This window comes from Monodelphis domestica, chromosome 1 (genome assembly GCF_027887165.1).
Source record: "Monodelphis domestica isolate mMonDom1 chromosome 1, mMonDom1.pri, whole genome shotgun sequence".
Classification (NCBI taxonomy): domain Eukaryota; kingdom Metazoa; phylum Chordata; class Mammalia; order Didelphimorphia; family Didelphidae; genus Monodelphis; species Monodelphis domestica.
Window position 1 is genome coordinate 95,876,446 of NC_077227.1, and position 144,179 is coordinate 96,020,624.

At 35.0% G+C, this 144,179-nt stretch overlaps 1 protein-coding gene across 2 annotated transcripts; it reads left to right on the plus strand.

The window, feature by feature from the left end:
- Positions 1-33,439: 33,439 nt before the first annotated feature.
- RAB11FIP2 (RAB11 family interacting protein 2) lies at positions 33,440-118,060 on the plus strand. 2 transcript variants are annotated; one of them, XM_001377114.5, is made up of 6 exons: positions 33,440-33,578; positions 34,401-34,758; positions 44,908-45,350; positions 46,256-46,724; positions 102,265-102,310; positions 113,737-118,060. In XM_001377114.5, the coding sequence occupies exons 2-6, from the start codon at positions 34,406-34,408 to the stop codon at positions 113,962-113,964; spliced, it is 1,539 nt and encodes a 512-aa protein (XP_001377151.2). In that variant the 5' UTR covers positions 33,440-33,578; positions 34,401-34,405; the 3' UTR covers positions 113,965-118,060. The 2 variants fall into 2 exon arrangements, 1 of the variants encoding a protein (XP_001377151.2); XR_008913095.1 differs by lacking the exons at positions 33,440-33,578; positions 113,737-118,060 and adding an exon at positions 59,190-59,476 and having other exon boundaries at positions 33,810-34,758.
- Positions 118,061-144,179: the final 26,119 nt, after the last annotated feature.

Genomic DNA, 144,179 nt, shown 5'->3' on the forward strand with positions numbered 1-144,179 from the left:
TAAGTTTCAGAGACCTAATTTAAACCTAAGTCTCTTGACTCTAAGACTACCATACTATGTTGTTTTCCCTACATCAAACTACCTGAGGAGTTGAACTGAAATCTATCTTATAGAATATGAAACATAGGTAGCAGCTCCTTTCAGTCATTTGCTGGTTTTTCTTATTAACTACTGGGTCCTTAATTAAATATTGTTCATGGAGAGCCTTAGGCTTTAGAACCAGCCCTTTCTGGGTTACCATACCTAAAGAAGGAGATTGACAGACTCATGTAGCCCCCAGTTAGCTGTGGTTGATTTTCCTTGCCTCTAAATTCCCCTAGAACTTTGTGCTTCTTGAATGCAATGATCATTTCCCCGTCTTGTATTATGGTTGTTTTTTAATGTTTTGTGATTCCCCTAATAGGTCTTAGCAAAAGGGGGCTTATCTTGTGTGTTTTTTTTTTTGAGAGGCAGCATGAGATGGAAAGAAAATGAGAATTGGAGTCAGAAGACCTTGGTTCATACCTCAGACTTATTTCTTGAGATTTGAATGATTTTCAGCAATTCACTCAATCTCACCAGACCTCAGTTTTCTCTTCTGTAGAAGGATGGAGATAGATTAGGTAGTTGCTAAAGTCCCTTCTTACTCTAAATTTGTGATCATGTATGAGAACCTCAAAACAAGGACCCACGATACAAAAAAATAATCCCCCTCAGCCGCTAGCATAACATCTCAAACACAGTTGTTGTACAGTTGTTTTCAATCATGTCTAACTTGTCATGACCCTTTTGGGGGATTTTCTTGGCCAAGACACCAGAATGGTTTTCCATTTCCTTCTGCAGCTCATTTTACATATGAAGAAACTGAGGCAAACAGGGTTAATTGACTTGCCCCAGGATCACATAGCCACTAATTGTCTGAGGCCAAATTTGAATTCAGATCTTCTTGATTTCAGGCCCTGGTACTCTATCCACTGCACCATCTAGCTGCCCCAAACATAGTCAATAAAGTATTTAATAAATGTTTGTTGAATTAATAAATGTACTGCATGTTGAGTCACTTGCACTGACACTTGTATGCTCCCCAGAATTAGTCACTTCACTGTAGTCAAAAGGAATATTCGAAGTGATAGTTCCCAGAGAGTTTCATTTACCACTTGCAAAAACATTTGCATTCAGAGAGTGGAATGGAATATCCTGATAACAGTCTCCTCTTCCCCATACTCAGCTCAAAAGGGCTGCTTGTGGTCATGAAAGTGAAGCATGTTGCCAGAAGGTGCAAAGCTCAGGAATCCTCTGCCTTTGATCCAGGTCTCTGTGTATCTTCTAGTTGACAGGCTGAACTTCCCAAACCTGACTCTTAGCCCAGTTCTTCATAGGAAGTTTTCTGCCTTGCGAGTGGATTCTGCTACACTTCATGAGCACTTTCATCAGGAGTTGTGTAGAAGGGACAAAGAAGAAGGGATAGTGATCTTCTGTTTTTATGTATAGAAGTCTCTCTTTTTTTAACCCTTCTGTCTTAATATCAGGCTTGTTTTCTTTTTTTAAAAAATCCTTACCTTCCATCTTGGAATCAATACTGTGTGTTGGCTCCAAGGCAGAAAAGTGATAAGGGCTAGGCAATGAGGGTTAAGTGACTTGCCCAGGGTCACACAGCTGGGAAGTGTCTGAGGCCAGATTTGAACCTAGGACCTCCCGTCTCTAGGCCTGGCTCTCAATTCACTTAGCCACCCAGCTGCCCCCCTTAATATCAGTTTTAAGACAGAAAAACAAGAACTAGGCAAACAGAGTTAAGTGACTTGTCCAGGGTCATATAGCTAGGAAGAATTTGAGGTAAGATTTTAACCCAATCCTCTCAGTTCCAGGTGTGGTGGTTTATCCACTGTGCTACGTTGCTACCCCAACTCATTTTAAAGCACTGGTTGATAGAACAACTTTCTTCCTGGCAGCTTCCCTAAGTCACTGCCCCTTCAACTTGGGTTTCTCAAGCACTGGGTCAAGACATTTTCAATTTGAGTACACCTAGGAGGTTCTAGGTGGCACAGTGGATAGAGCCCCAGGCTTGGAGTCAGGGAGACTCATCCTTTTGAGTTCAAATACAGCCCCAGATACACTAGCTGTGTGTCCCTGGGCAAGTCACTTGAACCTATTTTCTTCAGTTTCCTTGTCTGTAAAATGAGCTGGAGGAGAAAATGGCCAATAAAACCCCAAATGGGGTCACAAAGAGTCATACATGACTAAAACGACTGTACAGCAAAGAAGACTTCATCTCTAGCAAAACCAACATGTAGTTAGGAGTAGCAACACTGGCTAGTCTGACATTTGTTTCCATGAGTTGTCTGTTGCTCACAGTCTCGGTAGTTTGCCAAAAATCTTTGTGCAGTTAGGAAAGTATGAACTTTTTTTAAAAGAAAAAAATTTTAAGCATAAAAAAGTTTCCCAGCAAAAATCTGCTTGGTGTGAAATTGTGCCTAAATAAACATTTTTACAATGTTTTTGTGTCTCAAAAAATATTTCGCATTGCTGATATGTCTTAAATAATAAGGACTAAAATTTAAATGGTGCTTTAAAGTTTACAAAACACTTTCCTTACAACTGTATATGGTTGGGGGTGCAAGTATTATTATCACCATTTATGGATTAAGGAACTGAGGCTCAAAGAAGGTCCTGACTTTTCTGTGGCCACACAGTTAATAAGTAACAGAGCTGGTTGGACCCAAGTCTTCTGACTTATGTTTAATGCAATAAAAGCACACTAAGCTGCTTCTCAGAATAGCTAAATAGCTATTATGTCACCCATCATTTAAAGTCTTGATCAACACAAGTTTAATTGGTGCAAAATTCTATTTAATTCAAATGATATCAATTACATTTAAGGAGAGCCAAAATTCAATTAATGTGACCTGTGCACACTTGCTAGTTGAGGATTTCCACACCCTGTTATATCTTCAGTCTACGCTTACCTATGTTGTCCATCACTATATTACCAAAGGTGGTATTCATTTGTTTAAAGTCATTGTTGAGTCATGTCTGATTCTTCATGACCCTATGGACCATACTGTCCATGGGCTTCCCTTGGAAAATTCCAATCAATAATGCATTTCTCATAGTAAAGCAGCCATTTAGACAAAAACTTCAAGTGTATGTATTTATTGCAATAAAAAAAATTAAAAAAAAAGAAATGAAGTAGTTTTGTTTTGTTTTTTAACCCTGACCTTCCGTCTTACTTACAATACTGTGTATTCTAAGGCAGAAGAGTGGTAAGGATTTGGAAATGGGGGTCAAGGGACTTGCCCAAGGTCACATAGCTAGGAATTGTCTGAGGCCGAATTTGAATCCAGGACCTCCCATCTCTAGGTCTGGTTCTCAATACACTGAGCTACTCAGCTGCCCCCAATAATGCAGATTTTGAAGAAACTTTTACCATAAACTTTGATTGGTTCCATGCCTTAAAAACTAATTTCAATTAAAAATTGTTGAAATATTTTAAATGGTGTGTCATTTACTTTCCTAGTGGATTATGGCAAGCAGAGGTTATTGAAATTAGTTTTTAAGGCATGGAGTCACAAAGGTAGTAAGTGTCTGAGGCTGGATTTGAACTCAAATCTTCCTGGCTTTAGGTCCAGCACTCTATCCTTCTATCCAATGAGCTATCTCGTTGCCCCCTATTTTAAAGAGTCCTTAACAAAATGTACAAAAGAAGAATACTACAGATGGAAAAATATTGAAATAAGAACCATTATTACATGAGTATGAAATTCACGAGAGTTATTATAAAACTATTTTATTACATGGGAACAAAAATTTGGAGCAACTGAATGGCATGAACGTAGTCATAGTAACTTTTTAAAATAGCGTAAGATGTAGGCATGTCTGAGTCTTTAGTATGGAATATTATAAAACATGCAAGTGAAATCAAAGAAAAAGGCAGTTGCATCAGTTTTTTTTGTGGTTTGCAAACAACTGCAAGGAAGAGATGTTTAAATGATAGAAATGGAGCATCTTTTTTCTGTATGAATTGAAAACTGCAGTCAAAAAACATATTCCTTTTAGCAGAGAAGCCGTTTAGACAAAAGCTTCAAGTTTACATATTTTTCCAGTGAAAGAAAATGGAAATGAAGTCAATATTGAAGAAACTTTTACTGTAATCTTTGTTTGGTCCTTTGGCTTTAAAAACTAAGTTCAGTTACAAAATGTTAAAATATGGGAAAGGCAGCCTTTGCTAAGTATCTTGATGTTTTAAAGAAAATACTCAAGTAAGATGACAACTCTGGTCAGATTTTTAATATGAATGAAATAGACGTGTTCTAGAAAAGATTGTCTTCTAGAACTTACATTTCTAAGAAAGAAAAGAGCTCAACCTGAATTTAAAGTGTCTTAGGATTGCCTAACACTTTAGTGGGAAGTAATGCAGAAGGGGAATTTTTATTAAAACCAGTACTTGTTTATTGATCTCCAAAATCCTCATGCTCTGAGAGGCTACTACCATCAATTATTTCGAGGCTTTTGGTGGTCAACTAAGAAAGCAAAGGTGACTAATGTGGTTTTTGAAGACTAGTTTTCAAGCTGTTTTTTTCCCCCAGCTATTGAAAAATATTGCAAGGACAACAATATCATGTTTAAAGCATTACTGATTTTAGATAATGCTTCAGATCATCCAACTCTACTTGGTTCAAGTGAGAATATGAGCATACAAATTCACTGAGATGTGGATAAAACTCTCTGGCACCTAGAAGCATATATTGGAAGATATAAAGAAAGACAAGACAGGTCACTCTGTGCTGCTAAAATATTTTAAATAACATTAACAATATTTTAAATCATATCATCATTGTAGGTTTATCTATAGGTATGATATTCAGTAAATTTAAAAATGTTGCTTTCTATCACTATTGCTTTGTAATAAACTTGAATCAGAACTATATTTTTTCTTATCCTTCTCTGCCACATTATGATAATAAACAGACAAAAAACTTATTTAAAATTTTTTATTGCATTCTTCCATTAGGCCAGAACCAATTATCATATTTTACATATAATTATAACTTCAAATAGTGTAAATTCAAATAATGAGACTACTTCATTGGATTTATTATTAGCATTACTTAGGACCCAGCTGCAAATAAGTTTTTGTCAAACTCTGTTATGTGCTCATCATGCAAAGTGCTGTGGGAGAGTTGAAAAGTATTATTAGAAACAGTCCTTACCTTGAAGGAAGGTTTCATAGACTCTTAGAACTGGAAAGCAAAGCAATAGTCCAACTCCCTTATTTTATGGGAGAAAGCGAAACCAAGAGAGGCTAACTAAGTATCTTGATCTCCATCTTCCAGTGAAAGAATGAAGGGTAGAGCTTGTATTAGTCATTTGACTAATCAAAGAATAATTGAATGTTAAAACTCAAAGAGACCTTAGAGATAGTAGTTCCAATTCTTTGTTTTATAAAGTGAGGAAGCTGAGGTCCACAAAGGCAAAATGACTTCCCAAAGTTCCATTGATGGTAAATGAGTGAGACAGACCTAGAACTCAGATATTCTCACTCTTTTCATTGGCGAGTTTATAATGCTTTTAAAGAAACAGAACACAGATAGAAAACAATGCAAAATATATATTCAAGTGCAAAAATATATCATACAAAAGTACAATATGCAGAAAATAAAGAGATGTTAAGGGGGGAAATTTTGTTTTCAGAGCTTTAGTTACAAATGAAAAGAATGGAGGGTTAGGGAAAGGAAGGATAGCACATATTATGGAAAGTCTACTTTGTTAAGTACTGCACCTAATCGGATTGTTCTACTATTGGGTGTGATAATATGGAGTATAAATTTCATATTTTAAAAGTGTAAAATAAAGAAAAATTTCCCTAAATATTTATACCTCATAAAAAAAAACCTGGTAGTTTTTAAGAGTGCCTATGCAGTTACCCACAATCTTGAAATTCCAGTGAAGTATCAACAATGAATTAACTTTTGATCCAAGAGCAACTCTTTATTTTACTATTTTTGCATGATGATTTAATAGTATTTAATTCAGTCTCCAAAAAATAGGCACTTCACCATTGATGTGGTTAGGTTCTGTTCAAGGTGTGAAATTAGTACGTGACAACACCAAAAGGGGATATTTCTTTTAATATTGTGCTTTCGTGACATGTCTAAAAGATTATTGTTCTTTGGGAAGAATCCAAAAAAGCATAGTGAGAAATATTTATAGCATATGAGTATAATAAAAAGTATTTAATCATAGGCTAACAATAGCTTAAACTAGTAGGACATAGTTTACATTAGATCACAGGAATGAATATCAAAAATACAGGCAATATTTGAAACAACAACCAGCAGTGAAAAGTTTATTTATAATACAAACCAGATACTTCAAAATAATTTGTGGTTTGCTTAATTCTTACCGTTCATCCTATATTCTTTTGAATATGCCAAAGGAAGGCACCCGCGTAACTGCATCAGATGGTTTTGATTTAAGGCCCTGAATTTTCACTGAGATGAAAACTCACTGCATGAGAAAGAAAAACACATAATTTTTATAAACAGATTTTTTCCATCCAGCAATGTTAATTGAGGGAATTTTTATAATATATTATCATTTAAGTATTCTATCATTATTTCTTAACAAATTATTGTATGTCCTACCAAAGACCTACATTGCCTCATATGAGCTCAGCAATTTGCCCTCATAGAAAATCATTAGGGTAACAAAGCCAGCTGTATGTAATAGAAAACAAATGATTTACGATGTTACTATAAGAAACTACTTTATTTTATATTATCATAAAAAAGCAGAACTGAATATTTGCATAACAAACATAAGATCCAAGAAATTTCCCATCTATCTCATTTGGGAGATATGTTAATAGGTATGAACATTAGCAGGTGAATTGAAAAGTCTCCTTTGCTAGGAAATATTTCCAGTCTGCATAGCAATATTACTAGCAATTAAAACATTAACTGGCTATATGTTTCACTGAAAGAGAAAAGGTCTAAATATTGATAGTAAATAGAAGGTAGGAAGGAGTTTTTAGAGCAATATTTCTTTTTGTCCTATAATATTTATTTTCTAGGGATCTGGCTCTTGAGAAATTTGAGTTCAGTAGATTTTCTCCTTAATATACAAGAATATTGTAAATTTCTGATTGAGGGTAGAGTTTGCATTTGAACCAAACAAAACATATGTCTTTAAGATCAACTGTATTTTTAAAACAGTTCACCAAAGTAGAGGATTATTGGCTTTAAGCCTTTAGGTCCAGACATATGATTGAGATTAAGAGGACTCAAATATTTTCCCTCTCATATTGAACTTCCAAAATGACACCGTAGCTTTAGATCAATCACAGGCATCTTAGATCATTGATCATTTGAACCTAGAATAGCAACTATACACCAGTGGTCAAGATCTTTGGCATTTTTATGAACTGAACAACATAAAAAAGCCAAAACTTTTTATTATGTAATTGTAAAGAGGGTTCCAGCAATTGTAGTAAAATCTTTGGCTTTTGGTCTTTAATTATAGTGCTCTGGTATTATATCTACAGAAGTATATGCCATCAATAGTTGACTGTACAACAATGCTATAAGATAGGAGGTCATCACTCTGAATCTTGTAGAGATTGGTTGTTGTTATTTGGCCCAATGGTTAGAATGCTGGGTCTGGAGTTAGGAAGACCTAGCCTCAGACATTTATGAACTGTGTGGCCCTAGACAAGTCACTTAATGATGTTTCCCTCCATTTCCTTAACTGAGGGGAATAATAACAGCACATGCCTTGCAGGGTTGTTGTGAGGACCAAAAGACGGAATTTGTAAAAAGTGCTTAGTCTTGGTGCTTATGTCTGGCACATAGTAAGCTGATCTCTAATAATGCTTGCTTCCCCTCTGCTTTGAACTCTACTCAGCAACATGGCTTATAAAGTGGCTAACTATCTTTCCCTTCTGATAACTGATCATTTCTAGTTAGATGTTTCAGGGCTACATCTGTCAAGTCAAAGTCAAATGACTCAAATAACTTCTTTCTTTTTTTCTGAATCTCCACCCTCGTAAATCTTGAGCTTGATGTTGGATGGAGATACTTCATAAAAACATCCTGCCAAGAGGAAATATACTGACTCTTAATGAAGTGTTAAATTACTTTTCTATGCCCAAGATGGATATCACCTGAAGGCTATTTCTGTGACAGACTTAAAGATAGGTATAATAGCCAGTGATCTTCTTTAGTAGTTTGAATCTGAGAAATTTACTTAGATTTTATTCATCAATCATTATAACTCGCATTTACAAGGGGCTTTAAGGCTTTCAGAAGCACCTTCCTCACAATAACACTGTGGGAAAGATATTCTAAGTATTTTTGCCTAAAATTTGTAGAAAAGGAAATGAACATTTGTAGAAGTGTAGGGACTTGTCCATTATCATCCAGTGAGGGCTAGAATTCAATACCATTTGCTCACATCTGGAGTATCAGAGGTCCTTTTTCTCACCATGGAGTTCTCATTTCCACAAGGTATAGTTAGTTCTCTGTTGGCCGTGTCACCAGGTTGGAGAGGTCACCATGCCAGGCTGCCACTCACTGCTGAGGGGCCAGACCCCTCCTCTGCTGGATCAGGTTCTTAAATGACTGCTGGCACTCTCTTTCTAAGCCTGCCCTTCTGTTCATGTGCAAGGGAAGCGTAAGATGGAAATTGATGCTTGGTTCCACTGTGGCTGAGGAAACTGAGGCAGATTGAAGTCAAGAAACTCTTACATTTTCAGATGAAAAGACCCACAATGTTTTTGCCTGGGTCTGTCTCTCTTAACATTGATGCCCAGTTTACTTCTAGATGCTGGTGACTGCTGCTACTTGTCTTTGGTGGATTCTTTTAAAAACTCTAATAACTAGTGGGACCACTAAAGACACCTGTGTCTCCTGAATTCTCACGGTCACCCATCTCCACCTCTTTTGGAATATTCATTCACCTAAGATCAGGAAATAACATAAAGAGACTAAGGGGTCAATGTGCCCACAGATAAATGATGACAGATTCAGGAATGTAGCAGCTGCCCCTTCCCAGTCCAGCAGCTGCCCTAAAAGAGACAGAGATAGGTAGGTCACACCTTTTCTATGTGTACTCAGGTCTATCTCAGGAAACTCCTGTGTTACCAATTCTTCCAATTCTGCAACCAATTAGAACACTTTTCTTCTTTACACAGTATCAACCCCTAAGTCATTCATGGCTGGAGACAGAGAAAAATCTATGCATTTTACAAGGACTGAAATTAGACAGTTAATCAATGTATGTTTCAAAGATGGCTTTCATAGGCTTTGTGTGTGTGTGTGTGTGTGTGTGTGTGTGTGTGTGTGTGTGTAGTAGGGGTGGGAGTGTGTACACATCCTCAGCTTCTTGTCTGGAACTGGAGAGAAAACACTAGAGAAGAACAGATGAATACTCTTAGACTTAGGTGAGTAATATTACTGATTGGAAGGTTTTTCCCTTCCTCTTGAGAATATGTCTATTTCTGAGGTCTTCGTCCCTGACAAAAACATTTATAGACATTGAGACTTTCTCAACTACTTTTTAAATAAGTCTACAGTCAGTAGAGCTTGTAAGAGATTTTTAATCTGAAGATTTGTTTTCCAGGTTCCTTGCTAAAAACTTGACATTAGAAATTACATTGAGGAATAAGACAATCAGATATTTTCCATTCACTTTGTTGATGATGAATAGGGCAAGATGTTTTAAACTAACTAGAGGCAGCTGATTGAGCAGTGGATAGAGTGTTGGCTTTGGAATGAGGAAGACAAGTTCAATGCAGCATCTGACTCTCCTGGGCAAATTACTCAATCCTTTGCCTCAGTTTCCTCAACTAGAAAATGTCGATAATAACAGTACCTACTTTTTACAGTTGTTATGAAGGTCAAATGAGAGAATATTTATAAAATGTATTTACATAGTGCCTGGCACATAGTAAGCACAATATAAGTGTTTATTCCATTATCTCCTACAGTGAGAAAAATTACAATAAAATGGTTTCATATTGAGAAAAGGGAAGTTCTGAACTAATTTTCTTTATAATTAAACAACATGCTTAATGGTTGTATATATATTGGTAAATGGGAATTTATCTAACACTGATTAATAGAATATTTAGATTATCAAGTGTGCTAAAGAAACTGCTTATTCAATAGCCAAAATTCACTTAGAAAATATTTAGAAAAGTACCTAATGAATTAAATGAAGATATCTTGTGTTATTCCTTTCATAAATCTCTTATTCATCTTCCTAAAGAAATAGGAGGCATAAAATTTAGAAAACCTTCATTATTTTTCTACATGTCCAGAATTCTTATACCTTTCTTACTACTCAGCCAAAAGATTTATATAGCTTATATATTTATAAGTCAATTTGAAATTCTTAAGAATTTTTTTTGTTTTTCTGCTTAATCACATGGGTCAATGGGGATATGATTGGGGATGTAGACTCTAAACGATCACCCTAGTACAAATATCAATAATATGGAAATAGGTCTTGATCAATGACACATATAAAACCCAGTGGAATTGCACATCAGCTACAGGGAGGATGGAGGGAGATGGGGAATGAAAGAACATGAATCTTGTAACCTTGGAAAAATATTTAAAATTAATTAAATAAATAAAATTTTCCAGATTAAAAAAAGAAATTTTTTCATTGTTCTTGTTTTAATGGTTTTGGATTAGGAAGAAAAAAAAGTTCCAGTTCCAGCTCTTTCTCTTATTAGCCATTTGACTGTAGAAAGTAACTTAGAATCTCAGGACCTTATTTTCCTCATATCTAAAATAAAGCACTTGGCCTAGATTATATATTTCCAAGGACACATTGAGCTTGGAAAGATTTATGACTACAAATAAGGTGTCAGGAAAGAATAGCCTGAACAGCTACACTGAATTAAAGGTGAGGCAATAATGAAGAGGAGGAGGGGAAGGAGGAAGATTACTCACATTTGTATAGGTCTTTAACACTTATTAAGTGTTTTCCTCAGAGTTCTGTAAGGTAGGGTCAGTGGTACACTGGTAAATGTTTAACAACTTGCCCTCTGAAGAGAAAAAAAGCATACTCATGATGCATTTTAAAGTTTAGTCTTCAGGAGGCAGAGTCAAGATGGCAGCTTAGCAAGCAGCAAAAGTTCAGACCTCGTGGAAGACCCTTCCTTAACCGATACAGACTGAATGCTCCTAGGGCACCGAAATTCAATCTGGACAACAGGACAGAAGCAGGGAACCCTCCTTCTGGACTCAAATCAAAAGGTACGCCCCCCAAAAGCCGGAATCTGAGAATACTCAGGGCTAAGGGGAAGGCAGAGGGTAGGTCCTAGGACCCCTGCCCCACAACCCAGAGGGCTGAGCCCCCAGCAGCAGTGGAAACCTCTGACCCGGCAAAGATGCTGGTTTGCAGGGTCTACCTTGTGAGCAGTGGGGCGCCGGGCTCAGAGCATCCAGCTTGGACAGCGGGGAGGAAGCCAGGGAGAAACAGGCCATGACTGGGTCCCTCCATCAGGCTCCAGTCTCACCATTGCCTCGAGGCACATCCAGACCAATCCAGTTGAACTAATCCCATCAGAACTCCTCAGAGTTTAGGGAGGTGGGCAAAGGCACTTGAGGACAGCAGAGAAGCAGCTGGAGAGAACTGGAGAGAGCCTGGGCGGCCCAGCCTTCCAGGAGTCTTCAGAGCCTCAGAGCTTCATACCACATACAGCCCAGCCCAGTTGAACTCAATCCAATCAAAAGCCTCCAGAGGACAGGGAAGGTAACATTCCTCCCCTAGAGACAGTACCAAGAGATCTGACAAAGCTCCAAGAGGGGAGACTGACAGCCCCAAAACCAAAACAAAATGAGAGGAACAAGAGCACAGCAAAATACGGGGAGCAAAGAAGGGGTAAACTCGAGCAAACAACAGAAAAAGAAGAAAGAAATTACAATAGACAGCTTCTACACAGGCAATGAGCAAAGAGCGAATGAAACAGAGGGGGAGGACCCAGCAAAGAAAAGATCAGAAATCCCAGCAAATTGGATACAGGCTTTGGAAGAACTCAAAATGCAATTCAAAACACAATTAAGAGAGGCTGAAGACAATTGGGAAAAGAACTTGAAAACTAAGATAAGTCATCTGGAAACAGAAAATAGTGTCTTGAAAGCCAAAATCAACCAGCTGGAAAATGAGGCAAAGGAGATGAAAGATGAGGCAAAGCAGATGAAAGATGAGGTGAAGAAGATGAAAGATGACCTCCAAAGAAAATCTGACCAAAAGGAAAAGGACGACCAAAAACCTAAGGATGAAACCCAGTCTTTAAGAACCAGAATACAACAACTAGAATTAAGTTACCTCACAAGGCAGCAGGACACTATAAAACAAAACCAAAAGAATGAAAAAATTGAGGAAAATATGAAGCATCTCATTCACAAAACAGAGGATTTAGAAAATCATTCAAGGAGAGACAATTTAAGAATTATTGGCCTACCAGAAGACCATGACAAAAGAAAAAGCCTGGACATTATATTACAGGAAATTATTCAAGAAAACTGCTCTGAAATCCTTGAACAAGAGGGAAAAGTGGAAATTGATAGAATCCACAGATCACCTCCTGTACTTAATCCCCAACTGACAACACCCAGGAATGTTATAGCCAAATTCAAGAACTATCAGACCAAAGAAAAGATATTACAAGCTGCCAAGAAGAAGTCATTCAGATACCAAGGAACCACAGTGAGGATAACTCAGGATCTGGCTGCATCCACACTGAAAAAAAGAAAGGAATGGAATACAATATTCCGGAAAGGAAGGGAACTAGGTCTACAACCAAGAATCAACTACCCAGCAAAACTGACTATATTCTCATAGGGGAAAGTATGGTCATTTAACAAAATAGAAGAATTTCAAGAATTCATAAAGAAAAGACCAGACCTGAACAGAAAATTTGATGTCCAAGCACAGAACTCAAGAGAATCATCAAAAGGTAATTAAGAAAGAGGGGAAAAAAGAAAAACAAAAACAAAAAAATTTTTAAGAGACTCAATAAGTTAAAATGATATGTATCCCTATAAGAAAAGAGGTCATTGGTAACTCTTAAAAACTGTTGTTATTACCTGGGCAGCAAAAAGAAGTATTCTTAGAGGGAACAGCAACAAACTGTATAGGATGAAAGGACAAGACATAAATAGGTATATAGATATATGCATGCAAAAACACATATGCATGAGTATGCATATATATAACTAGAGCTTAAAAATAGGTTAATATTAAAAGAAATGGGAAAAGAAACAAATGGGGGTAAATTTATATGTCATAAAGAAGCTCATGGTGGGAGGGGAGAGAACATCAATACACTGGAAGGGTAAAGAGGTCAGAGACAGGAAATACTCAACTTTTACGTGCTTTGAAAGTGACTCAAGAGGGAAAAACAATCCAATCCATTGGGGGTAGAGAATAGATTTGCACCGTATAGGGGAGTAGAAGGGTAACAAACGGTCTGGTGGGGAGGGAAGCAGTACAAGAGAGGGAGGGAGTGGGAGGTTAATTTTAAAGTTTAGTCTTCATTATTAACTCTTCTCAAGTTTAAATAATCAACAAAACAATAAATCAAGCCCTGATTTGTAGTGTTTGCGAGTATCCAAAAAAATGTTCTCATAGTCTCATAGCTGCAAAGTGGTAAAATCAGAATTCAAACCATAGTCTTCTGATTCCAAAACTTGTTAATTAAATATATTCAGATAGCAATGTATACTGGATCAGCCATAGCTAGAGATGTAGACTATGATAAATCTACATAGACGGGCAAGACAACAATTTAAAGAACTGCATGAAATTTACTATGATTCAGACTTTCAAAAGATATTTAGCACTAGGACAAAAACTAGCAATCAAAGGGGTTCTCCCTGAAAGCCCTGAGGATGATTCCCTTGGAGAAGGCCTTCCAACTGAATCTGCAGCAAGCACAGGATTACACAAGGGACTTAAATGCTCTGTAGCTTGGGCAATGATTAGACTTTTTTTTGATGCTTTAAAAACCTAACTTCTGCATGCTTCTTTTCAAGCACTGAATTCTTTCCTCCATTTGTAACTTATTTACAAAGTATGCACAGCAAAAAATAAAATGGTCTGTACAATTTTCAATAATCATTTTCTGACATTTTGCTGTGTCCCTTCTACCCTTTCCCCTTACCCAAAATGGCAGGTAATATATTTATACACATGTTATTTAGATATACATGATGTACATGTGTTAAATGATATATATTCCATGTTCATCATGTTATAAAAGAAGACACATTATTGCCTACTTTAGATTTAAATTCATGAAGGAAATACAGGGAAGAATTGCATACTTCAATCTGTATTCAGATGCCATTAGTTTTTTCTGTGGTGGTGGATATCCTTTTTCATCATGGTAAATATTTAACAACTAGCCCTCTGGAGAGAAAAAAAATAGATTCATGACACACTTTTAAGTTTAATCTGCATTATTAATCCTTGGAGTTGTTCTGGATCCTTGTATTTCTGATAATAATTAAGTCATTCACAGTTAGCTGATCATCATATATTATTATTGTTACTGTGTACAATGTTCTTCTGGTTCTGCTCATTTCACTTTGTATCACTTCATATAAGTCTTTCCAGGTTTTTTTTTTTCTGATTGACATTTGTCATTTCTTATCTTTTTTGAATTCTTAATGCATTTTTATTTGGTAAAGTAGATAATGAGGAAATTTTTTTGATGCTTTCTTAATTTAAAAACTTAAGGTAATTGTAAACTTAATACATTTTCATGCACAAATAATTCAAGTTATCAGGCTCTTAGCATGGTAGACAGAATTACAAACTTGGATTCCAGAAGACCTGGATCAAATACTGCCTCTGACATTTAGTTTCTATATAAAGAGCTTTAAATGGAAAAAAAAATGAGTGCCAATTCCAAGCTTCTGAACTATTATATTAATAGGCAACTAAGTGACCCAGTAGATAGAGTGCTGAATCTGGAGTCAGGAAGATTTGAGTTTAAATCCAGTTCCAGATGCTTACTAGCTGTATAACACAGGGCAAGTCACTTAACCTTTGTTTGCCTCAGTTTCTTCATCTGCAAAATGGAGATAATAATAACCCCCTACCACCCAGGGTTATTGTGAGGATCAAATAAAATATTTTTTAAAGTGCTTACCATCATGCCTGGTACAATAGTCTGAGGCTCAGAAAGGTTGTTCATGGTTACATAGCTACAGACTGATAGTCAAATTCCAAACTGAGTTCTTCTGATTCCAGAGCTTTCTGAGCTTTTTTTTTTATCATCTATAAAATGTAATAATCCCTATAAATCCAACCTCTCAGGGTTATTAGGCGGTCCTAGTGAGATATATAAAAGCTCTGTAAAGCTTAGAGTGTTTTATAAATGTTAATTACTATTTCTACTATCATTTCATAAAATGAGTAAGTTTTGGTATAGTTATTCATTGCTCAGTCTTAATTCTCCAAACAGAGAACATGACTCCTCAGTAATTCAAATTGTTCAAGAAGCACAATGTGGGCAGTGTGAGACGACCTACCAAATTTAAGGTCTCAGAGCCTACTCATAATAGCTCCAGTTAATTTGTGTCAAAAATTTATTTTGTTTTGATTCCATTCTATCAATGATCTCCACCAATGTGATTTTGAAGTTACTTCACGTTAATTTATCTCTCCTTTCTTAAGATATATTTTTATTTATTTCATCAAATATTTTTAGTTATATATATAAATAATTTTAACATTCATTTAAAAAATTATAAGTTCTGAATTCTCTCTTTGCCTCCTCCTCACCCCCACTCTTTCAGAAGACAAGGATTATATTTATTATATATGTGAAATCATGCAAAAGATATTTCCATATTAGCTATTTGAAAAGGAAAGCATACACATATAGACCCAAAAAGAATAAAGAAAATGTAAAGGTATACTTCAATTTTCACTCAGAGTTCATTAGTTCTTTCTATGGAGCTAGATAGCATTTTTTATCATGGAATTGTCTTGGATCACTGACTTGATCATAGTAGCTAAGTCTTATACAGTTGATCATTCTTACAGTATTGTTATTACTATGTACAATATTCCCCTGGTTCTGCTCACTTCACTTTGCATTAGTCAATGTAAGTCTTCCCGGGTTTTTCTGAAACCATCCCCATCATCATTTCTTATAGCACAAATATTCCATCTCAATCATATGCCATAACTTTGTTCAGCCTTTCTCCATTTGATGTGTATCCTCAGTTTCTAATTCTTTGCCAATACAAAACAAGTTTCTATAAGTATTTTTGTCCATATGGATCCTTTTTCTTTTTCTTTGATATCTTTGGGATATAGACATAGTAGCACTATTGGTGGGTCAAAGAGTATGCAGTTTCATAGCCCTTTGGACATAGCTCCAAATTGTTCTCCAGTAGTTCAAAACTCCACCAACAATTCATAAGTGTATCTATTTTTCTACATCCTCTATAACACTAATCATTTTCCTTTTCATGTTCACCAATCTGATGGGTATGAAGTGATACTTCAAATTGTATTAAGTTGCATTTATCATATTGGATAAATAGTTATTTAGAACATTTTTTTCATATGATTAGAAATAGCTGTGATTTCTTTTTCTGAAAACTGTCTGTTTATCTCCTTTGACCATTTGTGAACTGGGGAATTTCTTATATTTTTATGAATTTTATTCAGTTCCCTATATATTTGAGAAATGAAACCTTTATCATATAAGCTTAATTTTTTTCTCATTTTCCTTCTAATTTTGACTGCATTAGTTTTGTCTGTGCAAAAAATTATACTTACTTTTTATTTACTTATCTGTGTACTATATCTCCCAGGATAATGTAAACTACACTGAAGGAAAGACTTTCATTTCTGTCTCTGTATATTCAATACTCAGTATAATTTCTTGCATATAAGAGAGGCTTAATAAATGCTTGAATTGAATTAAGACTACTTTGTTTAGTGTAGATAATATTGCAGTTGATTTCCCCTAGTTTTCAGCTACTTGTCTGAAAAGTGTATACCATTCTTCTTGGAAGCTATATCAAGACACCTACTGGATCTGGTGCCCAAGTTCTTTACTTTTAGCCTCATGAAAATTGGAGGACACCATATTATTTATACCAAACAAAAAAGGTGTTTATGATATGAATATTTGAAAAACTTAGCCAAGATTGGTAGACAATTATTTAAATATCTTCAAGTAACATAGCCTCTACTAAGGACAGATCTTCAGATTTGCAAGGGAAAAGCTTTATTGAGTGCTATAGAAATAAGCTATTAATTTTTAAAGTCTTTAATCTTATCAATAATATCTGGTGATCATTTATATCTTCTGTTAGAAAATTTGACCTCTACCTGAGAGCCTCTCTTCTCCCTCTGAAGTGGTTTATTGCTAGTGTGAGGCCTGAGATGAAATTTGGATCTAGAAGTAGGGTTGGTTTCTTTCCAACACAGCTGGTTCTAATTCTTGCTCTTGCTACTTGGCAAACTCCTTTTTATGGTTCAAAAAGAGCAAATAAGATGAGCACAAGAGCAATGTATGTGCAGTGGAATTTTCTCCTTGTTATTATGTTTTGATGTCTGATTTTTTCACATCATATTTTTATTTGAATTTCAGCAGCAAGAATTAGAAAGAGAAATTCCATTTTAAATCACCCTAGACAATATAAAATACTTAGGAATCTATCTACCAAGAGAAACTCAGGAACTATATGAACACAACTACAAAACACTTTCCACACAATTAAAACTAGACCTAAATAATTGAAAAAAAAAAAACATTAATTGCTCATGGGTAGGATGAGCTAACCTAATAAAAATGGCAATCTTACCAAAACTTATTTACTTATTTAGTGCCATACCCATTGAACTACCAAGAAACTTTTTTACTGAATTAGAAAAAAAAACATTTGGAAGAACAAAAGATCAAGTATATCCAGGGAAATCATGAAAAAAATATGTGAAGGAAGGTGGCCTAGCAATACCAGATCTCAAACTATACTATAAAGCATTTGTCATCAAAACAATATGGTACTGGCTAAGAGACAGAAAGGAGGATCAGTGGAATAGACTTAGGGTAAGTGACCCCAGTAAGACAGTATATGACAAACCCAAAGAACCCAGCTTCTGAGACAAAAACCCACTATTTGACAAAAACTGCTGGGAAAACTGGAAGACAGTGTGGGAGAGATTAGGTTTGGATCAACACCTCACACCCTACATCAAGATAAATTCAGAATGGGTGAATGACTTGAATATAAAGAAGGAAACTATAAGTAAATTAGGTGAACACAGAATAGTATGATCGTCATGTCTTTGGGAAAGGAAAGATTTTAAGACTAAGCAAGAGTTAGAAAACATTACAAAATATAAAATAAATAATTTTGATTACATTAAATTAAAAAAGTTTTTGTACAAACAAAACCAATGCAACCAAAATAAGAAGGGAAGCAACAAATTGGGAAACAATCTTCATAACCAAAACCTCTGACAAAGGTCTAATTACTCAAATAAAAGCTAAATCAATTGTATAAAAAATCAAGCCATTCCCCAATTGATAAATGGGCAAGAGACATGAATAGGTAATTTTCAGCTAAAGAAATCAAAACTATTAATAAACACATGAAAAAAAAAAGTGTTCTAAAGCTCTTAAAATCAGAGAAATGCAAATCAAAACAACTGAGGTACCACCTCACACCCAGCAGATTGGCTAACATGACAGCAAAGGAAAGTAATAAATGTTGGAAGGGATGTGGCAAAAATGGGACATTGATGCATTGCTGGTAGAGTTGTGAATTGATCCAGTCATTCTGGAGGGCAATTTGGAACTATGCCCAAAGGGCACTAAAAGACTGTCTGCCCTTTGATCCAGCCATAGCACTGCTGGGTTTATACACCCAAAGAGATAATAAGGAAAAAGACTTGTACAAGAATATTCATAGCTGTGCTTTTTGTGGTGGCCAAAAATTGGAAAATGAGGGGATGCCCTTCAATTGGGGAATGGCTGAACAAATTGTGGTATATGTTGGTGATGGAATACTATTGTGCTCAAAGGAATAATGAACAGGAGGAATTCCATGGAGACTGGAACAACCTCCAGGAAGTGATGCAGAGTGAGAGGAGCAGAACCAGGAGAACATTGTACACAGAGACTGATACACTGTGGTATAATTGAATGTAATAGACTTCTCCATTAGTGGCAATGCAATGATCCCGAACAATTCTGAGGGATTTATGAGAAAGAACACTATCCACATCCAAAGGAAGAACCGAGGGAGCAGAAACACAGAAGAAAAACAACTGCTTGATCACATGGATTGATGGGGATACGGCTGGGGATGTAGACTCTAAACAATCACCATAGTACAAATATCAATAATATGGAAATAGGTCTTGATCAATGACACATGTAAAACCCAGTGGAATTGCATGTCAGCTACAGGAGGGGAGAGGTGGAGGGGAAGGAAAGAACATGACTCTTGTAACCAAGGAAAAATATTCTAAATTGACTAAATAAAATTTTCAAAAAAAAATTTCTATTTGATATAAAATTATCTCTTGGGAAGATGATAGGATTGGGGCTATATAGTCATGTGGCCTAACTCCCTCATTTTACAGAAGAAAAAATTAAATAATTAGAGAAGCAAAATGACTTGACTAAAATCATATAAGTCCTAAGTGGCAAAGCTAAAATTGGAAATAAGATCTTCTAGGTACCCATTCCCTTAGATAACCTTTGGTTAAATATATTTGCTTAGAGTAGATAAACAGTAGATTTGGGTGATGACTAATAAGTGGATATTTAAGATTTTATGCCAGTGGTCAAAATTTCCTGATGTTATTAATAAATTGCAAATGTCACTATATCAAAATTGGCTAATAGAGAAATATAGTTGAGTATCTACTGGATTCTTCTTTCTTAAAATTGAGCCCCATCCAACAAATCCTATTTGGGAGATAAATTCCCAAGGAACATGTTAGGATTACATGCTAGGCATGCTCTGTTTTTATTTTTAGTGTTTTTTTTTTTAAGAGAATCATATGTAGAAAAGTTTAGATTCACCTCATAGGACATCAAGGTTAAGTGGGAAACGTATTCTCTTTGGAATCATTGAACCTGGATTCAAGGCCATAGTTTATCACTTACTATGTATGACTTTATATGACCTTAGGCAGATAATCTCCCTGAACCTCATTTTGTTCTTCCATTAAATAACATTTGTAAAGCTCCAACTCAATGATTCTATTTTAAATTAAGGACAGGAAATGCAAAATTTCATTCAATAAAGGACATTTTAAAATGAGGCTATTTTGAGTGCCTAGCACAGGTCTCTTGATTTAAATTGTGTTTTTGGAATGGGAATATGGAAAATATAGAAAGGCAAAGGGAGGAAAAGGTTGGAGGCAGAGGATAAAGGAATGAAGCAAGGAGAGAAACATGGAAATATTAGAGAAAAGTGGAGACAGATTATGAAATGTTGGTCAGCTCTTCTTGATTTTCTCTTCATTAATGTTTACTTGGGCCACAGGCTTCTGAATACAAGTCAGTATCTGTGGCCATATGATAAACCTAGTTAAGAACCAATTACAGCTTTGTATTCTTTTTTCTAAAAATAAATAAATAAAATAAGAAACTGCTTTAAAAAGGATAACCATGGCAAACCAACAAGGGGTAAATTAATTCTCCAAGTGACAGAATAGTGACCAATCTACATTGCCCTGAGGGGCTGGAAGGGCCCTACTCATAGTTTTATCTAAGAACTTTGGAAGTGGTCTAAGATTTCTAGTTCTGGAGATTTTTCTGATTTTTTTGGCCCGAGTTTCATATTTACAAATGTGTAAAATGAAGAACATAATAGTTGATCTACTTTGACTTATAAGATGGCTCAGTTGACATAATAGCCTATATATATATATATATATTTTTTACAAACATATTATTTATTCTTAAGAAAAACTCTATGAGGTAGGTGCTGTTATTACCTCATATTTTCAGGAGGGAATTGAGGGAGGCTGAGATTAATTCACATAATGTTTGAGGCAAGATCTGAACCCAATTCTGAATTCAATCCTCTATTCAATATACTAGCTACTCCTTTTATAGGTAGTATAGTCCTCTGTTCTTTAATAGTCCGACTAGCAGGTGAAGAACAGGACCATATTGGGTACCTCACCTATTGCCTCAGGGAGATCTGTGGAGGAAGGAGGGGATTGTCTATAATAAATAATTTGTACAATCTGCCAAGTACAGTTTCTCACTAATACCCAATTTTTCTGGTCAGAAAAAAATTTAATTGGTGACATAAGAATGGATAGTGCTTAAAAGAATGAGCAGTGATCATATTTAGACAGGTATTTTTAGTATCATCTTTGCTAAAACCTTAATTGGCAGTTCACTCAATCTTTAAAGAGCTGTTAAGTACTTTACACTTTTTTGACACTAGAAAGTTCCTAGTTTCCAGTAAGAAATATTAAGCTGGATAAACTATTGCCTTCTGGAGATCTAGTTAGTCTGCGCTCTTCTAAAAGCAAGAAAAGTCATCTTCTCTGCATCTACTTCATTGGGTCCCTGGAAATGATGCTCCTATAGAATAGCTTGACATTTGGGTCAATGAGGCCATTGAGCAGAGCACTGGTTTTTAGATTCTGGTCTGAAGGTTTAGTGCTAATGTAGAGGTATCTTATTTTGGAAATTGGTTAGTACTTTCTTATTTGTAGATACCAACTTCAAACATGTTTCTTTTCTATCACTTTGAGCTTCTATCCTGAATTTATACTTTGTGTCATCTTTATGTTTTGTGTCTGTCTTAGGAATTAGTGTTTTCTCCTATCAGACAATGAACATAGATTAAGTACTTACTATGTACCAGGTACTAAAACTAAGTGCTCAGGATGCAAATTAGAAAAAAGAAAAGTGATCTCTACCATCAAGAAGCTTACATTCTAATGGGAGAAGGCAACTCACCAAAGGCTAGGTTCCCAAACTTGAGCAGCCAAGTAAGAAATGAATTCTGATCTGAAATCCCTCCCTAAATGGAAGCTTTAAGCGCCTGACAGGTTATATTTTTGTTTCATATAGAGGAATGAAAATGAAAGAAGCAGTAATAGCTTAGAACATATGGCCTAATAACTCATCCTAGGTAACTCAGAGGTAGTTGTGGATTGAATACAGGAAGTCCTACCTTTAGATGGCCTGGGGACCCATTGTGGAGCATGTGGATTTTCATCAACCTGTGTACTATGACTAAGTAGAATATGGACTTTGGAGTCAGAGGGCTCAAAATCATGCCTTTGGCATTTATTATTTAGTGACCTTGCACAAGTCATTTTACCTTTGGACCTCAGGTTCCCAAAATGGAGGATGGAGGAATGAATTAACTAAGCACTTAAGATATGCAGGGCACTATGCTAAGTACTATAGCTATAAATTTAAAAAGCATGGTAGCCCCTGTCTCAAGGAGTCCACATTCTAATTAAGGGAGATAACACATCCCTAGGACCTTTGTAAAACTGAGATGTCAAACTAGATACCACTTAAGTTCCCTTTAGGCATTAAATGTAAAATCTTAAAAAGCTTTATATTTTTCACATGAGGAAGGTAATATTGTTTAATAGAAAGACTATGAGGTTTGGGTGTAAGGCCCTATGTTTGAATCCAGCCTCTGGTACTTATACTTCTCTGCATGACAGTGTGTATTTAATCTTTTGGAGACTCAGTTTATTTGAACAAAATGAGGAGGTTGGTCTAGATCATCTAAAAAAAGCCTTGACTAGCTCTAAAATGCTTTGAAGTCCTTTTTCAAAGTATTTCTTTTTGATGGTAAATAAAGTCAAAAAATCAATTTAGTGAGGGAAAATATCAGTGCTAATATATTGGTAGTACATAAATAAAGACATAGTTTAAAGATTTGCAGCATTACCTTGTGACAGTCCTTCTTTATTCCCCACCTGGAGAATAGCAATTTCCACTATGAAATGTGTGTGGGAAACTTGAAATCCCTGAATCAGCAGGTTATTTGCAAGGTATTGTTAAACAGCATTTATTGCCAAGTGGGAAATGTTTCAGTAGTGTGTGGCATAGGTTCTCTTGGGAACTTTTGTAGTGAAAAGTATGATATTAAGTAAATATCAAGAAATGTGATTGTTATTCAGGAATACCTATAGTGCCTCTAAAATTTTCCCCTTTGAAACTCTTTTGACTGCTAGTGAATCAATTTATCAGTTCATTTTTATTTCTGATTCAACCATTCTCATTCATTTCAGCAGGGATCTTACACTAGTAAGTTAAGCATTAAATTTTTTTTTTCACTATAAAATACAGAATTTTCCCAAGCTCGTATTTTTGGAATGGTCTCAAAAATTCCAGGACATATCATTAGTCACAGAAGAATATTATTCTCTTCTATTTTGGCATCTTGTTATACATGCCATTCCTTTTCCTTCTTAAAATATAATCTCCTATGTATCTGAAATCAATAATCAGTGTTTTTAAAAGTTGGAAACTCAAAAGAATTTTGACAAACATCTTTACAAAATGTATGTGATCTGACACCAAAGCAGATATTTTGGCTGCCTTTCTAGAACAGTCTCTTTTACTTTGGTTAAGTTCAGTGTAGTACGTAAACTTTGAGCTGGTTCCAAGGACTACCCTGACCTGCCTATCCAAGGAATCTTCAGGAATTTGAGGCTATATTGAATACATTAAATACTCAATTCTCACAGCCCCTTTTCAATCAAGCCACTGAAATAATTCAAGGGTGTGTCAAGTGGAAGTTTAAGAAAACCTCGAAATATTAAGGTGTACCCTCTTTAGTCACTTTTTCAAAATATGACTGGGGAGAACCATCAATTAAAATGCAATACTTTGGGAGCAGCTAGGTGGCTCAGTGGATTGAGAGTCAGACCCAGAGATGAGAAGTCCTGGGTTCAAATCTGACTTCTCACTTTCTACACACTTTCCAGCTGTATGACCCTAGGCAAGTCATTTGACCCCCATTGCCTAGCCTACCACTTTTCTGCCTTGAAGCCAGTACACAGTATTGATTCAAGGATGGAAGGTAAGGGTTTTTAAAAAATAAAATAAAATGATAAAGAGAGAGAAAAGGGTGGGACACTGTCTTGTGTCATTGACCCAACACAAATGCCCCAAAACCTAGAGATTATGACATTTTTACAATGGTTGGAGACAGAGCAAGAAATAAAGGACAGGGATATTATAGAAAGAGAGAAGTTCAGGGCTGGATTACCTGGGAGAAACTGATGTTTTATAATGGATACAAGAGGATCATTCCAGCCAGGGGGCTTGATCATATGGTAGAAGCCTCTGATACAATGGGAGAAACTTCTAAGACAGAAGAGGTACTTCAGATTTAATCTGTTAGGTATTTCAGGGTCTAAGACAAGGCCAGTCTGGGATCTCCCTAAGGCAAGTCCCCAGACAAATTACACAGATACAACCCAAAACACTTTACTGTAAGGCCTTTGTCCTGCCAGGAGAAGGATGGAGTGAGGTAATCTTGTCCTGTAGGGAGAAGAATATCTTGGAGGGACCAGCTTTACTAACTTCTCCTGGGTTCCTAGGAGTAACTATTACCTTGAGAATAACACACTCATTTCTCTTTTCCTTTGGGAATATATAACTGGTCATTTTGTGTTTATCCAACATTTATCAGACTAGTTACTCCCAATAGCATTTCTTCCAAATAAAGCATTGTTTAGTAGAACAGTTTTTCTTATGCCATGAGGTCAGCCTCTAATATCAATTTCTTCAAGTTCTTTCTATTCCCTGAATATAGCCTTTGGGGAAAATCCTTCATAATTGTGGTCAGATTTGTGAAGATGGGATTAACTCTCCCCTTTATACTCTTTAGATTTCAGCTACCAGTAATGTATACACCACCACTTAATCTTTAAGTGGGGAGGGAGGTCTATGACCCACATCAAAAATAACTGGCTGCCCCCTGGGCAGTACGAAGCAAAGTTAAAGCCTCCATTGGTCCACATAAAAGTGGACCAAAGGCACAGGAAGTGATGCAAAGAACTGTCTTTAAACATGGTGATAACTTCCTGTGAGGAGGGACTTCACCTTTGAACTTGGCCTTGGTGGAGCTCAGGCTTGAGACCTCTGGTCTTTAGACTGACACATGGGTGAGTGAAAAAGGCTGACTCCATTTCCTTGGCTTTTCTGGAGGCACTAGCCTCCAGAGAAGTCCCTTGTCTTGGAGGAGTCCTTGTAGTTAGCAACCTTATTTAATTAACCTCTATGACCCACTTTGTGGGGGCCTCTGAAGCCCTGCCTGGTTCGGACCAGGCTAGAGTAGCTGTCTCTCTCTCTCTTTCTTTTTCTTTCTCTCTCTCTCTCTCTCTTTCTCTCTCTCTCTCTCTCTCTCTCTCATTTTTCTTACTTTCACTTTCTCTATTTGTAAATAAACTACCATAAAAGTCATTCTGACTTGAGTAATTCATTTGGAATTAAGTAATTAATTCCTGGAGACCATACTCTTAAATATTCAGTCCAATCATAATTTTACCCCTTACAGATATTATCAATTTATTGTTTTAACCACTCTATTAGCCTTATTTCATTGTATCATATTTTTGTCTCACTAGGTTGTAACAGTGAAAATTAATGGTTGGACAATAATTTTATGAAATTATGTAATTGCCAATATTTATTATATCTTGAGTCAGAAATTTATTTACAAAATAGAGAGGAAACAATAAAGTAGAGAAATATGAAGGGGATAGAAAAATTATCTATCCTATCTTAATCCAGGCAGAGATTAATTAGTTCTCAACCAGGAAGGCCAGTAGTGAGTAATCACAAATCCTTCTCTAAGATGGAAGCTAGTCTCTCCAGAAACTAGGAAAGGAGTTAGCCTTTCACTCACCCCACAAAATAGTCCAGGAGTCAGAGTCCAAGTTGAAGTGTGTGAACCTTAAAAATTCTCAGACTCTACTTCATAAGGTTGGATTGTGAACCTTAAAAATTCCCCATTGGGACCATTCCCCATTTGGGCAGTGAAAGTAACTTAGATCAGGAATGTGAGAACTCTACTTAGATCAGGAATGTGAGAACTCTACTTCACCATACTTAAGCATGCCTTAGGGGAAGATAAAGTTGTAAACTCCTTTCTGAACAATGAAAAGTACTTAAACCCATACTTATAGTGGGACAAAAAGTTCTTAAACCATGGGACAAAAGGGTGCTAAGTACCTATAAAGGTCAGACAACTTGTGGACTTACAAGGAGCAAAGAGGTGAAAACTTACTCAGAGATTCTAGTCTACTCAGGTGTGAATTACTCAAAAAGATTAGTCTACTCAGGTGTGAACTAAGAATGGTCTGTCCTTTGAAAAACATCTACTGTGATTGGTAGATAGATATAAGGACTTAGGGGAGGTGACATAGGAGAAAATGCCCTTTAAATAGGAGCTCAGATTCGTTCAGATGGACATTCAGATTAAGGATTGAGCTGGTGGAGGCAGCTGAGATGATGCTGGCCTGGTGTCACTAAAATCCTTGCTTGGACAAATCTTGTGGTGAGTGATTAAGGACTGACTGATCTTTCTCTTAAGGGCTTAGACCTGGGTTGGCCAGGGCTGCCCTGGGCTGGCCTATCCTTTTCTCATTATTCCCCTTTTTCTCTCTTTCTTTCCTTTTCTTTAATTCCTCATTTGTATTAATTAAACTCTCTATAAAACCCAGCTGACTTGGGTATATTTGAATAATTGGGAATATTTCCCTGGCGACCACCTTATATTCGATTTCAAACAAAACACTGTAGTGAAAACATATTTCCTATGGTCACAACTTACTCATCCACTCTTATATCTACAACAATTTAAATCTTCCACTATTTTAATCACTACAGTTTATGACATCCAACTATTTTAACTATTACAAGTGGATCTCCTAGCTCACAATCTAAGCTACAGTCTCCATCTAAGCTCCCTCAAAGACTCTCTCCAGTCAGGAGACTATCTCCACAAGACTGACTCAAGTCGCAGGATTCATGGCTTTTTATAGTGATTTCTTATTCCTGTCCCTCTTCACAAGGACCAATCACAGTTTCTAAATTGTCTAGCACTGCCCAGTGCTTGTGGGAACCAGTTCTTACCTTCTGGAGGGGTGAATACTCATCAAAAGAGTTCAGATTCTTGGCTGATTGAGTTTCTGAGGATGTAAACCCTGATCATAGAATTCACAAGTTTGGGACTGAGTTAAAAGGGTAGAGCTCTCTAAGTAAGTGACTTATGAGTTCTCTAAGTACCTTGCTAGCTTCTTACCTAGTACTAAGTAGGGTGTTCAATCGTTTGTTGATTCAATTCAAAAGTAGACAAAGAAGAGTTAATCCTGTCTTCACAATCTAAGTAGGGGTGCTTAAGTTAGTGTTAACTTAAAATAGAGGAAGGGAATAAAGGATTCCCTTTCACAAGTGTAAACTCAGAGAAAACAAAGAATTCCCTTATACAAGGTACTCCCATCTATAGCATCTATGGCCCAATTAGAAAGTTTTTTTCAGGATTGGAGTCCCCAAGTCCCACTCAGTTTCCCAAAGTAATCTGTCAAACTCTACATGGCATCTGAAAAAAAATTTGTAAAAACATATGATTTGAAGTTCCACCTGCCATATCTAAAAAACTTGATGATTCTTACCTCCTTCCCTAAAGTGGCTCAATCATTATGCTAATAGAAATTCCATCAGTAGAAAACAGGTACCCCATTCCTCTTCAGCCATCCTTAAATACAGGGATATTTTAGGATTTCCAATCCATTCCCTCAACAAACTACATTTAATTCTAGATTCAAGTGCCCAAATTATGAGCAATATATGGAATATCCTATATTATTCTTCTGTTATCCAACTTAATTTTCCATTTGGATTTAGCTACTCAAAATGCAATGGGGTAAAGAAGGATCTGTGGTCAGGGATAAGAGTACTAGCAAAACCCCTTTCCCCCCAAATACATTGCCTGGAGTTGTGAATATGATCAAGAGTACTATTAATTGAAAATAGAAGGTGAAGCAGAAAACTCTTCACATATATTTGCCAAACCACATACCAAAGAGAGTATCAATTATAACATAGGAAGAAAAATTGCAGTAACAAACTAGCAAAATTCACAGGAGATGATATCCCAAATAGAACCAACAATTAAAATCCTGGCCTTAGATGTTCATATACAAATTCATAAATTATGAGAAATAAAGAAGGTGAAGTGGAGATTCTAATGCAAGGAGACAAATTTATTCTCACAAAACCAAAACTTAGGCAATGGGATTTATGGTTTTAATACATCTCTGAAAAGACCTGCCTCAATCAAAAAGGAGAACAATAAACAGGGTAGTAGAATAATATTATGTAATATGAATTTATACTAATGTGAAGGAAAAACCAGGATGGTGGTGGGGAAACAGTAAAAAAAAAGCATCTTTGTAAAAATTAATGGTGGGCGAAACAGAAGTAACATTGTTGACATATATAAAAGACTACCTAATAACAAGAGGAATTAGATCAGGAATTGTACCAATTTTCAAATAAAATAAGTCTATTGAGATTGGCTTTTATTTCCTGTAAAATCCTAGAATGTATTAGTAAAAGAAAGCTTTGTAATCATAAAAAAAGAAATGGTGATCACTAAGAACCAGTGTGACAGCTCATGCCTGATGAGATTTATTTTCCTTTTTGACAGGGTAACTATGTTGACAGATTAAAGGAATGCTACAAATTTAATAATCTATGTTTAATACTTTAAAAAATAAGTCTTCCATATTATCCTTGACAAGATAAATATTAGCTACTTATAAGTATAGTCAGGTCAATCAAATGGTAGAGTCAATCTCAAAAAATAGTTATTAATGAGCTAGTATTGTCTGAGAGGGAGATATTTTGGGATGTGTTCAAAGGATCTCTCTTTGGCTCTATGTGATCAACATTTAAAAAAAAAATCACTGGGGGGTAGCTGGATGGCTCAGTGGACTGAGAGTCAGGCCTAGAGACTGGAGGTCCTAGGTTCAAATCTAGCCTCAGATACTTCCCAGCTGTGTGACCCTGGGCAAGTCACTTAACCCCCATTGCCTAACCCTTACCACTTTTCTGCCTTGGAGCCAACACAGTACTGACTCCAAGACAGAAGGTAAGGGCTTAAAAAAAATCATTGAAATGGATTGGTTGTCAATTCCTCATTGTGTCCTGGAGCGTGAAAGAATAATATATTGAATTGCAGGTTCAAAAAACCTAGCCTAAATTTTGCCTCAGAAATTTACTAGCTATGTGATTATGGTTATTTAACTTCTTGGAACCCATTTCTTCTATCAAATGGGAATAAGACATCTATTACCTATCCCCATCCCTTAGCATATCCCACATTATCAGAACCATCAGAAAGGTTCTTTGTGGAGAGTGATATGCAGGATTCTGATACAGCTGGGGATAAATTTTTGCCCTTGGGAGTAATGTCTCCACTCTTCTAGGTAACTTAATGGCCAAGATGTTTCTTTTTTCTTTAGGCAAAAAAAACCCTGGCACTTTTCTGGATCTAGTATCTTTTCTTTATTCATTTCTTTGAAGAGGCTCAAGTCTTAAGGTAATGGATAAGACTTAGTTTTCTCAAGCCATCTTTCTTGAACCTGACCCAGATTTTATGTATATTTGGGATGCCAGCCTTTCCTATCTAGTTTAAAAGGGAAAAGTTTTGTTTGTTTGTTTGTTTGTTTTTTCCCCATATTCTCTATTTTATGCAAACTGGATTCTCCTGTGTTCTCCCACTTTGATGCCTATACTGTTCTCTTTCTGGGAGAAGTTTTTCTCTATCTCAGTCAGCCAAGGTTCTACTCTTTCTTCAAGTCAGAAACTTACATATCACCACTTTCAAGGAGCTCTTTCCTGAACCCTCCAATCAAGAATGAAATGATTCTTTCTTCATCTAACTTCCCTAGCACTTTGTATTCTTCTTTTGCAGTAAAATGTACCATATTCATCTGTATCTGTGTCTAATTAGTTTTATTGGAGTGTTTTGTTCTTTGAGACCAAAGACCATGTATTATTTTATTTAACAGCACATTTCATGACACATAGTAGGTGTTTAACAAATGCTGTTGATTAATCTTCGGGGTCTAGAGTTAAGGTCTGAATTTGTCAAAACACAATTTCAAGTACTTTTTCTTCTGGTCAACACTTGGGAAGTCCAAAATTAAATTTAAGTGATATAGGAAAAGTGCTTAGAAATTCACTCTGAGGGCTCCTCTCTTACTTTTTTAATCAGCCTGGAACTGTACTATTACATTGTTATGGACTATTTAGCACCTTATAACTTAGACCCTAGATATGACTATACATTATTTCAGAAATGGGTGAAGTGAAATTTGAAAACATTTTATAAAGCTCATCTAGCAGTTTGTGTTTTAGAAACATTCAATATTATAGCTAATTATTCTTTCTTGATGCATCATACCACAAAAGTGCTTGTCAGACATGTGAAGGATAATTTCTTATGAATGTAATTTATATGTGCAATTTTCATTAAAATCAGATTTCACAAAATGTTTTCAGATTTTTAGCTATCAAGTTTTTTTTTTTAACATAAATTCTACCATTGTACTGACTATTTAAAAATTTTCTAGGAATCATATTCTTTATAGCTGACAATTGCCCACTCTAGGACACAAATAACAGTTTTGTACTTATAATTCACATTATCGATCTTTGTATTGATTCAGCTTTTCATACACAACCCCCCCAAGTTCTATCTTTAAAACACCATTATCATGCTCTCTAACCTGAATGTGTTATATTTCCTTCTCCTTTTTAAGGTAAAGCCTCTGGGATGACAGAAAACTTTTCTTATGAATCATCTTTCAGTGTAGATAATGTTCTGTATTTTTCCTGTTTCATAGCTTCTTTTAACTGATTTGACTTCTAGTCTTTTTTTCTTAAATCTTTACCTTCTATCTTAGAATTGATATCACTTGCAAGACAGAAGAGCAGTAAGAGCTAGGCAATTGGGGTTATTACTTGTTCAGGGTTATCCAGCTAGGAAGGGTTTGAGATCATATTTGAATCCAAGTCCTCTCAAATCCAGGCCTGGCTCTCTAATCAACTGAGCTGCTCCAACTTCTAGTTTTCAGGGAGAACTTCTTTGTGTTTCTACACTGAGCAGATTGCCTTGAAAAACTGTGTATAAGGGGTGCTAAAGAATTAGCAGATATGCCCTACACCTTCCAGGGAAATCTGTTCCTCAAGTTCTTCAACTCCCAAGGGCCTTGAAAGATTAGAAGATATGGACATAGTTGCTAGTAGAGTCTTTTATTTCTGTTGTGCCCTTCCTCAAAGTAAGTACAGCACCTCTTCTTTTCCATGATGATAAAAGGGCTCATTTTCTCTCTTCAAGTATTCTCCACTAAATATGCTTCACATACTTGTAAACACAAAACTTTTCATGTATTTAACATGCCTCTAATTTCTTTTGCTTCTTAAAGTTCCACTTCAAATCTATAGTAGGGGCCTGTGAACATAGTGCTACTGAAAAGAGGAGAAAAGGGGTCACTTAAAATTGTTTTATCTGAGGGCCTATAAAGTTCTCAGATGGAAAGACTTTGATTGTTGTCAGAACCCTGGAGTAAAATAATAACCTTTGAAGTTTTCAAAGTGCCTTCAAATCTATTGTCACTGAAGTCTCTGAACAACCCTGTGAGTTGGGGAAGAAATCATCAATTTCACAAATATTCATTGAATCCTATGACTTCCAAAGCTTTATCCTAGAAGCTCTGAGAGACACAAAGATATAGGAAACACTTCTAAGTATGGAGCTTTTGGTTTAGGAGGGAAGATAAAGAAGCATTAGCTGTACTTTGGACTTTCTTTACCAATCCCCTCCTCCCATCCCCCAAAGTAACTTAGTCTCCCTTCACCCAGTAGAATACAAACTTCTTTAGAGTAAACTTTAGAGTAAAGACTGAGGACTGTCCTATATTGACCGCTCCTTAGGATGAACTGCCTTCCTGTGTGTGTGTGTGTGTGTGTTTATACTGTTTTACAGGAGAATAAATTGACTTGAAGTCACCTGATGAATCAGTGACTAGGCTAGGACTAGAACGCAAATCTTCTATTTATTTCTAGTTGACCAAAGATATCTCCAAACCCCCTACCATCCAATCCCTAGAAGCCTAACCCTAAACAAAAGAAAAGCAGGAAGACATCTATGTATAGATAAGATAGCCAGGGGAAGATTTTATCTCCTGCTTTTCATAATGCAATTTGAAATCCCATCACTAGCCAGGAATTTAGGATTTAGATATTACCAGGTCTAACCTTGCCAAAGTTTTACAGAAGAAGCTAAGATTCACAGAGATGAAGTGATTTCTTCTAAGTTACAATCACAGGTTTGTAACACAAAGGTTAGGTCTGCTGACTCTAAATTCAATTCAGATTATCCAGGAAGAAGAGTGGGAGCACAATCCTGTTAAGACCAGTACTAGACTTTTCACTTCAAATGGGCTGGCAACCACAATTATCTAAGCTTCAAATGTATCATCAACCCTTTGCCAATTTAGGTGATTTACAAATGTTTGTTCTTAGTATGCACATTTTGTCTGGTCCCCAAAGTAGGGGAAATGGGCTGGGTATCTTTGAAATATAGTATGCTTGTTTGGAACTCTTACTTCATACATATTTACATTTATTTGGGGCCCAAGTTGTTTCCTGAAGGTAGATGTTTCTTGAGGAAAGGGACAGTTTAAAAAAAATTTTTTTGTCTTTGTCTCCCATAATGCATCCCATAAAGTAAGTGATTAATGTTTTCTGAATCGAATTACATAATCTTTTTGTTCTTCTCTGAGCATTGAAGGAGTCTTTCCTTGTAGTCAAGCGTTGAGTTGAACTCAAGTTCAAGAAAAAGAAAAAAAAATAAGACACAGTGGGGGGGGGTTGGGGGGGAGTCTTAGGGAAAATAGGTATAAGTGGTTGGAATGGCGGTTAGAAAGCATTGGCTTGCAGGTTTGGAGGAGCCCTGGGTCCATACAGTGTTGCTTGCATGTTGTTTCCCTCATTAGTCTGTGAGCTCTTTGAGAGCATACAGCAGGTGTTTAATAAAAGCTTTTTGACATGACAGTAGTCCTACTTCTGATCTCAGTTTTCTTTTCTGTATCAATGGAATTCTGGAACTCTATGGCAGCAAGTAGTGTCAAAGCGTGACCTCCGGAGCTGAGAAGTTTGGGGCTTTGGGGAGCGAGCCTCAGTTTCTCCATCTCTACAATGAGGACTTCAGGCCAAATGATCTTTGAGATTCTTTCTATTCTATAACCCCCAAAGAGATGCTTGCTCCCTTTTCCAATCTACCCCACCTCAGTTATCCTTCGGGCCTGGGCGGCCAGTGGATGCCATGGAAACCTGGGCGGTGCTCGACCCCTGACCTCTCCATCACCGCCCCCCCCCCGTCACGTTCCAACATGGAGAAGCCTAGACCGGAAGTGCCGCCCTAGCCGCCGGCCTCCCGCCCGCCCCTAGGTGCCTCCGGGCCCTAAAAAGACCCGAAAACTCTGGTCCAGCCCCACGTTCGGCTGCTGTCCGTTCCGACCCAGTCCCTTAGGTGACCATGAGGCGAGGGCCACAGCTCGGCAGCCCCTGCTTCTGAGAGGAGAAGAGGAGGAGGAGCAGGCGAGAGGAGGGCTGGAGGAGGAGGGAGGTGCAGAGAGAGAGAGACAGGGAGAGGGAGAGGGAGCCGCCCGAGCCCGAGCCGCCGGGGGTTCGTATTAGCTGGGGGCGGGGGGCCTGGGGTGGGGCCCAGCCGACCTGAGGGTTAGCTGGGGTGAGGCGGGGGCGGGGGCCGGGGCCGGAGCAGGTGCTGCGGTGGAGGCCCGGGGCGGGCGCAGGGGGGAGTGGGGGCGAGGTAAGGGCGGCTCCGGCCTGAGGAGGGATACCGAACCCCAAGAGCCCCGCAGCGAGCTGAGGAAAGCCCCCTCCCCGAGCCCCGCCCCACCTCCCCGCGGCGTCCCGAAGGAACACTGACCCCAGACCCCCATGGAGATCTGACCCCCTCCGTCCCCCGGGCCAGAGGCCAAAAAGGGCTCTGTAGGCTAGGGGGAACGAGGAAAGAGCAGCCGTGTCCCGGCCCTGCCTGGGAATGCCAGCCTGTGGCTGGGCCCCAGAGGAGGCAGCGGACGGGCGCTTTTGGGGTCTGCAGTTTCGCCCAGCCACGAGGCAGGCAGGCCTTTTTTTTTTTTTTTTGGACAGGAAGCATATAGAAATTGGGCAACTTTGAGCTCCAGGTGAGAGCTTCAGTCTCTGAAATGCCCTTACTCAGTTATTGAAGACTTACCTTGGGGAATTTTCATTTATTTTTTTTGTTGTTGTTGTTGCTCTTTGTGTCCCCTCTGTGTGTTGTATTGGGGACCCCCGCCCCCCCCCAAAGGCGAAATGATGTTATCCGAGCAAGCCCAGAAGTGGTTTCCAACTCATGTGCAGGTCACCGTGCTTCAAGCCAAAGATCTGAAGCCAAAAGGCAAAAGTGGCACCAATGACACATACACTATTATTCAACTGGGCAAAGAAAAATACTCTACTTCTGTAGCAGAGAAAACCCTAGATCCAGTGTGGAAAGAAGAGGCTTCATTTGAGCTACCTGGATTGCTAATGCAGGGGAATCCAGAGAAATATATTCTTTTCCTGATAGTCATGCACAGGTCTTTGGTGGGTCTGGATAAATTCTTGGGGCAGGTGGCAATCAGTCTGAATGACATCTTTGAGGACAAACAGAGAAGGAAAACAGAGTAAGTCGTGCAATTTATTTTCTTGTTTTTGCAGTGTTTAAGATATGTCTCATTTGTAAACAAAACACTTTATATTTGAGAAGTATAGGTTTTTGGTGAAGTGTGACAACTTTTAAATGCCCCATTCACATGAATCAAAAGTATTAACCACAGGAAGAAACCCTTTAAAAATGGTATTTCACATTTCCGTTCTATCATTTCAGAGAAATCATCTGCTTAGGAAATATAAGCCTTAACTTTTTTGTTAATGATTTTAAATGAGAGTTTTTTTGAGGTATGATTATGATTATTTGTAAGAAGTGGTCACTTTTAACCTGTTAAAATTAGGTAAGTAGTCTTGTAATCTTGAAAATAGTCCGTTAAAAAGATATGGGATAGTTACAGCCTTTTGGGGCAAAATATCTAGCATATTAGTGCAGTGTTTTAATATTAAAGTTAAATTTAGAAAGCTTAGGATTTCTAATTTCATTTTAGTATTATGTACACAATAGTTTTTCATTATTTCTCCTGTCAACTGTTCTCCCATCTCAGGATAACTTAGTATGTTCCAAAGTATTTAGAAACCTAGAATATCCAAACTACAAATATGTCTCATTTCTGACCTTGAATATTCCAGTAACATTTTTTAATATTTTCATTATATCCATATTACTTCTGTGTAACTAATGTACTTGGACTCTACTAAATGTCAGTACTTACGATAAAATAGCTTAATATCTTCTTTGGATCAGGACCTTCTTAATAATGGATACTTAGTCATGAGATCTATTTTTAATATAAACAATAGGATAAGTAAAAACTTCGACACAAATATTACAATGAAATAAAAGTACTTCCAGAAGTAGGCCTTCACTTCCTAATTCAACTTTTAACCTAAGTACATAAATGGGGAGGTATTAAGTATATTATATTCAGGAAAGAAGTACAGGTTGAATTACAGGTCTACAAAGTTTTGGAAGAGACCAATAGAAAATATTGAGAATTTGTAATTCATAACTGCAAACAAATTTCTTTTAAAATAATTTGACTGGTATGAATTTGCCTGACAAAAATGCACATATTAAATATATATTTTTCCCAAAAACTTATAGAAAGTACCTTTTGTTTGGTCCATATCCTAAGTTTTGACCTAAGTTTTGTATTAGTGAAAAGAAATGCCAAGAATGTATGGTGAAAAGTGTTAGTAAATATTTTAAAATAATTGAGATGCAACTGTAAAAGGAAAAGGTAAAAAGTTAGAGGTGATTGTGCTCTTAGTAGCATAATGAAATACGTTTTGGATTTCCTTTTTAAAACAGTATTTTATTTTCCTTTGAGCTTTCTTCATATTATCATTATTAGAGGTTAAGTTTTCTAAAACCACGTTTATGTGTATGTTAAAATTGCTTTATTTTATTCAAGTCAGGTGATGCATTAATAGTACCTCTTTATGTTTTAAGCATTCTTTAAATGTATCATGATTGAATTTCTTATACATTCGTTTTCAAATTTTATATTGCATTTTCAAATATTTAATACATCATGTGTTACTGACCTTAGAAGACTACATTTTCCAAATATAAAATCAACCCAACTGCAAAACTAAAAATTATTAGTTTGTAATAACCCCTAGTTTTCCTTGATTCATGACCTTTTAAGTGGTATTGTTTATTTTTTTAAAATGACAGTTGAACATCTAGTATCCTACATTCAAAAAGTTTGAGTGTGTATGTTGACTTTTAAATAAAATTGATTAGTATTGTTTGAAATAAAATTGTTGTTTTAAAGTATATTAACTAGATTCATAATGTTATTGTATCCTAAGTAATTTTTTTGTGTTCGGTATCCTTACATTTTTTTTCTTTGTGTGGGGATGAATGGGGTCCAGGTTATTTGATGAAGTGTCTTTATTGGTAATATTTCTAGTTTTTTAATATATTTAATAGCTTCCTCTTTCCAGCACAGCTGTACATATGGCCTTGCAAAAGACAGACTTGAGTCACTGGTGTATTACAAAAAAGATATTTAATATTCTACACAATGCTGAACCTTGTCAGCAATTCCCAAGTGTTTTTTAGAAATCAATATAAGTGATGAAGGCTACCAGCTGATATAGAATTCCCACAAAAACTACAGGGTGACACTTTTTCCCTCTTTGATACTGAACTAAAGAGAAATATTTACAGGTTGACTTATTCCAAATTGCATTATGATAGACAAAGGATGGAATTTGGTAAACTTGTGTTTTTCACTGACCCTACTCATCACTTTTTTCCCCTTAAAGGATGGAGAGAAAATGATTGAACCTGAATAATTTTAAGCTAGGGCCTGGAGAGTACTTCTGTGTCTTCAAGTTTAATGGCTGGCTGGTGTGGTGCTGGCATGAGACTTGAGGAAATAAAACCATGTTTAATATAACAGAATAATAAAATTGTGCATGCTGTTATGTAATATCTATTGCTTTTTTACAGCAATACATTGTGTGTTTAATGCTTATGAAAATAATAGTAGTTGGAATCCCTAGAGTTATGTATGATGCAGCCATGAGCTTTTTAAAACTTCTCTGTGCATTCCTGCCAGTGCACCTGCATTCTGGCCTGTAGCACCTTTAATGCCAATCTTTTCCCCACTTCTGACCAAATAGCACCAATTGTTTGGGAATAGTTCCCACATGTGTGGTGATTTTTCTAACATGGACTGGTGCCCACTAAAAATTGAACTGAGGCCATATTGAGTTTAAATCCAGGACTCAAGAGATGAAAAAAAAAATCAGCACATTAATCCACTAAGCCCCAAATGCTATGTCTTCATTTTATCTTCAGGAAGCCTGGGAAAACAAATGATATCTCTAGAATGGCTCTTGAAGGCCTCATTAAGACTTCCATGTTATAGCAATGTAAAAACAACATCAAAGTAACTGAGATCACTTGTTATGTTTACATTTTTATTAGGAAATTTTATGTTTTAGTTTGTGGATACACTATTGATCTGGTGAGGAGTTTATATAATTGCTAGAAAATATGTACCCATCTCAGTTGTAATCTTGTTTATGTTAGATACCTATTTGTGCTTCTCATATAAAGCTTGCTTGAAGTTTTAGAAAAGAGATTCTTAATCTAGTCAGTGAACTTAAAAAGACTTTTCTGACCACCATTTTAACATAACTGATTCCCATTTTAATCTTACATATTTTATGTATTTAAAATACCATTCTGAAGAGAGGCTTTAGTGGACTGGCAACAGGATCTTCTATACAAAGAATATCCCTGCTTTGGAGTTGTTTTAAAATCATAACTTGATTAATTCTAAAAACATAAAATAAAAACAACTATGATATCTTTGACTTTTATACCCTGATAATTAACCAATTTCCTTAGATATCTGTCCTATCCTGTAATAAAGGTGACTTAACTAATTGATAACTGAATTTATTTGAAAAATTTCAAAGGGAATTGAAATTCATGCTTTTTTTCCCTCTTAGTTTTTATTTGGCCCTGTGCAAGTTACTTCACCTCATTGGGCCTTTGGTTCCCATTTATTAAAATGTGGAAATTGAATCAGTCATCTCTAGCTATCAGATGTATTATACTCAACAGATCTTTTTAGTATGTCATTATAGAACTTCTTGTCTAATATATATACAAAAATAACTTTCAGGACAGTGTAGTAGGTTAATATATTGGTGAAAGAGCACCAGCCTTAGATGGCAAGACCTAGATTTGAATCCTGGCTCTCAGCCACTTAGTAATCATGTGACTATAGTCCATTACCTTCCTCAACCTCAGTTTCTTTTTCTATATATAATAATGCTTTTGCAACCTAACACACTAGGTTTTTGTGAGGCTCAAATAAGTTACTGTATATAAAGTGCTTTATAAATCTCAAAGTGCTATGTAAATGTCAACTATCGTCATTATTGACAGTTACACAGTACTTTGGATTTTGGAAGAGGGAGAAATTATTTCAAGGTATAAAATTACCATGCTAAAGCAAAGAATATCAGTATAAAAACCATTATATCTACTTTAAAGCACTCTGCAGATTTTGGCTTTTATGTATATAAAATTATATAATTCTGTTTTCCTTTTACCCTTTATTTTCCTTATTCCATCGGATTATATTCTTATCTGTGCTTACACATCTACATATTTATCCATTATTACATTCTCAAGTGATGGATATTTGATGCATAGTTTATATCCTTTCTGTAAATTATTGCTTTTTGTGATGTGCTGTCTATCAAATAGATTTCTCAACTCAAATGTTAATTAATTGGTAATTAATTCTATAACAATGTTGAGAAGGCAGTAGTGACCACATTTTCCATATTTTGTTTTTTTCTAATATCCTAAGGATAAAGATTGTATGTTGCCATTTCCATTTTCTCGTGGGTATGTCATTGAATTTCCTCATTTGCTTCAGATTAGTGTTACAGAGTATTTCTTTTGCTTTAGAGCTTTTATTACTTATATAACTTGTTTGGCATTACTGGTTCTTAATTGCTTGTATTGTTTAACTTTAGGAAAGTTATTTTCTTAATTTTTCTCTAACAGAGGCTAGGTCTCTAAGATTTTGAAATTTGAGGCATCAATTAACCTCATGTTAAAAGACATAGAGATATGTTGCTAGTAGATAACTTTTTGTCTTGATACAGTCGTTTATATTCTTCACTTGGAAAAAGCCACAAACTAGGATTCAAGACACCCAGAAGGCTGACTATAACTAACTTGTTCGGTGACCTTAGTTCAATCACTTAATTTGTCTTGGTCACCTGTTCCTCATCTGAAAATTGAAGGGACTACTTAGAATGATTTTTAAGGATCCTTTGAGCTATGTACCATTTTGTGAATATCTGACAGGTTTCTTTTACATCAATAATAAAGTAATTTTACAGTATTTAGGGTATTTAACCTCTTATCTCATTAGTCTTCACAATAACCTTATATGGTAGGCTTGTCTTGTAACAGATCTGATATATTGATCTTCTGATGCCAAATCTAGACCATTTTTTTACTGTACCTCAGGTACTTGTCAGAGGAATTATTTCCATAATTAAACAGGAACTACCTATTTAGAGAAATATTCTGGAAGGTCTAGTATTAGTGATCAATTCTCCCAGTGGTTGTTTTTTTATATATTTTTCTAATATACAAGAGATGATCTTCTCATAGTTAGGTCACATACTATGAAGTGTTGGCTATATCTACATAGGTGTGTGTGTATATATATATGTATATATATATATCACTTTGAAAACATTTAAAAAATATATTTGTTAGCTACTATGAATGAATTTTCACTCATCCATTCGTGTTTTCTCACTTGGTCTCCTTTGTGATGGGTGGCAGATATTTGTGAAATTGGATTAGTATTGCAAAGCTAAATGACTCAAACAGTCATGAGTTTGGCCCTGGTATCCTAAACAAATAACTGTAGTCATACATGTTCATTTACATACATCAGAGATATCCCAATCCTGGGAATATGTTCTTTCTCAAGAAGAAAAAAAACCTAGTAGAATATATTGAGTAATTTCTTTTTAAAGGCAAGGTCAATAAATGACAGTTAATCTTGCTTAGCTTATGTATAATCAATGAAAATATAAAAATATTTACTTCATTGGACTATAATTTTTACTTCAAAATAACTTATGCCTCATTAAGTTTTATAGCATCTTGAATCATGTTACTTATGCACTAATTTTATTTCACCTTAAGGTAGTTCTATATGTGAAATATACTGAAGAGTTCATTGAGTCAGTTGAAAGGAGGAAATAGAAAAGCCGAGGAGAGTAAACTTGCATAGATTTTTTTAGATTGGTAATGTTTTAAAAAGATATATTTAAAAAAACACTGCTTTAACATTCCTGTGCTTCCACTCCACTTTCAGGGAGAACTGGTAAACTTTCATTACTGGTGTTATACAATGAAGATTGTGTTTGGTCTAACATTTATGGGGTCTTGGGACAACCATATGTTATAACTCTATATACACTTTGGCCTTCTGGGCTTCATTTTGTTGGAATTAGTGAGTCCTGTGTGTACACCTGTAGAATGATTATAATATCAGTTTTCCACCAGTAATCTTCTGCATTAAGATATGTGTCTTGCTTGAATTTCTTAGAATAGCTATAGTGTCTATGTAGATTACAAAGGATATATTAATAACAAAGCTTTTATGTATCCATTCTTCAGTTAGAAAATGTAAAAGTAAATATGTGTCTTCAGAGATTTTAAGTGTCATTACTTAAATTCATCAGAACATCACACCTTGTTTGCCCTTGTGCTATTTAAATATCTAACTCTAGGCCACTATTATTTTAAGTATTATGCTCAGATGTGACTGCTTTACATTTTAAGGACATTCACTTTTCTTGTTTTTCCTAGTAGATGGAACTAAGTATTTGTTTACCTGGTACATAATAAATATAGTAGCCTGTTTCTGGCATATTTTGAATGTGACCTATGTAAAATTTATTTATTTATTATATTATTTATTAAATTTATATTTAATTCCTTTTTAACTAAACTAAACTTTTTAGATTTGACTTTCCAGGTGTCATATTTACTCATCTCTACATGTACCCTTTGATCTTGTGAAACTGGCCTCATGCAAAACACTATCCCCTCATTCCAAGCATTTTCATTGGCTGCCCCTCATGCCTGGAATTCTCTTCCTCCTCATTTTTGCTTTAGCTTTCCTAGCTTCCTTCAGGTACCAGCTAAACTGCCCCCCTTCTCCAGGAAGCCTTCCTGGACTTCCTTTCATGCTAATGCCTTCCCTCTTGATTATCTCCAATTTGTTATATGTATGTCCTGTTTGTACATATTTTGTTTTCATTTGATCTCTCCCATTAGAGAGTTTTTTTTTTAACTCTTCCATCTTGGAATTAATACTGTGTATTGGTTCCAAGGCAGAAGAGTGATAAGGGCTACGCAATGAGAGTTCAGTGACTTGTCCAGGGTCATACAGCTGGGAAGTATCTGAGGCCAGATTTGAACCTAGGACCTCCCCTCTCTAGGCCTGGCGCACAATCCACTGAGCTTCCCAGCTGCCCACCATTAGAGAGTTTCTTGAGAGCTGGGATGTCATTTGCTTTTCTTGTATCCTAAGTGCTAGAGTACCTGGCCCATGGTAGGTGCTTAATAAATGCCTTTTGATGTATGGACTTGATTTTATAAAAGACTGGTGTTACTTGGTAACAAAGGACAATATCTATACTTTTAGAAAAGTTATTTAAACACAAGAAGTAGTTATTAAGTCCTTCCCTTGTGCCAGGTTATATATGCTCTTTTGCAGTGTATTATGGCTATTTGCCTTCATTGAAGAACATAGTATTCTTTTTATGGTTAAAAATGTTATAAATGAAACCTAAATAAACTATGCCTTGTGTACACCATTTAAACATGTGTAATATAATGGGATGAAATGTTTAAAAATACAAAACTTGACTCTTTTAAATTAGATTGTAATATTTTTACTATATATTGTGTGAAACACATGCTTGCTAGTGAGGAAGCATTTAAACTTTTCTTTTTCAGTAATCTTAACACAATTTATTGGTAACCTGGTTTCTTAGCATTTTGCTCAGTTCTCATATTTTATAAAAACATATTAAATTCCTATGTGTATGAAGTATTGTTCTAGACATTGAGGATGTGAGCATCCTCAATAGGTCCTACCATCACAGTACTTATAATACCATTTTCTGGAGGGTGGAAAGGGTTGGGAAAAATATATATGTATACAGATAATATAAAGTATAAGTAATTTCAGGGTCTTGAGGTAGGGAGAGCCTTAACAATGGCACTTGAGCTGAATCTTGAAGGGAACTTGGTATTCTAAGAAGCTTATAGAAGGAAGAATATTTTAGGTCCAGAGATCAGTTTGTTCAGGTACATGGAGGTGACACATTGTCTTATACACATTTGGTTGAAACAGAGTAGCTGGGGTAATAAACATGAAATATATCTAGAAATAAAAAGTTGGAGCTAGGTTGTTGAGATCTTTGGATGGCCAACAAAGAAGTTTATATTTGATCCAAGAGGCATTATGGGATCACAGAAACTCCTTGAGCAGGTGAGTTATATGCTCAAGGCTGTACTTTAGGAATTTCATTATGGCACTTGTGTGGAGGATGAATTAAAGAGTGAAGAGACTAGAAGGATGACCAATTAGGAGACATTATAGTAGTTCAAGTGAATGATGAGAGGGCCTGAACAAGAATAATGGCTCTGTGAGTGAAAGGCATGGGGGAATGATGGTGACAATCAGATGTGGACAGAAGACTTTCCATTTGATTTACTTTGGGTTAGGGATGAGGGAAGAGTGAGGTGAATTAGGGATGGCTCTGTATCATTGAAAATCTGTTACCCTAAAAAAAAAAAAAACCCTACATATCCCAAGAGCCCACTGACTTCCTGGCATTACATACTTCCTGTAGATAGAGGATAAAGGGTGTGGACTTTGGAGGCTCCTGTTCTCTGATGTAGAATCAGCAGTGATCAGGTGGTGAGGGGGGATGGTTAAAAATGACTAACCAGCCATGGGCACATGGTTTTTATTTTGTATCCTCTTTATTCCTTGATTTCTAATGATCATTTAATAAACTTCCTAAAATATAATATTTTTACTATTAAGATTTAGTTTTAAATTTTATAGCTCCAAGTTTACAAATCAAGGTTAATTGTATGATAGTGGTCCTCTCCACAAGAAAACAGCAAGTTGAATAAAGAGCTGGGTTAAGGAGATAAAGATAAAAAGGCATTTTGAAAATATTGAGTTAGAATCAATCTCTGTGACATCCAGGTGAAAATGTTCAGCAGGTAGTTGGTAATATGAGACTGAAGCGACCTTGTAAGACAGGTGCTATTATTAATTGCTTTTAAATTTGGCTAGGGTCATAGTGCTAATAAGTATCTGCAGCTGGATTTGAACTCAGGTCTTCCTGATTCCACAACCAGAGTTTTATCTCTAGTCCCAACTCAAGTTTGGGGGTATATAAATATTTAGGCATCTGTATAAAGGTGATAATTGAAGTCATGGGAGTTGATGAGATCACACGGAGAGTATGAAGAGAGAGCAGGGGACCAAGGAGAGGTCTTGTACATTATTTTGATTTTCTATTTATGAATATAGTATAAGTAAATTGCATATATCCTCAAGTGCTTCCCAAAGTTGTTAATCTTTCCTCATTAGGGTGAGATAAATGTACATATTTTACCCAAGTAGTATTTTTAGTGCTGAAAGAGTTTGGGAGGCTCATTTTTCAGAGAATTTGATTATTATTTGTCATTGTAAATTGCCTAACTCAAAAAGAATTTTTATTGGTGAGTGCTTTCAGATTCTCTCCTTCAGTATTTTTCAATGTCAGGAAGATTTACTTAGGCCATTAGCAATCCTTATCACACGTGGAAACATGTTACCTATTACTGATAAGAATTTTAAAGGATGAGTGGTTTTAAAACCATAAAAGAAAAGGTCACTTAAAAAGGTATACTAACACTTCTGTTTTCAGGCATATTCAGCTAGCTTCATGTCATAGCCCAGAAACATTTGTATAAACCTCTATGAAAATGGATGAACTTAGAAATGTTTAGTATAGCTAAATTTGATAAACGTTATTATTCCATGTTTAAATTGTTTTAAAATAGATATTTATGAAAATAGCCACCTATATATGTGAAAGTTTAGGGTTTTTGCTTAATGAAAAGAAAATGTGTGTTACTGTTTTATCTTTAATTTTAAAACCTTGTATATTTTTCTTATATGGAATTTTTATATAGATTGGCTTGATAGATTGGCTGTATTTAGGAAAAGTTGGTTTTCATTAATTTTTTTTTTTTTGCTTCAGAACTTTAGGGAAGGTACTGGACTTTATAATATCCAGAGAAGGTATTTGTAGCCACATGGCTATGTACATTCCAAGTGGGGCAGGAGTAGGGATGGGTACTATTAAAAAAAAAAACCAACTATATATTTAAAGGAAAATAAAGTATGCAAACTTTGCAAGGTATATTTTATAGTTTTGTCAGCATTTTATAAGCTAAGTCTTTCAAGGTACACAGATACTTGAGTAAGTATTATGTGAAAATAATGAATTTAACAGCAACAACAAAAAAGAAAACTAGCTGAATGCCTGATTCAACCCATTTCTCCCTTCTTTTTAAGGTGGTTTAGGTTAGAATCCAAACAAGGGAAAAGAGCCAAAGACAGAGGACAAATAAAGGTCAACATTCAGTTTATGAGAAACAATATGACAGCCAGTATGTTTGACCTGTCAATGAAGGATAAAACAAGATCTCCTTTTGCAAAACTAAAAGATAAAATGAAAGGAAGAAAGAATGATGGGACATTTTCTGATACATCTTCAGCAATCATTCCAAGTACTCATATACCTGATGCTAACACTGAACTTTCAAGTAGTGAAATACAGATGAAATCCAAACCAAAAAAGCCTTTTCTTTTGGGACCTCAGCGACTCTCTTCAGCTCATTCAATGTCTGATTTAACTGCATCACATGTTTCTTCAGAGAAATTGAAGACTGCCACCATTGGTCATACACATCTTTTCAGGCGCCATTTGGATTCTTTTGAATCTCTTGAGGAAGGTGGTAAGTGAAATGTTTTACTAGATATTTTGGTAGAATTTTGAAACTACCCTTTGATAGATTTTCTTACATATAATTTTTAAAGTTAAAAAATACTTTAAAATGTTTTCTAAACTAAACACTTAATTTTATTATTAGTAGGTAATGTAATTTCATTTCTGTTTATAACAAATTTTCAGCTTGGATTTTTTGGTTATGGTCCAGTTCTATTTAATTGCTATTTCTCCCATATTGAAGATGTATAACATTTAATTCTATATAAATTGTGTTATAGGGGGCAGCTGGGTGGCTCAGTGGATTGAGAGCCAGGCCTAGAGATGGGAGGTCCTAGTTAAAAATGTGGCCTCAGACACTTCCTGGTTATGTGACCCTGGGCAAGTCATTTAACCCCCATCGCCTAGCCCTTACCACTCTTCTGCCTTGGAACCAATGCACAGTATTGGTTCCAAGACAGAAGGTAAGGGCCTTAAAAATAAAATAAATTGTGTTATAGAATAATACTTTTGGGGACCAAAAATGTTTTTGACAATAAGTCCTGCATGTTAAAAACAAATTTAATAGCAAATGATTTTGAAAACCCACACAAATCCTTGAAATACTTTACTGCTTTCTAATGCCAAGAAGATGCACTAACACTACAGTTTGTTTACATCATGTTTTGTCTTACATGAGGAACTTGCTAGGCAGATGTCTAGTAATGCAATAATTGTCATTAGTCTTAGAACTATTATGCCATTATATAGTGGCTTCTTAAAATGAGTTATTTTACAAGATTATTTTTGAGGTTAATATCTTGAAATAACTAATTGCTCAACTTCTAAAAGCAGAACCAATGTGCTTACTGAATGTGTCAAATAGTATGATGTAATGTCTCACTGGCTATGTATTAACTACAAAATTGTTTGCAGGAAGTCTCAAATCTCCACATAGAAGAACATTAAATGCTGATACTTCTAAAATCAACCAACCTGACAGCATAGTTGATGAAGGTGAATCGTTTTTTGGAACACAAAATGACCCATTTACAAATGTGACTGCTTCATTACCCCAAAAATTTGCAACACTGCCAAGAAAGAAAAATCCATTTGAAGAAAGCAGTGAATCATGGGACAGTGGTGTGAGTTTATTTTCAAAATCAGTTGATGTTAAAAAAGAAAATAAAAGAGAGAAAAGAGAGAAAGTTAGTCTTTTTGAAAGAGTGACTGGGAAAAAAGATAGCAGGAGGTCTGACAAACTTAGCAATGGGGGATCGGATAGTTCTTGTGACTTGAAATCACCTAATGCATTTGGTGAAAATCGTCAGGATTATTTTGAATATGAATCTACCAACCCATTTTCAACAAACTTCAGGACTACAAACATGATGCCATCTTCTAGGTAAGCTTAAATCTTGGAGGGAGTATAAAGTTTTGGAAAATAATTCAAATGAAGGAATAAAATACTCCAGATGTTTGAATATTTTAAATACTTTTGCTTTGCTACTCATTCATTTAAATTATGATTGTTTTTGTTTACAACTTGTTAAAATAGTATTTATGTTCCATTGATGTACTTATGTCAGAGTCCTATATTTTCTAATTCCAATGGTGCAACAAATCTTCCTCTCATTTGTTTACTTATATAAAAAAAATCAGAAAAAATTAAGGAATGAGTGATGAGATATAGTGGTGATCCTAACTTGCTCATTTAAAATTTTTCTGTTTTGAAGTAAAATTGCTATATTGCATATTTTAATGCTTTAAGAGACTCATGCTATACTCTGAGAGCAGGAATAGACCAGTTTGAAAGTCACTATATTACATCTAAGGTTAATCTTCAGAATGATTTGATCTTTGGATGAGTGACCACTCTTACTAGATGGCAATTTGAGAATATTTTTATATTATAAGCTCTTACTAATTAATTCTTGTGGTGTCTTCTGAGAATCCAAGTGAATACACTTTTGCTCATGTGGTAACTAATATAAAATCATAGTACTATCAGTTTCAAAACCAGATGTAGAATTCAGAATTCTTGATTCATTTGTAATTTAGTAGTCTATCTCTGCAAAGGAATATTATATGCATTCATTCTATATTTTAGTATTTTATATTTAAGAATATTATATGTATTCATTCTATGTCAGATGTTGGAGAATATGAAAATGTATTTATTTTTAGAGATTTACAATAATTTTATATGGAACAGCAATGATGAGATTTTTCTGTATAACTAATCATGGATTCATTTTTATATCTTCTTTGAGACCATTGCCTAATTTCAGAAGCTCTGCTTTATTTCCAGTCTATTGCCTGCCAGTAACCATACCCCATCTTTTTTTTTTTTAAAGAAATGAAGGCTTCTGTGGGAAAAAATTGCATTATCTGTTATCCATGTTTGAACTCTGATGTACAGAAAGGTCCACCAAACAGAATTGATACTAAAGATTTGGAGGGAATGTATACTTTTTCTTTCTTGAGAAAGACTAGGTAGTTCACTATGGTTTTAAAAATTGTAGTCTTTATAGTGAGAACGTGATATTCTAAAAACACTTATTTTATCATAGTATTGCCACTTCATTGCTTTTAAAATTTTTATTTCCTTTACATATTAAGTCTCCTTTCATCAAATCCTAAAGGATCTGTAAACAACATAAGCTAGATTTGTAAAAATAAATTTAAAAAATCATAGAATATTAATTCTAAAAAGGATTCATTTTATAGATGAGATAATTGAGGTTCATTAGGTGCAGTAATGTTTAACATTTACATATGTAATGAGTTGACATCATACATCTTAGAAAAGGAAAAGTTCTTGTAACTTCTAACTTAAGGTCTTCTAACTAATTCTAGGTTCTCTTTCTCTTACACTCTGATTCCTTTTCCCCTTTGCCTTTTTTTTCTGTTGTTTCTTATTGAAAAATTTGTTGCGAAATAGGACCAACATTAAAGGACTGAATAAATTTTGAGAAGCTTTAAATTCCAAGAAGTAAAAAAGAAAGGAAAGTAGTATGATAAAGTTTTTTAAATTGTAAAGGGTTAAACATTGTATGGCCCAGGTGAAATTAGTGTGTCACCAAATCTAGAATTGTGGGGCTATTTGCATCTAACCTAGTACAAAACCCTATTAAGAGCTTTGAAAGCAAGAATTCCACTTAACTAGATCTAGGCTAAGATAATGCAGAATTTTTCATTAAAAGTAAGGCTATTTTACAATATAGTTATGTTTTACGTAGATGAATTTGATTTTCTGTTATTATTTTCAGTAATGATACTGAATGTAGAATACTATAGGTTAATAAATTTGTTTGAAATCTATGAACCACTTCCAAAACTTGAGCAGAAGGAATTTTTTGCCTTTCAAGGAAAGAAGAACAAAAGGGGGAAAAAAAAGAAAACATGATACTGTAGGGCATTAGTTCTCAATCTCTGATTGAGGTCCAAATTAGGGTTGCTGACTACTGATAAAAGAATCTTAAAAGGATTTTCAAAATTCTAAGGCTACTCTAACAGTTTTGAGACAATGGTCCTTTTGGGGGAAAATATGGAAAAATGAAGACAGTGACTATTCCTTTCCATATTTCATCAGTTTCTTCTCCCTACCTTTCTAATGACTCCTCCTTTTTGATCCCTGTACTTTCTATTATTTTCTCCGCCATACTTCTGGGGATTTGGTATTTGAGACTTAGACTATCTTGCTTGCATCTAGTTGCTTCCTGGATGAGTAGCACTATTTCAATTTATAATTAGAAAATATAAAAACATAACAATAAAAAAAAACTGAAGGACATATCTAGTTTCAGTTAAGATTCCCCTCAAGTGCCATGTCCCATGCTTATAATTTTTCAAACTTTGTAGTGCAGCATGGCAAAATATATAGTCATAGTCTTTGTCTTAAAGATTATTATTTTTTAGAAATCATATTAAAATACATAACAGAAACACAGTATTATTGATAGTGTATGAAAGGTAGATTTATGAACCTAAGAATAAGATATGTAAGGGGAAAAAAGGGTTATTATATAAAAAGTTTGAACTGGATTATATTTAAAATAGGGTTGCCAGGAATTTAATTTATTTCAAAGAGATTTATTTATAATTTATTTACAAAATATAGAAAGAGTGACGTAAGAAAATCAGAGGATAGGGTAAGATAAACTAGCCTAAGCACTAAGTAATTTACTCCCATCCCCTGGCTCAACCCAGGCAGGGAGAGTTAGTCCTTAGCTGGCCTTGGCAAAGCTGAGGACCTGGGGAAGTCTCTCTCAAGATGTAGGTCTCTCCTGAGGCTAGTTTTTTTCCAGAAAATTTCCAGGAAAGGAGTCAACCTTTTCACTCACCACGTGTCAGTCCAAAGGAAGAGATTTAAGCCTCACCAGGAACAGGGTCTCAGGTCAACAGATTATTCTCCATTCTCAACTTCAAAGAATGACGAACTGTCTCTTACAGGAAATTCAATTCCAAGTAGAACTTCACGTAAAAACTGCCCTCAGGAAGTTGTAACTCCCTTTTAAAGACCCTTTATTTGTCTCACTTCCTGTGCCTTCCTCTAATTTTACATCTGCCTGTCACAGTTGAAGCTTTGTTTTAGGACTGTCCAGGGGCGGTCAGTTTAATTCTGATTTGCCACCCACTATTGCACACATGGGTCACAGACCTCCCTCACTCAAATGTGAATGGGGTATTTACACCTTTTGTGATTAAATCTAAAAATGGGCAGATCTTCCTACTCAACTTTAAGTAGGGTGTTTACACTTTTGGTGATTAAATCTAAAAATGGTCAGGGGTTACAATTTAATCTTCACAATCAGGGAAGAGTTAATTTCATTTTCATAATCAGGGAGAGTTAAATTTAATCTTCACAGATATAAGTCAAACTTTTTGGAAAATAACCTTGTATATACATTTAGAAATTATTTGCAAAAGTGAGGAAGACCTTTCTTTAAAAAATTTGTCTTTTATTCTTACCCATTTTCCTATCTTACCCCTCAAAGTGTCATTTTTAATTTAGTTGATTTTTCTTATATTAATGTGGTCTGTTCATTGTATGTTATGATTATATATTATGATTATGATGTGATGTATAATAACATCAAGATGTGTGCTTTGAATTGTTTTCTATTAATTTCAAAGGGTTAGCTGAGTCAGTCATATTTTTACTGATTCTTTTTTGTAACTAATGATATTCATTTGTGAAAATGTTTTGCCTTAGGGACTATAGAATGGAGTACCTTCTGCTTGAATTACCTGGTTCATAACTGAATTGAATGATAATAATAGCTAGCATTTATGTAGTGCTTTAAAATTTGGAAAATGCTTGATATATCCTATTTGATTCTCCCCAAATCCTATGCGGTAGGTGCTATTGTTATCCCCATTCTATAGATGAGAAAACTGAGGCTTAAAGAGTGACTGGCCCAAGGTCATGAAGCTAGATCTAATATGGGATTTGAACCCAGGTCTTCTTGACACTAAATCCAGTGTTCTATCAACTAGGCCCCCTAGTCTTAGCAGATACTAGCCATAACAAGAAAAGCAGAGGTTTATCTTAAGAGAAGGGTACAGTTTATTTTGCTAGCTAAAACTCTATATACTAGCCAATTTGATCACATTAAAAATAAATTTAAAGCATTTTCTAGTTTATCACTTCTTAGCCAGTAAAGTCTGTCAGAAAAAGAAAAAGACTTTAGATTATAGGATCATAAACTGAGAACTGGAAGGGACCTTGGAGGCCAGGGTGTCCAACACCATCATTTCATAGATGAGAAAATTGAAGAATAGAGGATAAGTGATTTCCTGAGGGGTCACATAGTTATAAGTTTCAGAGTAGTTAGTTGTGTCTGTTATCATGGCGTTGCATAGTAATGATACAAGTGATGCAGCAGAAATGGAGATTTCTTTGTCTAACTTGATATTACCCAAGTCACCTTTCTGGGTGTTGATGAAGGCAATGATAAGACTGTGGCATAACAGAGCTTGCCTTGGGATCAGAAACATGGGTTCAGGATGGCCTCTGATACATACCAGCTTGTGATTATTTGAAAGAGGGAATTTCTTCATCCTTTTGAACACCTTGAGGATAGGGGACCACCATTAGCCACTTTTTGCTTCCCTGGTCCTTGGTACCCTGCCTGCACATAGTAGGCTCTAGTACTTGCTAATGTTGATTGACTTATTGGAGTGCCCTATGCCAATTAAATCATAGGTTCACTTCTTATCTCAATCTTTCTCTCTTTTTTTAACCCTTACCTTCTTTCTTAGGATAAATACTATGTATTGGTTCTAAGACAAAAGAGTGGTAGGGGCTAGGCAGTGGTCATTAAGTGACTTGCCCAGGGTCACACAGTTAAGTATCTGAGGTCAGTTTTGAAACCAGGACCTCTCATCTCTAGACCTGGCTCTTGATCCACTGAGCTGCCTAGCTGCCCGACATGTCTCATGCTATTTCAACTGTTCAATGCTTTGTCAGTTAAGAAGATAGAAATACAGTGAAACACAAATTGATCCCATTATGTGAGAGGTCAGTTTGAACCCAAGACCTCCACACCTCTGGTCTCTGGTCTCCAGGCCTGGCTTTCTACCACTAAGGCACCTAACTGCCCTCATTAACCCTTTCTATTATGTGACATCCTTTTTTTTTTTAATTTTTATTTGGTCATTTCCAAACATTATTCATTGGAAACAAAGATCATTTTCTTTTCTTCCCCCCCACCCCCCCAACTCTCCCATAGCCCATGCGCAATTCCATTGGGTATCACATGTGTTCTTGATTCAAACCCATTTCCATGTTGTTGGTATTTGCATTAGAGTGTTCCTTTAGAGTCTCTCCTCAGTCATATCCCCTCCACCCCTGTAGTCAAGCAGTTGCTTTTCATCAGTGTTTTTACTCCCATAGTTTATCTTCTGCTTGTGGATAGTGTTTTTTAGATCCCTGCAGATTGTTCAGGATCACTGCATTGCCACTAATGGAGAAGTCCATTACCTTCTATTGTACCACAATGTATCAGTCTCTGTGTACAATGTTTTCTTGGTTCTGCTCCTTTCGCTCTGCATCACTTCCTGGAGGTTGTTCCAGTCTCCATGGAATTCCTCCACTTTATTATTCCTTTCAGCACAATAGTATTCCATCACCAACATATACCACAATTTGTTCAGCCATTCCCCAATTGAAGGGCATCCCCTCATTTTCCAATTTTTTGTCACCACAAAGAGCATGGCTATGAATATTTTTGTACATGTCTTTTTCCTTATTATCTCTTTGGGGTACAAGCCCAGCAGTGCTATGGCTGGATCAAAGGGCAGACAGTCTTTTAGCGCCCTTTGGGCATAGTTCCAAATTGCCCTCCAGAATGGCTGGATTAATTCACAACTCCACCAGCAATGAATTAGTGTTCCTACTTTGCCACATCCCCTCCAGCATTCATTACTTTCCATAGCTTTTATGTTAGCCAATCTGCTAGGTGTGAGGTGATACCTCAGAGTTGTTTTGATTTGCATCTCTCTGATTATAAGAGATGTAGAACACTTTTTCATGTGCTTATTAATAGTTTTGATTTCTTTGGCTGAGAACTGCCTGTTCATGTCCCTTGCCCATTTATCAATTGGAGAATGGCTTGATTTTTTTGTACAATTGATTTAGCTCTTTGTAAATTTGAGTAATTAAACCTTTGTCAGAGGTTTTTGTGAAGATTGTTTCCCAATTTGTTGCTACCCTTCTGATTTTAGTTACATCGGTTTTGTTTGTACAAAAACTTTTTAATTTGATGTAGTCAAAATTATTTATTTTACATTTTGTGACTCTTTCTAAGTCTTGGTTTTAAATAAAATCTTTCCCTTCCCAAAGGTCTGACATGTATACTATTCTGTGTTCACCTAATTTACTTATATTATGTTCAAGTCATTCACCCATTCTGAATTTATCTTGATGTGGGGTGTGAGGTGTTGATCCAAACCTAATCTCTCCCACACTGTCTTCCAATTTTCCCAGCAGTTTTTATCAAATAATGGATTTTTGTCCCAAAAGCTGGGGTCTTTGGGTTTGTCATAAACTGTCTTGCTGAGATCATTTACGCCAAGTCTATTCCACTGATCCTCCTTTCTGTCTCTTAGCCAGTACCAGATTGTTTTGGTGACCGCTGCTTTTTATAATATAGTCTGAGATCTGGGACTGCAAGTCCTCCTTCCTTTGCATTTTTTTTCATGATTTCCCTGGATATCCTTGATCTTTTGTTCTTCCAAATGAAACTTAGTTATGGTTTTTTCTAATTCAGTAAAGAAGTTTTTTGGTAGTTCAATGCGTATGGCACTAAATAAGTAAATTAATTTGGGTAGGATTGTCATTTTTATTATGTTAGCTCGTCCCACCCATGAGCAATCAATGTTTTTCCAATTGTTTAGATCTAGTTTTAGCTGTGTGGAAAGTGTTTTGTAGTTGAGTTCATATAGTTCCTGTGTTTGTCTCAGCAGATAGATTCCTAAGTATTTTATATTGTCTAGGGTGATTTTGAATGGTATTTTGCTTTCTAATTCTTGCTGCTGAAATGGGTTAGAGATACATAGAAATGCTGATGACTTATGCAGGTTTATTTTGTATCCTGCAACTTTGCTAAAGTTGTTGATTATTTCGAGTAACTTTTTGGTTGATTCTCTAGGATTCCTTAAGTAAACCATCGTATCATCTGCAAAGAGTGATAGCTTGGTCTCCTCGTTGCCAGTTTTAATACCTTCAATTTCTTTTTCTTCTCTAATTGCTAGTGTTTCTAGTACAATGTTAAATAATAGAGGTGATAGTGGGCATCCTTGTTTTACTCCTGATCTTATTGGAAAAGCTTCTAGTTTATCCCCATTGCAGATGATGTTTGCTGATGGTTTTAGATATATACTGTTTATTATTTTTAGGAAAGGCCCTTCTATTCCTATACTTTCTAGTGTTTTCAATAGGAATGAGTGTTGTATTTTATCAAAGGCTTTTTCTGCATCTATTGAGATAATCATGTGATTTTTGTCAGTTTGCTTGTTAATATGGTCAATTATGTGAATGGTTTTCCTAATATTGAACCATCCTTGCATTCCTCGTATGAATCCTGCCTGGTCATAGTGGATGACCCTTGTGATGACTTGCTGGAGTCTTTTTGCTAGTATCCTATTTAAGATTTTTGTGTCTATATTCATTAGGGAGATTGGTCTATAGTTTTCTTTCTCTGTTTTTGACCTGCCTGGCTTTGGGATCAGTACCATGTTTGTGTCGTAGAATGAATTTGGTACAACTCCTTCTTGGCCTATTCTGTCAAATAGTTTGTTTAATATTGGGATTAGTTGTTCTTTGAATGTTTGATAGAATTCATTTGTGAATCCATCTGGACCTGGGGATTTTTTCTTAGGGTGTTCTTTGATGGCTTGTTCAATTTCTTTTTCTGAAATGGGGTTGTTAAGCTAATTTATTTCTTCCTCTTTTAGTCTAGGCAATTTATATATTTTTAAGTATTCATCCATATCACCTAGATTGCCATATTTGTTGCCATATAATTGGGCATAGTAGTTTTTAATGATTGCCTTAATTTCCTCTTCATTAGAGGTGAGGTCTCCTTTTTCATCTTGGATACTATCAATTTGGTTTCTTTCTTTTTTTTAATTAGACTAGTACTTTGTCTATTTTATTTGTTTTTTCAAAGTACCAGCTTCTAGTCTTATTTATTAAAGCAATAGTTCTTTGACTTTCAATTTTATTAATTTCTCCTTTGAGTTTTAGGATCTCTAATTTAGTCTTCATCTGAGGATTTTTAATTTGTTCACTTTCTAATTTTTTAATTTTCATGCCCAATTTATTGACCTCTGCCCATCTTAATTTGTTAATATATGAACTCAAGGATATAAATTTCCCCCTGAGTACTGCTTTGGCTGCATCCCATAGGGTTTGAAAGGATGTCTCATCATTGTCATTTTCTTCAATGAAGTTATTGTTTCTATGATTTGTTCTTTAACTAACTGGTTTTGGAGAATTGTATTGTTTAATTTCGAATTGATTTTCGATTTACCTCTCCATGTTCCCTTACTAATTATTATTTTCATTGCATTGTGATCTGAGAAAGTTGCATTTATTATTTCTGTTCTTTTGCACTTGTTTGCAATGTTTTTATGCCCTAATACATGGTCAATTTTTGTGAATGTACCATGTGCTGCAGAAAAGAAGGTATATTCCTTTTTGTCCATATTTATTTTTCTCCACATGTCTACTAACTCTAATTTTTTCTAAGATTTCATTCACTTCTCTTACCTCTTTCTTATTTTTTTGTTTGATTTATGTAGTTCGGATAGAGGAAGGTTCAGGTCTCCCACTAGTATAGTTTTTCTATCTATTTCGTCCTTGAGTTCCTCTAGTTTCTCCTTTAGAAATTTGGATGCTATGCCATTTGGTGCATACATGTTGAGTACAGATATTTCCTCACTGTCTATACAGCCTTTTATCAGGATGTAATTACCTTCCCTATCTCTTTTAACTAGATTTATTTTTACTTTGGCTTTGTCGGATATCATGATTGTGACTCCTGCCTTCTTTTTGTCAATTGATGCCCAATAGATTTGGCTCCACCCTCTTACTTTCACCCTATGTGTATCTACCTTTCTCATCTGTGTTTCTTGTAGACAGCATATGGTAAGGTTTTGGACTCTAATCCACTCTGCTATTCGCTTGTGTTTTTTGGGTGAGTTCATTCCATTCACATTCAGAGTTATGATTACTAGCTGTGTATTTCCCAGCATTTTGATTTCTGTTCCTTTACCTGCCTTTTCTTCTTTCACTATTTCCTTCTACACCAATGTTTGCTTTTGAACAGTCCCCTTTGTTCCCACCCTTATTTTACTTCCCTTTCTACCCTCCTCCCTATTAACCCCCCCCCCCTTATTTTCCCTGTTAATTTCTAAAATTAACTCCCCGCTCTCTCTCTCTCTCTCTTGTACTGCTTCCCTCCCCACCAGACTGTTTGTTACCCTTCTACTCCCCTATATGGTGCAGATCTATTCTCTGCCCCCAATGGATTGGATTGTTTTTCCCTCTTTGAGTCACTTTCAAAGCACGTAAATGTTGAGTATTTCCTGTCTCTGACCTCTTTACCCTTCCAGTGTATTGATGTTCTCCCCCCTCCCACCATGAGCTTCTTTATGACATATAAATTTACCCCCATTTGTTTCTTTTCCCATTTCTTTTAATATTAACCTATTTTTAAGCTCTAGTTATATATATATATGTATATATATATATACATATATATGCATACATACTCATGCGTATGTATTTTTTCATGCATATATCAATATACCTATTTATGTCTTGTCCTTTTCATCCTATACAGTTTGTTGCTGTTCCCTCTAAGTATACTTTTTTTTTTTTGCTGCCCAGGTAATAACAACAGTTTTTAAGAGTTACCAATGACCTCTTTTCTTATAGGGATACATATCATTTTAACTTATTGAGTCTCTTAAAAATTTTTTTTGTTTTTGTTTTTCTTTTTCCCCCTCTTTCTTAATTACCTTTTGATGATTCTCTTGAGTTCTGTGCTTGGACATCAAATTTTCTGTTCAGGTCTGGTCTTTTCTTTATGAATTTTTGAAATTCTTCTATTTTGTTAAATGACCATACTTTCCCCTGTAAGAATATAGTCAGTTTTGCTGGGTAGTTGATTCTTGGTTGTAGACCTAATTCCCTTGCTTTCCTGAATATTGTATTCCATTCCTTTCTTTTTTTCAGTGTGGATGCAGCCAGATCCTGAGTTATCCTCACTGTGGTTCCTTGGTATCTGAATGACTTCTTCTTGGCAGCTTGTAATATCTTTTCTTTGGTCTGATAATTCTTGAATTTGACTATAACATTCCTGGGTGTTGTCAGTTGGGGATTAAGTACAGGAGGTGATCTATGGATTCTATCTCCACTTTTCTCTCTTATTCAAGGATTTCAGGGCAGTTTTCTTTAATAATTCCCTGTAGTATTATGTCCAGGCTTTTTCTTTTGTCATGGTCTTCTGGTAGACCAATAATTCTTAAATTGTCTCTCCTTGAATGATTTTCTAAATCCTCTGTTTTGTGAATGAGATGCTTCATATTTTCCTCAATTTTTTCATTCTTTTGGCTTTGTTTTATAGTGTCCTGCTGCCTTGTGAGGTAACTTAATTCTAGTTGTTGTATTCTGGTTCTTAAAGACTGAATTTCATCCTTAGTTTTTTGGTTGTCCTTTTCCTTTTGGTCAGATTTTCTTTGGAGGTCATCTTTCATCTTCTTCACCTCATCTTTCATCTGCTTTGCCTCATCTTTCATCTCCTTTGCCTCATTTTCCAGCTGGTTGATTTTGGCTTTCAAGACACTATTTTCTGTTTCCAGATGACTTATCTTAGTTTTTCAGTTCTTTTCCCAATTGTCTTCAGCCTCTCTTAATTGTGTTTTGAATTGCATTTTGAGTTCTTCCAAAGCCTGTATCCAATTCGCTGGGATTTCTGATTTTTCCTTTGCTGGGTCCTCCCCCTATGTTTCATTCACCCTTTGCTCATTGCCTGTGCAGAAGCTGTCTATTGTAATTTCTTTCTTTTTCTGTTGTTTGCTCGAGTTTACCCCTTCTTTGCTCCCCCTATTTGGCTATGCTCTTGCTCCTCTCATTTTGTTTTGGTTTTGGGGCTGTCAATCTCCCCTCTTGGAGCTTTGTCAGATCTCTTGGTACTGTCTCTAGGGCAGGAATGTTACCTTCCCTGTCCTCTGGAGGCTTTTGATTGGATTGAGTTCTACTGGGCTGGGCTGTATGTGGTATGAAGCTCTGAGGCTCTGAAGACTCCTGGAAGGCTGGGCCGCCCAGGCTCTCTCCAGTTCTCTCCAGCTGCTTCTCTGCTATCCGCAAGTGCCTTTGCCCACCTCCCTAAACTCTGAGGAGTTCTCATGGGATTAGATTTAACTGGATTGGTCTGGATGTGCCTCGAGGCAATGGTGAGACTGGAGACTGATGGAGGGACCCAGTCATGGCCTGTTTCTCCCTGGCTTCTTCCCCGCTGTCCAAGCTGGATGCTCTGAGCCCGGCGCCCCGCTGCTCACAAGGTAGACCGTGCAAACCAGCATCTTCGCTGGGTCAGAGGTTCCCGCTGCTGCTGGGGACTCAGCCCTCTGGGTTGTTGGGCAGGGGTCCTAAGACGTACCCTCTGCCTTCCCCTTAGCCCTGAGTATTCTCGGATTCCAGCTTTTGGGGGGCGTACCTTTTGATTTGAGTCCAGAAGGAGGGTTCCCCGCTTCTGTCCTGTTGTCCAGATTGAATTTTGGTGCCCTAGGAGCATTCAGTCTGTATCGGTTAAGGAAGGGTCTTCCACGAGGTCTGAACTTTTGCTGCTTGCTAAGCTGCCATCTTGACTCTGCCTCCTATGTGACATACTTTTAATATTTCAGATATTCTTTGGATTTTGTCACCTGAAAAATACTCTCCTGTTGTATGATATACTTAAAGATTGGATTGGGAAGTTGGAAATAAAGAACCCAGTAACTCACTGTTGATTTCTTTCTTAATCCTGTTTTATAGTTACCAGTGCATTTTTTACTGCTTTCCTTTAATCTTTCTGAGAGCCTCTTGGTTTTTTGTTCCATTGTTTTCCCAGTTCTTCCTGTGAAAACTGCACACGATTTATCAGGCTTTTGTTATGAATTTGAATATTAGCATGTTTTATTACCCAGCAATTGATGGATGATGAACTTTTTTCTCTATATCCTGCCGCTTTGCTGAAGTTTATTGTTTCCCTTGTATCTTTTAGCTAACTATAAGATTCTTTGAGAAAACTATTATTTCATCTGCAAAAAGTGTTAATTTTGTTTCCTCTTTGCTTATGTATATTGCCTCATCAAGGGGAGAAATCATTGTGGAAAGGGGGTCCATCTTCCTCATCACCACTAGCAACAACTGCTGACCAACTGCCACCCAAAGGCAGATGGGCACAGGAGCCCTAAGAGTGGCAGTGCTCCCCAAATCACTAGTCCAGCCTTCACAAACACCATCAGGAGAAGCAATTCCTATGAAGAAAGGGCCAGTCATTTCCACCAGCTGTCACTGATTGCCACTTGTGAAGCAGAGAAGTCAGCCTTGCTGAAGCAGCTGGGCACTCAGAGGGAGAGACAAGGGGCAGCATGTGTCAGGTAAGTCAAACCACCCCTCACCATTTTTCATCCAGACCTTGAAGGAGATGGTCCAGGACTCTGAACCCAAGAGCCTTGAGAGTAGCACTGCTTCCATCCCAGTCCCCTCAGCCATCATCCTGGGAAGCAGCCCTTGTGGAAAGGTTGCAGTCTGGTAACTGTTTCTATACAGAAAGGAAAGTTCTTACCTCCAAAGTCCTTGGCACTGTTAAACAGTTCAGCATAAGAAACTGATAAATGATTTTAGTAATGGAAATGACATTAAAGAGGCTGCACACTAAGGATCATGGGACTAGCTGAAACTTTTCATAGGTGCTATCTGCCATTAGAATAGGAGCTCCTTGAAGAACCAGGAGAACATTATACACAGAGACTGATACACTGTGGTACAATCGAATGTAATGGACTTCTTCATTAGTGGCAGCGCAGTGATCCTGAACAACTTGGAGGGATCTATGAGAAAGAACATTATCCACATTCTGAGGGAAATCTGTGGGAGTCAAAACACCAAAGAAAAACAACTGCTTGATTACATGGGTCAAGGGGGATATGATTGGGGATGGAGTCTCAAAATGATCATCCTAGTGCAAACATCAACATGGAAATAGATTATGATCAAGGACACATGTAATACACATTGGAATTGCTTGTTGGCTATGGGAAGGGCTAGGGGAGGGAGGGGAGGGAGGGAAAGAATATGATTCTTGTAACCAAGGAATAATGTTCTAAATTGACTAAATAAAATAAAATAAAAAAATATAAGCTCCTTGAGAGCAGGAAGTGCTTTAATTTTTTTTTTTTTTGGTATCCTTATCACTTAACTTGGTGCTTTGCACATAGTAAATGTTTAATAAATCTTCATTTCTTCTGGTATTGTTTTTTTTGGCACTCAGTAATGGTGATAATTCACATTTTTGCTTTACCTTCAGTTTATTTTAAAAGGACTCTAATTTATTATTACAGATTATGCTAGCTCTTGGTTTTAGATATATGCTACTTATCGTATTTGATTTATTTCTAAACTAATGTTTTTGGCAGAAATGGATGTTGTGTTTTGTCAAAGGTTTTTTCTACTTCTGTTTCTATGATATGATTTGTTGTTATTAATTTAGTCAGTTTCATTATAGTTTTCCTAATATTGATTCAGTTCTATAATTCTGTGTATATGATTGTAGTCAATAATGTTTGTCAGTGTTACTGGTCTCCTTTCTAATTTTTTTCATTGATATTCATTAGAGATATTAGTCTAGTTTTCTGACTTGACTCTTACTTATTTAGGTATCAAAACCATATTTTTGTCATAGAAGGTATGACACTTTTCCTTTTTTCTTCAAAGTTTATATAATGTTTGAATAGGTTGTTCTTTAAATATTTGATAAAATTTGCTTGTAAATCCATCTAGTCTTGCTTCCACTCCCTCCTTTGGCATTTTATGACTTGTTCAATTAATCTTTACAAGATGGAGTTTGAATTCTTTATTTCTTGTTCTGCTAATCTAGGAATTTTATATATTTATGAATATTCATCCATTTTTATTGGCATAGAGTTGTACTAATATTTTCTTTTTTCCTTTCTAAATGATTGTGAACTTTTTCATTTTTGATATTGATCATTTGGTTTTCTTTTTTTAAATCTTGTTAGTTAAAAGCTTTATAAAAAAAGTTATTTGTCCATTTAATTCCTTCCCTCCCCTAATAAAACAGCTTTTAGTTTTAGTCCCATTTTTCTGTTCATTGTTGTCGGTTTTTTGTTAATTTCTTTGTTTTTTTCAGGGTTTCTTTTTTGCTCTTTAGTGAGGGATTTTGTTTTCATTTTCGTTTTGTCTCTAGATACACACCCAATTATTGATTTTTTAAAATTAATTAAATTGCATATACATATACATTTTCATTTTAAGGACTTCTTTAGCAACATCCCCATAATTTGGTATGTTGTCTTATGAATGAAAATACTGTTTCTGTTATTGGCTCTCTAACTTCATACTTTGCCTCTAATTTTTTAAATTAAAAAAATGGAATTTACAATACTCTATAAAGAACTATGTAAATTACACAATCTGGGAGCTGAAAGGTGCCTTGGTAATTTAGTCCCAGTTCTTTCTCTTAGAGCTTGGGAAACTAAGTCCCCAGAAATATCAAATGGCTTGCCCAGTGCCACAGAGAGGAGAATGAGTTTTGAACAGTTTTTCTGACTACCTCCAGTGTTCTTACCATTGTAATACACTAAATTATAGAATTAGACTCTCATTTGAACTTCAGAGGCCATCATCAAGAAATGGTCATCTGTCCTTTGTTTTAGGAAATCAAATGTAATGTTTTTTAAAACGTGGTTTAAGATCTCCTCTAAGACCTCATTACCTGCCAAGATAATGTGTTTAGTTTTTTGATAGCTCCTACTTGTTAGGAAGTTTTCCCTTATTTTTAGGAATCTATTTTGCTGGAGGTACATTGTTCTTAGTCTGCCTTCTTGGGCCAACCAGAGTAAGTTTCATTAGCAAGTTAACAGCCCTTCAGATAACTTGAAGGCAATTATAGTATCGGCCTACACTCTCCACCTGAGCCTCTTCTATAACTTCAAGACCTACTGCATATGGCTGAAGCTGTGCATATAAATGAACCCCTACTGACCCTGATATGTATGTACTCTATCTCTTGACTCTTGCCCTATGACTCAGACTTTAGATGTCTCCCTGCCTCCATCCACCCCACCCCCCCAAATAAAAAAAAATCTAAAAAAAGTGAAAGTGGAAGCAGAAGAGATCTTTTGCTATAGGCAGGCCAACTGCCAAAATTTTGATTTGATTTAAGGTAACTGAAACTGCAGAAATTGAAACCACCAAAAAGGGGACCCTACTATATATTCTGACTAGGAAAAGACACTATGGGATTTTTAACTCTTGTTCTAGAAACTAGTGCCTTACTTATGTAGCCTGAAACTATGTCAGTCTTTGGAGCTAACATCACACTTTGGACTCATATCTTTGAATTTATTGAATTAATTGAATTTATTGAATATATAATTATTGAATCATTGAATTTACATTTGGTTAAAACACTAGATATTTTTCACAGCAACAGTCATCTAGCTTCATATTCCCTTTTTACTTGTAAAGTTTATTTATTTGTTTTGGACCCAAGGTTTAAAACATTTATTTCTATTCCATGTTATTAAGTTTGGGCAGTGTTAAAATCTTTCAAGATTTTTTTTAACCTGTCATCCAACATGTGAGCTATTTCTCCATCCCCGTTTTGTCATTTGCATATTTGACAAACTTACTCTTTCATCCAAATTATTGATAAAAAGAATAAGTAGCATAGGAACAGGGACAAATCCTTGATTTATTCCATTATAGACATCCTATTATGTTGATCTATAAAGAAATATTAATAAACCTAAAAAGTGTCTAGATCAAATAGTAGTCTTAATAATGGAGATCCTTGTTTTACATCTCTTATTAAAAAGGTCTCTTAAGTTTCTATTTGATGTGTAATGTTGGTACTTGGTTTTAGATATAATACCCTATAAAACATAGGTTTGTTCTATATTTTTTAGTGTTTCCAATAGATAGGTTATTAGAAAGTAATATGTATCTTGTCAAATGCTCCTTCTGCATCCATTGATACAATACAATTTTATTGTAGTTTATAATTGTGTATTATGCTGATAGTTTTCCTATTATTGAACCTACTCTATATTTCTGGTAGCTGGCTAACCTACCCATAGTATAATCTTTGTGTTATATTGCTACATTCAGTTTGATAATACTTTGTTTATTAATTTTTTTAAAAAATCTTGCTTTGTATTCTAAGAATTCTAGTTGATCATGTGACTAAGATGTATATTTCTTTGTGACTTTATAGATTTTTGGAGTCTTTCTTTTCTTTTGAGTGTTTTAAATGGCCTTGTTTAATAGTTCTTTAGGGCATTATTCATTCTTGTAGTTTTACTTCTTGAACTTGGACTTTGTGTTAGGGCCCAGACCTGTGTGCTTCTGGAGGGATTATATAGGATTAATTTGGTCCTCATTTGTTTTCTCTGGGTTCCTACTGTTGTTTCTCTAGGGCTGTAATGGTGAACCTATGGTACACATGCCAGAAAGGACACTCAGGGTCTTCTCTGTGGGCATGCCTGCAGTTGCCTGCCAGAGTTTCTTACTTAATTGCTAGAAAGCTAGAGGGACTCAATAGCTGTTGCCCTCTTCCTCTCCTTCCTCCCTCCCCTGTCTGGGGTAGGTGGGGAGCCCCCTGGATAAGGTGGAGGGTATGTGGTGTGGCACTTGGTCTGGGGTGTGGTGTGGCACTTGGTCTGGAGTGGGGTGTGGCACTTGGTCTGGAGTGGGGTGTGGCACTTGGTATGGGGCGGGGGAGAGGGGCAGGCATTCAGTCTCTAAAAGGTTTGCCATTGCTGCTGTAGGGATTCAGTCCTTTTTTTTTAACCAAATGTCTTATGGGAAGCTTGGGCCTTGTAAAGATTAAAAATTAGGGGGGAACTGAGGCAGGTAGAAATTAGTTTCTCTCTGCAAGGAGTATTATATTTTTATGAGGTTTATTAAAGATTAAGGATTAAAGAAAATACAGGATAAGAAAGCACGTGACTAGGCCAGAGAGAGGCCTAGACACAACCTCACCTACATTATGAAAAGAGCCACATCTGCTTGCAAGTGGAAAACAGGGAAGAAAAGAGAGACACAAAAGCCTTTGCAATCAGGTTAAATACCCCATCTCCTCGGCCCAGGTGAGGTTTTCAGTGAGATTACAAAGCATTCTGGGGAAGTGGAGCAAGGGCTTCTGGGGATTGAAGTCCTGGATTCGAGTCCATGACTTATAGACTTAAAGCCTATGACTTATAGACTTAAAATTTGCTGAAATGAGTATGATTTTTAGTTCAAATCTGAATTCTAGCCTCCTGGTCTGAATTTTTGTGAATTTTTCTGACCATCCTTTCCCTCTAGTATGGTTAGCAGTTTTTATGAATTTGTGTTTTCATTAAAGAGTATAAGGTGCAATGTAAATAAAAAATAAAACATACAGACTTAGCTGAAAGATGTTCCATTATATTAACTAAGTTATGGCCTTGCAGAAGCATTGAGAAAATGCACAGTTCACCTGCTTCACAATATGGATGACTGGATATGGAATATTGCATATGCCATAAAACAAAATCTATATTGGTTCATTTTGCTGAATTATTTTTTTCTCCTTTAAACTTTGTTTCATGAGTTGGCTTACTGAGAATGAGGAGTGGATTTTCTTCAGAAATGTGATGTCAAAATGAAAGCTGTGAATACAAAGAAAATAATTTTTAAAATAAAATGTTATGAGGTAGGATGAGGGAGAAATAAGTTCAATTGGGAATTATTCATAGTAAGTTTGAGTTGTTTGTAGTATAAGGGACATCTCATTACTTAGAGATTACTTAGAGTTGTAGAACTTCTGGGAGATGATTTACCTAGAGGATTTTGCTTTGGGAAATTCTATTTTTGAATTCTATTTTTGGTCTGGATAGGGCATATATCTGCTTAAATGTGGTTAAGTAATTTCTTAGATTCTTGATAACTTTAACGTGACTATCTTAAGGTGATTTTTACCTTGTAAATAGTCTTGAATATTATTATAGTATTTGGCTTTCTAATACCCTCCTCCAACAGGATTGTTTACTTGGATATACATTTCTCTTTGCAATTTACATTGATTGATTATGGCTTCCAAATGAATTAATTTTGTCTGCTTAAATAGTCTTTTGCTCACAGAAATATAGAGGCCCTGTCTTTTGTTCACAGTAGTATAGAGGCCACAGAAACAAAATTTTTAACTGTCCCTTTGATAAGTTATATTTCCATAAGTCAAACTGACATTTCTCCCTTCTTAAGTTATAATTGATGTCTGTATATACTTTTTAGATAATGTGAGTTGGTAATCTAGAATGTGTCCAGGATTCATATTTAAACAGGTTTAAAAATTTTAAAACATTGTCATTTTACCAAGAAATATTTTAACTGTTAATTTAAAGTAATGTGTCTTTAACATTTGTGTGAAAATGTTGTCTAAATCTATTCTATTAATTGAAATTAAAAATTAGGCAAACTTTATCCCAAATCTTATTTTCATAGAATATTAATAGATTTTTGTATTATAATGCTAACTTAACAGATTTTTTTTAAAAGACAATAGATATTTCTTTGGGCATATTGGTTTCAGAAAGAAATAAAAAAAACTTATTAATACTGTTGTATAAGACTAAAAACACAGTATAATTTTAATTAATAATTATTTTTCTCTTACAATCCAAGCCTATGTGAAGAATTATTTAACTTTTTTCTTTGTCTTATGAGCAGAACTAATAGGAAATCAATCATTAAGAAAAAATTTTAGCCACATTAAAAACCAAAAAACCCTTGTCAGATATGATGATGCTTAAGAAAAAGAAAACATTAATCCATTAATGTCCAGGGATTTACAAAATGTAGCCAATGAAATGATGACTAATACCATTAGCTATTCAATGTAGTTCCCTTAACAGTAACCGGAACTTTTATGCATAAAGTCCCTGGACACTACTTGAAAGTTTTATTCTTTGTCATCCTAAAGCTCATTATAATAACTCTTCATTAATTGCTCTGTTTCCCAGTGGGTTAATTTGCTGAAGACCAACCATTCTATCCTTCTGCAAATGCAAATTGATATCTATATTCTTCAAAATTGAAAGGAAAACAAAGCTTTCTAACAAAAAAAGTCAAACTTTGTTGAGTTATTTTGCTCAGAGAAAAAGAAAGAAAAACCAAAAAAAAAATCCACAAAACTACTGTAGTCTAATAAACTGATGTGAAAATTTCTCAATTTACAGCACTTGACAGGTGCTAAAAGAAAAGCATCTTTAATTTTAATGTGTTGTTAGGACCTCTTTAGAGAGACTCTACAAGTTATTAACAAGGTCCTCTGAGACAGGAGACGGGTAATTAACAAGACCTATGGAGATATAGTTTAGGTAATTAACGAGCTCTTATGCACTGGACACTGGATAACACATAGAGAGTCCAATAGTTAAAGTGAACAGGTTGTTACGATATGATCAGATGTAGGAAGCAAGCTCTTCTCAGGTCTCAGATAAGACTTGTAAAAAATGCTTCATAAATTGATAATCCTTTGAAACAGGAACAATGATTCTTATAAATCAGTATCTCTCTTAAAACTTTTTCAGTAGAATTTAATTTTGATTTGGTTTCTAAGGGGAGTAGGGGAGCCTATTACATATGTTAGTCTTAGTCTTTTTGGGAAAAATAAAAAAAAAAATTCCCATTTGTTTTATATGTTGTTGGCCGTCTCTGTAGCTGGCAGGATTATCTTCTTTTGGATTTTAATTGTGCACAATAATTCTTTACAGTACAATATCCGTACTGAATAATGATTGTTATAATTCCAGCTTAGATTCTGATTTGATGTAAAAGTACTTTGGGGAGTTTGGGGTCACAAAGAATTGGAATAATAATAGCAAGATGTTTGAGGCTAGAGTTGGGTAGAGGATATTACCCCTGAATGAAATAGTAAAGCAGGAGTTTTTCAGTTTCGAAATATGATCTGCAACTTAAGTGCATAGGAGGCATATATCTGGATTTATTTTAGATAAACCTATTGCTATTTTATTCTATGCCAGCCTGGTATATCTAAGTGTCCAATTTCATATCTATTTTTTTTTCCTCATTGCATTTGTGGAAACAACCTGACTCTTGTGGAGGGAGTGAACCAGTGGTCTGTGAAGATTGGATTTGGCTCTCCCCCATTGTAACAATGAAGGTACTTAGCTCTTCCTTGATTGTGAAGATTAAATTGTAATCCCCTGTCTATTTTTAGATTTTAATCCCCAAAGTGTAAACATAGTATTTAAAGATGAATATGGAGATCTACCCATTTGGGATTTTAACCACAAAGGTCTGTGACCCGTGTGAAAGAGTGGGCAGTCCTGGAGTGGAGTGTCAGCTGTGATTGGTAGACATAAAATTTAGGGGAAGTGACACAAGAGAAAAAGGTCTTTAAAAGTGGAAACAGAGACACACAGAGGAGAGACACTCAGACTTGGAGTAAAAGGACTCTTGGACTTAAGAGTGTCACTTGGAGTAAGGACACTTGGAGTTGAAGAGAGACACTTGGAGTGGAGCCTGCTGGGGTTGAGGCTGATAAAAGAATCTGCTGATTGAACTGGCAATGTGGTGAGTGTAAAGGCTGACTTCTTTCCTCGCCCTTTCTGGAGGCATGAGCCTCTGGGAAAAGCCCATCGTCTTGAGACTCCTTTCCCCTAGCTGGGGCCTTAGAATTTCTATCTGGCTCAGAGGAAGCTGGAGTGCTCTCTGTCTCTCTGTCTCTGCCTCTCGCCTTTTCTCTCTTCCTTTCCTCTATTGTAAAATAAACTACCATAAATTCCATTTTACTTTAGTAATTTATTTTTGGGATTTAGAAATTAAATATTCAGTCCAACCATAAAATTCACCAATCTGGTGACCACAAAGGGACTGCCCAGTCTTTCACAGGTGGGTCACAGACCTCCCACTCAGTGGTTTTTGTGGTTAAAATGTGGTAGATCTCCATACTCAACTTTAAGTACTGTGTTTACACTTTGGGGATTCAAATCAAAAGATAGACAGGGGATTACAATTTAATCTTCATAATCAAGGAAGAGCTAAGTACCTTCATTGTTATGATCAGGGGAGCGCCAAATCCAATCTTCACAGTTCTGTACCTAAAGAAGGGGCTATGGATATTTAATTTACAATATTCAGGTTATTCAAGCTTTTCTTTTGAGACTCCACTGCCCCCTCCCCCCCACCAATGTTTAATTATAATCTACTTTTAAGCTAGTTTTATACAAATAGAAATAGCTCAACAATTTAGGCATGTGTAAATCTTTAAGTGATATTTTGTAATCTATCTTATTTAGGATTTATCTGTATTTTGTTTTTTAATTGGATTTTCATTTTTAAATGCTTCCCTCTCATCCTTTCCACACTCAGTTTTTGTCCTCTTAGTTTTTTGTCCTTTAGTTTTTCCCATTCTCCATTCTTTTCTGTTCTATTTTTTCCATGTCCTAATTTTTAAATTTTACTGTTATCAGTATTTTTTACATTATCTTCTTTGCTAAACATATATCCTTCCTACCTCCCCTACTTTGAGCTATCACTTATATTAAAGAATTTTAAAAATAGAAATGATATAAGATCAACATTCTTTGTCTGATAGTGTACAACATTCTGTACCTATTTTACAACTTTTGTGGAAATGAGAAATGAATTTCCTTAATTTTTCTTTAGGAGTAAGCTTGTTCATTAAAGTATTCAAGTTTTTTTTTTCTTTTTCATTTACATTGTAGGTTTTCTGTATCTTCTTTCCCTGGTTCTGCTTGATTTACCCTACATCAGTATATTTATGTTTTCCCATGCTTCTCTGAATCCTTGTCATCTTTTCTTATTCTGGAATAATATGTTCATATACTGTGTATTGTTTAGCTATTCTCCTGGTGTCAAATACTTTGTTCCTAGTTTTTTTTATTACCATAAATAAGTGCTGCTATTCATATTTTGCTATGAATGATATCTTTCTATCTTTATAGTATGGATATTTTGGACATTTTAAAAACCTAATTACAAATTGCTTTATAGTATAGTTGGACCAATTCAGAACTTTAGGAAGTGTTTCATTGGACTTGCTTTTTCAGAGCTCCTTTTTCAGAGCTCAGTTAGCTCTTTCCAAATAGTTTGTCATCTATGCTAATTTTCTGGGTGAATGGTAAAATCTTAGTTGTTTTGATTTGCATTTCTCCTATTACTGGTAATTTGAAACACTCATATAGTTATTAATATTTTGAAATTATTTTGAGAACTATTCATATTTTTTGACAACTAAACTTAACAGTTGGTAAGTGATTTTTAATTTTCTTTATCTGTTAGGTTCCTATATATCTTATATGAAACACTTTATCTGATGCAAAGATTTATTCACTCTACACTTTCCCTTATACTAGACAGTTTATATTCATGCAGAAGCATTCTAGATTCATAAAGTAGAAATTATTTTATCTTTTGTGAACACATCTATTTAATTGAATAAAGCATTCATTAAGCATTTACTTTATGCCCTATATTAAACACTAGGGAAAAAAAATTAAAACACTTCCTGCTCTCAAGGAGCTCCTATTCTAATGGCAGACATCATGTATGGAAGGTTTCAGCTAGTCCCATGATCCTTAGTGTGCAGCCTCTTTAATGTCATTTCCATTCCTAAAATCATTTATCAGTTTCTTGTGCTGAACTGTTTAACAGTGCCAAGGACTTTGGTGGTAAGAACTTTCCTTTCTGTATAGAAACAGTTACCAGATTGCAACCTTTCCACAAGGGCTGCTTTCCAGGATGATGGCTGAGGGGACTGGGACTCAAGGCTCTTGGGTTCAAGCTCTGGACCATTTCCTTCAAGGTCTAGGTTAAAAGTGGTGAGGGTGGTTTGACTTGCCTGACACGTGCTGTCCCTTTTCTCTCCCTCTGAGTGCCCAGCTGCTTAAGTCAGGTTGGCTTGTCTGCTTCACACGTGGTAATCAGTGACAGCTGGTGGAAATGACTGGCTCTTTCTTCATAGGAATTGCTTCTCCTGATGGTGTTTGTGAAAGCTGGACTAGAAGGAAGATTAGTGATTTGGGGAGCACTGCTACTCTCATCTCAGTAGGACCCCTTTCCTCAATTGTTCCTCCCCTTGATGATGGATGGAAGTAAATGTGGTGATTTGGAAGACATTGCTTTTCCCAAGGCTCAGGATCCTTAAATTGTCTCTATCAGGATCCAAAAGAAGATTCATTTTAGTGATAGCAGTGATTTGTCTTGCTTGGCATGTACTGCATCCATCTCTTATTTAAGAGCTTTCCTCCTAGTTATAACTAAAAGATGACTAATCTTGCTTTCCTTGCCATTTTAAACTTAGAGTTAAATTTAAACATTATAATCTATTTTAGTAGGAAAACTAAAATCTTTGTCACAGATAATCAGCCTGAATTGGTAATTCTAGCTAATAAGAGATATTTACTATTATATGTTCAAATTAAGTGTATTTTCTTTTAACTGCATGCATACATATGCTTACTTCCCACCCCACCAATCTACTTTCCTCATTCTAATGCTTTTCAAATATTCGAATGCTGTTTTACTGACATTCACATTTAGTTCAATTCAAAGAAGCATTCCTTGTTTTTTTTTTCTGCATTATTAACAGTTGGTAATTGCTTTTTCATAAGTTAAATTCAGCTAAAATCATAGAATGGTGGGCCATCTGGGTGGTTCAGTGGATTGAGAGGTCTAGAGACAGGAGGCCCTAGGTTCAAATTTGGCCTTAAGACACTTCCTACCTGTGTGGCTCTGGGCAAGTCACTTAACTCCTATTGCCTAGCCCTTAATGCTCTTCTGCCTTAGTACCAATACATAATATTGATTCTAAGATGGAAGGTAAGGGTTTTAAAAAAAATAGAATGCTACAAAAATGGTTTATTTTAAAAAGATTGAAAACATACATAAAGATTAGTGCTATATTGTGTATCCTTCCTATCCTTTGCTAATGCTTATTTATACCAAAGATCTTAAATTTGAAGATGTTTTGCTTATGATAAATTAGGCTCTTTTCTCTTCCATATTTTGTATTCTTCACAACTTTTTTCATGATTAAGATCTTAGCTATCAAAGTAATACAGAATTCTATATGCTTTTCAATCTCTTATTCAGTTTTGTGTTTTCATACTGATAAATGTTTTCTTCCTATAAGCAAACTTATTGATAAGGTAGAAGGTAAAATAGCAAGTGATTATTGAATTATTATTACATAAGAAATTTTGTCAACACATTAATTGTGAAATTAATTTTTAAAATTAATTTGTTGAATTGGAGAAAATAAAAAAAGTAAGAATTTCAATTGATTAGGGCTACATTCGTTAGTGTTGTGATTTATACTTTGAAAAAAAAATTTGCTAGGGGGCATCTGGGTAGCTCAGTGGATTGAGAGCCAGACCTAGAGAAGGGAAGTCCTAGGTTCAAAACTGCACTCAGACACTTCCTAGATGTGTGACCCTGGGCAAGTCACTTAACCCCCATTGCCTAGCCCTTACCACTCTTCTGCCTTGGAGCCAATACACAGTATTGACTCCAAGATGGAAGTTAAGGGTTTAAAAAAAAAAAACAGAGAGAAATTTGCTATTAGTAATACAGATTGAGAATGATAGTGAAATTCCTCATTAGTTTAGCATTTTGGAAATATTTCATGTAGTTAATGAAGATCTAAAAAAGTGATGTTTTGCCTCAGCTTAATTCATTCAATATTTGTTAATTTGGCAGGTAAGGTAGATATAAAGATAAAAATCAAAACAGGTTACTTTCTTTCAATAAATCAATCAACATCATCATCTACTTAGGCTTTTTGTATCCTTGTGGAAGATACCTAAATTTTTTTATCCTCATTTTCCTTATATATAAAATGAAAGTGTTGGACCTTTAAAATCACTTCAAGCTTCATTTCCTATTATTATAAACAAAAAAAAAACTAGTATACATTTAATAAACACTTACCTCTCATCAGTACTCTTTGAGGATATTGTACAAAATACCTACTATATAATAGTTTTTTTAAAAAGATAAATTATGTTGACATAGCAGAGAAACTCAACCAAAGCCATGGCAGCTATGTGGTACCAGCCTGGAGTTGAGTTAGGAAACCTCATCTTTTTGAGTTCATATCTAGCTTCAGACACTAGCAGTGTTACCCTAGGCTAGTCATTTAATCTGGTTTGCCTGAGTTTCCTCATCTGAAAAATGACCTGGAGAAGTAAATGGCAAACCATTTCAGTATCTTTGCCAAGAAAATGTCAAATGCAGTCACAAAATGTCAGACACCACTAAAGAACAACTAAAGGAACTCATGACATGTATGTTAACTGCTTAAAGTTATTATTATAGAGCAAAGAAGGAGAACCTGAAACAGTCACTTTGAGCTATAATGATTATTGTATTTCCTGTAAAGCGCTTAATCAGAGGTGGAAGAATACTTAAAAACATTCTCAAGATATAGCTCCTTATATAGGATACTTTTTACCATAAGGAATTTTAAAGAAGACAACTTATACTCTTTCTTATATGTCCCCCAAACGTGCTTGCTTTTTAGTAATCTAAAGAATCTACCATGATTCAAGGGTGAAACTTGGTGACCCTTTGGACTCTCTTTAATATCAGACTACTAGCTAAGTGCAACTTGGGCTTTTTTATCTCAGAACATGGTCCACAACTGAATATATTCAGAAATCAACCTTTTAACCTTGTGGTAAACATGCCTGTCATATTGGGAATATTATAATTCTTGGTTTGCTTTTTAAAGCACCTTAAAACCGTCCCAACTTTTGCTGTATTCCAAAAGAGGGAAGACCTGGTTTCTTTGAAAACCAGAAGCATACTTCTTCCCCTTTAGTGACTTTTACTAATTCATTTAGTTTCTCAAAAGTGTTTGTTTTGTCAACTGAAAAAACAGAAGCAAAAACAAATTTACCTTGTATTGGTTCTAAGGCAGAAGACTGGTAAAGACTAGACAGTGGGGGTTAAGTAAGATGCCCAGGATCACATAGCTAAGAAGTGTCTGAGGCCAGATTTGAACCTATGACCTCCTGTCTCTAGGCCTGGCTCTCAATTGACTGAGCCATCTAGCAGCCCCCTGTTTTGTCAACTTTAATGTACAAATAAGTAACTATGTACCCTATTTCATAGATTGTTAAGGAAGCATTTTGCAATATATAAAATACTATATAAATGTAAAATATTTTTAGCAGTATATAGACCAATGCTTTTTTATTTTTCTTCTGCTTAGTATAAATTGACTAAACTCCTCTATTTCTTCCAACTGTCTTCGGATTGATTTTCTTTCTGCAAATACTTGAACTGTCAATGTAAAAATTATAAACAGTCTTATTATAAGTGTCAGGAAATATATCCAGATTATAGTCTGTCATGTTAGAAACAAGGTATCAATGATATTTTAAAAACTTAAGTTTCATGCATAATTACTAGAATTGTATGTTTATTTATTTATTTATTTATTTTTAACCTTTACCTTCTGTCTCGGAGTTAACCTTTACCTTCTGTCTCGGAGTCAATGTTGTGTATTGGCTCCAAGGCAGAAGAGTAGTAAGGGCTAGGCAATGGGGGTCAAGTGACTTGCCCAGGGTCACACAGCTGGGAAGTGTCTGAGGCCAAATTTGAACCCAGGACCTCCCATCTTTAGGCCTGACTCTCAATCCACTGAGCTACCTAGCTGCCCCCTAGAATTGTATGTTTAGAGACTTTAATGACTTGTTTTTGGTCTATGCATTTACTATATCTCCAGTTTAATATTTTATTTGTCATTATTTTCAGTGTAAGAAGAGCCTTTCCTATTCTTTAAGTATATTCTTCATCTTTTATTATTTTCTTCCCTTCTGTTTTTTATGTATGAGGTTCCTTCCAACCCTTTCTCTAACAGTCTCCCTCCAATTGGCCAATTTAACCAGTGCCCATTGTTATTTTTATTATATTAAAGTTGCACATGTCTGAGTATATTTGTTCTATTATCATAAATATCTAACACTGTTTTCTGCTGGTTCCCCTCCCACCTGTCAATTTATTTTTTGTGCTGTATCTTCATCCAAGTTATACTTATTAATTATGTCCCTAAGGCTCTGGCCTGGGCCCTCTTCATTGCTTCTCTCTAAGCTATCCCACTTGGTGACCTTATTAGCTTCTTTGTCTTCAACTATCACCTCAGGGCTAATGATTCTCAGATTTATTTACCTAGCCCTAACTTCTCTCCTCACCTCCAGTCTTGAATTTCTAACAGTCAGCTACACATTTTAAACTAGATGACTCATAAATATCTGAAAGTTAGCATGTTTTGAAGAATATTCGTTTTCCCTTCAAATCCTTCCCTCTTCCTAAATTCTTTATACATTTGACTATTTTTGAGCCCTATGTATCATCTAGGTATCATCTTCATTTTTCCCAATAGCCAGTCAGTTACCAAGTTCTGTTGCTTCTACTTTCATGACATATTCATACCCTCCCTCCTCCACAGTGTCACCACTCTGATGCAGGCCCTTATCACCTTATATCTATTAGAGATAAGGAGAAATGCTATATTACATGCTAATCTTCTACCTTTGAGCTAAGGGGAAAAGATGCCATTTCTTTGTGCAAAATTTGCCTGATCTCTAGACTCTTAGGGAAGAAGAGAAATGCTATTCTATCATGTTTCATTCTCTTTCTTGATCTTGGTCAGAATCCTAGAGAAAGTGATAAAATGCCATGCCATTGGACACCATTCTCCTGCCTTTGAGGTAAGTGAAGAAAACATTATTCTGATGTGCTAGGTTTTTCACTTCTTATTTCCCATACCCCAAATGTATGGTCTCCAGCCTACTAGAGGAAGAGAGGTGCAATTTAATCTATGTCTCCAGCCTGGTCTCCTGCCTTGGAGGAAGGGGAAGTAATGCTATTCTTTTAGCTACTAGCAATTGTTCCCTCGCTAAAATATATAAGACCGTGAGAGAACTACACTCAGATGCCAAATCCTAATGGACAATGAAACCCAACCTTAACTTATTCCTCAATAATTAATAAATTACTCCCAGTGAGTCTCTTCCCATCCCAGTGATTCTGAAACTCCTTTTCCCCACACTAGCCATCATCATTCAGACCCAGTTTCTCTGTCCCCTTTCCCCTACCAGTATTTCACATTTAAACTATGTACCTCTTAGAGAATTAATGCAAATGTTCATCAGAATTAACTAGTACCACTAATGTGAGGGCTTGCTGAGACCTTTTCAGGACTTCTTTCTTCCTTTGGTGTCTATCTGCCACCTAGCTCTTTCCTGTGATTCCCAGAAGCTGTAGTCATTGTAGCAGTTGTACACTAGCAAATGGTCTTGGCATGTGGATGAAACCAGGTGGAGGGTAACTTGAAATACCCAAACCTATTAGTGAGTTAGGAGGATGTCTGCCAGTATATGACAACTTCCTCCAGCAAAGGGACTCCTGAGAACAATTTGTTTCACTGGTCCTGAAGGCAGTGGAAGAAGCAGGCTCTGTAGTTTGCTTATGTTTTGATTTTGTCTTGCTACTGGATTTGGATGACTCTGGAAGAGAGAGGGAGGCCAATTTTTGTACAGCTCTGCCTCACAAATCCAGTTTATCCCCTGATGTCATTTTGGTCCTTTTTGAATATGAAGGCCAACCACCAACCAACCTACCTCTTCTACTGTGCCCTTTGGGATGTCTGCTCCATAGGTAACAGACTTGCTTTAATATTAAATCTTTTCCTATTCCTTCAGTCTTCCGGTTTCATTGAGACCGTGGCTCCATCCTGATGAGACAGCTTCCCATTCCACCACTGATTGCATTTTCCCCTATTCCCTTAAACTCCCTGGTTAAGGCAGGGGAATTGAAGTCCTTGCTTTGTATTGTCACTCCCTCTATATCACCATCACTCAATAACCTTTCCTTTGAGATTCATTTACTTCATCTCTACCACTCAATCAAAATGCTGGTAGTAGTTGTCTTCATGGTCACTCCCCTTTTTTTCTCATTGAGTTCAGTCACCTAGCTTACATTATTTCCTCTTCGTGCCCTCTTACTCAGAGGCTTCATTATATATTGATACCTCCTCAAATACTTGATCTCCCAGTTTTTCAGCTTACTTATTTCAAAACCTATTCCTCCAAACTACTTCATCCACAACACAAAGATCATCATGTACTGTACCTTGCCACTACCCACAAATTCCTAGAGTTATTCATAAAGAGTTGTTTCTACCATCCTCCATACTTATGTCTCATGTTCAGTGAGGCCACCCAATTCCATCTCCACAGCATCTCTTCTCTCCACTCACAAACTCACAACTTTAATTTAGGACCTTATCACCTGGTCCCAAGATTATTTTAACAACCTCTTAAATGGTATTTTTGCTTTTAGGCTCTCTACTTTTTCTAATACATCTTCCACAAACAGCTTTCAAAATTGCCTTCCTAGGACAAAGTTGTGGATGTCAGTCACTTCCTGGTCAAAAACCTTCAGTGCTCTATTGGCATCTTAGATTAAACATAAACTCAGCCTGGAATTTAAGGAACTTTTCCACCTGGTTCCAACCCACCTTTCCAGGTTTCTTTTAGATTAATTACTCCTTTTCAGATCCTTTGATTCCAATCAAAGCTTAGTTAGCTATTAACCAATTCAGTTTCTCCCACCATGACTTTGTATGATTGTCCCTCATTCCTGGAATGTTGTTGTTCTTAGAACCCTTACCTTCATTTAGGGCTCAGCTCAGGGACTACCTTCTCCACATAGATTTCTCTAATACCACCACTTGATAGTGTTTTTCCTCAAATTGCCTTGTATTTACTTAACTGAGACCATGATATATCCCTCATGAGGATAAAATCTGCTTGAGAGAAAGAACCACTTAGGCATTTTATTTGTGTCTCTAGCACCTATTGTAATGCATTGCACTTAATAAATGTTTATTGAATTAAATTACACTGAGGAATGAATTCTTAATTAATGTATTTAACTGTATCACTAGGTAATTGGCATTAAAAGAGGTCTAGGAAGTTAATAAGGGCAGGTAGGTGTTGCAGTAGATTGAATGCTAAGCTAGAGTCAGGAAGACTCTTCTTCCTAAATTCAAATCTAGCCTCAGTCACTTAACTGACTTCAGTCTCAGGCAAGTCACTTACCCTTGTTTGTCTCAGTTTCCTCATCTGTGATCTTTGCCAAGAAAACCCCATATATGGGATAATAAATAGTTGAACGTGACTGCAAAGTTTGAGCTTTGAACTAGATATGTAGTCTTTAAGATATACAAAGTATTTTACATACATTATATAATTTCATAATAACAACTCTGTGATGTAGGTGTTAATATCCCCGTTTTACAGAAAAGAAAACTGAGACTCAGAAAAAGTAAGCCAGAATCCCACAAAAAAAATATTTAAGGTATGATTCAAACCTAAATTTTACCGACTTTAAGACCAGCCCGGATGCTTTATGTCACATTTTGTTGTTGAGTTGTTTTAGTTATCTCCAATTGTTCACTATCTGATTTGGGGTTTTCTTGGCAAAGATACTGGAATAGTTTGCCATTTCCCTCCCTAGATCATTTTACAGACACGGAAATTGAGTTAAACAATTAAAAGTAACTTGCCCAGGGTCATATTAGTAAGTGGCTAAAGGCCAGATTTGAACTCGGTAGGATAGAAGTCATCAGGCCCAATGTAGTATTACTATGCCATCTAGGTGTTCATTGTGTCATGTTACAGTCTCTGTATAGTTGGTAATAATTGGCTTAATTGGGACATTTAGAAGGGTAAACTCTATGTCTCCTATTCGTAAGAGGAACAGAACTTTTTGTTGTTTCATCCCATCCTAATATGAGAGAACAATTCAAAGATAATTTTTTGGTGGTTAAAAGCCTTTGAGAAACAATTTAAAATGAAATCATCATCAAATCCCTTTTAACCTTATGCCTTCACAGATATTCTTATCCTGAATAAATCTTGTTTGTTCATTTTGTTTGCATGTTGTCTCTTTCATTAAACTGTGAGCTTCCTTATGGTAGGATATGCTTTTTCCTTGTATCTTCAGTACTTGGCACATTGCTTGGCACATAATCAATGTTTATTGCCTTGAATGACTGAATAGTTTGCTAGTTGATCTCTATTTAAGTCTCTACCCATTCTAGTTTCCCTTCTACTCAGCTTTCAAATTGATCTCCAATGCACAAGTTTGATTATACCACACTTCTCCCCCCATTTAACCAATTCCTTTAGCTCCCTGTTTTCAAATATAAGACCTTACTTTTGGCTTTTATAGCTCTTTATAACCTAGTTCCCTCCTACCTTTCTAGTCTTATTCCTTAACCCCACCCCCCACCCTACCACTCACTCTTTGATTCCATTACATTGGCCTTTTTACTGTTCCTGGTACTAGATATCTCATGTCTCCACTCCTAGTATTTTCCCACGCTTCCCCCAGTTCCTCAAACTTTTCCCACTTCATCTCTGCCTCTTTACTTCCCTGGCTTCTTTCAAGTCTCATCTAAGATGCTACTTTCTATAAGAAACCTTTCCTAATTGATCTCTGTTAATGCTAGTGTTTGCCTTTATTATCTCCATTTTATCTTGTCAGTATCTATCTTGTTCAGGCATGGTTATTTGCATGTTGTTTTTCCCATTAGATTGTGCTTCTTGATTGGGAGGAATTGCAAGTTTTTTCTGTTTTTGTATGTCTAGCACTTGGCACCTTGCCTGGCACAAAATAGGTGTTTAATAAGTATTTTTTGACTTTTGACTGAAAGCCTCTTCCTGTTTGAACTCATGAGGATTGCTATAATCTTGAACAGGGGTGATCTTTTTGTATAGTTTGTGCTTTGTTATTGATAATCGTACTTTAATAGCAAAACAGTTGATAAATATTAATATAAAATCACAGTTTGATTTGTACCTAATTTTAGGTGGAATGGAAACATTTTTGTATTTTTTCTTTTGGTTATCCTGTCAATTTGACATATGTTAAACATAACAATTATTTTGGAGTTATTTTCTGTACTTGCTGCAATGTATCTTGATACCTTTGGTGTGGATGCTTTGTGAACTAGTATGGATTATAGCCCAAACTATCATATCATTTCTGTACTACAAAATGCATTAAAAAGACTCATTAATATTATATTAGTTTTTTTTAAAGATTACCAGTTCAGTATTATATACATTTATGTGATTCTCTCTCAGTCTCTCATAGTGATGACAATATCAGTTTTTACTCTGGAAGTTATGGAGTTTTGCTCTCTAAGCAACTTACTCTCTAACATGTTCTTAGCTATTGTGGAACTAATTATATCAACAGGGTACTAAATTTAGTAAACTTTTTAAAAATAGTAAAGTTGTTGAATGAGATCTTTTGGATTTAATTAAATATACTGATTAATAGACAGCTACCATATATATATATTTATAATATTGAACTACTGTAAAATGCATTTAAAACTGAAAACACATTTAAAACTGAAAAAAGTTATGCCTTTTTTTCGATACCAAAGGCATGTCATGATTTTATTTCTGAGGATCTTTAATGCCAAAGAATAATTCTGGTAGAATTATTACTCAGTAGAATATATACATAGGAGTTTGATGAAAGAGTGGATAAAGTGCTGAACTTGGATTTAGCAAGACCTGAATTCAAATCCTGCTTCAGACATTTATTGACTGTGTGACCCTGGACAAGTCACTCAAAACTTTTCTTAACCTTAGTTTCCATATTTATATATTATAAGGTGTGATAGAGGCTGGCACTAAAGAAAAAGTGCCAGACTGAAGAGTATGTGAAATTGATCATCTCAACGGGGGAAGGGCCCCGAGAGTGAATTTCCGAAGGAGAGAAGACTCTGGTGAGGAGAGCAGTGAAGGTCTCCTGGTCTGGAGACATTGAAGAAAGAAGAGGGAAGGGAATGCAGTCTAGAGGGGAGTCTTGGGGAACAGATAACTTTTAATATTAACTCAATCAGGTAATACAAAAGGAATAATGGGCAGGGAAGAATGGGAAAAGGAAAGTGGGTAGAAGGGGGTCCCTGTCTCTTTGTAAAACCTTTTCCTCCCTCCTCAAGTTTGGGGGGAACTCAGGCCTTGGCAGCCTGAGCCCCTGAGAGAAAGTCAGGTTGACTCACCCCTGGGCAACAGTCTGCTCAGGTTTCTCTTCAGAAAGTCTCTTCAATTCCGAAGTGTTGTGGGGGGGAAAATTTCTAGTCACCATCAGGAAAAATGGGTAACCCCCAGGAGAAAGTCTTTATCCACCTTCTCTCTTCGAAGTCTCAAGACAGAGAGACCCTCATAGCTCTCCTAGCCAGAGTCTTCTCTCCTCTGGAAATTCACTCCCGGGGCCCCGTCGAGATGATCAATTTCACATACTCTTCAGTCTGGCACTTTTTCTTTAGTGCCAGCCTCTGTCACAAAGGAATAATATCTGAGAGTAGTTGGGATGAATCAATGAGTAAAGCACTTTGCCAGCCTTAAAACACCATACTCTTTTTAGCAATTACTATTAGCAGGTAACAAAGTTTACAGTGTTTGCATAAGGGCCACAGAATTTTCAGAGTTAGAGAAGACTTCAGAGAATAGTGATATTTCATATAGTTGATATATAATGATGACTTTTCTAGAAAGATAACTATTTTTATTTTGGGGACTTTCCCCACATATTGTGCAGGTACTACCTTCTCCTAACTCTCTCTCTCCAACCCCCTTTCATCTACTTTTTCCACCATTGGAATGTTACCTCTTTGAGAGCAGAGACTGACTTTCTTTTTGCTTGTATTTGTCTCACTGTTGCTTAGTGTAGTTCCTGGCACATAGTAAGTGCTTAATAAATGTTTATTGCCAGCCTGCCTGTTTGTTTTCCTGGAATTTCATTCCAGGAATGAGTGCTTTTCTGTTTAAGAATAGGCTATAAGCACTTTCATTAATGTTCACTAGGTTTGGTCAATTATAAAGCTCTTCACTTTTCATGTAAATAAAAAGTAATTTTTATTGGAGGGAACTTGACAGATCTTTTCTAATGAGTAAAATTCCTGTTCTGATAGGATAGAGAAGTATCAATGGGGTCTTCTTAAAGCCTGATTAAAGTTACCATAAAAAAAGAACAAGTATTACCAGGTCATAGGTGTGATTCTCTATGTTCTCTTGAGCCTGTGTTAATCCACACATTTGACTAGATTATAACTGCATTACTTCTGAGTTCCTCAGGAAACAAGAAGAGACATTGATTATGCTCATCTTTACAGTTGTATATTTTTGTTATGAGTAGAGCAAAGCACTTTTAAGATGGGCTTGAAATTTCTCATGAGAAATCCTTGTAAGAGGATATAACCTGCAGTAGATATTAATAACTATGAGACTCTTTATTGGGCCTTTATTCATATTCCAGATCATAAGTTTCCCTTATTTTCTTTCATAGGAGTGTTTTGTGGGTAAATTCAATTTTTGTGTATAGTCATGTTTTCATTTTACTACATCTCAGAATTAATACTGTTATGGTTCCAAGGCAGAAGAGTGGTAAGAGCTAGGCAACTGGAATTAAGTGACTTGCCCAGGGCAGACAGCTAGGAAAGGTTTGGACCAAATTTGAACCCAGGACTTCACATCTCCAGGCCTGGCTTTCTAATCACTGAGCCAACTAGTTGCCCCTTTAAATGTACTATTTAAAGGAACTCTATTGAATTTTGACATGTTAGATATTGTCATCTCTTAATTTACCTTGAGAATTCAGGTTTTTTTTTCTTAATTTATTTTACTGTTGAAATTCTAGTCATGAGACAGATAACTATGCCTTTTGTCTGATTCAGCTTCAGAAAATAGACATCTTATTTTCTAGATGTTTTAAAAAAGCACTAGTTGCCCCTCCAAATGAACTTAAATAAGCAAATTGTTTTTCAATTTTAACATTCACCTAGTTGGTGAAGCTTTCCTGGGTTTGAGTGCCCAGAGGGAAAATTCATTGTCTGTGAGCCCCCAGATTACCAGAGAGAGTTAAGGGAGAAAGTGCTTACTTTGGGGAGCTGGACAGAGGGGTGGGGTATGCAAAAATATCCTCAGGCTCTGGGGAGAGGGGGATCAGAGTAGCTCCCTGAGTGCTGGCTCTGCACTGCACACCTACCACATCTTCACAAATGCTGAGCTATACTATGAATGTAATATGAATACTTGATTCTATCTGTCATCCAAATTGAATGGTTACCTGTCTCCTTGATTAACAAGCAGATTTTGCTTTGATCTCATCCTTTGTTGGTTTTGCTCTTTGCTCTTTTTCGCTATAGAAGTTTTTGAGAGTCATTTGTTTTTTTTCTGTTTGGTAATTTTCTCAGTCTCCCCCACCCCCAAACCCCCTCTCGCTAGTGGCCTGCAAATTCTACAAGCTGCTTGCCAATTCTCTCTCCCCTACTGGTTTGTAGGATTTGGCAGGGTGAACTAATTTGCCCTGGGTCTAAGTGTTCAATGCATCCAGTTTAACCATGCCTAGCCAGATGGACTCTGGTCCTCCCTTTGGGCTGGTGCCAGGGCCTAGAACATCAGGGAGTGGGTCTGAGGTGCTCTTTTGCTGATGTAGCTAGCACCCATCCTGGGGTCCTGAAGTTAGCTTACACCCCATGGCAGAACCTAGAGCTATAGGTGTGGGAGGTAGTTGGCTAGCACTCCTCTCTGCAGTTTTGCTTCTGTTTCCCCCTTATTCTATGAAAATCAACTCTCTGCCTTTCAAGTTGTGTTCAGTGTGAGATCCCCATGACTCCTTCTTAATGTTGGATTCCTGTCTTTTAAAGTGCTTTTTAAAGATTGGTACGGAAGGATAGCCAGAGTGTTTTTAGCTTTTGCCGTGACAAAGCTGCCATCTTGACTATGCCCCCATTGCCCTTCTTTAAGATTGAGACATAAACTGACTTTTTCCAATTTAGTGGTCACTGGTTAGTTTTCCAAATTTGCTGGCATATTGAATTCAACACTTTTAACAATATCATCTTTTTAGAATTTTAAATAGTTCAGTTGGAATAATATGCCCTACTATTATCCTTCTTGTTAGCAGTGGTTCCTAAGGCCCACCTGACATCATTCTCTAGAATCTTCTCTCTCTTCTTACTCTCTTCTACTTCTGTTAAGTCTCTACTATTTTTATGTTTTATCATGCCCACTTTTGCATGAAATCTTTCACTGCCCACTTTTGCATGAAATCTTTCACATCCTATTGTTTTTTTTTTCTATTTCTTTGTCTTACAACTTTAAGAAAATCTTAACCCCCTTTGCTATTCTCTGGAATTCTGCATTCAGTTAGGTATATCTTTCCCTTTCTCCTTTCCTTTTTGCTTTCCATCTTTCCTCAACTATTTGTAAAGCCTCTTTAGACAGCCATTTTGCTTTCTTACTTTTTTCTTCCTTTGGGATATTTTTTGTTGCTGCCTCTTGTACAATATTGCAAACCTCTGTCCGTAGTTCTTTTTTAGTTTTAATTTTTTCCAGATTATATGGCAGTACAATTTTTAATAATTGTTTTCTATCATTTTGTGTCCCATGTTCTCTCCTTCCGTCCCTTCTCCCTCCACAAGAGGGCATGTAATATGATATAGCTTGTATATTTGTTCTCATACAATACATATTTCCATGCTCGTTATGTTATGAAAGAAGACACATACCACTTACACTAAGAAAAATTCATGGAGGAAATAAAGTGAAGAATAGTATGCTTTCTGTCCATAGTTCTTAGGCATTATCTACCAATCTAATCCCTTAAATCTGTTCATCACTTCCATTTCATATTGATAAGGGATGTTATTTAAATCATACCTATACAGGGTGATGGTTTTCTCTATTTTCTTCAATTTAAATATGAATTTAACAATTGGAAGCTCATGATCTGAGTAACAGTTAGCTTAAGGTCTTGTTTTAACTGACTATATAGAGTTTCTTCACTTTTAGCTGCAAAGTTAATAATCAGTTTGATTTTGATATTTACCATCTGATGATGTCCATGTATAGAGCCAACTTTTGGGTTGTTAATGCCCTATGATAAATGCATTGGGGGTTTTTTGGTGTTAGTTTTGGAAGATGTTATAGGTCTGCATAGAACTGATCAACTTTGCCCTCTTTAGCATCAGTGATTGGAGGAATAATTTGGCTTTGATTCAGATATATATAATTCAGTCATTTTTGAGATTATATCCCAATATTCTTTTTTTCCTCCTTTTATTGACTGAGAACTACTCCATTTCTTCTAAGAGATTCTTTGCCACAGTAGTATATGTGATGATCACCTGAATTAGATTCACCCATTCCCATTCAGTGAAGCTCACTGACATATAAGATACTGATGTTTAGTCTTTCCATCTTGTTTTTGACCATATCCAGCTTACCTTGGTTCATAGATCTTAAAACATTCCAGGTTCCTATGTAATAGTAGTCTTTACATCCAGATTTTCATTTTGTCTCCAGACATCTGCAACTAAGCTTTGTTTTTGCTTTGTTCCAGCTGCTTCTTTAGAACTGTAGCACTTTCCTAATAGCTTGTTGGACAATTTTCAGCCTGAGGGGCTCATCTTCACAGTGTCATATCTCTTATTTTAATATTGCCTATAGAGTTTTGTTGGCAAATCGCTTCCTTCTCTATTGGATAATCTTTTGTCAGAATTTTCCACTGTGACTTCTGTGTCTTGGATAACCTTGCATGGCATAGGTTATTGCTTCGTTGAATTATGCAAGCTCTTCTGCCATGACAAGGTAGTGATTATTTAGGAGGAAGATAGTAAGCAAGCATATTTATTGTAAAATCAAATACTAATGAGTATAAGGAGTATCAAGTAAGCCAAAGAATACTAATAACTGGTTTATGCATTTATGGAGAATTAAGCCCAGAAGGAGTGATAATTACATACAAGATGATAAAGGAGAACCAGTATTAGGAGATGATAGTGACCAGCTGCAATTTTCTTGAGACAGGAGGTAAGTAAGAGAGGAGAGCAGCCCAGACCTGGTATTCCAACATATACTCATGACAACTATGGTTTGGGAATAGAAAGGGAGAACATCCCACCAGGAAGCACTAGGACCTTTGGCAATTAAAAAATAGTAGGGATAGAAATTCTTAAAAGTGTTAACAGATGGAAAAGGGAAAATTCATTTGTCGCTGCTGTTCTGGGGTTAGGGATTGGGGTAGAATTCCTAAGTGGTCATTTGAATGGAAGTAATATGGATTGTCAAAATATAAAATAAGGGATTGCATATAATAGATTCAGTTAAATTTTATTCCTTGGAAGATCATTCCTCATTTAAAGAAATGGATGTGATCTCATGTCATAATCATGTGCTTGTCATTGTGTTACTTTGGTATTAGATAACTTTGGGCTATAGATTTTGGGTTTGAATGTCTGATGCTAAGAAAGTATTACTATTCCTATTATTACATTTATATCCTCCTGTCACTACTCTCTTCTTTTTTTATTGTTGACTTTATTTTTTATTTTTATTTTTGTTATTTTAAATTAATTAATTTGAAATATTTTTCCATGGTTACACAATTTACGTTCTTTCCTTCCCCACTTCCATTCCCCCTCCTAGAGCTGGCAAGCAGTTCCCACTGGGTTATACATGTATCATTGTTCAAAACCCCATTTCCATATTATTCCTATTTGTAGTAGAGTGATCATTTAAAGTCAAAATCCCCAATCGCATCACCATCTAACCATGTTGATCAATCATGTTTTTCTTTTGTGTTTCTGTTCCCACAGTTCTTTTTCTGGATGTGAATAGTGTTCTTTCTCATATATCTCTCAGAGTTGTCCTAGATTATTACATTACTGCTAGTAGAGAAGTCCATTACATTAGATTGTGCCATAGTGTATCAGCCTCTGTGTACAATGTTCTCCTGGTTCTGTTCCTTTTGCTCTGAATCAATTCCTTGAGTTCTTTTCCAGTTCACATAAAAATCCTCCAGTTCATCATTTCTTTCAGCACAATAGTATTCCATCACTCTCAGGTACCACAATTTGTTTAGTCATTCCCCAATCGAGGGACACCCCCTCATTTTCCAATTTTTTGCCTCTATGAAGAGTACAACTGCCCTCTTCTTTTGAGTTCTTATCCAATGGCATCCTGGCAAGCCTCAGCCTTAGATGACTCCTACCATCTGCCACCTTTCCTCTAATTCACATGCTTTTGAATGTAGGTGGGAAAAAATATCACAGATATTTTTACTTGGTTCCCTACAAATTTATGTTATACAATAGTGACTGTGAACCTTTTAGAGTTGGAGTGCTGGCCCCACCACTTCCCATCTGAATGCTATGCCTTGACTTCCCCTGCCCCCAAGTGCCAGGCATGCCCTGCCACCCCCACCCCACACAGGGGAAGGAGAAAGTGGTCCCATTGGGCTGTGTAGCAGAGGGGTGGGTCAAGTGAGGAATATCCTTGATGAGTGTAGAGAGGGGGTGGGGAGTCACCCGAGTGCTCTGCTCCCCTCCACCTCTGCTCCACCTTACCATCTGTGCAGAGGGGTGGGTGATGTGAAAAAAATATTAGGCATGGTAGAGAGGGTGAGGGAAGCAGCTTCATCCAAGTCCCTCTGCCTTTCTAGTAATGAACTATGGGGGATGGCTGTGTGCCCAGAGAGAGTGCTTTGCATGCTATCTTTGACATTTGTTCCATAGGTTCACCATCACTGTTATATAACCTGTGCTGGGCCATCATTGCTGCTTAGGCAATCTTTTTCCTTATCAAGTTTTACTCATTTACTCTCCACAGCAATTCTTGTAAATCTTTTTAATCCTTCTTAAAAACCTTCTATGGTTCTACCTTCTCTCTGCCCTCTCAACTTATAACCTTACCTCATATTTTACAGGAAAAATTGGTTATGAACTTTTCTTCCATTTCTTCATCTCATATCACTTAAGATACCTTCTGCTACTATTCCCTCCTTCACCCCTGACTTCTACAAAGAGGGAGTCTTACCCTTCTGCCTGTATTTCATCACCTATCTCTAGCAGATTGTTGTCATCCTTACTCTATCCCTTTTCTTCAGTTTTCCCCTATCTATCTATTGGTTTCTTCCCTACTGTCTACAGACATATCCGTGTTTCCTCATCCTCAAAAAACTTTTACTTAATCCTTCCATCTTCTTGTTATCCTATATCTCTTCTACCTTTGTGACTAAACTCCTCAAAAAGATCATTTATAATTGGTGACTCTACTTTCTTTTCTCTTTACAATTACAGTCCAATTTTTAAAGTCATCATTCCACCAAAATTATTTTCTCCAGTTACCAGTGATTTTCTAATTGTCATACCCAGTGGCCTTTTTATAATCCTCATTTTCCAAAATGTCTGTGTAACCTTTTATACTGTCGATCACCCTCTTCTCCTTGATACTTACTTCTTTCTAGGTTTTTGCAATACCACTATCTTCTGGTGATACTCCTATATATCAGACCACACCTCAATCTTCTTTCCTGGATCCTCATCTAAGACATGACCACTAAATGCAGGTTAGTACCTGTCCTGGACTCTGTCCTTGTCCCTCTTCTTATTCTATACACCTGCATTTGGTGATTTCATTAGCTCTCATGGATTTAATTATCTTCTCTTTTCTGACAATTCTCCAATCTACCCATCCTGATGGTCTCCAATCTCTCATCTCCAACTGCCTTTCAGAACTGAATGTCCAGTAAACACTTTATACTCAACATGTGCAAAATTGAACTCATTATCTTTCTCTTAATACTTCCCCCACAACTTCCCAATTATCTTTAAGAGCAAGACAGTCCTCCCAGTCTCTTAGGCCTAAACCTAGGTGTTGTGTTCTATTCTTTACTATCTTCCATCCCCCCAATATATCTCTCATCTCCCCTCCCCAATTTCTGATCTGTTGCCAAAGCCTGTAGATTTCATCTTTGCACTGTCTCTTAAATAGGTTCCCTTTTATACTGCCACCACTCTAAGGCAGATCTCAAGCTTGGATTAATTGCAGTAGCCTTCTGGTGGTTCTGTGTGCTTTAAGTGTCTCTAAGTGTTTTCCCACTCCAATTCATCCCCCTAATTTTCTGAAAGCACAAGTTGGACCATGTATGTCACTCCCATACCTAATAAATTCCTATTGGCTCTCTATTATCTTCAGGATTAACTACAAAATCCTCTGTGTGTCTTTCAAAGAAAGCCCTTCACTGCCTAGCTCCTTTCTTGCCTCTCCCTCCTCCTTCCCAGGCTTCTTATACTTCTTGCCATGTACTCTTTGATCCAGTGACAGTGAGCTTCTTGGTGTTCATCATACACGATATTATACCTCTTGGCTGTAGTCATTTTCTCTATCCCATGTGCTGGAAATACCCTCTCATTCCCCACTTATTACTGACTTCCCGGGCTTCCTTCAGTACCCAACTTAAATCTTATCTTCTTTAGGAAGCATTTCCCAATGCCTTATAATATTAATGCATTCTATCTCTTAATTACTGCCTATTTTTCCTATATATACAGTTTGTGTGTGTGTGTGTATATATATATATATATATATATATATATATATATATATATATATATATATATATGTTCGCTTTTTGTCTTCCCCAATAGATTGTGAGTGCCTTGAAGTCAGGGACTGTATTTTTCCATTTTTCTTCTTTCTTACATGGTCCTTGAACTCCTTTTTGAGTTCCTCCAGAACTTGTGACCAATTTCCTTTTTTTTTTCCCTTTGGAAAGTTTGAATGTTTGCTTATTTCTCACTCTCTGCTGTTGCTTCTGTATTATGCCCTTTTTCCTCCATAGAAAATTTTCAGGAAGAGCCTTTTTTTTGCTGCTGCTTATTCCTTTTGCCACCAGAAGATTGGTATTCCTGTATGTTGGTTACTTTCTTAGCTTCTGTCTTGCAGGGCTTTGCCTTGGTGCTATCTTCCCTTCCCTGTCAGAAGCCTGAGTGAGAGCAGGTAGATCTGGGATGGTTTTTGTGTGACTTTTGCCCTGAAGCATCTTCCTCAACTGCTGATGCTTGGATTTTCTGCTGCACTGTGAGTTTTGCCCTGGGGCTATCTTCCTTGTCCCTGCTTCCTCAGCTGTACTGCTCCCCCACTTCCACTACCCCCCCCCTCCCCACCTTACAAGGACCAAGCTCCTTATTTAGCTTCAAGTCTAACTGCCAAGGCTTGGCACAACCCTGTAAGTCTGTGGTGCTTTCAGCCAGCCCCTGAGAATTTAGAGATTGCTCTGACGCTTGCTCTATCTGGTGGGGTAGGTGGTGTGGGGAGTCAGCTTGTGCTTTGATTAGTGCAGTTTTGTCCCCTTATAGTGTAGGAATCACCATTCACTTCCTACCTTTCACGTGCTATCCAGTGGAAGAGCCCTTTTACTCATCCAGTTTTTATTTCTATCCTTTTGAAATGCTTTGTAATGCTCTTTTGGAAGGAGATTCAAAAGGCTCCTGATACTATGCCATCATCTTGGATCCCTCAGGAACTGTATTTTGACTCTTAGCACTGTGCCTGGAACATAGTAGGCACTTTAGTAAATGCATATTGACCATCACTTCATCCAACTATTTTGTAATTTAGGTTAAATAATATTTTCTTATACATGCTTAAGTGCTTTGAGAAATACAAAAGGGATACATTTCAAGATGAACAGCCTAATTGGGGAGATAAGATATATGTTCATAAAAACAATACTGCATATGATTAAATACCATAATGGGCAATACAGTTAATAAGTACAGTAAGAATTCAGAGAAGGAAAAGATCACTGACTATTGAAATAGTTAAGAAGTGCTTTGTGGAAAATTTGGGGTTTAATCTGGACCTTAAAGGATAGATAGGATTTGGAGAAGAAAAAGGGAAGGAACAGGGCAATTCTCTTCTAAGAAAGAGAATCAAAATGGGAAAATGTACTTGAGAATAGTAGAGATAGAGTTAGATAGGTAGGGTAGCTCAGGTTACTATGAGTCTAGAATACTAAAAGTTTTAGATCTGTTATCTGTTGGGGAATGGCTAAACTAAGTCATACACATGTACACACACACACATATATACACAATTTATACAGTTTTGATTTAAGAACCAAAAAAATCCTCTTATCAAAAATTAAATCTAAATTTTTTTCTCATTTATCTGAGGTGCCTTAATTTTTTTATAGAAGGTTTTCAGTTTTATGTAGTCAGTTATCTTTTGTAATGTCCTCTATTCTTTGTTTGGTTAAGCATGACTTCTCTAGCTGTTTGTGTAAAAGAAATTTGAAGTATACTCTTTAAGAGTACCTTTATCCCGTTAATATATGAATGTCTGCACACCACAAGGTTCATTCTTTCTAAAACATCAGTGAAATTACCAGTAGGGAAAAACTGTCAAAATGATTGTCTGTTAGAAAAAAACAGGGGAATATTCTTTATGTATATTACTATATGGAGCATGTGATATTACAGAAAGCAATAAATTCACTGTCAACATAAATTTCATAGTCCTGAAATTTTACATCATTGATGAATAATGAATAACCTGGCCCTCAACACTGTTTGAATTAATAAACTTTACTGTTTATTTGGGATTGTATCAGGTAGATTTCTTATTATGTAAATAATATGATTCAAATGCATACATTTTTCTTTTTGCAAATGGAAAATATTAATCTTGAAGCTATATAATAATTTTGAAGAAATATGCCTTATTTTCACAATTTATTTAATTTGTTTCATCATATGGTTTGTATCAGTATTCATTGCTGAAGAAGATTAAAAAGGTCTACAGTCCTAAATCTGTTGTCCATTATCTATACTGTTACTGACCACAAGTTTTAATTGTCTTGCCTGTGAGATGTCATAAAGCAGCTTATAGGGCTGTTTTTTCCTATGAGAATATTAATGAGTAATTACTGTTTTTCCCTAAGGGCTTTTATGTATTAGATTCTGTTTTGTCATCCTTTTGGGTTCATTGTGTATGCACAAACCCAAGGGACATGAGCACAATGTTTTAATCTATAGCACTATTAATTTGGGCTGGTACTTAAGTTTTCTCAAAAAAAGAAAAAGAAAAACACTATCTCTAAAATTCTCTAAGGTTAATAATATATTGACATTCTGTAGTTCATATTTATAGGTAATTTTTTGCTTAATTTTTATAAAAGTTTAAACAATGAATTTTCAAGACATAAATTGATTTTATACTTTTGTGGAATGTACTCTGACCCCTTCCTGAAGGACATGTATTTTATTGAGATGATAACATGGAACTTTTGGTCCTCAGTAATGGGCTTATATCTAAGATAACTGGAATTATACCAGAGACATATACTCAGAAGAAACCATGTGTCACCATTAGCTATGGAAGGAATTTAGGAAAAAAAATTACCCTTTTCTAGAATTCTTGGACTTCAAATAAGGGTCAAGGAAGGAACTTTTCTTTATCTTGTCCCTTTTTCTGCCCTCCCAATAGTGGTTATAGCTACATAGTATGAACATTTGATTGTCTTGGCAAGTCTTAGCCCATGGCTACTTATTGCCCTGGACTGATTCCTGCATGAAACATAAGCCAGTCAGCAATGATGCTAAGAATTGGGTGTTTGTTTCCAACCCTGGCAATAACCTCATGGATTCAAGAGGTCTCTCTAGAGCTTAATTTCAGCACTGTTTCTCAGAACAATATTACTACAAGGGAGAAAACCAAAGAGATTGTGAAAGTCCAAAACATTCCCTGACTAGCAAGAGATCTGGATTTTTTGATTTGCTTACAGGTCATCTTTGAACATGAAATATCTATTTCTGTATTTCCTATAAAGTTGCCTTCAACATTTTGGACAGTATTTTTTTGTATTTGTATTTTGTATTTTAGGTTTTGTTTCCATTTTTGTTAATGCATGCTATAATGGAAAAAAGGAGGTTAATTATATAAAAAGATTAGACTGGATTTTATTTAAAATAGGGTCACCAGGAATTTATATTAATTCCAAAGAGATTATTTACAATTTATTTGCAAAATATAGAAAGAGTGAAGTTAGAAAACCAGAGAGAGGATAGGGTAAGATATCTACCTTAAACACTAAGTAATTTACTCCTGGCCCTTGGCTCAACCCAGGCAGGGAGAGTTAGTCCTTAGCTGGTTTTGGCAAAGCTGAGGACCCAGGGAAGTCTCTCTCAAGAGGTAGGTCTCTCCTGAGGCTAGTTTTTTTTTTTTTTTTCCCACATAATACCCAGGAAAGGAGTCAGCCTTTTCACTCACCATGTGTCAGTCCAAAGGAAGAATCTTTGGTCCAGTCAGCAGATTCTTCTTCAGCCTCCACTCCAAGTAGAACTGACTCAGGAAGTTATAACTCCCTTTTAAAGACACTTTCTTTTGTGTCACTTCCTGTGCCTTCCCCTAATTTTACCTCTACCAAGCATAGTTGAAGCTTTGCTTTAGGACTGCCCAGGGCAGTTAGTTTAGTTCTTATTTGTCATCCACTATTGACCTCCTTCACTCAAGTGTGAATGGGGCATTTACACCTTTAGTGATTAAATCTAAAAATGGGCAGATCTCCCCAATCAGCTTTAAGTAGGGTGTTTCCACTTTTGGTGATTAGATCTAAAAATGGTCAGGGGTTACAATTTAATCTTCATGATCAGGGGAGAGTTAATTAATTTCAATTACACAATCAGGGGAGAGTTAAATTTACAATGCCTAGGAATCATTTGTAGTAATATTCATATTATATATTGAATAACTAGGAAAGACAATGCTACTCACTTTTGGATGTGATGTGACTCTAACTTCAGTGTTCCCAAAAAGCACTGTGCTATGAAAAACCGAACATTAAGAAGTTAGGGGCATGATGCTCAAAAGCTTCACCACTAACATAAAAAAGATAGAAATTAAATAAAAATGGTCATACAGTTCTATACATGTTAAATAGATAAGAAATACACAACTACTTCAATAAATAGTAGTATTGTAGGTGGCCTCTGGCTGTCCACTCTGACCAGCTGGCAAAGTCTTACAAGTTGGACAAATTGCATCTCTGGATTTTAGTCCTGAGCAGAAGGTGAAATAGAGAATAGCAACCCTTTTCATAGATCCTCCAGCACCAGAAGATATGCAGTCAGTTACTTCAATGTATCTTTCAAGTTATTGTGAAGTGGTAAAAATTTTCCGCATTCTTGATTTTTTTTCTCAGTGAAAGTCTTGCAGAAGCAAACTTGACATTTGAGTTACTCTTAAAGTGTTCCTTAGTATTAGCATTAATTCTTTAATATTATTAGTGGTTTCATCACAAAAATATAGAAGTTGAGAAAAAGAATTGGTCCAGTTGAGATGGAAATAAGTTTCACTTTAAGCAGATTTGAGTTTGAAATACTAGAAGAATTTGCAGTTGGAAATGTAGAATCTTTTTTTCAGTTTTAGAAAATAACTTGGTAATGTAAGTATTAATTAGAGCAGCTGGGTGGCACAATGGATAGAGTGCTGAGTTAGTCAGGAAGACTCCTATTCTTCCTGAGTTCAGATATAGCTTCAGACATTTAATGTCTAGGTCACAGTCAAGCCACTTAACCCTGTTTACTTCTCATCTGTAAAATGAACTGGAGAGGGAAATACTATGGTATCATTGCTAAGAAAACTGAATGGAATCTTGAAGAATTAGGACTGAAAAATGGCTGCACAATAGATGTTAATTATCCTTCTAAAATATGATTGAATTCTCCTATAAAGGTATTTGGATATAATAAGAATTTTTTCTCTGCACTAACTCTTCTCCACCCCCCCACCCCCACCCACCCCCCCCCCCCCCCGAACTTTTTTTTGTGACTCTGTTAGTTCCTTTTCTTAGATTGGATTGTTTAAGATGTCTTATTTGTAGTTCTCTTAACTTGAGTATTTAATGTTGTAGATAATTTTTTCAAACTTCAGTTTACTATCATGTAAATGTGTTTAGTTAAAATAACTTTTGTTGTGATTACAAATTATGGAATTTTTATCAATTTTCCTTCCTTTTTAAGATAAAACTAGAGATATATCAATTTTGTTCATTTTTCACAAAGACCTAGTTGACAGTCTTATCAGACCTATAGTTCTTTTAATGTCCAATTTATCAATTTTTCCTTTAATTTTCAAAATTTCCTGCTTTTGAGTTGGTTGGTTTTCTAAATTTTTATTAGCATTTCATTCAGAAAGCCTCCCTTTTAATGTGTAATAATAAGAATTAGCATTTACATAATATCTTATTAAGGGTTTTGCAAAGTACTTTCTTTACATTTCATCCTCACATCTATCAACTCGGTGAAGTAAAGGGCATTACTCCCATTTTACAAAAGAGAAAACAGATCGAAAGAAATGTAATGATTTGTCCAAGGTCCCTTAGCTGGGAAGGGACTAAAGCAGATTTGAGCTTACTTTTTCTTGATTCCAAGTCTTAACCCTATATGCATCATAGCTGTCATTAGACTACATATTCTGAGGGATGTAATTTTTCTTCTGTGAGCAGTTTAGCCAAAATTTTGGTATGTTGTTTCATCCTTTTCATTGTTTTTTTTTTATATAGCTGTTCCTAGGGTGTATTCTTATTTTATATTATGTTATGCCATTTTATTTTATTTGTGATGTGTTCTTTAACCTGTTTGTTTAGGATTAAGTTTCCATGTCAGGGATGAGTCATATTACTGGAAAGATGGAATGATAAACTTTTTCTTTAGTTTCCACAAAACCTCCAAAAACAAAACAAAACAAAAAACAAAACAAAACAAAAAAAAACCAACTCAAAATGAATATACACCAGAGGTAGAGGAGAAAGGGGGAAAGGAATAAACATGTTTATAGAGCCTATTATATACATAAGTCACTACGCTCAGCACTTCAGAAAAACAAATATATCATTTGATTCTCACAACTTGGTGAGGTACATATTTCTATTCTTCTTCTTTTATAATTGAGGAAACTGAGGTTAAGTGATTTGCTTGATATCATATAGCCAGAAGTGGCTGAGGTAAAATTTGAACTTGGGTCTTTCTTACTCCATGCCTGACGTATCACTGACTGCCTTAGATAATGCAATTATAGCCATTTTGCAGGCAAAGAAACCAAAAAGACCTTCAAGATAAAATACAAAACCCCTAACATAATTGTTTAGCACCCTCTATACCCTGCCTCTTTTCTAAATTTTTATTAACATTTCATTCATTCTGATAAGGTATATATTATACAACCTACCAACTTGTTTTCACAGACCTATTTAGCCATATCCCCGTTATTGCTGACATCTGCCCTCATCCCAGCATTCTTTTATGAATAAGCAGTAGACCACAACTCTTCAAACCACTTACAGAAGATGGGGGGGGGGTATAGTTGGGTGGTATCATGCTCTGCTTGGGGCATTTGCACTCAGCCAGAGAAATGAAGAACTGTGGAACTAGCATAGGGCACTAGTGTGGAAACTGTACCATACCTGAAAGAAGATGAACTGGCATTCAGCTGAGACCATTGCTGCCCTTCCAGAAGTTCCTTGGGGCTAGGACTAAGACTGATGAAAAATGAATTCCGCACAATCGAGTGAAGGTTGAGACCCCTGAGGTGTCCTACTCTGTAAATGGAAGTCAGAAAGTAAAAAACATGAGGCAAGTCTCAAAACTTCAAAGTCCTCAGAAGGAAGAAAACTAAGAAAAATCAACAAGTAAAATACTAAAATCAGAAAGAAATATGGTACCAAAACATCTAAAAGATTACAAACATCTCTAAAAAGAGCAAGACAAAGGAAACCAAGTCAACATGTTAGAACATAAATTTGGATTCTTCAGAATATAGAAAACTGCAGTGAAATATTCCAGTATGTTTCAAGAGATAAATCAGAAACTTGGGAGAAGAATTTGAGATCATATTTGCAGAATTTATGAACTATGTAGAAGAAATTATTATTGGAATAGAAAATATCTATCTTTGCATAGAAACAAAAGAAAAACCAAAGCTTGAGAATATACATATGCAATAATGAAGGATAATCTGGAAGAAGAGAAGCATAACAGTAACTAAAAGAATGCATAGTTTTTAGACAAGCATAATATAAGTCTTGAAAGAAAGATGGGTAGAGACATCTTAAAGATCATAGACTTCCTAGAAGAACACAAGTTAAAAAAACTGAATACCCTAATGCAAGAAGTAATATAAGAAAACTGTCCAGATCTCCCTACCAAAACCCCTCCCAGAATATCAATGAAAGACTCCATGGACTTCTAGTAGGAATAACAGTAAATAAAACCATGCTTCAAAAACCCAAGGCAAATAGAAATTAATGATACCAATGACAAACAACCAATTACCAGAAGAAGGAATTTAAAATATAATAGAAAAGTAACACAGAACTGTTTTTTTAAACCCTTACCTTCCATCTTGGGATCAATACTGTGTATTGGTTCCAAGGCAGAAGAGTGGTAAGGGGTAGGCTGGGGGTTAAGTGACTTGCCCAGGGTCACACAGCTGGGAAGTGTCTGAGGTCAGATTTGAACCTCCCATCTCTAGGTCTGGCTCTCAATCCACTGAGCTACCCAGCTGCCCCCACACAGAACTATTCTTTACTGAGAAGAACCTGCAGAAGGGAATGGAACTTATTCTGGGAATGGAAGATATTCTGAAAGTAGAAATGTACCTGTTGCCATTTAAAGTCTTTCTTTTGCTTCGGTCCCTTGTATTGGTTAGTATTTTATTTTATTTTGGTGTAGTGAATAGAGAGATGTCTTCCAAGTCAGAAAAACCTATCTTCAAGTTCTACCTCTGGTACCAGCTGAATGACTCTTAGCCAGTTATCTAATCCTTCAGTGACTAAGACTGAAATTCTACAGAAGAGGCAGATCTTCATTTGTAGAGGAAGCTTCTCTCTGGGAACTCCTTACCCTAATGAAATCACTAGCCTGATTTAAAAAAATAGTCTGTAAAAAATGTTGTTTGGTATTTTTGCTTTGCTTTTTATATTAAAATCTGTCATTTTTTCTGTGCCTATTTTTTTAGATGATCTTTGTTTCAGTGTTACATGGTGTCAGAGAAATTACATTTATTTCTCTATATGGCTTTTTCTTCTTTTTTTATTTAGAAGAGACTCTCAGTCTTTTAGCCCTATATCCTCCAACTTTTCAATTCTGTATTTTTTCTTTTATTTATTATTAGATTTGTTCAGCTTCAAGAAAGGAACATTAGAATTGACTACTTTTATTGTATATTAGATATTCTTTAAATAATTTTACTCTTTTAACCAAGTTATTCAGTTACTTTAGAAAGCGGTCATCCCAACTTAGGAATTAGGGGAAATTGTTTTGGATTTAAGGAAATGAATCAACTCAGACTACACTATAACTAAGGGTTTTAATACAGCTGTATACTGATTCAGTATAATTGGGAATTTGACTGGTTTTCTTTCCTAAATTGTTCTCATTTGTAGACTTAAAAAATGAATTTGTGTCACAGTTCCTAAAATATATTTTCAACCAGTGTAATGTTCCCCTGGTAGAGCCATAGTTTTATAGAGCACCAACTTTTCATGGTAAATAAGAGGACACGTTCCATGAGCTATAAGTTAAAGGTAATAATTTTCTTCTGATTATACATTTTCCATGCCCTATTTGAGAATGGGAAAATAACTGATGGGAAAGAATGCTATAATTTTGATTCCAGGAGAAAGGCTTCAGATGAGAAACTTTAAATAAGAACATTAATTTAATGGCATTAATTAGGTTGAGCTGTTAATTGCAAATATTGCTTTATTAATGCCAACATTACTAAACTTCAGAGATATATGATCTAGATTATGATAAAAATGTGTAATCTTTAAAAGTACTTTACTCTACATAAACACTAAATGGTACACACTTAATAAAAGCTTAATAACCCTAAAACAGGAAATATATCCTAATAACCATTTTTTGGGTTTTATTTGTGTTCCAATTTTAGGGAATGTCTAGAAGACAATTTAATGCTATTTTGTTCTTATATATTTTTTATTAATTCCATAAAAGAATGACTTATTTGTTATATCTTATTTTTAACAAATTCATTCTCTTTATAATTGTAGTTTTTGACTGTTATTTTATATCTATGTATAAAGACTATGATTCATCTGACTTGCATAAAACAACTTATTTTTCTGTATTCATAAGTAGATCAACAATGCCAATTTAAGGACTCATTTTCTTTAAACCCTTACCTTCTTCCTTATACTCAAAACTTAAGTAATGGTTCCAAGGCAGAAGAGTGGTAAGGGCTAGGCAATGGGATTTAAGTGAGTTGCACAGGGTAACACAGTTAGGAAGTGTATGAGGCCAGAGTTGAACCTAGGACCTTCAGTCCCTAAGCCTGACTCTATCAACTGAGCTACCCAGCTGCTCCCGGAACATATAATATTTTAAAAAAGTCCTAAGGCAGTCTTTACAATCAAAATTTTAAATGTCAAATGTTTTTTTTAAACAGAAATTGGAAAAGTTTTGAATTATAAAGTAAAAAGTTCAACATCTTAGCTTGCTGAAGAATATGCTATTAATGTATTTGCAAAAGTCCTTTAGTACTTCAAAATTTAAATTTATTATCCTAAAATTCAGTCTACATTTGTATATTACCTCAGAATTTATTCTATATACCATTAAAATCATCATTTCTTTTAACCTGTCAGCAACTCAGTTGAGCAGTCAAATTGTATTATTGAATATCTTGTCTGACATGAGGACAGCAGGCCAAAGAGAAAGATATCACAAATTGGTGCCACACTTTGATAAATAGAGACATTTTATTTTTCAAGCTAATTCAATCCAGTTCAGTTAACTCATTTCCCCCCCTTAAGGACAGATCAAAAAAGGCAATCCATGAATGACTGAGTTCATCATGTGTTTGACACATCAGTGTGAGAATAAAAAGCAGACTATGAGGGAGGAGGGTTCCTGTCTTTACACTTTAGACAATACTCAATAAAAGAGGCTTCTCACTGAGATCTCCTTTATATAGTGAAAAGGGCAGAATGCCTCAGATCACTGTTACAAACAGGTATAATGGGAATTAACTAGGACTTGATTCACTAGATACCTTTTCCCTTCTAGTTGTTACCTTATTTGTAATATGATCATCCTGAAGTCTTATGTTTTTGAAGTGGTCATTGACTTTCATACTAGTTACACAATCCATAGGCTTAGATAGACTGAGCTCCCAATTTCTCACCATTTAAAATTATTTTCATATGTATCATATATATTAAATATATATTATATATATATTTTATAAATATATTCATTTCTAATATATTAAAAATATCTCAAAGGAACAAATTGTTTTTAAAAATTTTTAAAAAGATGTTGATATTGGTGGCTATGTTAAATGGTCAAGTAGATTGGGGAAAAAAGTGTAAGTACATTGAGTTTCAATTAAAATTGTTTCTTTTTCAGTCCTTCTGGATCTTTCTTGTTTTTACATTATCTACATTTTGCCCTGAAACATTCCTCTATGCTCTCTGCAAGAGACATCCTTTATAACAGTCAATTTTCTTAAAAGAAAAAGACAAAAAAAAATCAGTAGGACTAACCAATGCATTAAAAAATCTGACATATACAGTGTTGCATACTAGTGGAACCATAAACTTTTCAAAAGAGATTAGGGGTTGATGTCCTCTTATAAATCTGGGTGCAACCTTGCTTATGATTTCACAGTGTTGATTTTCTGTTTTGTGGTGGTTCTTTCCATTTTCATTGTAATTATTGCCAATATTTTTTTTTTTCTGGCTCTGCTTACTTCACTTTAAATCAGTTCATGTAAAGCCTTTCTATGCTTCTATATATTCAGCATAGTCATTGTTTTTGGCAGCATAAAAATATTTCATTACTTTCACATTACACAATTTCTTTAGTTATTCTCTCAATTGGTGAACACTTCCTTTTTTTCCAGTTCTTTGATAAAAGAAGTGCCGTTTCAAATATTTTGGTTAATAGAGAGCCTTTTCTTTTTGTCAGTAGCTTCCTTGGAATATATATCTAGCATTGTAATCTCTGGGTTAGATATTTTTAGCTACCTTATTTGCATAATTCCAAATTACTTTCTAGAATGGTTGTACTAAATTATAACTCTTCCAACAATGTATTAGTGTACTCGTCATTTGACAATTCCTACAACATTGATTACTTCCATCTTGATGTCATTTTTGCTAATTTACTGGGTATGATATAAAATCTTAGTTATTTTGATTCTCATTTCTGTTATTATTGATTTGGAGCTCTAATGAAATTAAAAATGTGAATTTTTAGTGATGCATTTATCATTTTTAGTGATATAAAACTTGCTATATTATTCAAGGAAGTTAACAAATATGTTGTATAAACCAACATGAACAACCCAATTAATTTGAGTGTATCACTCTTTAATGTATATAAATATACTATTTGCACCTAACACATAGCTGAGCACTAATACGGGAAAACTAGCCTGTTACATCATAGAGCCAAACTTAAGATTTTCATTTTTTGCCCCAAAAGATGATTTCTTATGTTTCTTATTCTCTCACTCATATCTTTCACCCTTTTCAAATAAATCTGAACAATATCAACATCACACGTTTGCTTTTGAATCCAAGGCCAATGCCTTAAATTTACTATAAGCATTACATTTTCTATTATCTTCTCTAGACTCCTTTGATTATCTGGTTTTTAGTTCACTTCTTGCACTTTTTCAAAAGATGTAACACCTTACCACTCTCCACCTTCCATTTCACAGTTACATTTTTTAGGCATCTTTTATAATTTTAAAATTTAATCCATATGTTAAATGTTGAATCTTAGATAATTTGTCTATATTTTTGTTATCCATCTTGAATTTTAATTGCATAGACAGAAGAGCATGTAAGTTATTTGCTAATATATTTGCTAATGCAACCTAGGCCAATAATAAAGCCATTCTAAACTCATTGTATTGTTTTGGAATTGCAATGACTCCTAGCCTAAGCCTGATAGAGATTCCTTATTATCTTCTGGGAGTTAATGCATATATTGGATAAAAAGTGTCATCATACTGTTATTGAGGCCAATAATAACAAAAGTAACTTTAGAATATAGTGGTCTTTCTTTTGGAATTATCATACCTTTACTGTATGTCATATACTTTTTAGAATGTGCTATATATAATAAGAGATGCTTTTAAAAACAACAAAAGTTTTTATAAGTTTATGTAGATTTAATATATCAACATTTGTCATGTAAATCTCCCAAAAGTTAAAAAAGTAAAATTCCTAATTCTTACAAGATTTTGATTCGAGCATGCTCTCAACCCATTCTGTTGAATTCAGTTATAGCAGTAGTTTTGCTTTTATATATTATAAATAATTATCAAATAAGAAATTTCCCTGGGATTCAATTGTTATGTTTAGTAGAAGATCCAGTAGTTTAAGTGCCCAAGGAAAATAATTGATATTTATAGAGTAGATGGCCATTTATCTCTGAAATAAACTTTTGTTCATAGTTTACTTCTTAAAGGACAAGGTTCATGGGGAAAAATTATTGCATTCAGAAAAAATCCTAATTTTTCTTTATTTTAGTCTGGATATTTAAATTTTAAGGCCAGTATTAAGAACTACTTATGCTTTTGGCTTCAGACACTTCCTAGCGGTATGATTTTGGGTATGTCACTTAACCCCAGATGCCTAGCCCTTACCTCTCTCTCTCCTACCTTGGAATTGATGCTCAGTACTGATTCTAAGACAGAAGGTAAGGGTTTAAAAAAATATTTATGCTGAGAAATGGTCCACACAACTTGGGATTGAATCTTAGCATAAGAGTGATATGTGGAATATTAATTTTGCTGAGACTTGTGAATTAGAGGATTTTTGCCTTATCATTCTTATATTTTTGAAGGCACATATTTACTTAATGCTTCAAAATTCAAAAAATATTCTGACATGTATTTTCTGATATTGAATCCTTGATATTAATGTTTAAAATATACATTTCATTCTTATAATAGCTTTGTAGTTAAAATCATTTGTACATTCATGTTTACTACTTGAGGAGCAATAAATTTGCCTTCATTTTCTGATGTATATATAAAAATACAAGGCTTACCTCCAAATTTTAAATTTTAAGAGAAATTTTGAGAATACTATCATTGTTTTCTATTAGTTACTACTTGGGATGTTATCGCAGAAATTACTTTGATATTGGCATTAAATAGTGTAATTTTGCATCTAATGTAGATAATTATTATTTCACATTTGTATTTTTTTCCCTTAGTTTTCATATGAAACCAACAAGCAGTGAAGATCTCAGGAAAATATTGGTGAGTAACTGCATTATAGATTTTATTTCTAAATGGGATGAAATGGAATAAATGGATTTATTATATAAACTCTTGAATTTTTCATTATTACCAGAGTTAATAACATTTAAAATAATGAGTACAAAAAATAGCCTACATATTTAAACAAGATGTGAGATTCATATCAGCTATAAAATTTTAGTAAACAATGTTAATTATTTTAAGAGTTTTAAATACATATTTCATTTGTTTTGAAATTGATTTAATGATAGATATTAAGGTCAACACACAGAGGTATGTGTGTTGTGGAGAATGTGGACATGACAGTTACAAAAATGTTTTTGATTATTGTAATATAGATAACATTGAATGAAGGATAGTGATTGAATACTTGAGTATCATATAGGAAAGGTATTGGATGACTTGCTTTCTATTAACTGAAGAAGGCAAATACATTTGCTATTGCTCTGATAGTAAAGATTTAAAAGGTCTTCAGCCTTTGTTTCCTTTTAAAGACTTTTATAATTAGCTGTATATTTAGTGCCAATGAATGCTTTTCTAGCTTTGAATATTAACATTTACTCAATTTATTTATTCTGGTTTTACTTCCTTTCTAAAGTAACCCCCTGAAATTCATTGTTAGGTCATTGTTTAAAATCGCATTTTAATTACAACCATTTTAGTACATGTTAAATAAGTGATGAGTGACTTTAGGAAAATTATGGACAAATTTAGCTTTAATCTTGGTGTAAAAGTTCTCCCTGACTAGCTGAAACTAGGACTGTAATCAAGTTTTGAAGTTAGTTTGTGTTTAATGTGTATGACTGAGTTGAATAGTACTAAGAGTTTTAAAAAGTTGTAGCATATCACAGTTTATATAATGAGATATGCTTATAAGATATGATGAATTAATTGGGGTTTATTTTATAGACTACTCAAAATATTTTCCTTTTAATTCCCCACTATTCACAAAGTATTATAGAAGCAGTATGACTTTGTACTATTTATGTAAATGAGTTACACATTTTGATGTTTTATAAAAACCCAAATTTCTATATATGATAGACTGATAGGAAATGTCAGAATATATAAAGTCAGCCTTTGATCAGATAGTAAACTGAATTCTGCCAGTTACTTAATCTCAAAAAAAAAAATAAAACATCAAAAAATTGACTTAACATGGTAGCTATTGTCTCTAAAGTAACCTTAATTACATTTTCTATGTGCTTATAAATGTACTTCCCCAAATCATGTAATTCATTACTGTAAAAGCATCTTTAGAATTCTTTAAAGAAATAAAACATGAAAATTGTTTTATTTAAAGGATTTAAAGGTGATAAAAGAATTCCTTGATGTGTGATTATTTTTCTTTGGAATACTAACTATCCTTAATGACAGTTAAAGGATTACTAGGTGTTGTTAATTTAATGCAAGATATAATTAAAGGAGAAAATGCTTCTTCATACTGGTTGTTTTTTGAGGAAAAAGTATTTGAAAAATTTTTATTTTGAAGATTATAAGATGTTTGAAGTAATTTACATTAAGTTCTCCAATAATAGCAATCCACCAGGTTATTTTTTTCCCTCTGGACATAGTGTTTTGTAATTAAGTTTGTATGTCTTATATTCTGGTGCCAACACCTGTCTCTGAAAGCACAGTGTTTAAACAGGAGCAGTAGCCAGTTGAAAGGGCAGTGTGAGCTCTTTAAGGCCTAATTAAGAACTGAAAGGGAGATGAAGGGAGTAGGACAAAAGATGTGAAAGTAGCTGAGATGATATTCCCAGAGCAAAGTTCCTCATTAGAACAATAATGAGATGATCAGAGAATGCCAAGCCTTCATCTTATCTCTCTCTCTCTCTCCTCTCTAGTTGCCTTGGATGTCAGTTAGTACCCCACCAATATTTGGTTACCAGGACAACCTTTCTTTAAATCTTTAGCTATTTTGAGTCCTTGTAATTTGCTTTTGTTTAAATTTAAGTATTGAAATAGATACACATTTCTTAGTTAAAAATGTAGAAATTTGCACATAAAGGAAAATTTAGATTATCTAGGAAACCAGAATTTGTATGTTAATATAAAAATTCTGAGAAGTTAACATTAATAATAGTTCCATTATTCTTTCACCCTATCCTCCAATCCTTGAAATATTCTTATTGTCTCCATGTGGGCATTTTATTGGTAGGATGGTGAAGGAGAATGGTTTGTATTGAATTTCAGTATAAGAAAACATCTTAAAAACATGTGTTATGTGGCATAAACCAGAAAACAATGTAAAACAATTAGGGATCTCATTGAATACTTGTTTTAGAGTTTTGCTAGATTATGTTTTTCCTAAATTCAACTCTTTTCCAAAAATAGTACATAAACTATTTTTAGGTAATGGTTAGAATTTTATATTAGAATTTTAGTTTTGCTTAATGATACTGTTAATATTGTTCTGTTTATAAACATTTATAACCCAACAGAGTGCTGTATTTCTATTTTATTCATAAGTGAATATTTTTTCATCTTTATAATAAATGAAAATTTTTTCCCATGCTGACTATCAGAAAGGCAATAGAAAAATCTTTTCTAAAGATAGTTTTATAGTTTAGTAATCTGGAATAAAATCTGGAACTAACATTCAACTGTGTTTTTAATTACTCTGTATTGTTTCCCAGAATATAGCTCATAATACATGTGTTCCTAAGATGTTTTCTTACTACAAAACTTCATGCAAAATATCTGGGGCAAAATATTCATGTAGACACAAGAAAGCCCCAAAGACTACTCAAAATTTATCTTCAGGAAGTATTGCCTATCTTTTTTGGATATGGTTTTACTTTCTGGAAGTCTGTCTATACTTCATATGCATTGGTTCTAAAGACTTATCAAGAAGTTTGAGAATAATCATATTTGAAGAAGTTAAATTTCCACATAGTAATATTTTTATCACTATTTTAAACTTTTCCTCATTCAAACAATTTTGAGATTATTACTTATTTCTATTTTCAGTGTCTCAAAGTCAGTTAAAAACAACTTTTCTTTATATATCATCAGTATTTTTGGAATTATTGCAAAGAAATTTTAACAATACATTATAAATATGGAAAACAGTCTACATATAAAACACATTTTGATTATTTGAGCAAAATTTTGATGGATGAATTCCATGATTTTTCAGAATTAGCAAGAATAAAGCCAAGTATTTCATAATGTATCTTGTGTAGATTCACTATTTAATCCACACACCTAATGATTTGTCACAGAATCATTGAAAGTCTCAGGTAATAATAAACATTTTAGTGGAACAGTGAAATCTTAGGGAATTTTATTACTTTTGTAAAACAAAACACAAATCATATTACCAGGAATCCTAGACTTGGAATGGAACTTAAACATCATCAAGAACAACTTCATTTAACATGAAGAAACAGATCCAGAGAGATTAATATTTTAGTATAAGTTATTCTAAGAAAAATGATCCATTTGAGGTTCAGAGTTTGAACTTCCATTTCTGAATAGTTTGTTAGGCACAATATAATATGCTTCTCTCTATGGGAATTGCTTAGAACAACTTATCTTACTTTCAAATTGCATTTGCTTCATTCTTTCCTTATTAAAATCATATCTTTAACAAAAAAACAACTCACAAAAACTAAGTGATTTTATTTAGACCTGAAATGTTTTTCCTAGATATATTTCATATGTATAGATAGATAAAACTATATTATTTGTTATAATATATATATCTGTATATATATATATATAGTTAAATATGTATGTAATATGTGGTTAGATATTTTCAAAAGACCATTCAGAAACTCATCTAATAATAAACGTTTAGGCTATGTACATCAACAGATTTCATTATTATACATTGATTGATAGCTACCAATACTTGGAATCAAACTAGTATATATATATATGTGTGTGTGTGTGTGTGTGTATAGATATATGTGTGTGTGTGTGTGTATACATATATACACATACATATATATGTCACATACTTATTATATATTCTTTAAAAGAAGGTTGGTTACAAGGATAAGAATAAAAAAAGTCAACTAGTTGTAACAATTTAGTCAGAATATTGACCTAGCAATGGATGGCACCCATAAACGATTTCATTTTAAATTTTAAAAAAAGTTTATAGTTAAAATTTTTATTATAAGAATACAGTATTTATTTAATTGACCTATTTGGGAAAAATTTATTTTTTCCATACTAAATAAGTGTTTGTTACATAAAATATAAGGCCTATTAGCTTACAATAAAAGAATCCTAGGGAAAAGGGGTATTTTGAATGTCAAACTCCAAAATTACAGTATTTTGCACACGAAAAACTAATACAGATGAGTTGGCCAACAAGCATTTGTTAAAAATCTGCTTTATACTAGAATCTATACCAAAGGAATAGAGGTACAAAGGAGGAAGCAATACTTAGAAAACGTTTAATTTCAAATGGGGAAAACTACACGTGTGTGCATGTATTTAAACATTGATAAATGTACACACACATATATACAGAATAAATAAAAGGAGTTAAATAACAAGTTAATTGGGGAAGGAGGGCAACAGCAGTTGCAGGATTGGGCTATGTAGAAGGTTTTACTTGAGCTGTATCTTGAAGGAATAGCAGTTTAGCAAGATGGAGGTGATGAATGTATGTATTCCCAATATGGAAGACAACCATTGTAAAGATAAGGAGAATACAGCATGTGCAAGCTCCAAAGAGAAAACCAGTTGGCTATATCACAGAATATGGGAGACAGAAGTAAGGCCACAAAGATAAATTAGGGGCAGGTTGTAGAGAGCTTTAAAATCCAAAAATATTTTATAGTTTAGCCTAGAGGCAATGAGTTAAAATGAGTTAAGTAAGATCTATACTTAAGGAAAATCACTTGGACAGCAATTTATAAGGTGAATGGGAGTGATGAGAGACTTGAGGGGGATCAATTTGGAGGCTAATAACATCAGATGAAGTGATAAGAACCTTTAGTGAAGGGGCAGCTCTAAGTGGAAAGAAGGAATCAGATTTTAGAGATATGGTGGAAGTAGGAAGATTTGGCAACTGATTAGATACATGGAATGAGGGAGAGTGAGAAGTTGAAGATGATGATGAAGATATAGTTAAGAACTTATGAGACTTGGAGTGCCTTTGACAAGAGTAAAGACGTTTGGAAAATGGAATGTTTTAGGGGAAAGATAAGCTCTGGTTTTTGTGCATCTTGAGTTTGAGCTTTCTCTGAGATATTAGTTTGAAATGTCCAGTAGGCCCTTGCTGGTGCAAGACTGAAAGTCAGGGAAGATGGTAAAGATGTGTCAGTTTCTGTATCTCTAGGTAAATGCAGAGCTGGATATGTATAGATCTTTATCTTGCTAAGATTTCTATGTGTGTGAATCACTGGCATGTCGAAAGTAGATGAGATCCTAGGATAGAACCTTGTTCTTCTTTTGCCAGTCGAATCCCCACATTTAGTTTTTTTCTGGGTCATATTTTTGACTGATTGCTTAGAAACTTGGAAATGTCACCTTTCCCATGACAACTCCTACTCTTGCTTTTTCTACTCTACCATTCTAATTTTTACACTGAATTCTCTGGTGCTGCCTTTGAGATTTAAAGACTTCAGCCTAAAAGTTAATTGTAAGCTCAGGTAGATTTCTATATATTTTATATGTTTCATAGTCATTCTAAATGAAATTTCCTATTCCATCTCTTCCTGCTGAGTTTTGTTAGTAATATGGTAATACACTGCAATGCCAGTAGCTTATACGTGTGTCTTACCATCCTGCTACTTTGTTTGAAGTTATTTTTCATTTAATTTCTAGTTGATTTGAGGGTCTCTAAGTAAACCATTTTCTCATATTATCTGCAAAAATCTATAATTTTATTTCTTCTTTGTGGTTGTTCCTTCAATTTTTTTGTTTTGTCTTATTGCTGTGAATTTATAACATTCAAATACTTGTGTCGATAATGGATATCCTTGCTTACCTTTGATTTTAACAAAAGACCTCCAGGTATCCCCATAACATGACTTAGTTTTAGGTAGTTATTAATGATCATATTTAAGAGAGGGTCAATTTATTCTTATGCTAGCTAGTGTTTTTAGCAGAAATTAGATACTAAATGTTATTAAAGGGGTTTTTTTGCTTCTCTTAACAAAATCATATGATTTTTTATTGTCTTTGATTTTGATATAGTTTGGTATATATGTGGATAGTGTTTCTAACTGATCCCAGACCCTGGTCTAATTCCAACATGGTTATAGTGTATGTATAATCTTTATGATATATTGCTGTAATCTTTTGGAATATTTAATATTTTTGTTATTGTTCATTGGGGATGTTGGGTTATAATTTCCTTTCTCTTTTGTCTGCCTAATTTAAATATCAATAGCATAATTATATCATAGAAGGGTATTAGTAAAACCATGTCTTTTCCTACTTTTCAAAAAGCATTTGTGGTATTAAAAATAATTGGTTTTTTTTGATGGTTGATAGAATTCTTTTATAAAATTAATCTAGATGAGCGGTTCTCAACTTCTCAATTTATAGCAATGAGAATCCATAATGCATATTACGTATTTACATTATGAATCATAACTGTAGCAAAATTACAGTTTTGAAGTAGCCACCAAAATAATTTTTTGGTTTGGGGTCACTGCAACATGAGGAACTGTATTGCGGGGTCATGGCATTAGAAAGGTTGAGAACAACTGATCTAGACTTTAGTCTTAACTATTTGGGGATTTATGACTTGTTCAGTTTTATTTTTCTAAGATGGAGTTATTTTAGTCCCCTATTTACTTTCTTTAAAAGTTTAATTAATTAAGAATATTTTTCCATAGTTACATGAATCATGTTTTTCCCCCACCCCACCACACCCTGTAGCCAGTGAACAATCCCACTGGGTTTTAAATGTCATTGATCAAGACCTATTTCCATATTATTAGTATTTGTACTAGTAGCCCCCTATTTCTTAATCTTTTAATGTGTACATTTTATTTAATTATAAATATTTATCCATTTCATGTAGATTGTTTCATTGGAATAAAATTGGGCAAAATAGTTTAAAATAACTATTTCTTCATTTATTAATCCACTTTTTTCATTTTTTGGATATGGCTTTTCTCTTTATTTTCAAAAATCAAATTAGCTAGCTTTTCTGTTTTGTTGTTTTTTCCAAAGCAAGAGAACTACTAGTTTCATATATTAATTAATTTTTTTTTTGCTTTCCATTTGGTTATTCTCTTTAATATTCAGAATTCTGTTTGGTGTGTTTATTTAGGATTTTGATGGTTTTCTAGTTGTTTTTTTCAATTGCATACCTAATTCAATGATTCCTCTCTTTTCTTGATGAACATATTTAGAGATCTAATTTTTCCTCTAAGGACTATTTTGACAGCATCCCAACATTTTGATACATTTTCTCATTATTGTCCTTATTTTTTAATGAAATTGTTTTTCCTATGATTTGCTTTGCTTTGTTTTTGGTTTTTTTTTTTGGACCTACATATTCTTTAGAGATAAGTCATTTGGCCTCTTTAACTTTTAGTCTTTCCAGTGGCCCCTAAATTGAATATAATTTTTATTGCATTGGGGTCATTAAAAAATAAACTTAGTTTTTCTGTATTTTTGTGAGATTTTTATGCTCTAAATATTCTATTAGTTTTTGTAAGGCCTTTAGTACTGCTGAGCATATGTATACTCCTTTTCTCATTCAGTAATTGCCACAGACTTCTTTTTTTTTTTTAATTATATTTTTCTAGGTCTGGAAGATGCACATAGAAGTCTTCCACATTAAAGATTTTTTTGCCTTATTTTTTTGTCACACATTTAACTTTTCCTTTAACTATTTAGGTGCATATATGTTTAGTATTCCTTTACGACTGTCTATACATTTCACCATAATTTAGTTTCTCTATCTTTTAATCAAGTCTTTTTCTTTTTTTTTCTTTTATTTCCATGTTATTCTTTTTGTTTGAATTTTATTTAGTCAATTTAGAACATTATTCCTTGGTTACAAGAATCTATTAGTAAGGTCTTTTTTCTTTTGCCTTCTTTCAGGTCATGACTGCTATGCTATCTTTTTTAGTGAAATTTAAACTTAATAGAGATTGTACTAGGCCATTTAACTTTATGAATCTTTTGGTTTCCAATGTATTTCTTATGAACTACATATTTTTAAGTCTGCTTTTCTAATCCATTCTCCTCTCCTATTCCTTTTTTGGGGGCAAGTTCATCTATTCATATTCACAGCTTTGAACTTCTATTACTTTCCTTTTAAACCCTTCTTTGAGATCCATCCTTGTCCCTAAAACCATTTTCACCTTTCCATTTTCCTTATTTCCCTCTTGAATTAAATTTATTTCCCTACCTAAATACATACATACATACATACATACATATATATATATATGTATATATATATATATATATTCTTCCCTCCTTTGACCAATTCACATGAAAATGAGGTTCAAGTGTCACTCCCTTCATCTGTTCTTTCATTTGTTTCTTTTTTAAGATCATCAAAACATTAAAACCACTACAAAAACCTCTTATGTGTCACCCTTTATGACCCTTGATCATAGTACTTATTTGATAAGTACCCTTATGATAGTTTCCTCATATTTGCCATTTTCTGAATCTCTTTACTCCTGAATTTAAAAATTTCTTCTCAGCTTTAGACTTTTAATCAGGAGTTCTTGGAAGTCATTTTGTTCATTAAAGGTCAACTTTTTTCTCCTAAATGATTTTACCCAATTTTTCCAGATAATTTATTAATGGCTAAACATCCATATCTTTTGCCTTTTGGAATATATTTTAAAATTTGTGTTCTTTTACATTGGTGGTTGCTAATTTTTTTGAGATTGTGGTTTCTTAGTAATGAAATTTTTTTATTTCAGGTTATTTATAATAATTTTTCTTTCAATTGGAAGCTCTGAATTATCTGATTCTAAGAGTTTTAATTTTAGAGATTGTTCCAGGAGATGACCAGTTCTATTTCTACTTAGCACCCTTTGGTTTTCATATATATATATATATATATAGGTAGTTTTATGATTTTTTAAAATATGATGTCTAGGCTCTTTTTTTTTTTCTTAAATAAGAGATACTTCTCCACCTCTAATCCCCTACTTTTTCCAGTTTTGACTTTGTGTCAGTGTTTTTTGTTGTCCCATGATGGCATTAATTTTTATTTGATCCATTCTGATTTTCAAGGAATGTGTTGTTTGGATAAGGCTTTATACTTCTTAAACTAAGCTGTTAATTCTCTTTCCAAATTATTCTTTTATAGTGCTCATTTCATTTACAATTTTTTGTCTATCACTTTGTTTTATTCATAAAAATAATTTTAAACTCTTAATATTTTTAAACTTTTGATTCTTTTCTCTCAGGAAATTCTAGCTGAACCATGTGCCCAAGTTGTGTTTTCTTTGCAACTTTGCTTGAAGATATTTTGGAATCATTCCCTACTATGTTTGTGTCGTAGGTGTTCCTGTAACCATTTTAACTCTTTGTGATGGAATTCTATTTCTCTTTACTCTTTCTTATAGCTTTACTTCATGAATTTGGACTTTGTGTTAAATTGCTCTCCTCATAGTCTGGAGTGAATGAGTAAAATCTCATCTTTTACCAGAAGCCTTTTATTCTTTAATACTGGTACTTTTACTTTGTTAATTATTTTCAATTTATCCAGCTTGAATATGAGTGGTAAAAAATAGTGAGGAGTCCAGTAGACATCTTAAATTAATTTGTCCAAAGCTCATCTTTCCTTCTAAACTTTCTCTACAATTTCAGTGTACTATTGAAGCAACTCCATTCAACCACTACCTTAGACTCAGTACCTAGATGTTATTTTCTCTTCCTTGCTATCTCTCTTCAAATTGTACTTCTCATTTCCAACAAATTGGATTATCTGTTGCCAAAACCTGTAGATTTCACCTTTGTTATATCTCTCAATTATATCTTCTTCCCACCTCTGATACTTCCACCACCCTGCTGCAATTCTTCATCTCATGCTTAAACTATTGCAGTAGCCCACTGGTTGGTCTGACTGCCGCATGTCTGTCCCCATCATCCATTCAACTGTCAGAGTGATTTTCCTTTGCATGGGTCAGACCATGTCACACACACACACACACACCTCCCCCTAATTAACTCTAGTGGCTCTCATTAACTTTTATGATCAAATGCAAAACCTCCTGTTTGGTGTTCAAAGCCCTTCCCAACCAAGGCCTCCCTCTCCCCTGCCATTCAATATTCCTGCAACTTATACTTCCCATCCCCCACATAGTCTTTGATCCAGAGATATTTGCCTCCTTGCTGCTGCTCAGTGAACATGACATTCCTTTTCTCTGCCATAGGCATTTTCTCTGACTCTCTCAAGCCTTGAATGCTCACCCTCCTCCTTTCTGCCTCCTGGCTTCCTTCAAATTCCATCTATTCTGCTTTCTACTGAAGCCTTTCCCAATCGTTCTTAGTTCTCATTCCTTCTCTCTTTTATTTCCTGTTCATTCTGAATGTTTGTTTGTTGTCTTCCTAATTAGATTGTGAGTCTCTCTGAGCAGGAACTGTCTTTTACTTTTCTTTGTATTCCCAGCTCTGAGCACAATGCCTAGTACATAATTGACAATTAATAAATGCTTATTGACTGACTGAATGACCACTTGTCAGTTTTGTTGTAAGTATTCCTTTTCTAGGATAGTTTGGGCTCATTGATCATTGGTTTCTGTTTTGACTCCAAAATTCTATAGGGTTTTGTGATTTTCTAATCACAAGTGTATATTGCTATTTTTAACATATATATTTAGTACTTCTAATGTGGTAGATATCATCCATATGTGGGGTCTATACCTTTTGTTACATTCTAAAGCAGGATCTTAAATTACAAGTACTGTTTGTATCTTGTAACTAAAAAGGAATGAGAGTGCTATCTATAAGCCATTTATGAAAATGTTATCACTTTTTGGAGAAGCTATCTATATCACAAGTAGAGATACCTCAGGGATAAACTAATCACTCTTTAGCATTTCATTCTTTTAAAATTTCTTCCTGTAAAATTATTTAGTAGCTTTAATGCCAGTACTATGTTTCCATTGAATAGACCTTCCTAATCATGAGACATTTGTAATTCGTCATGGGATATCTGCCCATTGACAGAAACAAAATTCATTTTTAAAAACAGCATATTGGCCAGATTGAAATTTAATAGGTATCATCATTTTTCATGCAGATTTTAACTAGAGATTTGGTTAAGCAAATATATACTGGTGCTTTTTTTTTTTTGTAAGAACAGTAGTACAAAATAAACATTTTTCTATTTCAGGATTGATTGACAGGCATTCATTCCCATTCCTCCTTTGTCTTCCCACCATATCTTGATTCCCAAAGCCTTTGTTTGGACCTTATTGCTTACCTATGTCATAACATCTAATAAAACTAGTATTTTTATCCTGTTCCAGGATAGCAATCCTTTTGATGCCACTGCAGGGTATCGAAGTCTTACCTATGAAGAAGTAATACAAGAACTTGTGAAACACAAAGAACTACTTAAAAGGAAAGACACTCATATCCGTGAACTTGAGGACTACATTGACAATCTTCTTGTAAGAGTAATGGAAGAAACTCCAAGTATTCTCAGAGTGCCATATGAACCTTCAAGAAAAGCTGGCAAATTTTCCAAGAGTTAATAAGCCAATAATACTGCATTTTGTACTTTTAAAAATGCTAGTTGAAGATACTGCACAACAGGTTTAATTTTTTTGTTAACTTTTCAAAAATCATTTTAAATTTAAATATTCTTGGGGATTGCCAAAAAGTGTTATCTGTGAAGTGAGCCAAATAATTTTAAAATTTTAAAGTAAAAAAGGATAGCATCTCTAGGGTGTGGAACTTTTCCCTGGGTATAAATTAGACCTTCTAACCCTACTTCCTTACTTCCTGATTAATCCATAGGCATGAACGTTTACTTTAGTAAATATTCATCTTCCAAAATGTCTGTCTATTGGTGAGATTTTTTTTATTATTCAGATCTTGCCCTCTGGAATGTGATAACATTTTTTGATTTTTCAGAATTCAATTTGAGGGTAATATGTAGTCACAGAACTACTTTTACATATATGTACCACTAAGCTTTTTATATTTGTAATTGGTACTTTTTAAGGCTCATTTCCCATGTCCTTTATTTGGTTGTGTGAATGTGTTTTATTTATTGGTGCAAAATAAATGAATTTTTATTAGTATTAGTGTTTATGCAGAGGCTGTTTTAAATGAATGCAAACCATGTGAGATACTTGGTTTGAGAGTGAACTGCAATGTAATTTAATACTCTGATATCCATTCCTGATACTCATTGGAAGTAATGACCCCAAAGTTGTAGAAAGAGTGTCATATAGAAGTAGTTTTGAGAATATTTTAGGACATTTCAACTTCAAGATGTTAGTTATTTGTTGGAACTCTTTTTTATCCTAAAATTTAGGATTTGTATATAAACTAAAGTTGGTAATGAAAAATATGTGGAAGGTTTTTTTTTTGGTAAAGATATTGCATGCCTTTACAATATGAATAAATTGTTAAAAAGAAAAATGTCAGGTTTCAAAGAAAATTGGAGGAATAGGAAAGATGTAGTCAAATACTTGAAGAATTTATAATAGTAGGACACAAGATGTTTAGAAATGGGCTCTGTTGTAAGAATATCGACAAAAGCAAAATACATTTTAAACATTAAGAGTTTCAGGTTGTGTAATTTTAAACCTTAAACCTAAAAAAAGACTAGATCAAGGGATTGTGAGTTTTTAGTGCATGTCTTTACTCAAAGAATAATATATGCTTCAATTTCTTGAAGGTTCTTCAATTAGTAAGGTGATTTTTTTTTCTGATAAATTTTTTACCCCTCTAGAAAGCATGTTTAGTTACTTCTATAGGGCATTTTTTGATATTGTGAAATGCATGTGAAATTATCCCATCATTTCAAATGGAAATGCCGTGGTAAAAGAAAAAAAAATTTGTTTTGTTTATAATTTACCCTTCAGCGACTTTAAAGGAATTAATACAGTGATAAATTAAGAAAAGAAGCTTTGTCTTCCTAATGTTAAGAAGTTCATTTCAGTTTGGGAAATGTCTTCTGCACCCTCTTGTCCCTGTTCTTTAATTATCTTTGTAATTTTTCTGACACAGCTCAACTTCACAAAAATATATATAATAAAGTTGATGTGATTCATTAAAGAAGCAGGATAAATGACTTCTTTTTAATAGTACAGTATTTAGAATTACTTTTTTGATCATTTTCATATTTGGGGTCAGAGGATATTGAGTGTACTTATCTAAAGGATCTGGTCCTTTATTCACAGTATTTACTTATTTCTCCTAAGAGAATATCATTTTAAAATTCTGAAGTAATTTTCCTAAGTATTGTTTAGTTCATTTTCTAAAATTAGGAAAATAGAAATTGGAAATTGTTATTGCCAGTTTTTTTTCCAACTTACTATGTTTAGTGTTTAGTATCTACAGTGAATATACCTCAAATACCATTGTGTGATTTTTCATTTTAAATTTGAGATCTTGAAAAAAATATTTTTCAATCTGGTGCCAAAGGTTATGGTTTGTAACAATATGATCCACTTAGATTTAAAAAAGCATTTCTTAAATCTTTTTTTTAAAAGATCAAAATATAAAGTTGGGAATTGCTAATTTTTCCCATGAAGATTCTTAGATATTTTAGTGTACTCTGGCCAAATATACTTTCATATAAATATTTATTTTTGTCAGGGGTACCTACATATTTCATATTAATAAATATGATACAATCAAATATACTTTAAAGGAGAAGATAATTCCATGCATAAAGAATCAAGAAACAATAATGCAAAATCAATAAGCTGTTCATTTTCCTTTTAAGCCAAAATGAGTATTATATTAAAACTTCATTTTAGTTGCACTTAGTTCCACCTGAAACAATTTCAAATTATTAGTTACCATCACTTAAACATAACTTAGAGCTGAATGTTGTTTTCATTATAATTACATTATAATCAATGTAATTAAAAGAAGGAAAAAATTTCTCTTCACATTTTGTTTACAAATAGCAAATATCTTTAATCTAGCCTTGGTTGAAAGTAGAAACAAAACTGTCTTCAATTTCTAGACACTTGATTATGCCTTTTTTTTTTTAGGTTAGTAGTTTAGAAATGAGGGTAAAATTCATGAGTTTATTAATAGAAAGTATGATACTTGTATAAACACTTTTTTTCTTCTTTGGGCTGAAACACATCTATATTCTCAAAAGTTTTTAATTGATCTTTTAATCATAAAACCATTTATATAGTATATCTCAAAAGTGTTAAAAGCTGAGAAACTTTTATTGTATAAATTTAGAAATTCAATTTTATAAAATCACTTCTATGTGTACACATTTCATTTCAGTATTAATGATGATAATAATGAAAATACTTGCCTAGAAGTGATTCTTTTAACTCTTATTAATGGGACAAATTCCAGGGTCTTATCTTAGAATTTTAAAAAATATGGTAACTTATTACGAATTTGTGAAGAATGTATAACATTTAGATATTACTTTTTGCTGCTATATTTTATATTGAGCTTTTTTGAGGTCATCTTTGCATGCATGAATGAATGTAGCATTCATTATCCATAGATTATCCATAACTACATCTATTGCTTTTGGCTGAAAATCAAACTCTCATTGTAATTTTCCATCTGTGAAAATGTTGCCTTGTTCTAGAAAAGGTTTCTTGAATGGAAACCTAAGTAAAACTAAGTTCATCAGTGAATGACATGCTTTTTTCACATGTACTTCCTCCCTTAATTCCCTAAAGGAAAGTGCATTTTCTTTAACTTGGAGAATCTTAAAAGAAACAAGAACTGCTCTCTTTAATATATCTACAGTAACTTGTACCAGAGGTTTTATTTTCTTCTACACATTTTAAGAAAGAGCCAGTCTTGGATTTGTAAATCACACTGAAACTTTTTGATGTTCATGTACTCATACATCTTGTGGATATGCTAGGTGTAACTTGTGTATGTTAAAATGAACTTTAAAAGCATGTTGATTCACTTACTCTCTTTGAAGTAAGAGGTGAAGGATTATGGCATTGCAAGTTCATGATACTAGATTTAAAAGTCTGTCAGCACTTCCATTGTAAACTCCATTTTAATGGATTTATAACTTTAATAATCCAGATGTAATCATTGGAAGTATTTAATATGCAATAGATAGCACCTTAACTAATCTGCATATGAAGGGTTTTCACATGCATTTATTAAGAAGTGTAGAAGCTCTTCAAGCATTAAACTAGAGTTGACATCATTTATTTCATTTGTTTTCTATGTCAAAGAATTCACTCTTATGTGGAATTGAAATCTGTTACAAATAATACATTTGGGCTTATTCATGTAGAACCTTCCAGATGTTTTGTATTTTGAAGTATGAAAAGTTGCTGCAGATCCTAGAATGTTGTGTATATTTAGCAGGTATGCAAAAGATATAAACATTATTTATAACAGAAGAGAAAATACTTGTCTTATTAAAAATACTGTAGTAACTTATACACATTTTTGAAGGTACAAAACTCATAAGTATATTTAAATATTGTATAATGTGACACCTATCCAATTTGTGTAATTTGATGCATGAAGGATCAGAATTTTTATATTAAAATAAGCATTGATTTATTATAGTTGATTAAAGTGTGTAATCTTAATATAATTGTCTATAATTTTATTTACCAATGCATGTCTAAAATATTAATAAATTACCAAAGTACATCACAATAGCTTTTTTCTTTTAGTTTACACACATTTGTGACTTACTGTGTTTGTGTGAAGTATTTTAATTTGACATCTTCTGTTAGAACTTGGATAAATAAGTTTAAAAGCATTTGAATAGCATTTAGAGAATAGTAAATGAATCATTTACAGATTTCCTTTGCAGTAGTGTGCATAATCCTTTAGATACTTCTGTTTGGATAAAATATTTTTCTTCCTACATTAGTGTAGAAATACAGATTCAACAGAAGTTACATATATATATATATATATATATATATATATATATATATATTCAAACCGTGAATAATCAAAAAGTTAAATTCACACAGGTTAAAATACCATATTTTAGACTTTTCATAGGATCATAGATTTAGAGTAATGCTGGACCTTGGAGACCATTGAGTCAAACCCTCTGAAAAAACTGAGGCTGAGAAAGGTGAAATGAATTGTCATAATCAGATTTGAACTTAGGTCTTCCTGTCTCTAAGCTATCTCTAAATTTGAAAAATTAGGTAGCAAATGAAAGTACCTTGAATAATTGAGTTGAAAAGACCTGAAAAGTTGTCCATTATACTACCTTACCTTATATAGCAAGTTGCAGTTTAGAGTGTTCTAATTTATATGGTACTCTAAACTACTCAAATCTTGAAATTCATTTGCTCCATTAAAAAAATAATAATAAAGAGTACTACCAAGTTTGCTTCTGAACTTTTAGAGTATGATGAAAGGAAAAAAAATAATCATAGATTATTCAGGGGGAAATTATGTAGAAAAAGATAATATAAAATCATAACCTCCCCCCAAACTAAAAATGTACAAATTCCCATATTCGGTTTTATTATTCCTTTATTGTTGAGGTCACCACTATCATCCCATTCACCTAGGCTGGTTCCGTAGAGATTGTATTCAGGCAGTTGCCAAGGGCTGTCTATAGATTCTTGTCTTTGCCACATTCCTTCCCTTCTTCTGACACTTCTTTCTTCTGACACTGCCACCAGTTTCTGTAGGCTTCCATTACCTCATTCTGGGATTGTTGCAATAGCCTTCTAGTTGGTCTCCTGCTTCAAGTTTCTTCCCCACTCCTCTCTCATCCTCTCAGCTTTCAAATTGATCTTGCCAAAGTATAGTTCTGGCCATTTTACCCTCCACCCCCCACTCAGTAAACCCTAATGGCCCCTGCTGCCCCAGAATTAGATGTAAAATCCTTATTTTGGCTTTTAAAGACCTTTATAACCTTTATAAGACCCCTCCTGTTTTTCAAGTATTCTTATACCTTATTCTCCTCCAGGGATTTTGCTATCCAGTAACACTGACCTTATTTATTGCTTTACATAAGCCATTCCATTTCCCAGTCCACACATTTTGACTAGTTGTCCCCCAAAGGCCAGAATCTTCTCCCTCATCTCCATTTCTGACTTCTTTCAAGCTAAAATCCTCCTTTTTCTAAGAAGTGTTCCCATCTAACTCAATACTAGTGCCTTTCCCCAGAAATAATTTATTCTGTCTATAATTTACATGTTGTGATTTTCATGTGGTTTCATAGTTAGACTGTGAGCTACTTTAGAGCAGGGATTATCATTTGCCTTATATTCCTCTCGTTTAGCATAATTCACCTAGGTGCTTAACAAATGACTATTAAGTATTGCTTATTAAGTATCTCTTAAAGAAATTGCCATTTTAAAGTTCCTAAAGCAATTTGGCTGAATCTTTGAAATCTTTTGTGTTACTCAGGAATTTATTTTTATTAGGCTCAAAATTCCTAATACAAATTGTGGTCTTATCTTCTTGGCAAATACCAAGCCATTTTTATTATTGTATTTGGGCCCTTAATCTTAAGATTGCCTTGAATGAAGCCTTTCTATCGTCCAGCATATAAACTCTAATAAATGACTGCCAATGTGAGTGTAAGCATTCATTTTTCCCTGCCCAACCATGCTTTATATATCTCCCTAGTTGTTATCCTGCCTTTTCTCCATGTCTCTTGTAGACTGTTATGGAGCTGATCCACTTGCTTCTCTAGATCGAATTTATTTCAGGTGAACACTGAGGTAAGTAGAAGAGTCTTTTAGTAAACATTAGGTGGCACAGTAGACAGAATACCAACCTAAAGCAAGAAAGACTCCTCTTTGTTCAAAGCAGGCCTCAGACTCCAAGTCACTTAACCCTGATTATCTCAGTTTCTTTACCTCTAAAATGGGCTGGAGAAGGAAATGGCAAAGTATTCCAAAATCTTTACCCAAGAAAACCCCAAATGGAGTCCCAAAGAGTGGGACATGATTGAAACGACTGAGCAACAACAAAGGACCCTGTGCTAGGTGCTAGAGATATTACTTTCAGTGAGGCTGTGGAATGAACTGAGGCAGCCTAACAACAAAAATCTCACCCCTGGTACTTTTTCCCATGACTTCAAGATGAGGATGTTACCTATACTATCTATTTCACAGGGTAGCTAGGCATGCACTGGAAAGAGCGTCAGACCCAGAGTCAGGAAGATCTGAGTTTGAATCCAACCTCACAACTTACTAGCACCATCGTGTAACTCTGTCTTGGTTTCTTCTTTTGTAAAACATGCTGGAGGAAAAAAAAATGGTAAACCACTCTAAGATATATTTGCCAAGAAAAGTAGTGAAATGGTTGAACAGCAACAACCTGCTTCACCAAATAACATTTAAATGTGAGATTCTCTTTTTATTAATGGCAAATGACAACGATCCTGTGTCTTTTCATCCTTTTATTTTTGTCTGTGATTTTCCAAAGATCTTTCAGAGAAGTTCTACCCATTCTTGAAAGACTTTCTGGATAACAGAGTAACATTTGTATAGTTCTTTTGTTATCTCTCACTTGCTAAATGGCCTGTCCACTTTTTTAAAAAATCTATTTCCTATATGTTTTATGCCACTTCTTTTCAACCCATCAGTCTTATGTTACTTCCTACTTAAAGGCCACCATATGTCTCTCCATTGCCTTTTGAGTTCCAGAATCTGAATTGGATTTATTGGAATTTCTCTTCAAAATTCATTTTCTAACATTTACTATTTTCTCCAGATTAAGCTTAATCCCTTCACTTTTCTCTAATTTCTCTTAGAAGTTAAACATTGCATGGCTAGAGAAAAGTGAAAGAATTGAAAGGAGAAGGAATTGTGGAAAAGACCAGAGATTGACTTTGGAGAGGAGAAATTTGGGAAAATTTAAGGACTATAGATCAATGACCTAAGGAAGGACCTAAAGGAAGTGGAAGAAGATGAAGGAGAAAAAAAAAGGGGTAACTGGTAAGGCAAGATTAGTGGAAGAAATAGGTCTTAGGAGTAACTCAGTTAAGAAAATAAGAATTTAGCAGTGACTTACATTGGGTTGCATTTTTTTTTTGGCAAGGCTAAAATGTAAACTTTTCTCCTACAAGATGAGGTAATGGGTTTTGAAAAATATCATCTAAGTAATTATTGAATAAATGCTTTTCTAAAAGAGAAATGGGAATGATAATCTAAAGGAGAAAGGCACCCTTGCATCTGAAGGTTAAATGATATGAGTGACAGCCCAAGGAGAAAAGGAAAGACCACTGAACTTGCAACTAAAATTAATATAATAAATTTGAGGTTCTTTTCTGAAGAGGACAAAGTTGGCTGACATAGGGGCTATTTTGCCCTCTGGGGAAAGCAAAATAGTTCCATAGACCTTGTTGGGGAAAAGGTCATCTGGTAGGATTCAGCCAAAATGGAATAATGTTTGGTACTTGCTAGGAGTACTGAGGCAGCTGTTTGTCAAATTAATAACAGTAAAGAGACTTTATTGCCTTGCTAAGACATAGATTCAAGGGGTGACAGATTTCGTCAGAAAGAATTCTAATGATGTGGACACAAATGATTCTGCCAAAATGACCCTAAAACATTGCCTAGGATTCTTCAAGAAGCTGATGACCATAGGGTGGTGTTTTCCTCCATGTTTCCTATTGAGGGACTGCAGAAAAGAAACATAGATCTGGAGAGCAAACAACCATCTGAAAAGATAATTAAAAATAACATTTTTGATATCTGGACTACAACTTTAAATATAGAAATTCTAGTTAACTAGCTGGTGATAAATCATACCTAAGAAGCTGGTAAGATACTATTTTCTTGGAATTTTGAAAATCTAATTAAAAGGTCTTTAAGTTAGAGAGCATAGGGAGTAGCTACAGTATGGAAGAAAGAATGACTTTTGAGACATCCAAAAGTTCAGAGGATATAATTTGAAAAAAGGAACAAGTAGTAAAATCTATGGCCATGAATGTTGAAAGCTGAATGCATTTATGTTAGTAGTAAGATGATGCAAATGTCATAATGCAGTGAGGCAAATTTTATCAGTGAAGAATCATTGACATTTGGTCAAATAAGACACATGACTGAAATTTTATGGAGGGGTCAAGAGAAATAGCACAGATAAAAAGGAGATAGCCACAATACTGTATATTGAAAAGAAATCCAGAGACCAGAGAGGGAAAAAAAGCATAACAGAGAACATTTAAGTGAAACTTGGTAAAAGTAGAATAAAATGATTTTGCTGCCTGGGTATACTATAGGACCCCTAAATAGAAAAAGGTAGTAGGTTTCAGTAACAGTACCCAAACCTGGTGCAGAAGTGATGGGAGACTTCATTTGTCCAAACATCTCATGGAACTTTTTCTTTTTTTTTAAACCATTACCTTCTGTCTTAGAATCAACGCTAAGTATAGGTTTCATGGCAGAAGGGTGGTAAAGGCTAGGCAATAGGGGTTAAATGATTCATCCAAGGTGAGACAGCTAGGAAGTGTCTGAGGCCAGATTTGAATCTACAACCTCTAGTCTCTAGGTCTGACTATCCACTGAGCCACCTACATGCCCTTATGTATTGGAACTTTCGCCAAAAGCAAAATGCTTACTAGTTTTTAATTGCCTAAGTAACACATCCTTCAAAATAGGTGGGAAAACTCCAAAGGGGAAATTACATTATGAGTATATTCTCACCCAAAAGTTTAGTGGGAGTTGGTTAGTATAGTAGGATGGATGGTAACTGGGTCAGGAAGTGGTCACTCCTTAGCGTGTTTGTCTGAAGAGAATAAAGCCAGAAAGTTTGGTATTCATCCTAGATTTCTGGGGAACAGTTTTTGAAGAGTTCCGAGGAAGGATTGGTGGAATCTTTAATTGACATTCTTTAGGGTAGGATCAGAAGCTTTCAAGAATGAAATTTTGAAGGTACATTTTTTAGATGAGGAAAAATGTTATTTGCAGAGTTGGATATGGATGCACAGAAAACCTATCCACTTAGATTTTTTAAAAGATACATATTGAAGCAAGAGCACTTCACAGGGTGAATACAAATGTGGGGCACTCTATGTGAGGCCGGTGTCAAGATTTCTAAAGTTGAGAATGAGCTGAAGCTGGTGAATAGAATTAAAGGATCCACTCTCCAAGGTAGAAGTGACAGTAATAATTGATAGAAATTTTCCCTGCTTTGATCTTGTTTTGGCTCTAGATGGTTTTTGTTTGGTTGGTTTTTTTCCCTGAAAAAGAGACTGCCCTAGGTAAGTAAGTAAGGAGATAAGAGCACCTAGTTGCCCTTTCAGGTCACCTGACCCAGCTGAACTCTATTCTGAAGTCCTAACATAACAGGCAGTTGTGATTGCTGAGTTACTATCAGGACTATTTGAAAAATCATGGGGAAAAGGAGAGATCCTGAAAGATTGAAGAATGAAAGGGTAGTTGTTTCCATTTTTAAAGAAGTAGGTGGGAGGTTAGAATTTATAAACTCTAGATCCACAAGTTCAATTTTAATTTCTGGCAAAAAAAAATGATAAAAACAGGTTTTTAAAGAGAGGGTTAGTAAATATGTAGAAGAGAAACCTGCAAATTAGCCAGCAAGCGTGATTTCATCATCAAGAACAGATCACATGAGAATGGCACTTCTTATATATATTTGTACACATATATATAATGGCAAATAGGCAAATCAGGGACTGCTGCAAATATAATTTGTGTAGATTTTGGTAAAGCACTTTTGATAAAGCCTTTGGTTTTTGCGTTTGTACTCATGTGGATGTATATGAACTCAAAGGTAGTACAATTTAATGTATTACATTTAGAATGTAAGCTCCGGGAGAGTAAGGAATGCTTATTGTTTCTGTATCCCCAATACCACATGAAAAGCCAAGACACAATAAATTTTTATTGAATGAACGAACAGTTTGTTGTCAATTTAGTTGAATGTTCCAGGGATCTGGGATAGACTCTGTGATATGCTGATTAAATTTTTGTTATTAGACATTTATTAAGCATCTCAGTGGTCCCAGAAGGTTGAGAATACAAAGGCAAATCAGTGGCTACTGATTTGGGGGAAAACAGCATATCCATGGATAGGGAGACTGTCTGGACCAGTGGAAATACCTCTAGATATACAGAGGACCTAGATTTGAACCCTAGCTCTACTGCCATTTACCACCTGTATGATCTTCAGCAAATCATTCTCACTGGGCCTCAATGTCTTTATCTCTAAAACATTATATTGGACAAGATGACCTCTGGGACCTCTTCTAGTTTTAAACAATTCTATGATGCTAAACAAATGCCAAAAAAAAAAGATGCAAAGTAAATAGAAAGTGCTTTTGGTGGGAAACACCAGCTATTAGGAGGAGGGCTTCGAAAGGCTTACTGTAGGAAGAACTGACCTTTGGGAAAAACAAGGGATTCTGTGAGGGCCAGTGAGGAAGAGGTGTTTTCCAGACACTTAGGGGGCACTTTAGGAAAATCACTTTGGAATTTATATGGAGGATGGATTGGAAATAGGAGAAACTTGAGATAGAGAACACATTAGGAAGCTCTTAGGATAATCTAGGTGAGAGGGGACAAGGTCCAAAAATAGAGAGGTGGCCACGTGGTTAGAGAAGATGACAAATGTGAGAGGTTTGTGGTATAAACAGCCACTTTGACAGCTGATTGACTAGATGGGATGATGAGGAGTCAAGGATAAGGTTGAGTTTTCAAACATGGGAAACTTGACTTGAGAAAGCTTGATTGATTCCCTGACTCAGCTTTTCCTACTAAAGTCTATTTTCCTCTAAACTGTCAACTTACACATTCTAAAGTTCAGGTCTGACCATATTGTCTGAACTTAGTAAATCCCAGGGGTTCCTTATTTTCTGAAGATCAACTATCTTCACTCTGGCTTCTAAAGGCTTTCTTAATCAACCCTTCCTACCTTATTCTGAATAGTGAGAATACTATTGTTGCAAGATGGCAGCTTGTTAGGGCTTGGAGGAGTCCAGATGCCCACAAAAACTCCAGTTAAGCTCTAAAAATAAATAAATAAATGCACCAGAGGAACTATGTTAAAATCAAAGACAACTAGCTATAGATCTTTCCACTTAGGTTAACAGAGAATGGATACAAATTGAGATAGTTGCAAGGTGACATGTGAAACAGCCAGATCCAACAACAGAAGACAAGACCAGAATGGGAACCAAATGGGATGGCCCAAGAGCCCTAGCCAAAGAAATAGAGCCAGACTGGAGTCCAAGTAGCCCATGGCCGTCTAAAACATAGCGAAAGACAATAAATGGAAACTCTTGCCTAGGACCTACTCCTACACACTACCCTTGTTATCCATCAGGGCCTACATACCCTAACCAAGAATATGGAGAGGAATTTGGCCTAAGTCCAAGTCCCCAGTTCCGAATCATACTGGAATTGGTTGTTAGATATGTCTTGATTGAATCTTAGACTTGATTTATTTTGGAATGGGGTCAGCTGAAAGAATTGGGCCCCAAATCTCCAGTCCCTTTAGTCACACTTGTGGAAATCAGATCATGGCTTCCTTGTACCCATCTTTTGATACTCCACACGTCATTGCTATGACAACCTAGCCTTGCCCAAGGGGCAGATCGCTTAGTACTCCTTAAGAAGAATGGTTTTCCCAATGATGGCAAAGGCTATGGGGGTCTGACTCCTATTTACGATAAAGGAACTGTGTCTATTCACGTAAGCCCCTTTGATGCTATTCTGGGCAATTTCCCTTTTAGTCCAAGAGGATTTTAGATGTTGGGAAGTTGGGTGGCTGTGACTAATGTCTCCTTTTGACTGGAAGGAACAAAAGAAATCTGAAAGAAGCAGCAGAAGCCTCGCTCCTTGCTAGGGGCTAAGATAAAGAGTGCTTTGTGTCCACAGTGGTTTACCTTGGTTTAATCGGCCCTCCTCTGTGCACCCTCCTAGGTCTGACTGATGTAGTGAATGAGGCTACAGCCCTGGAATCAATCTCTCTGGGAGTCACCTGCAATGTAAATCTGAAGTATCTTACACGTTTGAGAGACTTAACCTTCAAAAACCTAGTGCTTTAGTGGGGGATTTATGTCTTCAGTTGGAGTTATCTTTTGTACTGGAGACGTGCGGAAGAGAAATAAACTGTTTAAGGAGAGAGAACAGAAGTTGAGGCCCAACATGAAGAAAGAGGAAGCCTCAGGCACGCTAGAAAGTGGTTTGGGGGAAATAGTAGCTTTTATACCTGATCTCCCGTTGTTTCACAAATAGAAATTGATGTATCGGTGTCAAATATTATTACTTAAAAAAATTATTTTCCCTTTCTTACTTGAAGAACTCTACAGAAGATAGATACTATCACTGGTAATCAGTTGGAATATTGACGAAACCAATTGTCTGATATTTATGCAGAATTTCTTTTGATCTTGGTTGCATCAATTGGGCTGAAAACTTGTTAGAAGACTAAATGGTAGTAGAGATTACGAAGATCAATAATTGCACCTTATGAAATACTATTATTTATTTATTTATTTTATAATATATAATATTATATAATATAATAAATAATTAATAAAATGTTTATTTAATAATATTATTACTATTATTGGGGTTATAACTTCAAATTGTTCCTCTGAATGATTGGACCTAAATACTATTTTTATTAGTATGATATACTATTGTATATTATTACTAATAATATGAGGTATTATTTATAAAGAGCTTAAGGTTTATAAAGCTTTTTATAAATACTGGTTCACATTATTTTCACAACAACCTTGGAAATTAGCTGCTATTATTATCCTGATTTTACCGATAAGGAAACTGAGGCAGACTTGCCCAAGGTTAAATAGCTGTTAAGTGTTTTAGGGTGAACTCAGATCTGTCTGACTCTGGGTCCCTAGGCTTTATAGTGTGCCACCTAACTGACTCAGAAACTATCAACAAGAGAATATTGTCATCAGGACATTCTGTATAATCCTTTTCTTCTGAAAGGCATATGTGAATATTTGATCTTTCTCAGATTATTGGATGGGAGGAATAGGAAGGTCTGAAGTTGTAGTTTCACAAAGGTTATAGCAGGACTCTTATTTCCTCCCTTGAAAGGATCATCAAAACTATTTGGAACAGGTTAAAAAGCAAATTAACATAGCGACATAGTTTTCAATAAACCTAAATTTACTGGAATAAGAATTCATTATTCAGTAAAAATAGCCAGTAAAACCAGAAAGTCATCTGGGAGAAAATAGTTTTAGACAACTCACCACATAGCATATTAAGTTCCTAAATACAAAAGGTCCTATTTCTTTAAAAACAAAAAAGGAAAAGCTACACTTTCCCCATCTATGGGTAGAGGAAGATTTCTTGCCTAAATAAGATGAAAAAAAATAGACACTTTTCATTCTATAAAATTTAAAAGTTTTTGAATAAATAAATCCAATGCAGTTAAAATGAGAAAAGTAGATAATATGGAAAAAAATTTTGAGGCAAGTCTCTAATTAAATCCTGATATCCAAAATGCATAAGAATTTATCATACACACATATACCCCACTCTGCAATAGACAAATGGTAATAGACTATGATCAAGCATCCCTTAAAAGAAAAAAAGGGAAATATAAATAAATAACCACATCAAACAATTCTTCAAATCAAAAGTATTATGACAAATGTAAACTATAACAACTTTGAAGTTCCTTTTCTAGTCAATCTTTTAAACAATCACATGGGTTGAAGGAAGGCCTGAGGATGGAGCTGTGAAATGGACCAACTATTCTGAGAAACAGTTTGAAGTTATATCTCCCAAATCATTAAGCTATATATATTATTTGCATCAGCTTTACCGTTTCTAGACATATATCCAAGAGATTTAAAAAAAAAAAGGGAAAGGACCAATATATACAAAAGCTTAGTATACCCTGTGTATGCTACGCTTTTTTTGTAGTAAAAAATTGGAAATAAAGCGAGTGACCATCAACTGGAGAATGGCTAAACATATTATGGTATATTAATAGAATGTAATATTGTACCATAAGAAATTATGGAAGAAATAGATTCACAGATTTCTGGCAACATTTAAATAAATGGGTGCTGAATGAGGTGAATAGAATTAGGGGAGTATGTAATACAATGACTACTATATTAAAAAAGGCCTGTGATAGATAAGAACAATGACCAATATAATGACCCATTGCAACTCTAGAAGAGTGAGGATAAATAAGTGCCCTATTGGACTAGAAGCACAAAATGAGGAATAAATACATCTCCAGACATGGTTAATGTATGGATTTATTTTTTATGACTACTCATTTGTAACAAAAGAGTTCATTTTAGGTGGGAGAAAGTTAGGGAGAATTCAGTGGATAGTGGCAATGATTCTAAGAAAGAAAGAAAAAGAACAGTATCAGTGGATCACTTTAGAAGAAGGGCAGCTAGGTAGTTTAGTAGAGGTGGGAGGTCCTGGGTTCAAATTTGGACTCAAAAACTTCTTAGTTTGTGTGACCCTGGGCAAATCTCCCAATTCCAATTGCCTAGCCCTTACCACTCACTCTTCTACCCTGGAACTAATACTTGGTATCAGTTCTAAGACAGATGGTAAGGGCTAATTTTTTTTTAAAAAAATGAGATCAGTGTTCTAGAAGCTTAAAGAGGGACAAAGACAATCATTGTCAGAAACTGCAGTGTTAAATTTGAAATAAACTTAAAAAAACAAATTTTATAGTTGAAATTCTCAATTTTATATAAAATAAATTTTTTTCTAATCTTTGTGTATGGAAATGCTCATATTTGCTGATTTTTTAAAAAAACTTCATAATAACACAAAGGAAAATTTTTGTCACTAGATCCAAGAAGAGATTGGGATCAACCCTGTTGTCAGGTTCATTAGAGCTTGAACTCAACTCTTCCTGACCTCCAGACTAGCTCTCTTCTTCTAAGCTAGGGCAGCTCTTAGTACCTTGTCATCTAGGTAATGCACATTTTATCATCCATTTTGTTTTAACAGGGCATAACCCAGTGGTAAGTACCCAGCTGTGCTGGCCATTGATGGTCACAGAGGAGTTGCATCTCAGAGGCCAAGAAGGTGGTTTTCATTTGACAGTGAGGTCTTCCAAATGCTCATAGTGGTGGATGACACTTGTGCTGCCTACATGCCCAGCTTCTTGAATAAGATCATCATCAATCAAGAGTCTCACCTAGGAAAACACAAGTATCATCCAGACTCTGTAATGCATATGGACCTTGTCCATCTATAAAGATAGAAAAACTGATATTGATATCTGTGTCTATATCTATATTAATTTCAAGCTTCTTTTAATGACTTCAGGCTAAACCCTCATATTTCTCTGTATGTTTTGCTTTTTTTAAATAACTTTTTATATTTTTGATTTTTATGTCACTAAAATTTCCTAATATATCCTTTCTCTGTCCTTTCCAGAGGGCCATCCTTTTTAAAAAAGAATTAAAAAAGAGTAAGAAAAGTTTGCTAAAACTGTCTAATATACAAAAAATCTGATATTTTATACAATATACCAAATCTCCAAACCCATAGTTCTCTGCCTTAGCAAAGATGTGTGGGTTTTTATTGCCATTCAATAAAAAATCCAGGAAGTAGCAAGGTGGCATAGTGGATAGTGCCCAGGACTCTAGAGTTACAAACACCTGAATTTAATTCCAAATCATATGCTTATCGGCTGAGTGACCCTGTAGCAGACCTTGTAACCAGCCTCAGTTTCCTCTTCTGCAAAATGGAGATAATAGTGCTGTCTACTTCATAGTTTTGTTGTGAGAATCAGATGGGATAATGAATATAAAGCACTTTACAAGTCTTAAAGTGATATATAAATATTAGCTATTATTTTCTTTGGAGCTGAGCTTCATCATTATAATTTTGCTCCTTTCAGATTTGCTATTGTTCTTTCCATTTATATTCTGTTCATTGTGATTTTTCACAGACACAAACCCTCCTTTCTCCTGGCTTGTATAAATGTTTCCAAACCTCTCTATATTAGTCAGATAAGTCTTTTCTTATTCACAATAATATTCCATTACATAATGTACTACAATTTGTTTAACCATTCTTTAATCTATTCGCATTTAATTTGTTTCCAATTTGTTATTACTACTAAAAAAAAGTGCTCTTACAAATATTTTGGTTTATTTTAGTCTACTTTTGACAGTGACCTCCTTGGGAAAGATTACTAATAGTGGGATTTCTGAGTCAAAAGATAAAATACCTATTTTAAAAACAATATTCTTTTAATGGCAGCTAGGTGGCTCAGTAGATAGGAAGTTCAAATTTGTCCTCAGATACTTAGTAATTATGAGACCTTGGGCAAGTCACTTAAATTCTGTTTCCCTCAGTTTCCTCAATTGTAAAGTCGAGATAATAACAACTATCCGCTGGCTTGTTGCTAGGATCTAATAATATAACATTTGCAAATTGTTCACTTAGCCCAATTGCCTGGCCCATTAATAAGGCTTTTTCCTCTTTCCTCTTTCCTCCCTGGCCTTCCCTCCCTCTCTCCTTTCCTTTGTTTTTTTTTTCATTCCTCCTCTCTTTCTAGTGCTATATGATTGAAAGTCATGGAATATCAGTCTCCAAATAATTGAAATTGGGAATACTCAAAGGAAAAAATGGAGAAGTAATTGGAGTAAATGGAGAAGAATGGTCAGATTACAAACAGTAATCACAGAAAAGTCATGTAAAGATAACAACAGATAAACAAAAAAAGATATCAAAAATATCAAAAAACAAAAAAGATAAAAAGTTGTTGGGTCAATGAGAACAAGGAAAAACCAACAAGTAGTCATCTTGTTTTCATTATGTCAAGAGGGCATGAGCAAGGCCCCCCAAATATCAGGAGAACCACTTGTGGTGGGCTTATGGGAGGACATGAAGGAGAGCCACCAGGGAGCAGGCGCCATTTGTTATGATCCATATCATCAGAGACACATATACACTGATGAAGTCATGGCTCTATCTCATCTTTACATACCTGTAAAGTACACAACTGGCCTGGGACGGGGGAACAGGGAGAAACCTAAGTGAGGCTGGGCAAGGAGATGGAAAGGACCAATAGCAAACTGACATGAAGGCACAGTCAGAGGGCAGTGCCAGGTTAGGTGAGGTTGGCAGGCCAGTAGAGAGAAGGATGCCTCTCCAAAGCAGCCAAGGAAGAATTTGCAGAGAAGAAACCAGCTAGGTTAGTGTGGAGAGTAGAGGAGTTTGTCAGGCCATGGCCAAAGGCTGGAGTGAAGCCAGAGGCATGTCAGAATTGCTTCCAGAGGGATAGGTCATATTTTAGGAGATTTACTAAGTTTAGTATCTGCTATCTCAGGGGATAGAATACTAGATCCAATGTCTGCCTCAATTTCCTCATCTGTAAAATAAGGATAATAATAGCACCTGCATCTCTGGGTTGCTATGAGGATCGAATGAGATAATATTTGTAAAGTGTTTTATAAATCTTAGAGCAGCTATATAAATGCTAGCTAGAATTATTCTGGAACCCTCTTTGGTTCCCATTGGAACCCATTCATTTAAGATGATGGGCAAAGGCTTAGACTGTCAGGAGATAGGTTGGGTGGTTATAGTTATAGACTTCCTTGGAGAGTAGTTTACAGATCCTTCAACAAGCAGTCCTCTTATCTCAGGAAACAATTCTTTATTCTTCATGTGGATTAGCCACAAACAATTCTGAGTATTTCTCATAAAATGTTTGTGTATATAAATTTAACAACTATTGAATTGAAATTAAAACTTGAAGTGAAATTTTCTGAATTAGGATTGGTTCTATTATCTTTGCCCATTATCATGCATAACTGAAAGTCTAATTGATTGGCATTTCTAAGAAGCAAGAAAATTAAATGTCATTTTCTCACCCACCTAAGCTGGGGCTGCTAATGAGTAGGAAAAAATGGCAGGCAGATGGAGAAGAGAAGTAAGTAGCCTAGATGATCTAAAAACCAAAATGCCCTTTCTCTAAATAAGTGAGATTAAACCACAGACAAATGAAGTAGAAAAAATATTGATGTGGCACAAACAGCTGTCGAGTGATTCAACGGCAGTATTTTAATGTGCTTTTAAAATATTTATGTTGGAAATGTCTATATTAATGGATTGTTGCTGAGTATCATTTTTATGATTTACAAACTGTAAACTACTTTAATCCTTTACTCATTTGTTTACAAAACCATGTTTCGTATAAAACTATATAAAACATGTAGTTTTTAAGACCATCTGTTGAGTACATATGTATAATGTGCATTGCTGTGTATACAATAAATACAGCATGAAATTTTTAAAAAAGTCAATCTTAGTCATGAATTCTCAGTGTGAATAACTTCCTCCTAAAATTAGTTTAATGAGCAATTTGGTCCTAAATTTATCTGCACCATCCAAAGCTGAACATCCTGTATTCTTCTGTGCAAGTTAAGAATACACCATCACTATGACTTTTAAAATGGGGGAGGGGGGAAGGAGTGGATCTTGTTCTGTGATATTATCAACATCCATAATGCAAATTTCTTCCACCAGGCTGATTGAGCGACAGCTTGTCTTTATGGTATTATCCTGGAGGGGTGCCTCTGGGATATACATATAACCTGTATGGGGAACATGGCTTCTTTACACAACTTTCAAAGGTGGGGATGGTTTTTGTGGCACACTGATAACAAGAACTCAGTTTAATTCAAGAAACGGTGCTCTGATTAGGATATAATTTTTCAGTACCTACTTTGGGCAAAGCCATTGGAATATGTGTAGAAGAGATATTGTGCTAGTCATTAATGATAAAAAAAAATAGGTAAATGTATGACAGGGACTTTGCCTTCTTAGAGTTTCCTACCTAAATGAGGGGACAAGGAAAGTATACAAATGCCTGTAATACAAGTTAGAATAGGATTTCCGTGGATAGGAGAAGTCATGGTGGTAGAGTATATTTGAGGAGATGGAGATGGCTTCTTGTTGGGCCCTTGGAGAAGTGGCAACTGAGATGAGGCTTAAAAAGAAAGTTTAACAGACATGAGATGGGGAGTTCTGAGAGGCATCCATTCCAAGCACTGATTGAATCCATATGTTTGGGGGCAGAATGAGACCACAAAATGATTAGTCCAGTGGGGCAATTTGGTTTGGAATAGAGAGTGTGTGAGCAAAGTAGTGTAAAATAAGGCTGCAGGCTGTCATTCTCTTTTTTTCAAAGATAAATGGAATAATAACTTAACCATAATCATTTGACTTCTTTTTCCAAAGATTAAAATTTTTAAAGTGCCTTCCAAATCTGAAATTGTATATCATCACAATATCAGATTGATTGCTTTTTTCTTTTCTCAGCTTTATTGTGTATTTAACCGATGAACTGTGTCTACTTTCAAGGTTTAAAATGCCAATGTAGTATTTGTTAGCTTTGCATAGTAATAAATCCTATTTGCTCTTGTTTCAATGGTTATGTAGTCAAGGGTTTGTGTTTTTTTTTTTTAATGTATGCACATCTGTAAGAACTTTTGCTTCAAAGGAGCAAATAAAAAAATATTAGCCATGAATATCTAGTGTTTTGCTTTTCATATAATTGATATGGTAGTTTTACTGAGACCTACATAGAGAAAAGATCAAAACTTCATAGATTTAGAGTTCGAAGGAATCTCAAAGTTATCTTTTCCAACTTCCTCAATTTAAAGATGAGGAAGCAGAGATGCAGAGAGGTAGACTGATTATCTAGAAATTACATGAGTAGTATTTGGTAGGACTAGAATTTAAACCTTGGACCTCTAACTCCAATCCAATTCTCTTTCTCTTGGATGCCACAGCCTTCTATTGGGGGAAAAAAAGATCAATAGTGTGAGCATCACAATAATTTGGGAAGGCCTTGTGTAAAAAAAGTGGAGATGGAAGGAGAATTTTAGTTCATCACTTCAGTAGAGCAAATATTTTTAGAGAAAGTCTTGCCCACCTGGAACAGATGTTAATATTAAATGAGAGTTAATCAGATAAATATAGAGAAAAGTGTGTTTATAAAAAAAAAACAACAGGAATGCTCTGGTAAATATTTAATAACTAATTCTCCAGAAAAAAAACCATTATTTAAGGCATAGTTATAAGTTTAATTTGTATTAAGATTTTTCTCTCACATCTAGATCATCAGCAAAATAATAAATCAAGCTCTGATTTGTACATTTTTCTATTTCAAAAAATGTAACCACTCACTATAGAAATTTAACAATTGGCTCTCTCACACCAGTTCATAATGCCCTATTAGAATGTTATATGGAAGAGAGGTTATAATTTTTTCTGTTTGGCTCTAGCAGGGAGAACAAGAAGTAAATTTGGCCTCAATATAAAGAAAAAATATTCTAAAAACTAGATTCTCCAAAAATGGGCTTCCTTGAGAGATGGTGAGTTCCTACCTCACTGGGAGTTTTCAAATAAATTCTTGGATGATCTCTTATTGAGTCGGATGTAGAAGGTATACTTACTCAGGTATAAATTGGACTGGAATGGTCTCTTAAGTTACTTCCAACTATGTGATTCTGCATAAGGCAGTTTTGAACTTTTAGAGGACAACAGGAGTGATTAAATGATTAAGAAACCTTAACTGAACTCAAGTGACAACTAATAGAGATTTGCTATTATCATTTTACTGAGATATTATCTCATGTCATTCCCATTCCTTAGATTGTCTGACTTTGACCCATAGACAATGAGTTAATGACAGATGGACCCCACATCATTAGAAAGAGATCTGGTTTTGATCTTATAATTCATAGACCAAGAGTTTAATTATGCACAAATAATCATTTGTATGAGTTGCTGTCACTGTGTCCTGAACTTAAAAAGAAAAGCTAGTTGGAGAGTAATGAACTTTCCAAAGATCTTTCTGAAATAAAAATGTGACATTTTTCCGAATTTATTTTTCCTCCTCCACCTCCCTCCTCCCTTATTACAGTTATGCTGGGCACCACAGTTCTTCCAATTCCACAGATTCATAACCTTAGAATCACCTCGGACTGCTCACTTTTCCTCAGTCCTCTCCAGATGTCTAGTCACCTGCCAAGTTTTGATGACACGTCTTCCACGATCTCTCATGTCTTTCTGCTTCTTTCATTCACATGGCCAACCTCCCTAGCAGGAACTCTTATGACCTCTCTCCTGGATTATTGTAAAAATCTTCCTAATTTGTCTCTTTACCTCAAGTCTCTCCCCTCTCTAAATCATATTCCACACAGCTGCCAAAGTGGCAAGTATGCTCCTCAAGTACAAGGTTGATACTGTCACTCAGTAAGCCCTACTGGTTCCTGATTGTCTCTAAGATCAAATTCAGAGTCTTTAATTTGGCATTCAAGATTTTGTCCAACCCTTTACAGTCTTATTACAGTGCAATTCTCTTTCACATACTCAAAAGATCTAGTCAAACTAGCTTTTCTGTTCTTCACACAGGACATTCTATCTCTTGACTCTGTTCACACACTGGCTATTTCCTCTGCCTGGAATGCATTTCTGCCTTCCCTCCAATTCTTAGTCTCCCTTGCTTCCATGAAATCTTAAAAAGTCTCTTCTAATTTCCTTCTCCCTAAGCTGCTTAGTGCCTATATTCCACCTTGTACAAATACCTTGTCATTTTTATATTTGAGATATACTTTGTATACTTGATATATACATATATATGTATATATATATATATATTTACATACATACTTATTATTTCCCCTGATAGGATAAGTTTCTTGAGGCTAGACATCCTTCCATTTTTTCCCCTTTGTATCCCTACGGCCTAGCAGACTGTCTGGAACATATAAATGCTTGTTGATTAATTTATTATTGGATTGTCACCAGAAATGAGATACTTTTCCAATTATTGTGTCTTATTGATTTTTGTAGATTCTTTATAATGATTATTGAGTTGGATTAAAATGCTGCCATTGTAAGGGTAAAAAGTTGGTTTGACAAAATATTTATGAGTTAAGAAGATTGTGGTCGCCAATTATAAAATATTAACCCTTAAGTCAAAATGACTGTTAGCAGCTTTTATTTACAACAAGGTAGAGATATTAAAGTGGGAAATGTAGGAAGGAGATAGAGAATTGTCTAGCCTATGACCCCTAAGTGCTGCTCCAATGAAGTACAGCTCAGCACCCAGCAAGGGTTCCCTCGAGTCTCGATCTCCATGTGGAAGCCCTGTGGCATCATCAGCCAGAAATCCACCAACACAAGCCTCTTCCTTCAGCCTGAATCACTCACTCAGCAAGCCTCTCCAGTGTAGAAAGCTCCAGCCCAGGATAAGTCCAGGAAAAGCAACTGACTCCAAGTCTCCCTTCAGCCCAGCTCACCAAAACAGAATTAATGAATGAATGAATCCTTGGGCTGGCCTTTTTAAAGCAGTTTTCTCCATGTCACTTACTGTCACTCCCCCACTTCACAGGAACCAATCACAGCCTCCCAATTTGCTGGAGGTAGGAGGGCAGTGGCCTTTGGAGTGAGCTTTCTCTAGTAAGTGACTTGTGAACTCTTACATAATGGTTAGCTAAGTGCTAAGTAGGGGTACTTTAAGTTCTTGGTTTTATTAAATTAAAGGTTGCTGACTGAGTACACTAAAAATAAACTATTAGATAATTAATAATTAATTAGATAATTAACAATTAAATAAATTAGAGAATCTAATTCTCTCTTCACACAGCGTTATCTGTCCCTGTATTGTCCATCTGGAACTTTCTCCCACAAAAATTTTTATCCAAATCAGAAATAGAATAAGTAAAGAAAATGTTAAGGAAAAGAATATAAAAAAGAAAAAAATCCCTCCAATACCAATCTGGAAACATGAGTTATTTTTATGGGGGAAGGGAAGAAGAGGGAAAAATAAATACCAAATGGCTAAATGGAAAAACATTACATGATTAAGAAGATTTTATAAAGAAGGGGAAAAATATGTTTTCCTCTAGTGGCTCCTGGTTAGAATAAAATTATTCATGAAAAAGTGTTTCATAATTTGAATGATGGTAATACTTGGTTGATTTATCCTTGTTATTGAGCATGAGAAATGCCATGGGTTGAAATGAATAGCTTATATTTGGTGATTAAAGCTCCATTGACCTCATTGATTTCAAACCTGGTATTAATAGTAGAAATAATACTTAAACATGATTTTCTTGGTGGGATTTTGTATTCTGGTCCTTGACAACCCTAAGGAGACATTCTTTGGCTTGACTTGGAATATTTTGGATGCCCTGTAATGTGCAGACTATTTCTGAATGACTGTCCTTTGTCTACTACCACCATTGAGTTTTTCTGAAGGCTGGAAAAGCATAATATAATCATTAAAGATCCAGACACAAATAGATTGGATTAAAAAATAAATTACTTGCTTCTGATCTTTTAAGAGAACAAATGGTTTGTGTATAAACAGCTCTAACTCCATCTGGAATCTCTTGACTTTTTTGACCTTGTACAGTCTCATTTCAAGTAGGGGTGGGCAGAAAGCTGCACACGTTTCACTGGTCAGGAGCTTTCTTCAAGTAATAAACAAAAGGCAAATTTTGACAAAGAAAACAGCATTTAAGTAACACAGAGTTGGGAGTAGGATTGAGAGCATTCAACTGGAGATACTCTCAAATAATATTTAAAAGAGTTAGTAGAGAATGTTACTAAATCATACCTAACTTTTAAATAAGTTAATTCATTTGTGGAATGGCTTATTGAAGACCACGATTTAAAGCCACACTCCAGAAAGCAAGATAATATCTACAATGAGTATTTCCTAAACTGTGGCTAATTATAGGCAGTCTTTGAATGATATATCCTATTGACTTTTGAAGTCAGCAATTTAATGTTTAACTTGGACACACTGATGATAGCTGCTTGGATCCAATTTCCATTATCTAGTCATGGCTCTGACCAGATATTTTCCCTATTTATTTTTATAGTCAGAGAGCACTTTTGCTCAGTAAGGATTAAGATTTCACTAATGAGGGCCAGTTAGGTGACTCAGGGGATTGAGATCCAAGCCTAGAAACAGGAGGTCCTGTGTTCAAATCTGGTCTCAGACAATTCCCAGCTGTGTAACCTTGGGTAAGTAATTTAATCCCCATTGCCTAGCCCTTACCCCTCTTCCGCCTTGGAACCAATAACTTTTTTTAGAAAAAGATTTCTCTAATGATCCACTGGATCTGTGTCCTCATTGATGTGGTATTTCTTCCCATGATACTCATGCCAGCCCATCCAGACCTGCACATTCTATATGACTTATTCATACTTTTCTGTAAATCCCACATAAAGTATCTACCCCAAGTGCCAGGGGCCTTTCTTTCCTTCTCTTGAATTGTATGTACTGTGATCAGCTATTCCTTCCTCTTGTGATGTGACTGGCCCTTCTTTTTTCTGGTCTACATTTTTCTGTTAACATCTTTGATATCACTTCCCAGGAAGGTCAAGATTATTAGGCAAATATTTATATTACCCAATTTAAGCTTCTACTTTACTCTGAACTTGATGCAGCATCATATCATGGCACTAATCTTGGGTTCTTAAAGTATACACTGGCAGAATATAAACTCAAAGCTCCTAGCAAGCTTGAATGACTTTTGGATAGATCCAACAACATACTTTATGCCCATCATCTAAGGACCAACCTTGGAAAGGAAAGTCAGGCTGAAAAAGGCATCAGCTAATAATATTTTTTCTTGAACCTAACAATAAAAATTCATAATGATCCTCCCATTAAGGATGAAGGTTTGCCATCTGCATTGGTAAAAGTAATTTTCTCTTGATGAAACTGAAATATGAGAGAAATATCTCACAAATATTAGCTGTAACATTTCCTAGTGTAAAAGGGAATTCGTTGTTTGCTTTGAGTTTACACTTGTGAAAGGGAATCCTTTATTCCCTTTGTCTATTTTGAATTAACACTTTGGTTAACAATAACTTATGTATCCCTACTTAGTACCTCACTAGACTGAAGACAGGATTAACTCTCCTTTGTCTACTTTTAAATTGAATCAACAAAAGATTGAATACCCTACTTAGTACTAGGTGAGATTTAGAAAATTCACACCCTTAGCTGGGAATCCTTTTGATGAGAACTTAATCTTCAGAAGGTGAGAAGTCAATCCCACAGACACTGCCTCCTGGGTAGTGCCAGACAATTTGGCAACTGTGATTAGCCTCTGTGAAAAGGGGAAGGGACAAGAAGTCACTCAAAAAGAAAGCCCTGAACTCCCCGAGAGCAGATTATTTTTGAGAAGATAGCCCGGAGAGATTGTCTTCTGGAGATAGTCTTCTGACTGGGGAGAGTCTTTGAGGGAGCTTTGCTGGAGACTGCGGCTTGGATCATGGGCTTGGAATTCAGCTTCAACTTAGACTCTGACTACTGGACTACTTCATGGGGTGAGTGAAAGGTTGAATCCTTTCCTAATTTCTGGAGAGACTAGCTTCCATCTTGGAGGAGACCACATGGTTACTCACTACTAGCCTTCCCGATTGAGAGCTAATTAATCTCTTCCTGGATTAAGCAGACTCAGAGCAAAACATTTAGGTTGATAGGATCAATAACTTCTCTATCCCACTCTCATTTCTCTTCTTTATTGTTTCCTCTCTATTTGTAAATAAATTTCTAACTCAAGATATAATAAATACTGGAGACCACATAATTTCATATAATTGTCATCTAACCATTAATTTTAACCTTTACACTAGCTTGGAGTTTCAGTTTTAACTGTTACCAAATATGATTTTTTTCTTTTGTATATATTTAAACATGGTATTACCTTGTTCAACTTTCTATTACCAAAAAATTGAAAATATTTTGACTGATATTTAAAGCCCTTTGCAATCTGGCACTAGCCTGCATTTCAGCTATATTTCATAATACTATACTCTCCTTCTGTGTTCCATCCAGGACAATCCTATGCTTAATCAATATGCTTTTGTTCACAGTATTCCTTATGCCTGCAATTTCTCTCTGAGCCTCTTCATTCCTTATAGAAATCCTGCTTTCCCAAAGGAAGATAGGATCTTATTTCTATATGTGATCATGTGATTAATAGCATTTCCTAAATGAGGAAACTGAGGCTTAGGTGAGATTGTTTTTCCAACATCACACAATAAGTTAGTATTGAGACTAGATAAGACACAGCTCTAAGGTTCCATTATACTTCCCATGGTCTTTTCTAGTCAAATATAATCAAAGGTTTTCAGTTAGAAAGGAACTCAAACATCTACTTGAAAGAGTATTGAATTCTCTAAGTAATATGCCTGAAACTAGTAATTCAGACTTTTTATGAAGATTTCTTTTTTTAAATTATTTTTATTTTGTCCATATTACACATCAATACAATTTTTAATAATCATTTTCTGACATTTTGCAATATATGTGTTCTCCCTCCTTCCCATTGCTCCCCCATCCCGAGGAAGTCAGTTACTGTGACATAGGTTGGAACTATGTTATCATATAATATATATTTCCATGTTGGTTGTGTTGTGAAATGACACATATTGCTTACATTAGAGAAAAATTCACAGAGGAAACAAAGCAAAGCATGGTATGCTTCAATCTTTATTCAGACTCTTCTGCTCCTTTTATGGCAGTGGATAACCGTTTTCATTATTGGAGTTGTCCATGATCCTTGCCTTGTTGGTACTAGTTAAATCATTCACAATGGCTCATCATGTACTACTGTTGTTACTTTGTACAACATTCTCTTTGTTCTTCTCTCTTCCCTTTGCATCTTCATATAAGTCTTTCCAGGTTTTTTGGTGATCATCTTGTTTGTCATTTCTTATGGCACAATAGTATTCCATTAGAAGCACATACCACTACTTGTTCAGTCATTCCCCAACTGATGGATATCCCTTCAGTTTCCAGTTCTTTAACAATGCAAAAAGAGTTGCTAAAAATATTTTTGTACAGGTAGGTTCTTTTCTCCTATTTTTGATCACTTGGGATTCAGACTTGGAATAGTATTGCTGGGTCAAAGGGTATGCACAATTTTAAGGCATTATAGGAATGATTTCAGATAGTTCTCTAAAGTAATTATACCAGTTCACAGCTTCACCAACAGTGTATTAATGTCCCAATATTTCCACATTCCCTTCAGCATTTATCATTTTCCCTTTTTTTGTCATGTTAACTAGTCTGGTATGCATTTCTCTAATCAATAGTGATTTGGAGCACTTTTTTCATATGTCAAGATAGTTTTAATTTCTTCATTTCAGAATTGTGTATTCATATCCTTTGACCATTTGTCAGTAGGGGAATGCTTTGTATTCTGATAAATTTAACTCAGTACTCTGTATACTTGAGAAATGAGGCTTTTGTCAGAGACACTTGCTATAAAGATTTTTTTTCAGTTTGCCCTTTATTCTTGATTGCATTGATTTTGTTTGTGCAAAAACTTTTAGATTGAATGTAGTCAAAGTTATTTTTATATTTTGTAATGTCTTGTTTGGACAAAATTTTCCTCTTATCCTTAGGTCTTACAGGTAAAGTATTTTGTGATCCCCAACTTGTTTATAGTATCCCCCTTTATTTCTAAATCATGGGTCCATTTTGACTTTATCTTGGCATAAGGCATTGATCTGTGCCTAGTTTCTGCCATACTGATTTACAGTTTTCCAAGTAGGGATTTTTTTTGTTCTTTTCTTTTCTTTTAAAAAAAATTATTAAGTCAAATTAGAACATTATTCCTTGGTTACGAGAATCATATTCTTTCCCTCCCTTGCCTCCCCCCACTTTTCCTGTAGCTGACACGCAATTCCACTGGGTAGTACGTGTGTCCTTGATCATAACCTATTTCCATGTTGTTGATGTTTGCACTAGGATGTTCATTTAGAGTCTATATCCCCAATCATATCCCCTTGACCCATGTAATCAAGCAGTTGTTTTTTTTTCAGTGTTTCTACTTCCACAGTTTTTTCCTCTGAATGTGGATAGTGTTCTTTCTTATAGATCCCTCCAAGTTGTTCAAAATCACTGCATTGCCATTTGATTGTGCCAGTGTATTGGTCTCTGTGTACAATGCTTTCCTGGTTCTGCTCCTCTCACTCTGCATCACTTCCTGGAGGTTGTTCCAGTTCCCATGGAATTCCTCCAATTTATTATTCCTTTGAGTAAAATAGTATTCCATCACCAACATATACCACAATTTGTTCAGCTATTCCTCAATTGAAGGGCATCCCCTCACTTTCCAATTTTTTGCCACCACAAAGATCACAACTATGAATATTCTTGTACAAGTCTTTTTCCTTATTATCTCTTTGGAGTACAAACCCAGCAGTGCTATTGCTGGATCAAAGGGAAGACTTTCTTTTATGGCCCTTTGGGCATAGTTCCAAATTGCCCTCCAGAATGGTTGGATCAGTTCACAACCAGTAATACATTAATGTCCCAACTTTGCCACATCCCCTCCAGCATTCACTTCTTTCTGTTGTTGTGATGTCATGTTAGCCAATCTTCTAGGTGTGAGGTGATACCTCAAAGTTGTTTTGATTTGCATCTCTCTTATTATAAGAAACTTAGAACACTTTTTCATGTGCTTATTAATAGTTTTGATTTCTTTGACTGAAAACTGCCTGTTCATGTCCCTTGTCCATTTATCAATTGGAGAATGACTTGATTTTTTGTACAATTGATTTAGCCCTTTATAAATTTGAGTAATTAGACCTTTGTCAGAGGTTTTTGTTATGAAGATTATTTCCCAATTTGTTACTTCCCTTCTAATTTTGCTTGCATTGGTTTTGTTTGTACAAAACCTGTTTAATTTGATGTAATCAAAATTATTTATTTTACATTTTGTGATTTCTTTTCTAACTCTTGCTTGTTTTTGAAATCTTTCCTTTCCCAAAGATCTGACATGTATGCTATTCTGTGTTCACCTAATTTACTTATAGTTTCCTTCTTTATATTCAAGTCATTCAAGTTTATCTTGGTGAGATGCTGATCAAAACCTAATCTCCCCCATACTGTCTTCCAATTTTTGCAACAGTTGTTTTTATCAAATAGTGGACTTTGGTGCCAAAAGCTGGGATCTTTGTACTTGTCATAGACTATCTTGCTGAGATCATTTACCCCAAGTGTATTCCACTGATCCTCCTTTCTGTCTCTTAGCCAGTACCATATTGTTTTGATGACCACTGCTTTGTAGTATAGTTTGAGATCTGGTACTGCAAAGTCACCTTCCTTCGCATTTTTTTCCATTATTTCCCTGGATATCCTTGATTCTTCCTAATGAACTTTGTTAAGGTTTTTTCTAATTCAATAAAAAAGCTTTTTGGTAGTTCTATAGGTATGACACTAAATAAGTAAATAAGTTTGGGTATGATGGTCATTTTTATTATGTTAGCTTGTCCTACCCATGAGCAATTAATGTTTTTTCAATTGTTTAGGTCTAGTTTTAATTGTGTGGAAAGTGTTTTGTAGTTGTGTTCATATAGTTCCTGTGTTTATCTCAGCAGATAGATTCCTAAGTATTTTATATTGTCTAGGGTGCTTTTAATGGAATTTCTCTTTCTAATTCTTGCTGCTGAGATGTGTTGGAGATATATAGAAATGCTGATGACTTGTGGGTTTATTTTGTATCCTGCAACTTTGCTAAAGTTGTTGATTATTTCCACTAGCTTTTTGGTTGATTCTCTAGGATTCCTTAAGTAGACCATCATATCATCTGCAAAGAGTAATAGCTTGGTCTCCTCATTGCCAATTTTAATACCTTCAATTTCTTTTTCTTCTCTAATTGCTACTGCTAGTGTTTCTAGTACAATGTTAAATAATAGAGGTGATAATGGGTATCCTTGTTTCACTCCTAATCTTATTGGGAAGGTTTCTAATTTATCCCTATTGCAGATGTTGCTTGCTGGTGGTTTTAGATAATTATTGTTTA

Bases quoted from the DNA above. Each gene is read 5' to 3' on its own strand.
- RAB11FIP2 (XM_001377114.5), top strand. From the start codon at position 34,406: ATGATGTTATCCGAGCAAGCCCAGAAGTGGTTTCCAACTCATGTGCAG. The intron at 34,759-44,907 runs GTAAGTCGTGCA...CTTCTTTTTAAG, and splicing joins AAACAGAGAAGGAAAACAGA to GTGGTTTAGGTTAGAATCCA. The intron at 102,311-113,736 runs GTGAGTAACTGC...ATCCTGTTCCAG, and splicing joins AAGATCTCAGGAAAATATTG to GATAGCAATCCTTTTGATGC.